This window comes from Sminthopsis crassicaudata, chromosome 4 (assembly GCF_048593235.1).
Source record: "Sminthopsis crassicaudata isolate SCR6 chromosome 4, ASM4859323v1, whole genome shotgun sequence".
Classification (NCBI taxonomy): domain Eukaryota; kingdom Metazoa; phylum Chordata; class Mammalia; order Dasyuromorphia; family Dasyuridae; genus Sminthopsis; species Sminthopsis crassicaudata.
The window spans coordinates 384,446,222-384,590,400 of NC_133620.1; the positions used below are offsets into that span (position 1 = coordinate 384,446,222).

General features: G+C 34.5%; 1 protein-coding gene across 1 annotated transcript; it reads left to right on the forward strand.

The window, feature by feature from the left end:
- The first annotated feature begins 21,596 nt into the window (after positions 1-21,596).
- KCNK1 (potassium two pore domain channel subfamily K member 1) lies at positions 21,597-90,860 on the forward strand. Its single transcript, XM_074262420.1, has 3 exons — positions 21,597-22,592; positions 78,577-78,972; positions 85,033-90,860. Exons 1-3 carry the CDS (start codon positions 22,238-22,240, stop codon positions 85,290-85,292), a joined length of 1,011 nt encoding a protein of 336 aa, XP_074118521.1. The 5' UTR covers positions 21,597-22,237; the 3' UTR covers positions 85,293-90,860.
- The last annotated feature ends 53,319 nt before the right edge of the window (positions 90,861-144,179 follow it).

A 144,179-nucleotide genomic window follows, 5' to 3' on the forward strand; every position in this document is an offset into this window, starting at 1 on the left:
AAAGCCAAAAAAGCAGGGGTATCTATCCTTATTTCAGATCAAGCAAAAGCAGAAGTTCATCTAATTAAAAGAGATAAGGAAGGAAACTATATCCTGCTGAAAGGTAGCACAAATAATGAAGCCATATCAATACTAAACATATATACACCAAGTGGTATAGCATCTAACTTTCTAAAAGAAAAGTTAAGAGAATTGCAAGAAGAAATAGACAGTAAAACTATAAGAGTATGAGAGCTCAACCTTGCACTCTCAGATTTAGACAAATCAAACCACAAAACAAATAAGAAAGAAAATAAAAAAGTAAATAGAACATTAGAAAAACTAGGTATGATAGACCTTTGGAGAAAACTGAATGGCAATAGAAAGGAATATACTTTCTTCTCAGCAGTTCATGGATCCTATACAAAAATAGACCATATATTAGGCCATAAAGATCTCAAAATTAAATGTAGGAAGGCAGAAATAATAAATGCCTTCTTCTCAGATCACAAAGCAATAAAAGCTACATTCAGTAAGAAGTTAGGGGTAAATAGACCAAAAAGTAATTGGAAACTAAATAATCTCATCTTAAAGAATGACTGGGTGAAAGAGCAAATTAGAGAAACAATTAATAATTTCACCCAAGATAATGACAATGATGAGACATCATACCAAAATCTGTTGGATGCAGCTAAAGCAGTAATAAGGGGAAATTTTATATCTTTAGAGGCTTATTTGAAGAAAATAGAGAAAGAGAAGATTAACGAATTGGGCTTACAACTTAAAAAGCTATAAAAAGACCAAATTAAAAACCCCCAACCAAAAATCAAACTTGAAATACAAAAATTAAAAGGAGAAATCAATAATATTGAAAGTAAAAAAAAACAAAAAACTATTGAATTAATAAAGAAAACCAAGAATTGGTTTTATGAAAAAGCCAATAAAATAGATAAACCTTTGGTAAATCTGATCAGAAAAAGGAAAGAGGAAAACCAAATTGTTAGTCTTACAATGAAAAGGGGGATCTTTCCACCAATGAAGAAGAAATTAGAGAAATAATGAGTTACTTTGCCCAACTTTATGCCAATAAATTTGATAACTTAAATGAAATGGATGACTTTCTCCAAAAATATAGGCTTCCTAGATTAATAGAGGAGGAGATAAATTGCTTAAATAGTCCCATTTCAGAAAAAGAAATGGAACAAGCTATTAATCAACTCCCCAAGAAAAAATCCCCAGGACCAGATGGATTTATATGTGAATTCTACCAAACATTTAAAGAACAATTAGCCCCAATGTTATATAAACTATTTGAAAAAATAGGGGATGAAGGAGTCCTACCAAACTCCTTTTATGACACAGACATGGTACTGATACCTAAACCAGGTCGATCGAAAACTGAGCAAGAAAATTATAGACCAATTTCCTTAATGAATATTGATGCTAAAATCTTAAATAAGATATTAGCAAAAATACTTCAGAAAATCATCTCCAGGATAATACACTATGACCAAGTGGGATTTATACCAGGAATGCAGGGCTGGTTTAATATTAGGAAAACTATTAGTATAATTGACCATATTAATAATCAAATTAATAAAAACCATATGATCATCTCAATAGATGCAGAAAAAGCATTTGACAAAATCCAACATCCATTCCTACTAAAAACGGTTGAGAGTATAAGAATAAATGGACTATTCCTTAGAATAATCCGGAGCATATATTTAAGACTGTCAGTAAGCATAATATGTAATAGAAATAAACTGCAACCTTTCCCAGTAAGATCAGGAGTGAAACACGGTTGCCCACTATCACCATTACTATTCAATATAGTTACTAGAAGCGCTAGCCTCGGCAATAAGAGCCGAGAAAAAGATTCAAGTAATCAGAGTAGGAAATGAGGAAATCAAACTATCACTCTTTGCAGATGACATGATGGTATACTTAGAGAACCCCAAAGACTCTGCTAAAAAGCTACTAGAAATAATTCTGAATTTTAGCAAAGTGGCAGGATACAAAATAAATCCACATAAATCCTCAGCATTTTTATATATCACCAACAAAATGCAACAGCAAGAGATACAAAGAGAAATTCCATTCCAAAAAAATGTTGAGAGTATAAAGTATTTGGGAATCCATCTACTAAAGAATAGTCAGGAATTATATGAGCAAAATTACGAAACACTTGCCACAAAAATAAAGTCAGATTTAAATAATTGGAAAGACATTCAGTGCTCTTGGATAGGCCAGAGCGAATATAATAAAGATGACAATACTCCCCAAACTAATCTATTTATTTAGTGCTATACCAATCAGACTCCCAAGAAACTATTTCAATGACCTAGAAAAAATAACAACAAAATTCATATGGAAGAATAAAAGGTCGAGAATTGCAAGGGAACTAATAAAAAAAAAAGGCAGAGGAAGATGGTCTAAGTGTACCTGATCTAAAGCTATATTATATAGCAGCAGTCACCAAAACCATCTGGTATTGGCTAAGAAATAGACCGGTAGATCAGTGGAACAGATTAGATACAAAGGACAAAAAAGGGTACATCTATAGCAATCTAGTCTTTGACAAACTCAAAGATACCAACATTAGGGATAAAAATTCTTTATTTGGAAAAAACTGTTGGGAAAACTGGACATTAGTATGGTAGAAATTAGATATGGATCCACACTTAACACCATATACCAAGATAAGATCAAAATGGGTCCATGACTTAGGCATAAAGAATGAGATAATAAATAGATTAGAGAAACAGAGAATAGTCTACCTCTCAGACCTGTGGAGGAAGAAGGAATTTATGACCAGAGGAGAACTAGAGATCATTATTGATCACAAAATAGAAGATTTTGATTACATCAAACTAAAAAGTTTCTGTACACACAATACTAATGCAAACAAGATTAGAAGGGAAGTAACAAATTGAGAAAATATTTTTAAAGTTAAAGGTTCTGATAAAGTTCTCATTTCCAAAATATATAGAGAACTGACCCTAATTTATAAGAAACTGAACCATTCTCCAATTGATAAATGGTCAAAGGATATGAACAGACAATTCTCAGATGATGAAATTGAAATTATATCCACTCATATGAGTGTTCCAAATCACTGCTCATCAGAGAAATGCAAATTAAGTCAACTCTGAGATACCACTACACACCTCTCAGATTGGCTAAGATGACAGGAACAAATAATGATGAATGTTGGAGGGGATGTGGGAAAACTGGGACACTAATACATTGTTGGTGGAGTTGTGAAAGAATCCAGCCAATCTGGAGAGCAATTTGGAACTATGCCCAAAAAGTTATCAAACTGTGCATACCCTTTGACCCAGCATTGCTGCTATTGGGCTTATATCCCAAAGAAATACGAAAGAGGGGAAAGGGACCTGTATGTGCCAAAATGTTTGTGGTAGCTCTTTTTGTAGTAGCTAGAAACTGGAAGATGAATGGATGTCCATCAATTGAAGAATGGTTGGGTAAATTATGGTATATGAAGGTTATGAAATATTATTCCTCTGTAAGAAATGACCAGCAGGAGGAATACAGAGAGGCTTGGAGAGACTTACATCAACTGATGCTGAGTGAAATGAATAGAACCAGAAGATCACTGTACATTTCAATGCTGTATGAAGATGTATTCTGATGGAAGTGAATATCTTCAACATAAAGAAGATCCAACTCACTTCCAGTTGATCAATGATGGACAGAAATAACTACACCCAGAGAAGGAACACTCTAGGAAGTGAATGTAAATTGTTAGCATTACTGAATATCTACCCAGGTTACTTATACCTTCGGAATCTAATACTTAATGTGCAACAAGAAAATGGTATTTACACACATATATTGTATCTAGGTTATATTGTAACATATGTAAAATGTATGGGATTGCCTGTCATCAAGGGGAGGGAATAGTAGAGGGGGATAATTTGGAAAAATGAATACAAGGGATAATATTATAAAAAAAATTACTCATGCATATATACTGTGAAAAAAAATTATAAAAAAAAGAAAACAAAAAAAAAAGAATACCTTAGAAACAACTCTTCCCTTTAACCCTTTGTCAAATGCAAACATTGCAGATACTGGTTAAACATGAATAATATCTATACCTGTAGAGGCAGAAAAGGGAAAATTAGGGACTAGTCATATAGCAATAGCATATCATAACCAATGGATAGTCTCCCTCTGCCTTAGTTTCCTAATTTGTAAAATGAATAGGTCAGAATAGATGAATTGTAAGGTTACCTGAAAATAGAAGAATGGTGAGGTTATGTAAAAAATAAAATTATCAATATGATTTACTTATTAATAATAGAATTCAGTGAAATATTTAATCACACTGTAATGGAGAACTCAGAGGAACCAGATGAAATTTTTGTAGCCAGTTTGACTACATTCCAGATTCATTTAATTGCTCTTCAGCTCAAGCTTTTAGTAAATAGCAGTTATTGCCATCTCTTTTAAAATTTGAAACTAATTTTAACACCAAATAAATGTAAACACCAGGCAAAATGAGAGTTTTATATACAAAAGAACAAAAAAAAACTCATACATGAAATTATGAATCTATTACATATAATTTGATTCTCTTTTTAAGCATATAAGAAATCCAATGTAACTTTTAAAGCTTTCCTATTTATCAGTGTTTCTTTATTGGCCCTCTTTCTGTTGTCTTTTGTGGTATGTCAATGATTTAGCACAGTGAATAGAATGCAAGCTCTGGAGTCAGGAAGGTACAAGCTTAAATCTGGTCTTGGACATTTAACTATTTAGTTTCTTTGCCTCAGGACTTCTTAGTTATAAAAATAATAACAATAGTACCTATCTTACAGGGTTATTGTGAAGATAAAAATGAGATCATATTTGTTTATTTGCCTCACACATAGTAGGCATTTAATATGTATTCCTTTCTTTAAAAAAATGGTTTTCGTAACTTTAGCTAACTTTTTTTCTAGTTGAAGCAATATAGAAACAGAACTATAAATAACCAAAAATAATTCATTTCTAAACCTGAAACATAAACAATAGGTTTTAGACTTAGACTATTGAAAATCCTCTTTCCCCATATATTTTTAAAAGCCATTAAAGCATTTTATTTTTATATTTAAGCTTTTTTCAAAAATGAGTTCCAAATTTTCTTCCTCCATTCTTAATTGGCCCAATTCTTAATTTGAAGGAATTATTTTCTTCAGGGAGCTTTTGTAGTTCTTTTTCTATTTGATCAATTCTGCTTTGTAAGATGTTCTTTTCTAAGTGAATTTTTTTGCTTCTTTTTACTATTAGGACAATTCATCTTTTTAAGGTTTTATTTCCATCGGTATTTTTGCATGTGGCTCTTTTACCTAGTTATTATTTCTCTTTTTCTAATTTTTTTGCATCTCTGACATTTCTTTCCTCATTTTCCCTTATCACTCATCTTTCTTAAAAACACACACACACACATCCACAAACACACACACACACACACACACACACACACACACACACACACACACACAACAAACAAAACAACAAACAAACAAAAACAAAAACAAAACAAACAGTAACAAAAACTTCTTCCAGGAATTCTTGGTGGGCTTATGTCCGATTAACATTTTCTTTGTGGCTTTACTTTTAGATGTTTTTGCATTGTCATCTTCTGTGTTTGTGTCTTGGTCTTCTCTGCCTCCATATTAGTTTTTGTATGATAAAGTTCCTTTGTTGTTGTTATTGCTTGCTCATTATTTCAATCCTGTTTGATGACTTCAAGCTTTTATCTTAAAGTTGGGCTCTTTTCACCTAGGCAGGAAAACACTATCCCAAATTTCAGGATTTTTTTCCCCTGCTGTTTTTTTCAAAGCTAGTTCTGGGGGTCCACAAGTTTTTGATGATTTCAATGTGGTGTGATCAAAGAGAAGTGTGGTCACTGTTCAAAAGAACTCTGCTTCTCTGCAACCACAGACTCTAATGTTTCTCTAAGCCTGTGACCACAAGCACTAGTGTTCTCTCTGTCCTGGCTTGCAACCAAGGGCACTGCATCCTTCTGACCAATTACAAGTTTTCTTCTCTGCTCAGAAACTACATACTGCTATGTATAATTGTAACTTCTCCTTTCACAAAAAAGAGCCAGCTTCAGGTATTCTGTGATCTGTGATCTGAAAGCCATTAGGAATCTCTGGTGCTATCACTGAAATCTTCAGGATTGAACCTTGCCCCTTCTGTCCTCAGTCAATGTTAGGTTCTTACTAAGTGCTAATGAGATGATGAGATATTAGGTTTTTACTAAGTGCTAAGTCGGTACTTAACAATTCTCTAGTTCCAAACTTTACTGGGAGTTTTACATCTGTGAACTGCTGGGGAGGAGCTTGCATGCTTAGGAGGGGCAAGTTCATTGGTTGAAGTAATTTTTCCCAGAAGCCCTTGCATTATCCCATGCCCATTCTCTGGGAGGATAAAAGAGGGCAGCTCTGGAGGAAAAGGGAGTCTCTGCTCCAGACCATACTTGAGGCAGCTCTCTGAAGGAAGGGAAATCACTTCTCTGGACCAGAGTTAACGGCAACTGTCTGGAGACAATGGCTCTCTACAGGAAGAAGAATCTGTCCGAGAGATTTGAGTTGACACAGCAGATCTCCTCCTAGAAAGCGATCGGCAGCTTCTGGAGACAACAGCACGTTACAAGTCAACACATGATTCTGAGGAGAATATAACTTAAACTACATACTTCAAAGAGTTTTCATGAAAGAAATTATTTATAGACTATGATATATCTCCAAAATCATAATACTTTCTCATTCTCATGCAATTGCCCAAGTCATAACTCATTCCTGAAATATTTTATCTCTGCCTCATATTTGAAAACTCAGTTCTTATATCATCTTCTCCATTGATTCTTCTTTGTTATACTCAATTGATAATGCTCTTTCCATTCTAAAATTATTTGTATTTACTTATTTTTGTATATGTTCTTTGTCCTAACAGGAGAAAATTTAGGGATAGAAAAAGTTTCATTTTTCTCTAACAAAGTCTTATACATTTTTGTTATTGGTCAGTAGTGTCTGTTCATGACATCATTTGGGGTTTTCTTCTCAAAGTTATTGGGAGTAGTTTGCCATTTTCTTCTCCAATTCATTTTACAGATGAGGAAACTGAGGCAAACAGGATTAAATGACTTGCTTAGGGTCACACAGATAGAAAATATCTGAGGTTATATTTGAACTCAGGAAAATGAGTTCTGATTTCAAGCCTAGTGCTCTATCCACTGTAGCACTTAGCTGCCCCTTAAAAATACTATTTTGCCATTTCTTTCTCTAACTCATTTTACAGATAAGGAAGTTAAGGCAAACAGAAGTTGTGACTTACCCAGAGACACACAGTTAGTTAGGGTTTGAGTCTGGATTAAACTCAGATCTATCTGACTCCAGGCTGGTACTCTAGCCACCATACCACCTAGTTGCCCTGTTTAAGTTGCCCTTGTAACCTAATTGAAAGACAAGTCTTATACATGACAAAGTGTAATTGTTTGGTTGTTTTTAGATGTGTCTGACTCTTTGTGACCCCATTTGTGGTTTTCTTGGCAAAGATATTGGAGTGGTTTGCCATTTCTTTCTGTAACTCATTTTATAAATAACAAAATTCAGGCACACAGAGTTAAGTAATTTCCCCAGGATAACACAGCTGAGTGTATGAGACCAGCTTTGAACTCAGGTAGACTGACCCCAGATTTGACACTTTATCCTCTGATCTATCTATCTCCCTCTTCCTGCACATAGCAGATTTTGAATAAATATTATGAACTGAATAAACTGGAAAAGTTATATAAACATTATTACTAGAAAAAAAGACGTGACCTACTGATGGTGACCAATTAATAGTTTAGTTTCCTTAAATTAAAGTTAACATTTTCACTAATTTTTTCACTTCCTGTGGGGAAATAAATATGATTGCTATTGCTTTTTTAAATTAATGAATAAAAGTGGTGAGATCTCAAACCAGGTTTGAAATGAAACTCTAATCATCTTAGTAAAGTTCTGCTCATCACTTGACCTTTATACTCATGATTATTATCTTGTAAATACAGCAATTCAAATAATAATAGAAAAATCTACTTCAGTATAAATTCACTTAAAAAAAAACCCAAACCAAAATTGGCTTTAGTGAGACTAAATAAAAAAGCTAAAATTTCAAGCCAAATCTTTTACTATAAAGCCATGTCATTCCCTACTTTTGTGTACTTCCAAAATCAAATAAAAACTTATGTGTTTGACATTTGATGCTCTTTATAAAGCTGTCCTTCCTTTTACATTTCCTCTGGGATTTGAAGCTATATTTACTTGAACTGAATTATTGATAAAGGCTCTAAGTAATGGACTTGAAACTTTAAAACACTATTAAGGCAGCCTAGCAAGAGCCATTCAGAAAACATTCTCCTGTGTTATAACTCTATATAGATCCTTGTATTCCACAATTCAGTGGTACTGGACCTACTCAAACTTCTGATATAACAATCCCTCTTTAATCTCTGTGCCTTTCCACCCCCCCTAAAATCCTCTGCTCCCTCATTTTTTATTTTTCCTTGACTTTTTCCAAGTTTCAGCTCAAATTCCACCATCTACAGAAGAATTTTTTCAGCTGCTAATGCCACATTCTTTGAGATTACCTCCAATCTACTTCATATAGAGCTTGCATGTATCTACTTATTTGAATGTTTCTTCCATATTAGAATGTAAGCTCCCTGAAAGATTTGTATTTGTTTTTCTTTGTATCTTCAGTATTTGGCAGAGCTTAACAAATACTCGTTGACTGACTACTGTACAAACAATTATATACAAAAAACAAACAAACAAAAAACTGAACAAAATAAGCAGCCTGAAATAATGGTTGGAAAATTGACATTAAACCCTGGAAGGCATGCGTTTAATTCCTGTCTCTAACATATATTGGTTCTGTGACTTCAAGCAAGTATTATTAATAGAAATTTATCAATAGTTGTAGTTTTCCTCATATAGGAGTTCCCTATAATAAAGATATCAGAAGTCTAGTCCCTATTCCCTGTAATGTTAATATAGCAATAGAAATTTTAAAAGCTATAACACATGAAATATCTTAAAATAATATTTTATTTTCCTCCTAATTTTTAACATTCACTGGGTTTTTTCCATAAGTTTTGAATTTCAAATTCTATCCCTTCTTCTTTACCTTCTCTCTATCCTGAAATGGTAAGCAATTTTATATGTTTATGTATGTGAAATTGAATAAAACATTTCTATATTAGTCATTTTTGTGCAAGAATACACAGAAAGAAAGGAAGAAAGGAAAGAATGAATGAAGGAATGAAGGAAGGAAGAGACAAATAGTATCTTTTTCTGGAGGTGGATAGCATTTTTCATCATGAATCTTTTAGAATTATCTTAGGTCATTATATTACTGAGAATAGTCAAGTTACTGATATTCTACATCAAAAAATATTGTTACTGTGTATAATGTTCTGTCTGCTCACTTTGTGTTAGTTTTATATAAGTCTTTCCAGGTTTTCCAAAATAATCCTTCCAGTCATTTCTCATGGCACAAAAAATATTCCATTATAATCATAATCATATAATCATAAATTGTTTAGCCATTGATAGGCTTCCCCTCAGTTTCCAATTGGATTCGAAACAAGGTTTCTAAGTCAGTGGAATTGAGGAGACAGTGGTTAAATCTAGCTTAGCATTGATTTAATCCTATAACAAATAATAGATTCCTAGTGATGTAATGATTGGTGTATACTCAGTAGTGTAGAACATATAAGGAGGAGGTCTCAGGGCCAGAAAAGACAAGCGCACTAGAATCTCTGTGATGCTGAGACAGATTCATTCTATCTTCCATCTTTGTTGTAGCTGGAGGTTCAAGCACAAACCCTTGGAAGTCAGGGAGATTCAGAAGCCAGAGAAGAGGCAGTCTAGGAGAACTAGGGAAGACCAGAGAAATGGTGGCAGTCCTCCTGCTTCCAGAAGCCCCCTAAGAAACCTGCTCCCAGAGAGGATTACATTTTAGAGAAGAATATTACAGTCACTGGTAAAAAGACTCTCCAAAATATTCTCCTTTTCTCTTTTTTCCAGATGAAATATTTACTTACTGAAGCAATCTGGACTTCAGTTTTCCTATTTATAAAATGAAGACTTTAGACTAAAATGGTCTCTTCTATGATGGAAGCATTTCTAGAAGTATAACTTAAGTGTATTTACCTGGAATTAGTATATGATTTTGAAATTCCTCGACAATGCAATATGTTATTTTTTACTTAATAAGTTTAAGTGTGCCTATATATGTGTGTATGCATACACACACACACACACACACACACACACACACACACACACATATATATATATATATATAACATTTTTGGGTGTGTATCCTTTCTGATAAATTGTGCATTTCTTCATTTAACTTTAATCTATTCTTACTGTTCATGAATTATCACAGTCATACACCAGAAATGTTCAACAGTGAGAGAAAAGATAAGCTAACTAGGGAAATAGCAAGGATATGTTAAAATGGGATAGGTTGCCCACAAGTACTCTAAGCTTGTTTATCTCACTCTTCCCCTCTTGTCAGAGCTTGTCAAACACAAGAGATAGGAAACCAAATTCAAACAGGTTTTGTTTGATTTGTTAATAACCCAATCAATAAGCAACGAGCAAAAACCAACTGGTAATCAAAACACCTGTCCCAGGAAATCCTTATTTGGCTTTTGTGAATCAGAGATTTTAATTTATTTTTATTAATTTTTAAAATGTAAACTTGATATTAAGTTCACATTTTAGTGATTAATGTTATAAGGCAAAGCACAGTAAGGTTCTCAGGTTTGAAACTTAAGGGATCTAAATAAAATTTAAGCTTATAATATATAAAATAAGCAATAAAATCACATATCTTAAGTTTCTATCAAAAAATGTCAAGTTTCTACACACATCCACACAAATGCCAAACATTAATTAGGAGGTGATATCCAAAGTCTTTAGTGGGAAGAAAAAATTAGAGGTGTCTAACTTTTATTTTATTTAGTTTCTTTTTGTTTATTTGTTTTGTTTTGTTTTGCTGAAGCAAAGTCAGAAGTTAAATCCAAAATTAGACTCTGACTAGCTGTTTCACCTTAGGAAAAAAAAAAAGTACTAAAACTTTTCAAGCATCAGTTTCCTTATATATGGCACAACTAGATGATATCATGCATAGCATTGACTCTGGAGTCAGGAAGACCTGAGTTCAAATCTGGCCTCAGATACTTTGGATAATCAATTAACTTCAATTTCCTCATCTGTAAAATGGAGATAATAATAACATCTACCTCTCAGAATTGTTGTGAGAAAGCACTTAGCGTAGTGTCTGATATATAGTAAGTACTATATAAATGTTATTATAAAAGTAAATGATAAATTTGCTTTGATTTGTAAAGGATTTGGGGTTTTATAAATATGGGCAATTATTATATTTTCGCCTATGGCATTTTGTCCATGTTTTCTTTTAAATTCTTTTTTTCCCCAATTAAGAAATGTTATCATCTGAAAAATATATGTTCAAATGAATAAATTAAAACAAAAAAGATAAACTTCAAAAAATGATTATAAATGATTACATGCAGGGCTTTTTAAAGTGTATTCAGTTTTTTACTAAGATTGCAATCAAATTGCCTTGTTTGAGTCAAAGGATTAGCAAGATCATGGATTAGAATGTTTTCAACATAATTCTTCAGGCTAAAATATTAAGGAAGAAACAATACAAAAAGAAAGTAAATATCATATGAAATAACATCACAAAACTCAAATACTTGAAGTTCCCATTCATCTTCTTCACCCTCATTTCCTCCCCATGCTCTGCCAAATATGGTCAAGACCAACATTCTCACTGGATTGTGTGTTCATGATTTAATTTTAATGGCTCCTGTCCCAACTAACAGAGCAGTGACTCACTTCATCACAGCTGCCTCCCCCTCCAATCACACAGCACAAGAGACATGAAAGAAGGGGATGAAAGTGGAGTGGAGAGTCCTGAAAAAGGTAATCAAAGAATCATTGCATTAACCAGATAAGTTTTTTACATGATTTCAAAAACCTAGCTGTAATTCATCATTTTCTCTATGAAATTTACTCTTGGACAGGATTCAGTTGGGGATCCCATTCTTTCCAACATAAGGAAGCTAAATTGGCATAGCATCAATGGTCTATGCAGGAGATAGGTTTTATATCACAACATAGAAAAGTGGAATAGTGAAGGGAAAAGTCAGAGATATGCTACTGGGCATTAAAAAAAAAAAAAGAGTAAGAAACTAAAAAAAAAATCCAAGAAAGAAAGCTTATATGTATGCCTGACTCTCAAACAGATAATCTTACTCTAATCTTTTTTTTATTTAATTTTTATTTTATTTTATAATTATAACTTTTTTTTTGACAGTACATATGCATGGGTAATTTTTTACAACATTATCTCTTGCACTTACTTCTGTTCAGATTTTTTCCCTCCTCCCCCAACCCCCTCCCCCAGTTGGCAGGCAGTCTTATACATGTTAAATATATTACAATATATTCTAGATACAATAGATGTGTGTAGTACCGAATTTCTTGTTGCACAGGAAGAATTGGATTCAGAAGGTAAAAATAACAGTTTACATTCATTTCCCAGTGTTCCTTTTCTGGATGTAGCTGATTCTGTCCATCATTGATCAATTGGAATTGGATTAGCTCTTCTCTGTGTTGAAGATATCCACTTCCATCAGAATACATCCTCGTACAGTGTCATTGTTGAAGTGTATAATGATCTCCTGGTTCTGTTCATTTCACTCAGCATCAGTTGATGTAAGTCTCTCCAAGCCTCTCTGTATTTCTCCTGTTGGTCATTTCTTATAGAACAATAATATTCCATGACATTCATATACCATAATTTACCCAACCATTCTCCAATTGATGGACATCCATTCATCTTCCAGCTTCTAGCCATTATGAAAAGATCGTACCCCTCCCCCTCTGGTCTGAGCTGTGTGAGCTGCCTGTCTCGATCTGGCTTGCCTGCCCTCAATCTGCGCCCAGTCTGATTGACCCTCCCCCGAGCAAACACAGACCTTTTCTGGCAACTTTCAAGGATGTCTTCTCTTGGTGATTATTTGTGGATTTCTTTCTGGGTCAAGCCTTAAGTCTGAGGCTTGTCATGAAGTAAGTCCTGAGAGAAAGCGTGGAGCTCAAGCAGCTGTCTGCCTCCACGCCACCATCTTGGCCGGAAGTATCTTACTCTAATCTTGAAAAAAAAAATAACTTCCAACTTAAAAACATCTTCTTAGTGCCTAGAAGTGTTACCTTTTCTAAGAGGACAATCATACTGGATTCTTCTAGTTTAGGAGATCTTCATTTTATTTTGAATCTTAACAGACCACTTTAGCAGTAAAGTAAAACTCTGGACCCTCCTCTTTAAAATTATATATATTTTTAACAACAAAGTACATATGGAAAAACAAAAGAGTCAAGAATTTCAAAGGCCTAGCTGTACCAGATCTAAAATTATATTATAAAGCAGCAGTTACCAAAACCATTTGGTATTGGCTAAGAAATAGACTAGTTGATCAGTGGAATAGGTTAGGTTCAAAGGACAAAATAGTCAATAACTTTAATAATCTAATGTTTGATATATCTAAAGACCCCAACTTTTGGGATAAGAACTCACTGTTTGACAAAAATTGCTGGGAAAATTGGAAATTAGTATGGCAGAAACTACATTTAACACTATGCACCCAAGATAAAGTCAAAATGGGTTCATGACCTAGGCATAAAAAATGAGATCATAAATAAATTAGAAGAACATAGGATAGTTTACCTCTCAGACCTGTGGAAGAGGAAGGAAATTATGACCAAAGAAGAACTAGCAATCATTGATCACAAAATAGAAAATTTTGATTATATCAAATTGAAAAGTTTTTGTACAAACAAAACTAATGCAGACAAGATCAGAAGGGAAGCAATAAATTTGGAAAATATTTTTAGAATCAAAAGTTCTGATAAAGGCCTCATTTCCAAAATATAGAAAGAATTGACTCTACTTTATGAGAAATCAAGCCATTCTCCAATTGATAAATGGTCAAAGGATATGAACAGACAATTCTCAGGTGAAGAAATCGAAACTATTTCTAGCCATATGAAAAGATGCTCCAAGTCATTATTAATCAGAGAAATGCAAATTAAGACAACTCTGAGATACCATTACACACCTGTCAGATTGGCTAGAAGTACAGGAAAAGATAATGCACAATGTTGGAGGAAGGGGATGTGGGAAAACTGGAAGACTGATAAATTGTTGGTGGAATTGTGAATATATCCAGTCATTCTAGAGAATGATTTGGAACTATGCTCAAAAAGTTATCAAACTGTGCATACCCTTTGATCCAGCAGTGTTACTACTAGGCTTATATCCCAAAGAGATCTTAAAGAAGGGAAAGGGACCTGTATGTGCAAGAATGTTTGTGGCAGCTTTCTTTGTGGTGGCCAGAAACTGGAAATGAGTGGATCCCATCAAATGGAGAATGGTTGAATTATGGTATATGAATATTATGGAATATTATTGTTCTGTAAGAAATGACCAGCAGGATGATTTCAGAAAGGCCTGGAGTGACTTACATGAATTGATGCTGAGTGAAATGAACAGGACCAGGAGATCATTATATACTTCAACAACAATACTATATGATGATCAATTCTGATGAACATGGCTTTCTTCAACAATGAGATGAACCAAATCAGTTACAATAGAGCAGTAATAAATTGAACCAGCTACACCCAGTGAAAAAAACTCTGGGAGATGCCTATGAACCACTACGTAGAATTCCCAATGCCTCTATTTTTGTCCGCCTTCATTTTTGATTTCCTTCACAGGCTAATTGTATGCTATTTCAAAGTCCAATTCTTTTTGTACAGCAAAATAACTGTATGGATATATATATACATATATTGTATTTAATTTATACTTTAACATATGTAACATGTATTGGTCAATCTGGTATTGCCATCTGGGGGAGAGGGTGGGAGGAAGGAGGGAAAAAGTTGGAACAAAAGGTTTTGCAACTGTCAATCCTGAAAATTTACCCATGCATATATCTTGTAAATAAAAGGCTATAATTAAAATAAATAAAGAAAAAAAGAAAAAATTATATATTTTTAAATGCATAAAAGAAAATAAGTAGTACTTTATAAGTATACACAAAGGAAATCAACTATATTGACATATAGATATAATTTTTTTTTAAATGATCATAGATTTGAGGTTAAATACTCTGGTTTAGTTAATATTAATTTGCTCCAACCTTCCATTCCTTTTCAAAAATAATTTAACTTTTAAATAATTAAATTATTTAAATTCTGAAATTTTTTGTGTATATATCTTATATATCAATACAAACCTGTCCTATCATACACATTTACATATATAGGGAAAACAAGTGACTGTGAACTCCAAAGAATGATTTGTTTCCATCCTTTTTTTAAAAGATAATCCTGTGAGAAGTTATAGTAACAGAAAAAAATAAACAGAAATATAATTTATTCTGAACTATGCTCCATGAAGTTACTATTTCTGAATTTTACACCTTTCAGTCCACCATTTTTAATGACTATTACAATTATCATGCTACACTCCTTAATCCATCCTTTCAGTTACCACAAAAGACAATTCACTGTGCAGTCACTGAAGAAACATCAGACCTTACTTTCCTAAGCAGTTTCTTTAAGGACCAAGAAGAATGCAGGTCAGTCAAGGAAAATTAGTTCCACTAATTCCCATCTCCCACAGCCAAATGATTCACAACATTTCTGCTGTGTTTTGTGTCAATACTTCCAAATGAAAGAACATACTGCTTCTCTGTTTTAGTAACTCCACATGCCCCAGAGATAAGGAGATTGCATGCAGGGCTGATGAAGCCCAATGTTATGCAATTCAATCCTGACTCATGACCATAGAAGAGGAATTCCTCATCTTGGGGCATAGTACTGGAGAGATAAAATTCGGTACAGAAAGAAGAATTCTGAGTATAGGACTCAAAATAAGTGCTGATAAGGAATGGATAAGAATAGTCTCCATTATTGTTTATTAAGGATCTGTGAAAGCAAAACTGAATTAAGTGAACTATCTCAAGGAGCTGGCTTTTCAGATGGATAAAACTTTCAGGAAATGCAGGAGGTTCAAACCTATCCAGTCTTCTGATCATGTTTACTCTTTATGGTAATTATCGTAGTATTAGCACGGATTTATTTTTCTGAGTTCTCACAGATTCTGAAGAAGTAGAATTAGTATGACATGAAACTTAAAGTATCAGTGTCAATACTTATATTAAATTTTAAATTTTCTCTTTTTTATTTAGGTGAAAATAAATATTAAGAGAAGTAATCTCTACCTTCTCCATGTATTGTCTTATATTCTCTCTGGACCAGAGGTATCAAATACACAGTCAATGGGCTACAAGAGATACTCAATACTCCCAAATGTAATCTAAACTTGATTGAAACATATTTTTAAAATAAAAATACAATAAAACAAAAATGCTTTTCTAAATTAATATGGGGCCCACAAGAATTCTTATGTACATTTTAATGACCTCCATTCAATTTGATTTCGATATCCTTGCTCTAGAAAATTTGTTCATTAGCCTTCTTTCTGGAGTAATACTGATACAAATACAAGAGTCAAATTGAGTCTGAAGTAAACTGAAACAAAAATGAAATGATGAATCCATTTTAAAGTGCTTTACAGAAAAAAAAAAAAAAAAGTAGGCTTTGAAAACTTTACCTTTCTTGGTCAGAGTTCATCTAACCATTTAAAAAACTAGAAATCACTACCCTTGGAAAATTAATCAGATTTCCTGTGGGGCAAAAGCATTGTCTTCTGCTTAGAGCAGGAATTGTAGTCCCATATGAATTCAGTTTGCTGTGGCAAAGATCATGAGCAAAACACTGCATCCTTTTTTGTCTTTTCTGCTGCTGTGTATAACATACATATCCTGTAGTTTATTAAATATTCTGATTTGTAAACAAATAGCCTATCACTAAAAGGATGGTTTTCTATATGGATGGGTAAAACTGAGAAAGTCAATGCCTGAGTGCCTCTAAGGCCTGTCTGCCCTTTCCCCAGATTTGAAAGGGCAGGGTTGATATAGCTCAAATCAGTGACCTCTACTATTTTTTTCTATTTTCTCACCCTTTTCACCTATTGAATTCCTACTCCTTCTTTATATCTATCTCAAGCACAATGTCTTCCCCAAATCTTCCTTCATTTTCCAAGTCATTATTGATCTTCCCCTTCAGATGGTATATTGGTATATAATTGGTATATAATATGGTATATTGTTTTGCTCTTCTTTAATTCATCTAAAATACATCATTATATATTATAGTTAATTATATTTCTTTCATAAACCTCTCCTCAATTTCTTTCCCTCCTCACCCCCATCACATCCTCACTTGGTCAATAAGCATTTAAGCATTTATTAAATGTCCAATATGTATCAGGCACTGTCCTAATTGCTGGGGATATTTTTTTAAAATCCAAAAAAATACCCCTTCTTTCAAGATGCTCACAATCTAATGATTCTGTATAATATAGGAAAGCATCTCTTACCTAGTAGTGCTCTGTATACATTAGACATTTGTTATAGGTCTGGCCTTAACCAGGTTTGATTTGACAGTTCAGTTTTGAAATTAGAATGAAATGATACACTCGTGGACTACTTAGAAAAAGTTTGGTTAACTATAACTTGGAAAGGAGGACACAACTAGAATACAGCACTGATTGTGGTAGACCTAGCCCTCTTTATCTTCTCCATATAGAAAAAAGTCTGGTCAGTAAGAGTTAGTGTTTCACAAAATAGTGAAACCAAGTCTTGAGAGGCTCATAGTGGGTTGGTCTCTTTTTAACCTTAGATCACTCGGAAGCTGTCTCAATAGCTTTATGCCCTTTAATCAATCAAGTATCAAGGATTGCACATTTGTCTTTTAGGGGGAAAAAAGAAAAACAAAAAAATCTAGTATAATCTGAATGGCAAGAATCCTGGTAGATATTATTTCTACTTTGTCATTTAATAAATGTTTGTTGAATTGAATTAAATGAATCATTTGACATCATAGTAATCATCCTGGCTTTTTTCCTGGAATTACCAGCAATTCTTTCCAAGCCATTAATGTGAACAATCTGATATTCAAAAGGAATAAGAAGCAACAGAAGCAAAGATGAGCCCCAGCTAATCAGTTCCTTCTGTTTCAATTTCTTATCACAATTCAAGTTACCCAGAAGTTTATGTGTCTAAAGTAGAAATACAAAGTGACTTTTGGGAATCCAAAAATGAGAGAGAATAACATGTTTTGGTTTTTTAAAATTAATAATCTTTGAAGAAGTGGACACACAATCAGAAATCTACCTCCATTCTCCTTCTGTATAGTAATAGAAAAGTTAAGGGATAAGAGAGGGGGACTTACGGAGCTTAACTCCTTTCCCTGATGAAGGGAGATGGTTCTTAACATTCTTCTTTTCCTTTTCCTAATAAGCTTTCTGTTTGGAAGCTGTCCAACTTATCTTTTCAATGCTTTTGTTGTTGTTTTGAAATAATGAAGTGACTTGACTTTAGCAAGAGAAAGTACAACTCTTCAGGCAGACTATACTATACATATATATATATATATATGTCTATACTTCAAGGAATAAACATGTCAGCTGAAAGTCTACTTGAGTGGTGGGAAGTGGGGTGTAATAATGGAAAGAATGCTTGCCTGGAATGGTGGAAAAACTCTGACAATTGTGAACAAGACCATTAACATCTCTGATTCAGTTTCTTTATCACATTATCTCTTTAGCTCATCTCCATCTAAGTGCTCTGGGAATAACTAGTTTAAACCTTATGTTTTGGCTCATATCTAGGTTGTTTCTTGAAATGGATAGTAAAAAGGTACTCAGTGAATCAGGTAAGGGACAGATATTTATTTCCTCCATGTATAAAAAGAATTCTAAATGCAAAAATGCTTTTAAGTCCATAATTAAGAGAAAGAATTAAAACAGGATTCAATAAGTTAACTTGTAGTTATTATTATACTTTTCTGAGGAGGTCAATACTTAAAATCTCATTAGTACATAAAGTTCATTGTGGGTCACTTCAATTTGGTACTGTCTTCAGGGCCAGTGGCTCTAGGGATTGCTTCCTCATACACCAAAATCATAAGCCAAATGCCTTTCAGCATTGAGTCACCAGCCAGATGAAGCTAAAGAATTTATCATTCCCAAAGTGCTTAGCACTGAGCAAGCATATGCACACACTCAGACAGAATCAAAGCTCTATTCAATTCCCAATTATATTAGTGTAAAGGATAAGTTGGATTATTAGACTAATTATTTTCTCATCTTACATAGGTAAGGGGTCAATTCATAAATATTTTTTTTCTCTAAAGCTTTTAATGTGTGTCTTCTCTAACCTAGTTACCTTTCCCTTCTTCTCCTATGTACCTTACCTACTCTTCTCTAAACATTCCTGTTTTTTTCTTCCTCTTTTTATTAGTGCTATGGAATTGATAGAGCTGAGGGATGAGGAGAATCAGTTCCAGGTTTGCCACAGGCTATATCACCCTTTATATTAATTAGTATAAGTCTTGGAGGGTCAGGACTTGGTAAGATATTGGAGCAAAATAGAAAACCGAGATGGAGTACAGGTTTCATTTCAGGAATAAAAACTACAATTTTTTCTGATTCCCAAATCCTGAAGTTAGGTGAACCTTTGGAGCACTGTCAAGGTTAAGAGGAGTAGAGACAACTTGACTTTAGTCTATTGGTTCAGGTAAAATCTGGGAGCCAGTGGTATACGTGGAAATTCTGGGCCTTTGTTAAGAAGTGTTACAAAGACCCATTTATTCTTTGACAATTGGGAAATAGGTGGACCTAGCTTCATGAATTATATTTATATCTGTACAGAAAACCATCACTGAAAACATTCCCAGCTGGCTTCCGTCTCTGTATGGAAGATTGCAAAGAAAGGCAACATTGCACAGAAATGCATTCTACTCTAGATTTTAAATACATAGTTACAGCTTTAGTAATAAAAAGGATTACAGTGTGGCAAGTGTTTGTACAAGTAGACAAACTGGCTTCTCTACTAATGAAAGTTGCAGAACTTCCTCTTGCCTCATGCATATGACATATGCTTCAGAACAATATGGATATTGTTAATTTTCTAGGTGCTGAGAAGAACAAAGCTTTGATCTCTTTCACAAAAATAATTACTTAAGTTAGAAGACAAAATACAACAAAGGGAAATGATAGAGAATTTAATCTGGGTAAAGATATAACAATAATTACTGTGAAATTTCAATGCAGTTTGGATCTTTCAGTTTTTTTTCCCCTCATGTTTGTTGAGTCTTTAAAAAACAAAACAAAAAAAAAAAAAACTCCTATAAAGACATTCTTGTGCCTAACAGCTGCCAATTGCCAAAATCTTGTCAGAATGAGATGACAAATAATTGAAAACTACATTGTGCCCTTTCACAAGAGGACTCAGTATAAGCAGAAAAAAAAAAATACCATAACTTCCATGTCAGCAAGGTCTGCATATCTTCCCTGAAGTGCCAAAAAATTATTATTTTCTAACTTGTGGAGTTAAATGGTTACTCTTTGCCTTCAAATTTAAAACATAAATCCTTTTTAAACATTGTGATTTTTGTTCAATGTAAATTGCTGTGTTTTTTCTTGTCAGTCATTCAGTGGACAATCGCTAATTTTTAAAATACGTGATTGATGTCTTTTATTTTAATATGGTCCCCCTTCCTCATCCCAAGAGTCATCACATATAACAAATATATTTTAAAAGAAAAAGAGGAAGAAAAGGAGCAAATCAACGTAGTTAATTAAAAAAAAATTGAAAAACAATCTGAAAAAAATCTACTGTTTCACAACCATCTCCCATCTCTGCAAAAGAGTTAGGGGAGATATCTTCTCATATCTCTTCTTTCAGACCAGGCTTTCAATACATATCTAAGCACTGCTGATGAGTACTGAAATGCCAGAAAGAAAGGGTAAAAAAAGTCCCTGCTCCCAAGGAGCTTATATTATAATTTAATGTAAAAAGTTTTTAAAGGGTGAGAAATCAGAAAGGTGAACTTGAAAAAACTATCCTTTTTATACGGAATTTCTTTACCTGTAAAAAGATTTGTAACAGATGATCTCTAGTTCTAGTCTCAGTCCAGTTCTAATGTACTAGGTTGAAATGTCACAGATCTCTCTCCACCCCAGGCAGCAGAAACAGAATTTCTGTGTATAAATCAATTCATATTTTAGAGAAAATTAATTTAGAAATGAGTAAGTTACAGACAACAGGGTGATGAAGTTATAGAAGTTATATTTCCCCCAACTTTTATAAACTCACTCTGTACTTTGGTGCAAAGCCCCGTTCTCGCCTATTGTTTAATCAAATACAGTTTCATTTAATTTTCTCACAAGCGGGGTAGAGAACCCGAAAAAGGTAGGTTAGCATTATACACCTTTAAGGCAGGGATGTGGGGTATGTTTATCTTACAGGGTGGAGGGAAGGCGGATTGTCAGAGCTTGTCTCTTTCCCTTTCCAGTACATAGCTACAGCTTTGGCGAAGTTCAATTCCAGACCTACAGACTCATTGGACTTGCTGGTTACCTGAGCCGGGGAACCACGTCAGCGCCACATCATCTGGGGCTTTTTATACTGAAAGGAAACAGGAAAAGGAGAGCGAACGAGCAAGCGAGTGAGAGGGAGAAAAAAAAAAAAAAAGAAAAAGAAATACGAGCCAGCCAATCACAAGGAGAACCCAAGTGCACAAAGGAGCCGGAGCCTTGAGTGGAAGGGGGAGGGCGAAGAAAGCGGGGCGAGGAGAGAGGGAACCTTTATCTAAGCCTCTCAAACTTTGGGCGCAGCCTTGGCAAACGGGCGGCGGGGGCAAGGAGAGGCGGGCTGTGTGGGTGGTAGTTGGAGAGAGGCCGCTTGAGGGGGGACCACAAGCGTCCGGGGTGAGCTCCAGGACTACCCCGGAGTTCATTGAGGGATCCACTGCCTCTCACTGCAGATCCTCTGGGCTCTCGTGCGTGAATGTCTGTGGTTGGGCACGCGTGAGGGAGTGTGTGTGTGTGTGTGTGTGTGTGTGTGTGTGTGTGTGTGTGTATTTGGGCTGGTGCTCTGGGCTCCCGGCCGTCAAGCTCGCGCTCTCTTGGGGTCTGCCGCGGCAGCGGCGGCGGCGGCGGCGCGCTGGGGAAGATGCTGCAGTCCCTGGCCGGCAGCTCCTGCGTGCGGCTGGTAGAGAGACACCGCTCCGCCTGGTGCTTCGCCTTCTTGGTGCTGGGCTACCTGCTCTACCTGGTCTTCGGCGCAGTGGTCTTCTCCTCCGTGGAGTTGCCCTACGAGGACCTGCTGCGCCAGGAGCTGCGCAAGCTGAAGCAGCGCTTCCTGGAGGAACACAAGTGTCTGTCGGAACAGCAGCTGGAGCAGTTCCTGGTGCGGGTGCTGGAGGCCAGCAATTACGGCGTTTCGGTGCTCAGCAACGCCTCGGGAAATTGGAACTGGGACTTCACCTCCGCTCTCTTCTTCGCCAGCACCGTGCTCTCCACCACAGGTAGGAAGGCCTGGGCCACTTACCGCCTTCCCAGCGGGTGAGCCTCAAGTACTGGTCCCTCTGCCAAGAGGCCCTGGGGCCTCTTCACACACACACACACACACACACACACACACACACACACACACACACACACACTTTCATCCATTCCCCCATCTTTTCTGGTTGTCTCCCACTTTGTGAGCATCCTACCTCCTCTCTCCCTTCCTCCTCCTGGCCCTAGCCCTCTACTCTTTCCCGCATCCTCCTTTCTCCACCTCCTGCTCGTGGCAGGACACAGATCTCACTCAGCTTTGATGAATTCTGGGTATCAGAGTGGGGCTGAGAAAGACCATAGGAAAGCTTTGTATGTGTGGGCTCTGTCCAAGAGTCTTATTACCAGGAGTTTGTGTGACTCGCCTCACTACTATGGAGAAAACTGTAGACAAATGTTTTGGCTGGATGCTTGCTGGGGCTTCTTCCTGCTGCATTCTTTTAGGGTTGCATACGCCAGACGGTTGAGTGAAAAAAAAAAAAAAAAAAAAAAAAAACTCTCCAGCTTCCTGAACCCAGGAAGGGCAGAGAAGCAGAATCATAGACTCATTGATTTTAGAAGTGGGAGTGATCTCACCATCTTTTCTATCCCAATCTAGAAATCAAAAGGCCTACCTATAACGAAGTGCAATATTTAGTGATCCTTGATGATTCTATTAAAAAAAAAAAAAAAAGGGTTTTGATTTTGCATAAAGGCTAGAGTTTTTTCAGTAGTGGGTTACACAGCATTCTTGGCTGACAGAGGTTTTTCTCCGGGAGAGTGCCTTTAGAGTTGACCTCTGAGAGAACTGGAAAGATTTTTTTTTCAAAGTTAGAGACAGGGGAGGGAGCATCTAGTTGCTCCTGATCTCTCAAAATGAGGACATATAACTGATTCAGCAGTTTTTAGTATTGGATATTCTGGGTTTTCCTTAAACTCTGAACCATCCCCTGCACTGCACAACTAGGCCAGTGGCTCATAACTGGAGATACTTCCTTGGGTTAAAAATGTGGACCAGCCATGACTCTTAGAGCTGTTGTTGAATGAATGAAAAAATGCTGCATTTTCAAAGGGACAGAGTTTACTAAGGAAATAACATTAGTGTTCTATGCAAGTATAGAATGAGAATGCCAGAGTTGCTAAGGCTTTTAGAGGGCATCTCTCCTAATCTTTTCCCTTTGCAGATGAGGTAACTGAAAGACTGTGACATGGCCAAGGTCAGGAAGGTACTTAATGACTAGCTTCAGAACTTGGGTCTACTGAATCCCAGCAGAGTGTTGAATCACTAAGTCCCGTACTTGATAACTTAATTAATATTGATTTCTCCCTTAACACTCATTTCCTCCTGATCCAAATCTCTGTCCTCAGAAGCTTTGAACTTAAAAGAGAATTGAAATTGCAGGGTTAGAAGAGGTGTCAGAGGTCACCTAGTCCAACTCAAATCAGGACATTTGAGGAATACATATCTTGGATTTTTTATATGTATTAATGAATAACTTTTAAAATATAAGTTGAAAAAAATAATACAAGAGCACCAGAATGACTTACCAGACTAGTAGATAGTGTTATCACCAAGCAAGTAGACAGAATTTTTTCTCAGATGATAATCTTTAAAAATAAACAAACAAATCTAATCCAAAGCAAGATAGATTTGTTATCTAAGAAAATTATTACTTCATTTTCCCTACATCACTTTCTCTCCTCAGCACCCTTTGATTCAGATAACTTGATGATGTTATTAACCTTATCTGACCCTATTCTGTTGTCCCCTTGAGAAATATCATCCTTTTTCATTTGGATGTATTCATTCTGAGTTATCAATGAAAGCTTCCCTGCGTAAAACATTTGTTTTGGTGGCTTTTATGGAGCCTTACAAATGAATCAGAATGTTTTAGTAAAGCTAGTTTATAAAGAAACAATGCTGGCAATTATTATTTCCAGCACTTTCATAGTATCATTGCATTTCAAGTGTGGCTAATTTAAAAAAAAAAAAAAAGATTTTCAGTTTACAATACTTGAAATGTCTTTCTTCTTGCCTTAGTTTAGAAGCTGCTTTTGTCAGTTTGCAAACAGGTTCACTTCACAAACATGGGATTTTATATGACTGGTATACTACTTCTGTGTATTTTTTCTACACTTCTCTATATTTGGTTAGATACCCAAAAAGTTACATTCTGAAGATTAATAGAGTGATATTTTCCAGAATTTGGAGGTACTTTTCCTAAACTTGGAAATATTGAATAAAAATTGCCAATTTTGTCTCTAATTCTCTTTTTTAAAAAAAGAAATTCCCTTTTGTAAGAGTTCAGATTGTATTAAGTATGTTTTCCAGTACAAAAAAAAAATCATTGCTGAAATAGTTATAGGGAGCACTTAAGGATAAGTTAACTTAGAAGAACAGTTTCTTGGCTTGTAACATCACCAATGCAGGATTGAACTGAGGAACAAACTTCTTTTAAAAACTTGTTACACAGTCATTTAGTTAGGACTTTTTTAATGTCAAATTGAAACTGCACAATTTATAAAAATAAAAAAAGAACTATCCTCCATACATAGTTAATTCTGATATCTTTTGATTACTGGAAGGACATTGCTTAAAAGTGAAAAAAACTTTCTAGTGAAAAGAAAGGAGGAAAGGTCATAGAGACTAGCTCAGGGAATCAAGCTGGCAGAAATTTCTTGAGTAATGAAAAGGATTGCATGATTAAATAATGTTGACTCCCTCCTAGCCAGAAGAGACAATAAACTGTAACAAGAATTCTTAATCTTTGTATATGTGTATATCATGGACTGCTTTGGCAATCTGGTAAAGACTATAGAACCTTTTCAAAATAAGGTTTAAATACATAAAATAAATAAAGCACATAGAATTACAAAAAAAATCAATTATTTTGAACATTATATGTAATATATGTTTATGTGTGTATATCTAAATACATAAGTATACATGTGTATTTAAAGTTATGGATCACAGATTAAGAACCTCAGTTGAGAGCATCCTTTTATCCAAAGCCAAATAGATAGAGTCAAGGTATATTATGAATAATGGAATTTTGAAGTATATCTAAGAGGTACAGATCACTATCTCTCTCCTAAAATTGCATCTTATTTAAATGACCTTCTTTTGCAATTAAAGTCAGCCATTCTGCTCTTGAAATTGTCCTTAGATTTTAATTTGGGGAAACATTTTTCATAGAATTCCAAGAATGATTTTGGTAAATTAATATGGATAGATCAATAATATGATTAAAAGGGACTTAGGGATAGTTGGGCTAAATCCTTAACTTCCTGTACTAACAACACAGAGGGTAACTCCCATGTTTTGATCACAATGCTCCCATAAAATCACTACTGGGCCCAGAATAGTGCACCAGAGCCTTTCCTACTATAGAAATCCTAATGTTCTGAAGTTTTCAATCTAGGAAAAAAGGTCACTTTGATTATTATTAAATTACTGAGAGTAATAATTCCCTGTGGATTAGAGATTTCTTTTGTCTTTTGTTCCCCTAGATTTTAGGAGTCAGAATAGCTAATATTAATTGCAATATAAAACTTTGTCTAAGGCAGGGCTTCTTAAACTTTTTCCACTCGCAGCCTCTTTTTGCCTGAGAAATTTTTATGCTACTCCAGCTATATAGGTATAAAAATGGATATGTAAATCAAACATTTACTGATAACAAATCATAATTTGGCAACTTCCACATTCAATTCCAATTCAACTTCCACATCATATGGATGGCAACCCACAATTTAAGAAGCTGGAGTCTAATGGAACATTTCTAGATGGCTCATAATAATCTAAGTACTATGTAATTCTTAGCCACACTTTTACTTTGTGCTTCATTAAAAAGGAAACTTTATTATTGAAATTTTTGTTATTGTTTATTTGTAGTTTTTAAGATTAGAGTTTTCAGCTTCTTTCCTCTTCCGTCTCCTCCTTCTCCTATTTTTCCTTCTTCTTGTCTGGTGAAGCCTGTGAATCTCTTTTTCAAAATAATGTCTCAGAACAAATTTCCCATCCAGAGTTAACCCCCTCCTCCCATCTCCAAATTGATCCATGGAATCTTGTGGGGAGAGTATACATGTACCCAAAGTTAAGAATATCTGCTTTAGATAGTGAGTGTAACTTTTGTAAAAGTTTAAATTTAACATTGCCCTCACCATTATAATAATACTTTATTTCCACCACGACTTTGGCCAATTAACTCTTCTTCTATGAATATAACTACTATAGAATCATAAAATATTTATCAATAGAAAAGACTTTAAGGGATCCAATTAATCAAACATTGTTAAATACCAGCTGGGAGCAGAATACTCTGTTAGGTGCTGGAGTGGAGCTGGGAAGAGTTTCTGTTCTTTATACAATTTACTTATGGTTTAAGCAGAGGGACCTAAACATGCACATACACACACATACATACACACACTCTCACTGTCTTTTTGTCTGTCTGTCTCACACACATACAAATACACACACACACTTTCTATCCTAAAGCTATATGTGCTGTCCCCTCTTCAGAAGTGAGCTTCTTTAAATGAGATACTATCTTATTTTGTTTTTTAAATTATATTTCTATTTCTATTCTGAGCTCTAACAAATACCTTTTCATTCATATATACAGAAATAATTGTAGTAACAAATAACAAAACAAATAACAAATAACAAAGTAATACAATATGAATGAGTTAGAGTGTTTTTTATGTAAAAATGAAATATGGAATTGAGAGAAAATGTTAACAATGGAAAATTAGAGAAGCCTTCATGGAAAATTAAACATTTGACTAGGTATAGATACAAATACTGAAGATGGGTTTAAATGAAAATACTGAGTTTAGATAAAATGCTGGAGATTAAATTAATACATAGCTACTGAATGAGAGTTCAAAAGTATGGTAGTCTCCATAATCCTAATCCAATTCACTTTATCTTATACCATGGTACCTACAAGAATACTATATTCTATTTTTATTATACTAATATCATTTAATACTTGATACTCTTTCTAAGCAAGAATTTTGGGACAAAGAAATCAGTTCTTTCTTAGAGGAAATGCTGTATAGGCTGATATTACATTCCTGAAGAACATAAGCAAAAAATCCAAAAGAGTTTTGGAATATTGGTTTAGAATTCTCTTTCTGGGTGATATAAAATATTTCAGACTGACTTCCATTCCCCTTTCCTAAGAAGGTTCAACTCTTAAGATTTTCAGCATTTATCCTGGATGATTTAGATAGACTCATTGTTAGTTGCTGGGTCATATCAAATATCAACTATATAGTAATTAAAAATAATATTGTTGGCATTTATCATTTTCAAGACCAACACCTAAACCCATTTGTCATAAAGTGTTTCTACCTTTAAAAGAACAAGGTTGGTTTTCAGGAAGGAACTTGAAAGATCATGTGGTTTACTTGGAATAAACTTTTCATTGAAAGGTCAGGGATGTAATTCTAGTTATTAAATGAAGCTGTTCTAAAGGAAAAGAACCATGGATTTGTAATCAGAAGAGTTGGAATAACATTTGGCCTCCCAACTAAGGAACTATGTGAAGGAGAAGAGGGTAAAATTACTTGGCACACTTGAAAGAGATGCTGTAAATGAAGTTTTCCAAATATATTTTATATAGTGGTTTCTCAAAAATTAAGAAAATCATGCTGAGGTAATATATGAGGAGATTACTGTACTCTCTCTCTCCAATTTATACTTTTAATTTCATTGTAAATCTTTAAACAGTATGTTTCTTTCTTAGGTATAAATAGAAACTGAAATAATTTTATAGTAGATTTGATGTTGTCATCCAAAGCAGAGCCAACTTTCTGGGAATGAATGAATCATTACAATTAAATATGTATCTAAAATCCAAATACAAGCAATCCCTCTTGTTCCATTCATTTCCTACTGCACAGTTATGTGGCTTAGTGGAAAGAACACTCCAATATAGGGTGAGAGGAACTGGATTCAATTCCTGTCTCTTATTACTTAATGGGTATGACCAGGATTAGCTATTTCAGAGTATCTTTTCGTCTTTAAAATAAAATCTCTAAAATCCTCTACAATGCTTTCAGCTCTAAATCTAAAGGCTACTCAATTCAATTTAATTCAATCAACATTAATTACTTAGTAGACAATTCATTATAATACCTTCATTTTAATTTCTTTAATCATTCTTGTTTCCCACCAGAAGGCAGTAGTACTTGTTATCAAAATACTATTAATACTTGTCTTAGCAATTCTGGGTTATTCTAAATTCCAAATTAATGGATTGCTATTTTTTTTTTGCCTTTCTAGTGAAAGATATTGATCACTGTCAAGAAAACATTAAGTAAAATAACTCAACACCACTAGTTTCTGGATAGTCTTTATTTAGCCTGATATTTAGATCATTTTAAATTAGTCACCAACAATTATTTATTAAGTACTTACTAGATGCCATTAATGCTGTATAACATGAATACATAAAAAGGAGAAAAGCCAAATGATTTCTGTCTTCAAGGAGTTTGCCTTCTATTTGGGGAGATTATATACAAATAATTATATATGGAAAATAATTTTACAGTAAAATTAAGGTCATATCAAAGTGGGAGTGGTTTTGTATGATTACTTTCAAGGCTGGATTTTTTTGTAATATCATGCTTATATGGTTATTACACATATGCCATAAAAATATAAATATGATATTTACATAAATAATAAAGAAAAAAAATCCTCCATACAGCCACAAAGATCTTTTACCCACAATAGAGTCTACAGATTCTCATTTATATTCTAAGTACTTTTATGTAATATAATTATAACAAGCCTAGTTATTTGGTTTCCTAGTTGATCATTTTTAAAAATAGAAAATAACTTTAATGAGGAAGAAGTGGGATTGCCACAACTGGGCAAGTTATCTTTATAATCTTGAACAAGTCACTTTTCTAAGCTTCAGTTCTTTTATTTGAAGAATAAAGGACTAGATGATCCCTAATGGTACTTCTATTACTAGTCTGTGATCCTATGAATTTTTGTAAGTTACCAAGCTCTGAAGGCAGCATAGTATTAGTATATAGTTTATTAACTGATTTCGTAATAATGGCCATGAATATTTAGGATATTCAGTTTAAGAATTCAAGAAAAGCTGCAATACATTGTAGAAAAGGCATTGCATGTTTTCAATTATTTAAGTATTTTTAAAATGTTGCTAAAAGTTTTGGAAAGTAACTGCTAACCAAAAAATCTTATCCTCAAAAGGTCTCAGATAGTAATAATTTTACTAAACATTTAAACTTACTTTACAGAACTGGGTGTATACTTTTACTGTTTAAAATTTTAAGTACTTATAATTGTTTTTTCCTCACTTTTGTACTTTAATAATAATTATCATTTAGATAATAGTTTGATATTTGCAAAACATTTTGCAAGTATCTTATTCTTTCATAGCAACATTGAAAAATTGTTTTATACATGAATAAACTGAAGTAAAAAGAAGTTAAGTGACTTGTTCAAGATCACACAGTAATTAGTTGTCTGAGATCATATTGGGACTGAGTTCTTCCACTGCCCAATAAATGAAGCCATAGGAGCTGATCAGTTCATCTCAATTCAGAAACACACACCACCAAACTGGCAGCAAAATGATGATTTTTTTTTTCCTGAGGCATTTGGGGTTAAGTGACTTGCCCAGGGTCACACAGCTAGGAAGTATTGTTAAGTGTCTGACATGAGGTTTGAACTCAGGTCCTCCTAACTTCTGGACTGGTGCTCTATCCACTGCACCACCTAGCTGCCCCTGAATAATGAATTTTTAACACCATGTAAGTTATAGAGGAATTATTACCATCTGCATAGGTGAGAGGAAAATCCACATTAATGAAGTTATGAATGTTTGAAATATTTATGTGTTGGTTTTAGTGTTTTTAAAATCTGTATTTTGGGGACATTCATCTATGTGTGTATGTGTGTGTGTGTGTGTGTGTGTGTGTGTGTGTGTGTGTGTATGAGAAAGAGAGAGAGAGAGAGAGCGCATAGAAAGAAAAGAAAATCCTCAAAGACAAAACCCTGTAATTCATCTAGTTTATGAAGTTATCATGAATGCAAACCCTAAAGTGATATTGATCTTATGAGAAAATGCAATCTACCTTATAGTCTGAAATAGTTTGCAATAATGCAGTAAAAATATAGTAGAAAATGATGTAAGACATTTCAGATAATATGAATAGTAATCACATTATATGGTTTCCTTATTTTTTACTGAGAAATATTGCATCATGTATTCAGGAAGCAAAGTTTAACTCAAAAAGTCATTGATTCTCTGGCACTTTATCAGACAAAGGTTTTTCCATTATTCTTTCTCCTTATTTTGCTCATTGCAAAATCATTATAGAATCAACTCTTTTTCATACATCTTGAAAATTACTTTCACGAGGTGTTGTGTCTACCTATTAAAAACTTAATAGATCCTTTGTGGGGCTGCATGAGACATAGGGTTATTACCCAATCAAAAGTTGAGAGTAGTATTTTAGGTATTCTTTCTCTGATTTCCTAATACCTCCCTCTTTCATTAGTGTCCCCAAGTTACCCAGATTTTGTCTTTCCTTGTTCTTGCTCAGTAACATTATGTCATATGCTCAGGATTCTTAATTTTTTTTTTAAATATAATGGACCTCATTGGCATTCTGGGGAAGTTCACAGACACTTTTGCAGATTAAATGCATCAAATAAAATATATAAGATTACAGAGGAAAAAAAAACAGCATTGGAATTAAAATTTTTTAAAAGTTCATGTACCCTCTTCAAAAGCCCTTGTCATGGGATCTTACATATAGAGATGGATGGGGCTTCACAGAGGTTCCAGTTTAATTCCTTTATTTTACAAGCAAGTTGGGGTCCTGAAGGATTAAATAACAAGGTCATACAGGTATTAAGAATAGAGATACAATTTCAACTCACATCCTCTCACTTTGAAGTCAATTTTTTTTCTACTGTAAATATGTTCTTGATCCTCAGAGCTATTAGTTCTTCTTATTTGATGTAAGCCCATTACTTGTAGTGACTATGTCACTGTAATTAAAGACATTTATTAATCACCTTACTTTGTGCTAGGACAACTAGATGGCAGAGTGGATAAAATGCCAGGCCCTAGGGGGACTCATTTTCTTGAACTCAAAACTAACCTCACATACTTATTAGTTGTGTGATCCTGAGCAAGTTATTTAACATGTTTGCCTCAGTTTCTTCATCTCTACTTTGAGTTGCAGAAGGACATGGCAAATTGTTCCAGTGTTGTTGCCAAGAAAGCTCCAAATGGAGTCATAAAGAGTTGGCCATGACTGAAACAGTTGAAAAACAAAACCATTACTCTATGTCTCAACAGGACCCTTTTTTCTTTGATTATCCCCCATCCTTGGAATACTTTCCCATTTCATTTCTGCTTACTAACTTCCCTGACTTCCTTCAAATTCCAGCTAAAATCTCATTTTATATCATAGTGATATCATACTTAAATAGAAACACTAAAACTGTTAATAAGAATGCAGGCAGGCCACACCATTGACATTTTTAAAATATAATCTTATTTATGTTTTATTGTACTTTTATTTATTTTGTTATTTTTTCCCAATTTCATTTTAATCTGGTTCAGGTATGCATTTGACACTTTCGTATACAGGAATTTTTTCTTTATTCTTTTAATTCAAATAAGGCAGCTACTGTGGCTCAATGTTTAGAACACTACACCTTCTGTCAGGAAGATCTGAGTTAAAATCCAGCCTCAGAACCTACTAGTTGTTTGACCTTGGGGAAATCACTTAAACCTGTTTGCCTCTGTTTCTTGAAATGCAAAGTGGGGATAACTATTACCTCCCAAGATTATTTTGAAGATCTAAAGATTCAATATTTGTAAAGTACTCAGCATAGTATATGGTACATGAAAAGTATGAAAATGCTAGCCATTTTTATCATTTTATTTTTCTGTTGATTATTTCCAATTCATGCTGTACATAATTTTGTGTATATTTGCTTCTTTAATATCTTCTCAATTAGAACATCTCCTTGATTACATTTTTTTTACCTCTTTTTGTATCCCCACCACTTAACATAATTCTGGTACATAGTAGCTATGTAATAAATATTTATTGACTGACTGACGTGTTTATACTTACTGTTGAACTGAATTTTTGAATGTGGCATCCTGCTGTTGGAAGACAAGGTACTAACTGCTCAGATGAAAAGAAAGTGGAGGAGCAGGAAAGACAGAGAGAACAGACATAAAGGAATTAACAACGGTTCTCCTTTCCTGAGTTAATGGATGGAGGAATGAATGAATGAATTTATGAAAAAAAAAGCATCATGTTAAGCACTTCAGCATGAAACACTGTGCTATATTTCTGAATGGATAACTGATCCATCAGTGTCTGATGTTTTCTATTATCTATGTTAATCCTTTCCTTCCTAATTTGTTAGAAAGTGAGTTGATTGTATAATGAACAAATTAATTAAGATTATTGTTAGACTTAGACTTTATTTTCCAATTCACAAATATCTGCTTGATCACAAAATATGTTCTAATTCTAGTTTCTGCTAACTACTCACTCTGACTTATATTGACTTCTTCGAAGAAAGTAAGAATTTCAGTTTAATAAGAAGCACATTTTCTATTATAGAGGAAATACTTTTGTATCCTTCAACTTCTTTTTCATTTGCTTAAGATCATTTTATAAAGAAGTGATTTAGAAGGGACAATATTTTCCTTTTCTCCAATTTTCTTATGTGTAGTTTCTTCCTTCCTCAAAAAACTAGTTCCAAACTAAAGCTAGGAATAACTTGCTTCAATTGGTGAGTTTCAGCCTATAAAAGGAAAAACAAAACAAAACAAAACAAAAACAAAAACATGAGTTATGCATAAAATAGGGATGAGGCAATTTGTAATCATCCACCTTTGGGATGTTTTGTCAAAGGGACAAAACTCATTAGCTGAAAACCACTGTGGAAATATTAAACCCCTTTAAAAGGTTTCAATGTCATTTATCCAGTTGTTAGTGATTTGGGTGACAAACGTCTCATTTATCAGTCAAGGGAATAATCTTTGCCTTTGTAGATTGTACAAGTTGAAGTGTTTTTTATCAATTGAAACTTTTATGGCAAAAGAAGAAGATCAAGGTGATGCAGAATAATATGATCATTTTGGGGGCGAGGTGGAGAGAAGAAAAGCAATACAAATCATAAAGAATATAAGCAATAAAATTTGCTTAAGTTCAAAAGAACTTGGAATACTGGTCCAGATCTAATCCATGGAGGTAAAGTAACTAAGTCCAAAAGAAGTCAAGCAACTTGTCTAAAGTCTAACAAGAAAAAACAAGTGACAAATTTGAGATTTGAAGTCACATTTTCTTCTTCCTAATGCAGGAATCTTTTCACTGATTTATTGTATTGTTGAAAAAAGCCTCCTATACCAACAGTACCATGGTAGTATGGTGGAGAGTGATTTGTGCACCAAATCTACACAATACTCCTTCAACAATATTTATGAGGAAATGAAATTATTGATACTTTACCCTTGTCAGCATGGAGAGGCTACTGTAACAATTTCCTGGTATCACATAGCTTTTGGATCTGGGATATTTGTGCAGATATCTCCAAATATGTAGGCATACTACCGAAACCACTATGTAATCTATAGTGTATAGAGTGACTAGGGGACACAACAGCCAATAAGCATATATTAAGTGCCTACTGTGTACTAGGCACTGTGCTAAGTGAAGAAGATGTAAAGAAAGGGAAAAAATAATTCAAACTCTACAATTACAGTCCAGGGCACCACCATTCTGCCAAATGGATTTATAATTTAAATTTCATCTATGACTTCTTATTCTCTCATTCTATACCTATATAATTAATATGTCCTCCTCTCTTCTCTGTCACTACCTTCTACTTTTCTGCATCTCATCATCTCAAACCTGTAATATTATAAAAAGATTATTAGTTGGTCTCTTTGCCTCAAGTCTTTCTCCACTGTAGTCTGCCCTTTACTCAGCTGTCAAATTTATTTTCTGAAATTTAGGTCTGATTTTTATCACCTCCCTTCCCATTCCAGTAGTTCCCCATTACCTTCAGTATCAAATATAAAATCTTATTTTGCTTTCAAAGTCCCTCATAATCTAACCACCATAAACTATTTAAATCATTTTATAGTTTGCTTTCCTCCTTGCTGTTCCTTGAAAGGGACAGTTCTTCTCCCATCTCTGAGCACTTTCACTGGCTGTCAGCCATGTCTTGGAATACTCTCCTTCCGCATCTCAGTCTCCTGGCTCCCTTGGCTCCCTTAAAGTTTCAGCTAAAGTCCCATGTTCTGCAGGAAGCCTTTCTCAGTCTTCCTTCATCTTAATGTGTCCCTGTGAGATCACTTCCAATTTATCCTGGGTGTATTTTGTTTGTACATAATTATTTACATGTTTTCTCCCTATTAGATTTTGAATTCCCAGAGAGTAGGAACTATTTTTGTTTTTTATGGTCTATCTGTTTATTTTTGCCTTTCTTTATATGGCCAGCTTTGCATAATACCTAGTACACAGTAGGTACATGCCTACATAAAAGGCATTTAATAAATAATAGTTGACTAATAACTTCTATTAATAAGCTGTTCTGAGAATCTCCATTTTAGGGAAGGCCCCAGATCAACATCCTTCATTTTTAAGACTTGTCTACATTTTACCCCCTCCCCTTTAAAATATAAGATACTTGAGGTCATGGACTGTTTTTCTTTTTTGCTAACATTTGTATCTCCACTGTTCAGCTGCACTCTACTTGGCATATAGTCAGAGATTACTAAGTACATCCTGAGGACTTCAATGTAATGTGACTATTATCAAATAAAATCTATTTGGATAAAAAGATCAACTGAAATTTTTAAAATTAAAAATGGCAATACCTAAAAATATGCTAAAGATGGTATCATAATACTGAATGTTTTCCAGTTACAAAGGAATAGATATAGATTTCCATATTTAGAGAGCAAAGTAAGACTGACACAGATTTTCTGCCCTGGAGGCCTGAACATTTGAGCAGTATGCTGAGTTTCCTTAAAATTTAAAACATTGGTGTGACTTTCAGAAGGGGAAAAAAGTAATTTGAGTTTTTCCAAGTTTGCTAACCTACTGATTACTAAATATATATATATATATATATATATATATATATATATATATATATATATGCATAGATTGCTAACGGTTTTTGAAATAGATTTCCTCTGATGTTGTTAAATTCTATCAAGGCCTAATATAATAATGGCAGTGGCTGTAAAGGAAGAAAGAATGGAAGGTCAAACATTTATTAAGTCTCAATTTATCTTCATAAGAATCCTGGGAGGCAGATAAGTGCTTAATATCCTCATTTTACAGATGAGGAAATTAAGACAAACAACTTAATTGAGTGGCCCTGGTTTACCAGGTTACTAAATTGAGTATTGGATTTGAACTCAAATTTTCCTGATTCCAGGATCACAGACCCAATATATTTATCTATTGAGCCACTCCATAATTTCAGGTAGACCATCACTTTCTCATTTTACCTCCTGAATAGTGATCGGAGTTTAATTTTTCTCTAGCTTCCCTTCAAATTTTCATGGTTCCTCTTCACCACCTCACCCCCACCCTCAAGATCTTTGCCTCATTTAAAAAAAATAATTGAGACCATTGGCCATTAACTTTCTTCTTCCCTCTTCTTCACCTCTTATCACTCAGGTTTCTTCTGCAACTTTTTCTTCCGTCACTCATTACCTCCTTACCAAGGTTAGCCCCTCTACTTATTTAAATTATCCCATTCCATTCTGTCTCCTCCAATAGATTGTCCCCTCTGTTATTCCCTTTTTCAATCTTTTTATTTTTACTGACATTTTCTACTGCCCACAAACATGCTCATGTCTTCTCTATCTTTTAAAAAGTTATCTCTTCATCCTTCTATCCTAATTATAATCCTATATCTCTTCTACTCTTTGTAGCTAAATTCCTTGAAAAGATTTTCCACAATAGGTGCCACTACTTTCTCTCCCCACTTTCTTCTTAATCCCTTGTTTACAGTCTCACTTCTTACTTTATCCTTCTACCAAAACTGGTCCGTCCAAAGTTATTCATGATCGCTTAGCTGCCAAAATCAAAGGCCTTTTCTCAAACTTCATTCTCCTAGATCTCTCTGCATTCTTTCATACTGTTGATCATTCCTGGATCATCTCTTCTCTCATGATTTCATCTTTCCATACAACCATTAAAGTGATTTTCCCAAAGGAATATCAGGTCTGATGTTATCAGTTGCCTACTCAATAAACTTCAGTGTTTTGTTATTACTTCTAGGATGAAATACAAAATGCTGATTGGCATTCAAAAATTATAACCCCTCCTCCCTTTCAAGTTTCACACCATACTCCCTAACATATACTCTTTGAGCCAATGACAAGAGTTTCCTGACTTTTTTACTAACAAAACACATTCATTGTCAGTGAGCAAGTGTTAGATGAAGGAGTGGGTTGGAAGAAAAAAGAAAAATGTGATCTAAAAGTGTTTAGGGATGAAGATGAGAGAGGTCAAGAAAGATGAGGTTTGTGAAAACACCATTAGATTTGGGGATTAAAAGATCACTGGTGATTTTGAAGAGAGAAGTTAAGGTTGATTGGTGAAATTAAATGACAAGTCATTGAAATAAACCTCTTATGGATAAACTTCATTTTACAGATGAGGAAACTGAGACCATTTAAGTGACTTGCCCAACATTGCACAGATAGTAAGAAATGTGATTTGATATGGTTATCCCTGATTGGATCTGTTTGTTTTTTTTTTTTCCCTCCACTCAACCTATATTTATACTTTCAGATGAAAATGATAAAGGTTAAAACATTTTAACAACAGAATTTTTCCTGTTTAGTTGCCAAGGCACTCAATTATTTAAGAATCATGTTTAAGTGGATTAAGTTAATTAAAGAACTTTGAGAGACTGTTCTACAGCTGCCTACATTTCAAACTGAGTCACTTTCATCTGGCGAAGATGATAACATTTCCACTGTTTTGTTAAAATGTTAGGCAAGAAAAAGAAGCCCACTTCCCCACCCACCACCCTATGTTCTGACAGTAGCCACTTCAAAAAAATAGCAACTCACTCACAGATAAAATTAAACAGATGCAGCTCTCACTTCATGGAAAGATACTACTTGTATTACTTTCTCCCTATTCTTTCAGTGTTGAAATTGTTGTATGCTGCGGTGATCATGCATTGCTATTCCTTTGTCCATCACACCTGGTGTTTAAAAACAAAACAGGACCCAACAGATAAAAACAGTAACCAAAGAACTGTTGGAGCCTCTTAAGAGGATAGTCTCTGCAGAGACATTATTGGACATTATTCTTAAGTTCTGTTACTTTTGTCCTTTTTTTTTTTTTCCCCTTATAAGAAGGCCCATTGCTTTGCTCAAAATCTGTTCTCCTTCCCTCTAGTTTTTAATTTCTTTGTCACTGAGGCAACCCAGTTATACTTTGTTTTGGTTTTACTTCACTTCCCACCCTTCTTGAGTCTCCTCAACCCCCTCTTCATTTCAACATGAAGTAATGCCATAAGCATCTCACTTTTACCTACTCTTCCTACACAACTATCCAAACAGAACTATCTTTCCTGACAATAATAATCATCTTAACATTCCTTAATAATCATTTTCCAAACCTTCATGTATCTCAGCTTCTTCATTATAACATGACCTCTTTGACCTCGAAGGTCCTTTCTAAATCAAAACCAAGGACCCCAAAACAACTACAAAAAGGTGAAGGAGGAAGTATGATGGGATGAAAACTAAATTTGGTATCAGGGACATGGTTCAAATCCTGGCTCTGTCACTTAGTATCTGTATGGTTTTGGATGAGCCATTTGACCTCTCTGGGGTCTCAGTTTCCATATCTATAAAATGAAAGGAAATATAATGGATGATTTCTCAAATCCCTTCTCTATTTTTCCTTCTCTGTCTATTTCTATCTCCTGTCTCAATAAACACCAATTAAGAAGCATTTAAGCACTTACTATGTTGCAGGCATTGTGTTGAGTGCTGGGAATACAGATAAAGAAAAGCAGATTCTTCCCACAAGGGGCTGACATTCTAGTAGGGGAAGATAATACATAAATAAGAACTGAAAAGGGGAAGTAGGTAGCCCCCATAGTGGAGAGAGGAATGTAAGGGGGACTTAATAGAGAAAGTCCTGTGAAGGTGAGTAAATACTAAGGATAGGAGAAGAATGAAGTCATCTTTGCCCTGGGCTCTTCCTTAAATTAGGGGCTTTTGGAATTAACAGCTAATCAGATGAAGTCTCAAAGGGGGAGGGTCCTTCCGATTTGAGTAGTCCAATGGTAGAAGGAGCTTCCAAGGTAGGAAGATTCTGAGTCATTGTAGAGAAAGTCCTGTGGAGGAATCACTTATGCAACTTGGAGGTGAGGCACCCAAGGGTGAGGTAAGTGGATTAGAATACAGTATGTTTGTTTGCATCTTAAATGAGCCATTCTATAAACAACTGCAGCAAGAAAGCCCTATCTTTCCTTTATCTTCATGGTGTGTGTGTGTGTGTGTGTGTGTGTGTGTGTGTGTGTGTGTGTGTGTGTGTGTATGTGAGAGAGAGAGAGAGAGAGAGAGAGAGAGAGAGAGAGAAAGAGAGAGAGAGAGAAAGAGAGAGAGAAAGAGAGAGAGAGAGAGAGAGAGAGAGAGAGAGAGAGAGAGAAGAGAGAGAGAGAGAGAGAGAGAGAGAGAGAGAGAGAGAGAGAGAGAGAATGAGAGAGAATGAGAGAAAGACACAACACACACACACACATACACAGATTCTTGTCCATTACATGGGGGTCTATCTAACATGTGCCCTTATCACATCCCCTTTTCCCCATCCCCTTTTTTTTAGCTCTCTTGACATTACACTAGAAAACACAAATTGTTATCTTTTACTTTCTATACATAATATACCCACCTCCTTTTCTGGTTGGTTGTCATCTTTTATGAAGCATCTCCCAGATGATTTTCCATTGATAATTTGTTGCACTTTATTTGTTCCCACTATGTATTTCTATTCTCTTTTCGATTATTTACAGCTTTAATTCGTTATTGACTATAGTATTCCATGAATCAGCCATTTAGTATATGTATATTGACAAGATTGTAATGTGAAGTATATAGCCCATTGCTTTAGTCAACATATTTATCTTTTTCTAGTATCCAACTTTTCTAATTAAAAAAATCCTGCTATTCTCTGTCTCTACCTCCATTGAGAATAGAAGAAAACCCCTTTCACTAAAATGTAGAGTTAAGCAAATTAAATTTATGCATTGACCATGTATGAAAGGGGGAAAAAAGTATGTGTATATGTACATGTACACACACACATACACACACATATATATATGTCTATATATCCAAATGTATATATGTAGATTTAATTTCAATAATCTGCCCTTCAATTCTCTATCAATAGATGGATAACATGCTTCCTCAGTTCTTAGTTGTCATTTTATAAACTGTTCCCCATTTTATAAACTGTTCCCCTAGTTCTGTTAACTTTATTCTGTACCAGTTCACATACATTTTCCCAAGTTTCTTTGACACTGTCCCTTTTGTTATTTCTTACATCACAATAATGTTCCATCACATTTATATACCATAACTTGTTTAGTCTCCCCATTTGATGCTCCCCCACCTCAGATTCCCGTCTTTGTTACCTCAGAGAGTTATAAATATTTTTGTGCATCATTAGTTTGTTTTGTTTAGAACTTCTCTCTCCCTTAATCTACCTCTTCTTCTAATTTTTTCTTCTTCCATCTCTCCTTTCTCATTTCCCTGTTGAGTGAAATGTATTTCTGTACTCAAAAATTCTGTGCTCCTCTTCCTTCTCTTCTCCCTCTTTCTCCTCTCCTTTGCCCTTTTCCCTTTCTTGGGAATCTGATTGGCATAGCACTAAATAGATTAGTTTAGGGAGTATTGTCATCTTTATTATATTCACTTGGCCTATCCAAGAGCACTTAATATTTTTCCAATTATTTAAATCTGTCTTTATTTATGTGGAAAGTGTTTTGTAGTTTTGCTCATATAATTCCTGACTTTCCTTTGGTAGACAGATTCCCAAATATTTTGTGTTATAGACAGTTATTTTAATGAAATTTCTCTTTGTATCTCTTGCTGTTGGATTTTGTTGGTGGTGTATAAAAATGCTGAGGATTTATGTGGATTTATTTTGTATCCTGCAACTTTGCTAAAGTTGTGAATTATTTTTAATACCTCTTTAGTACAATCTCTGGGATTCTCGAAGTATAGAACTATACTATATCATCTGCAAAGTGATAATTTAGTTTCCTCATTACTTTAATTCCTTTAATCTCTTTCTTAACTCTTATTGCTGAGACTAACATTTCTAATACAATATTGAATAATAATGGTGATAGTGGAGAAACTTGTTTCACTCCTGATCTTACTGGGAATGGTTCCAGTTTATCCCCATTATATATGATGCTCCTGACTATTTTAAGGAAAAGTCCATTTATTTGTAGGAAACATTTTTGATAAATGTGTTTATACTTAGCTAAGAATTTTCTCTTGATTGTCTATATGGCTTCCCTCTTCCTTAACAGAAAGTGTATGTTCATTTGGTGAGGTTCAGCTCACCATACAATTTGCATATGAAATCCCAAGGGTACTGGCCCTTAGCATTTTAGAGGAATAACAGGTTATGTAGTAGGATGTTCCCAGAACTGTCCCTCTCAAGTTCTAGTGCTTTGCATAATGTTGTCGCCATAAATCCCCAAAGTTGTGAATAGGCATGTTTTTTCTAGCTTTTTCTCCTGACCTCCTACCAAAGGAAAACATAATTTAAAAACCCTTATTCTGAAGTCTGGCTGATGTGGAGCATTTTGGCTTTGCATTTTACTGTTGAATAAAAACTGTTTACTCAACTATGTGGCAGAAAAATTTTACTTTCCTGAACATGCTGCCTAATATAATGGCTTCGTCATAATATATTTACAGTATTTTCTCACATTGTTGCCCTGTTTTCTTCTCTTGGTTTTTGAAAACCATTTGTAATTCAAAAATAAACCTGAAGGCAAAAGAAAAACCTGAATACTAGAGTCTACCCAAGTGGAGACTTCTGAACAGATTATATTCCTATCAATTCCTCAATTCCTATCTAAGATATATAACTAGCTGTGTTTTACTCTGAACAAGTCACTTAATCTGTCTCCTCAGTTTCTTCATCTGTAATATGGTGGTAATAATAACACCTATGTCCCAGGATTATTATGAAGAACAATTGAAGAACAAAGTTTTTATTAAGGCCTTGATTCCTATGGGGTAGACTCTGTGCTAAACACAAAGAACTCACAATCTAATGATGGAAACATCATCAAATCAGCTCTGTACAAACAAGATTGGAGATGTTATATAGTATAGTTTAAGAGGAATTCCAAATACATTTAGACTGCAGATCAGATTGCAGAGTTGAGTGAAAGGAAACAATGTGAGAGAAAAAAAAAATAAAATGGGGGGAGCCAGATTAAAGAAGGGTTAAATTGTGGAACATAGTAATTTTCATTTGTTTCACAAATAATAAGGAGCTTTGTGGTTTTCTGAACAGGAGAATGACCTCATCAAATTTGTGTATTCATTGTGTTTTCTGGTAGAATTTTGCCTATGTTTTCTTGTACTCTGCCTTTACGTTCTCTCAGCCAAGTAGGCAGGCCATTATGAGATGACTTTATAAATTATGTTAAATAACAGACATCTAAGGCAAAACTCAGGCTATGATTTTTCCATCTTGTGCTAAAGATATTCTTATCACCTTTTTATAGAGCAGGCAACTTGGGAACAATGAAGCTGAAGGCCTTGCATAGTATAAAGTAGGGACTCTGTCAAGTTCACATTTCTCTTGGAGAGGTAGTGTGAATTAATGGACTGGAAACCTGGCAAATGTGGTTTTGCATTACCGTTTCAACCACAAATTATTTAAGCTTAACTTATTAAGAGTTCAGGTTTTTCTTTTGGAAAGAAAATTGGGTTATGAGAAAACCTTGAATACCTGGTCACTTTTAATAGAGATGACCTCAGCTGAATATCTGATATTGATAGCTGGGAATTCCTAGTCTTTGAATTCCCTTAAATGAATTAACAGTGGAAAGCTGAAGGTTGAGTTCAGGGGAACTCCTAGAAATTAGGTCTGATCATGCTTTTTAGTATGTCAGAATATCTGGCCTACACTATTGAAGCATATTTATAAATAGGTAGGACTGGGAAAAGGTTGTCATTTTGTCCAAATGAATCAGTTCATCAAAGAAGTGACTGAATTCTTTAAAGTTAAAATGATCTATTGCAACACTGACTGTGCTCCAGGCTTCTGCCATCTGGCCCAGTTTCACAAAGAAGGAGAAGTTGGTAAATGAATACATGTAAAGCATTAAAACTCTGGCAGACAGTTTCTTTAGAGTATAGCTTCTTCATCTGGAGATCTGTAAATTTATATTTGTATATATTTGTGTGATTGTGTATGTATCTATGTGTATGTATGTGTATAGTGTCATAATAATTATTGTAAGTATATTTATGATATATTCCAATACATATTCTACACATATACACATATAATTGCATTTTGATGTAACTTTTTCTTTGTAATCCTATATATTTTATTGTATTCATTTAAAAACATTATTTAGAGATGAGGTTTATGGATTGATTTTGGAATAGCCAGTGGACTAATTAAACTGACAAAAGGAGGTCCATCTCACTCAAAAAAAATAATTCCTGTTGTAGAAGGAGTGACTGGAGGCAGGTACTGTATGCACCAGGCATAGAGTCAGGAAGACCTGAGTACTAATTTGTCCTCAGATACTTAACTAGATCACTATCTCTGTGATCCTGGGCAAGTTACTTAACCTTGTTTGCCTCAGTTTTCTCATCTGTAAAATGACCTGGGAAGAAAATGGCAAAACATACCAATATTTTTGCCAAGAAAACTCCAAATAGAGTTACCAAGAGACCAACATGACTGAAAAAATGACTGAATAGAAGTTGTGTAATCACAATTATTTTGTTGTTATAATCATTTTGCTTTTTCAACAAGTACTCATTTTTCATTGACTACATTCTGTCAATAGGAATTTATAGTCTGTGGGAGTAAGTCTTATCATTCTTAAGTGTTATTTTTGTTTATAACAACAAGAAAAGTAGGTATTAACAGATCACTTGATTAACTTTGTCAAACAGGTTTGTGGGTAGACAGAGTTCTTGAATCAAGCTGATATAAGATGTGAATAATAAGAATAGTTCAGACTATTGGTTTGATGTTAAGAAAGGGTAGGAAGAAAGAATCCTTTTAAAATATTCTTCTTGCAAATTATCTTCTTTACTTATGGGTCTGCACAATTTTTTTTCTCCTCTATCAATTTCTTCTTCATTTACTTTTTCAAGCCAGGTTTTCTGGTTTCTTCAGATCTAGAGCCAGGAAAAATCTGAGTAGTTCACTTTTTCTTGAAGAAAGAATTATTTGCTTCTTTGAAGAGCACTTTCTCTTGGGCTGCTTTATAATTTAAGATCAGTGACTAATGTCTAGCACATAGTAGGCTTTTGATGATTTAAATTTAAATGACTGATTAAGCAGTGATCAGATGTTCTGAAATATACAATTAGAATCAGGGTTCAAAAAGGGAGGAAATCATAGAGTTGAGTCATACTGAGATTTAGAAGACAGGGCCTCAAGGATAGTCTCTCTCATTTTACAGGTAAAATAACTTGACCAAGGTCACGTAGGTAATAAGTGACAACTTTGATTCTCTTCCTACAAAGCCAAGGCACTTGTACCATGGCGTTCCTATAGAAGCTACACCAGGAATCCCATTTATTTAATTTGAATGGATTGTGCCACTATAGTAGAGCAAGGGACATCATAGCAAAAGGGCATTTTACATAGGCAGACTGCCTGAGATTACTATGATTCACATTAGAAATGAAAGTCTTAACTTCTTCTTTTCCCCCAAACTGTTTTATAGGAAAGGCATAGGATTTTGGGACCACAGAAAGCAGTTTTCAAAAGCTTTTAGGCATCCAGTTTTTCTTTTAAAAGGCCTTCAGTGGTAAACAAAACCAGTAATGGAAAGACTACTGAGTTGTTTTCCTGGAGACTTCGGTTTTGGTCCCAGCTATTGCTATACTATGGGACCTTGTACAAGTTAAGAAAAAAGTGTGGAATATAATGGAAAGAGCTGTGAATTTAGGAGCAAAGTACCTGGTTCTGTGTCTTGACTCAGGCTCTTGCCACCTATGGCTTTGGGCAAATCATTTGACATTTCTCTGCTTCATTTTCTTCATGTGTAAATTGAATGTAAAGAGTATGCTGCTTAAAAATCACCTCTCCCTAACATTGTTATGTCTTAATTGTAATCCAAACAATCAACAAAACAACAAATTAAGTCTAGATTTTTAATATTTTGTCAGTTTACTGAAAATTTAGCAATCATATCAGGTCCAAGCTGATTTCAACATGACCCTGTTTAAGGGTCTCTGATCATATTCAATTTAAATCTCTGATCATATTCAATCTCTCTGAACTTCCATTTTTTTTATCTGAAATATGAGAGAGTTAGACTATATGACTTGTAAGATATCTCATGGCTCTGATGTGCTATGATTTGTGAGTCTGTGTAGAAACTGAGATGGCAAAAGAAAGTTCCCTGTCACCTCTCTTCCTGATACTCATACAGGAGGCCTCATCCTGTGAACTCACTTATACGTTTATGTGGTATCACATTGAATTGTTTTTGAGGTTTTTAGAGCAAGAAAGATGCCATGACTATTTTCATCTTCCTTGCAGCTTGATAAGTTCTCTGGTTGCTTAGAAGAATAACAAAATAAAACAAACCAACAAATAAAAAGAGAAGTTCTTAGAAAAATGGAGGAAACATCCCTTTCTGAAGCTGGAGTGGGATGAAACACTGCAGTGAATTCTGCCTCAGGCTCCTGCATTGCAGCTGCTTGGAAAGGGTGAACACATTGAGTTACAAACAGTATGGCTGTAGACCTTCAGCTCCCTTTTGCTGGCTGCTTGCTCTTGAGGAAGAGCACCTGACCTGCTCCTTTTCAGGCTGAGTTGCCATATTGCACAGGTGCTGGGCTTGGGGGTGCCAGCTGGTGACTTCAGTAGGGGAGGAGAAATGTACGATAGTTCTTCCATGAGAGTAAATGACTAAATTGAGATTCACTCTGGAAAGTGTTCCAAGCCAGAAAATATTTTTAGAAAGGGAAGGATTCACATGATCCAGCTAAACAGCTTGCTCTCTCTACAACTTTTGGCTCCCCAGAATGGATAAATGTAGGCACCTGGGTAATGATACCAGGAGTAAATTAATGATACTCAAGATCTGAAGAAACAGAATCAAGCTTATAACCTTGAATTTCTCCCAGAATCAATGGAAAGATTATTTTTAAAACAATAATTCATTATGAAGTGCTTTTTTTGGCCTTTTCAATTAAAGAGTAATAAGGTACTAATTATAAGATTGGTCCTTTTCAAATATTTTTTATGAAAGTATGACAATTTGTTGTATTTTGTCTTTAAGAGGAATATGGCATAATAGAGTGGTGGACAAGAAATAAGGAAGATATAGACTTAAAATCTTCCTCTTAAGCTTATAATCTATATGTTATGATACCTATAGTAGCATCTAAGGGTTTGTATGTATATATATATATATTATATGTATATACATATAGTATACATATATGTGTGTGTAAATATTTACACATACTATATAAATCTCCACACTATATAGATACTACTATCTGTGTGTGTATATATATATTCATATATATGAGAAAGAGCTATAAATTCACTATATAAAGATATATATGTATATAAATGTATATATATATATGCACACACCTTGTATATTATATGTGTGTATATATGTATGTATATATGTATATGTATACACATACATACAATATAGATATATACACTATGCACATACACATATTTATGATAAAGTCACCTAATTTCTAACTCTGTTTCTTCATTAGTAAACTCTTATGGTATCTACCTCACTGGGTTATTATGAGACTTAAATGAGAAAATATATGTAAAGTGCTTCATAAACTTTGAAGTTCTATAAAATATTATTATTTTCTGATATGTCAGAAGATAAATAGAATTAGATGGAAAAGTTTTTCCTCTTTTCTATTCCTCCTACTGCCATATTTCAGGCCTTATTATCTCTCACCTGGGCTACTGTAGAGAACTCTCAGGAATCTAAAAACTTCAGTAACTGGAATGTTCCTCTCCTCCTAAGATTAATCAAGAGTGCATTTAAGTTTAAAATCATGAGAAAACATAAAGTCCTGGCACAATTACTGGGGCATTGTGAACTTTAATTAAGATTGAGTCCCTAGAAACTAACAACATGCTTCAGAGAGTAAGATCACAGAAAACAAAAACCAGGGTTGGTTACAGAACAGTGTTTTTCATAGTAACATATTGTTTTAAGACATATAAACAACATGATTTCTCTCAATAAATATCTCTGTTGAATTATTAGCAACCTTATCTCCTTATTTTTAACTGCCATTAGCCCATTTGTTGTGCTGGCTGCAACAGGCTTCTGCCATAGTGTCATTGCAAGTTTCCTTTCTTTTTGTCATCTCTTTCCTCTACAATCCATCCTTTGCTTTGATATTTGAGAATTCTTCCTGGTCTATTCTGATCACTCCCCTGATGAAAAACAACAAAAAGAAAATGCTCCAAACAACAAATCACTTAGACATTTTTCTATTACTTACTGGCTAAAACATCTTATTTTTTGGCTTGCCATTCAAAATTCTTCAAAGTCTGGCACCAATCTACTTCAGCCTTTGCATATATATATACACCCTTTATACACTCTCTATTCCACACTGCTTGCTATTCATTGCCAGTTTTATCTTTCCCTTCCATCTTTTCCGTGTCTTGATATTCCCTCTCCCTGTAACTATTCAATGCCCTCTGAGTTCATTCTGCTTTTTCTTACCTCTGACTTTTTGCACAGTTGACTCTAGTTGAAATGGTTGCTACTTCCATTTCTGTCTTTTGAAGTCCTTTCCTTTCTCTTAGGTTCAATTTAGATGTTAGCCTCCTTTATGAAGCTTTTCCCTCTGGTTATCTTTCATAAGTTCTTAAATTGGAGTACAAGAACTAGGTTTCCAAAAATATTCTGTTTCTTACCATTTTAGGGAGGAGAGTGGTAAGGGAGAAAATTTGGAACTCAAAATTTTTTTCAAGTGGATGTTAAAAATTGTTTTCACATGTAATTGAGAAAAATAAGATACTACTACAAAACGAAAGCATTTTAGCAACTGTATTTTAATAAATTTGGTTTCATTTTGGGAGCATAGACCCCCTGGATTGCCAAAGGTGTCTGCAATTAAAAAAAAAAGGTTAATATATAGGTCTCCTATTGTAAGTGATCTATTCCTTCTTGAAACTAAGATTACTTTGAACATCTTTGTGCACTTAAAGAAACAGAATTCCTGTTATATTGTGTTTATTGCAATTTCTTAAGTACTCCTAGTACTGCTTCCATTGGTGCAGGGTGGCAGCTTCCATGCAATTTTTTTATCTTAGTGAGTTGCCTTGTGGTGGGGAGTGGGCATAGCTAGGACACAGCATTTAAAGAATTCTTTTCTTGCCCCTGAGGAAACTAACCTAATATAAAAGGATTTAAACTTAGAACTTTTTCCAAATTGTTATTTCTGACTCCCTGAAGCCATGACAAGTTTTCTCTGTTACAGAGAGATTCTGATTTTAGAGATGTGGGAGAATTTTTTCTGAATTCAATAGTATTTTATTTTTCCAATTACATGTAAAGATAGTTTTCAATGCTACATTTTTGTACGATTTTGAGTTCCAATTTTTTTTCCTTCTTTCCCTTACTGCCTCACACCCCAAGAGAGCAAGCAATATAATAAAGGTTATACATGTGGTATGAGGGAATTTAAACCCAGGCCAAGAAAAGGAGAAAAATAGTGATTAATGTGAAGAAAAGCAGATGCTATAATGCAGGAAGGAAAATATTTTTCAGTGATGTTTAGGTCAAATAGAAATGATGATCCACTGATAAAACTTACTGCTATTTCCCCCTTCCCCTGCCCTCTATTTTGCCCCATTTGTAATTCTTATAGCACTTTTGGGAAATAGAAGCAAGGATATGTTGCATAGAAAAGGTTTCACTTCAATGAAGATTGATTTCATTTATTGCCTAGCAGGCAGGTAAAGAAAGGAACATTTGAAATTCTTGTTGGATTTTCCAAGCAACTCTTAGGAACTTTGACCTTGCCTTACACCTGGTGCTTAGCTTGAATTCAGCTGACTCATTCTGGATCTTGATTTTCTTTGAAAGATGAAGCTGATGATAGAAGAAAATAACTTCAGAAAAATGTAGGAGGTTTCAGAAAGTGACATATTTTTGTCCTGGGAAAAAATGACAGATATTCTCCTAGTGAAAGAAATATGGCACAGGTATTTTATACATTTCTCTTTGAAGCTTTTATCTGAATTGTGAGAAAATGTTGGAGTTAAAAAACCAAAAAAACAAAAATAACCCTTTAAGAATCAGAGAAATGCTATTTACCTATTAATTGGTAATCTAACAACTAATTTGATAGATAGTGATTCTTCTTTCAATCCAGTAGTCATTAGTTTGGCCAATTGTCTGGATTACAGCTGGGCACCAGAAAGAAATCAGAAATTAGACCAGTTTTCATAGTCAACTGTTGGAGAGTTGAGATGAAAAGTTCCTCAAACCTACTTTATAATAGTTCTATATAGAGCAAGCATTTTGTTCTAATCACATTCATAGATGTGAGGAGTGTGGGTCAAGTACGACTATGAAGCTGACCCATTCTCTATATGAAGCAATGGGGTTCTTTAGATCTTTGATTTGACTGAGTCAATCAAAATTCCAAAGCTGAGTGGTTATATTTTGGGTCACCTACTCATCCATTTTAGAGTGAAGGGAACTAAGAAACTAGATTCTTATGAGTTACTCTTCCTTTACATGTTCATAATTTATGGATATGAAATGATTACTAATTAATGATATTTGAAATTAGATTTTAGAAAATATATAGATATTTATAATGGAAAATCTCCTAATCAATTGTAACCTGTCAACTTATATCCCAGAGATAAGAGCACTTATTATTTTTTTAATTTCTTAAATTGCTGTCTTTTCCCAGCAACTTTTCCTGCCAGCATCTTAAAAAACCTTTTTTTTTTTTTTTTTTTTTTTTTTTTTTGGCAACAGAGACGTGCACTTAAGCCAAGCAAATCAACAGACTGACCATATTTTATACTATAAACTCCTTATATAAATCCTGCCATATTATACATATTCTATAATCTCATGATTGGCACTTTCTAATTTAATTTATCCTTTTCAGGTCTTTGCTTGAACAATGTCTTAATCTTAGCCTTGAATCATTGACTAGAGTTATAAACATAATTTTAGAAATTATTTCCCTCCTAAAACACAGTTTTCCCCATTGAATTATGGCTTTTATAGCCACATCTTAAAAAGCCTTCTTTATATAGTATCCTTTCTTTAGCGAGCACTTAATAAATAAACACTTATTAAATGAAGGACTGCAAGGATTGTGTTTCAAAGTATTTTATTTTAAGTTTCTCTTTAATGCAAAAGAGATCAATTGATTTGCCAAATTTGAGGAAGGATTTGAATCTAGGTCTTCCTGTTTTCAAATCTAATATTCTATCAACTACTTTATTCTTCTGTAGAAAGAGTACTGGACTTAGAGCCAGAAAACTTTAGTTCAAATTCTGGCTCTAACACTTACTAGCTTTATAATCATGAAATGCTATGTAACTGTGAATTATTAAGTATTTGGTTATTCCTCTTAAAATTCAATGATTCTATAGATATTTAGGTTGTTGGGAGGGAAAATGACATGATTAAACAAACAAAAATCATACACATTCATTATGGAAGTCCACTTATTAACAGGTCAGTTTTATAAATAGCATATTATCTGCTGCTTTCAATTAAAACAGGCTATTCACATCTTTCTGCTGCTGCATGCTGTAAAATCCCCCAGGGTAAATTTCATTCTGATTATATACAATCAATTTGGTTTATGTTGGTCCTTTCTACTAAGATAGCTTGTGATTTCATGAAGAGTAATTTCATGTGTTTTCCTTTGTTTTCTGCTACCTACTATGACCAACCTTTTGCCTCTAGAACAAGAATTATTGACCATTTTTGTGCCATAGACACCTTTGGAAGTCTGGTGAAGCCTGGGAGTCCCCTTCTTAGATTAATGGGTTTAAAAGGTGTGGAAAATAAATAGAATTAAAGTACAAGGGAAACTAACTATATAGACATAAAATTGTTTTTTTTTTTTAAATCCATTAAAGACCTCATATTAAGAACCCCTGTTCTAGAGACTTAGAAAAGACTCTCACTTAGAGAGATTTTCTACCCTAAATCAATCAGGGTAGTTTCTGAAGGATAACATAGAATAGTGGGTAGAGTGCAAACTCCAGAAAGACAGTTTCAAGTCTGCCTTTGATACATATTGGAAGCATAATTTTTTTTTTTTTTTTCCTGAGGCTGGGGTTAAGTGACTTGCCCAGGGTCACATAGGTAGGAAGTGTTGTGACTGAGACCAGATTTGAACTCAGGTCCTCCTGAATTCAGGGCTGGTGCTCTATCCACTGTGCCACCTAGCTGCCCCTGGAAGCATAATTCTTAATAAGTCATTTATTTCCTTCAGGGGACACCCTAAATTCCACAGCTGGCATAAGTTTGCATTGAGTAAAATGATTGTCTTTCTTATTAGTTCTAAATATTAACAAGATCACAAGTCCAAACCTCCCCCCTGTTATAAAAATTTGTAATACATATAATACCAAAGAATAAGTGTAAAGTTCTTATGGCCTTCAATAAATTAATTTGGACTAATATTTATTAAGCACCTACTGTGTACAAATTTTTTTGTTGGCTTGTATATATGCATGCATGTATCCAAACTAAAAAGTGGTTACTGAGGGATATCTTTGGATATATAACTATTTCTGTAATTTCATCATCCCTTCACTTAAGTGCTTATTTTATTGAGTTATTATTTTGGCTACATAATTTCCCCACTTCCAAAAGAAGGTAATAAAATATATATTGACTCTAGCAATATTATCATCAGTACTTAAGCAAACAGTATGTAAACACTTGGACCCAAATTATGCTAACCCCAGAACATTTAGATTGACCATAAAGACAATTAAATTCTTCTGGAATAAAAGTGATTTTTCTTTAAATTGTATATCATTTTTTTTAACTTATTAGAGGTTGCTTCTTTGTTACCTTGGTTTTAGGACTGCAACATAAAGGAAAAAAATTATTCACAATGAAGAAGCATCAAGTATCAGAAAGATTTTTTCCAATTCTCAGTCTCTATCCCCCCCTCACAAAAAGACAAAACAGGAAAGAAGATTTTATGATTTCTTGAGTTAGCCAATTCTACAAATGTTAAAACAATACTAAGGGATAAAATGTAGTAGGCTCTGGTTGACAAAGGGAAATAAATGACTATTTGAGTCTTTTCTAGGTCTAAGAATACAGTTTTATCATTTTTTACATAATTTAGTTAATTATTCTTTTCACATGTATGTACAAGTATGGATAAGTATTACATATTTCTTTCTTGTGAGTAATAAAATAGTTCAATGTCAATGTAGCAAGAGTCATGGAAAGACATTCAGGGATCTGTTGTTTGAGTGCAATTTAACATTTTTATCAATGACTTGGATAAATATATAGATGTATATTCATCAGATCGGTCAAAGATGTAAAGCTGGAAGGGATAGCTAACATACTAAAGGACAAAATCTGGATCCAAATAGATTAACAAGTGAGAGCACTGGGCTGACATTGATGAGGTAAAATTCAATACAGATATACAGATAAATGTAAAAAGTATTTCCTGATTAGGGAAGACTAGCAGTTACTCTTTTTGGTATGAATTTCCATCCTGTAGTTCAGTCTACTTCTTGCTAAGTATAGAATTATAACACTGGACTTACTGAGGCTTAGCAGTCCTAGAATTAATATAATGCACTGGAGATTCTGATTTTAATTTGAATACCAAAGAAATCAACCTCAAGTAAAAAAGTTAAGAAGGTATGATTAAGCAATATTGTTTTAGAGAAAAATTGGGGGATTTTAGAGAACTTTAAGATCAAAATGAGTCAGCAATATGAGGTGGCAGCCAAACAAAAAACAAAATCAACCAAAAAACCCCCAAAACTAATGAGATCTTAGAAGGCATTTTGAGAGGCTTCTAGGAATAGGGAGGTGACTATTCCATTGTACTCTACCCAAATGAGACTACATCTTAAGTATTGTGTTTAGTTCTGAGTACCACAGTTTAAGGACACTGATAAATTGTAAAAAGATCCAGAGAAGAGGAACCTATAATAGTGGAAGTCATCTAATTTTTAATCTTGAGTCCATTATAAGAGAATATTGTTATTCAGTAACTTTAGTCATGTTTGGCTCTTTATGGCCCTATTTGGAGTTTTCTTGGCAAAGATAATGGAGCAGTTTGCCATTTCCTTTTCCAGATCACATTAGAGATGAAGAAACTGAAACAAAGAGGGTTAACTTATCTATGCAGAGTCACACAGATAGTAAGAATTTGGGGACAGATTTGAACACATAAAGAGGAATCTTTTTGATTCCAGATTCCAATTGTACTATTTAGATGTCTATGATATGAGAATTTGTTGTCCAATTATATCCAACTCTAAAGGGTTCAATAGATCGTAGGATGTCAGGCCCTTCTATCTTCTATTACCTCTCTATCATGGGAACAATGCATATGAACTTGGACAGGGTTTGAGAAATAATGATACTTTTTATTGCTCTTTATAACATTAGCCTTTCCTTTTGACACCAGATACATCTGCACCTGAGCTTTCTTTCACCTTTGGCCCAGGCACTTCATTAATACTGGAACAACTTATGGTGTAATGCAGGAGAAACTGAGGCAAGACAGAGATTAGAGGGTTTTTAAATATTTTAATAATGGAGAGTTTGGACTGGTGGCCATAATAGCCATAGCCATAGCCAGCCACCAGGATGGGACTCAAAGCATCCAATAATAAGCAAGGGATTCCAGAGGCTCTTATAGAGCTCTAGCTATTAGGGAAACAAAGCCGGGATGGGGTGGGGTGGTGGAGAGCAGAGCACTGGTTGAGTGATAATTCCAGGAAGGACCATAACTTTTTAATTATGACAGGTTTAAGGTAAAGAAGGAAGGACCATACATTTTGATAAGTTGGGAATGAAGAAGCTAGGAGACAGGAAGTCTGAGCCCAGGAAGATAACCAATTATTGGAGATAAGCCATCTGGAGTTTTGTGAATCTTTGGAATGCCAGAGTGGCCAGACCTCCACAGCCCTAATTATCTCAGTCCTAATGGCCAGAAGGGGGGAAGGGGTTGCCACCAGGGAAACTGAGGCAGAACAATTCAGGGAAACTGAGACATAACAATAGTTGCCCTCTGCTTTTCCCCAATAATGTATTGGACCTCTTCCAAACTGAGGGGTTCATCTTCTGATGTCATATTTTTTATCATTTTGTTATAGTCTATAGGATTTTCTTGGCAAAGCTAACTGAAGTGGTTAGCCATTTCCTTCTCCTGGATCACCTGGTGTCAGAACATTCCATCAGAACATTCCAACATGATCTGTCCATCTTGGTTAACCCTGTATGCCATAATTTGTAGTTTCACTGAGTTATGTAACTCTCTCTGCCAGAGTTCCCATATGGAGATGTGAGAATAGATTGAAGGAAATGAAGATGTTAATCCAAAAGAGAAATGATTCAAGGGAAACTTTGTAACTGTCTTCAGATACTTGAAGGATTGTAATGTGCAACAGAGATAACTTGTTCTGTTTGATTCCAGGATGTGGTGGAATTGGGAGATGAGGCAAGAGTAGTGGTTGGGAATGACAAAGAAAGAGTCCAAATTAAGATTTGCTGTCAGGAAAAACTTATTAACAATTAGAACTGTGCAACAATGGCATGGGCTGCCTCTAAAGGTGATAAGGGCCTTTTTATATTTGTTTGTTTTTATTTATGTTTTTGTTTTGGAAGTCCTTCAGTAGAGGCTGTTATGTCCTGATGAGGATTCCATTTAGGTATGGTTTAGACTATGGGGGTCTTTTCCAGGTCTCAGATCCTTTGAGGCTGTGACTTATCTCATGTTTCTTCCTTAAACTCTTGATCAAACAGATGAATCAATTTTGCTTTACTATATCTCTTCTTAGTTCTCCTATCCACAAAGTAAGCTAACAACAACAGCAGCCTCTGGGACACCAATATGATTTAACATTATTGATTTAAGATGTACTTGAATGATGAGTTTAAATTAGAATCTTCAGACCTCCTTACCTGGGGGTTCTACAACTGGTCTATTCCCATTTGCCCAGGATGAGGGGGAATTGTATTCACCTTTAGGAGGAAGATTTCTTGCAAAGAGAGTAACTGCTGCTTGTCATCATCCTTGCACACTAAAGCAGTCTTTTCCACTGGGCACTGTTCCAGGTTATCCCTGGGGAATGACAATTTAAGTACTCTGTTGTCTGCACAGCATTGAAGCCTGGGGTAAAATGCCGACAGCATGAATTTAAACCCTGTTTTAAAAGGACATTATTAGGAAGCCTTTAAAATATAACAACTTTAAACCCTCTGTGACAATGTCTGCCAGATGATGATGTCAAACCTAAAGTGGTCCCTCAGGGAAGTCAAAGGTAGAGGTAGTGCCATGTAGTCATTGCAACTTGAAGGCAGGATCTGCTGTTCTACTTGGGTGGTGCTTCCTTGACATTCAGACCTTACTTCCTTCAGTACATTGAACATTGAAATGTGTAAGACATGGATTGGCATTAACAACTAGAAATCCAATGCATAATTCAGCTTCAGATAGTGGCTACTTCTTTAAGATGCTGTAGGCTTGTTGGGTACTGCCAGGGAAAACCTTTTTTTTTTAGGTCAGCAGTTTTTTTGAAAAGTAGGAAGCTTTTTCCTTCTGCTATGCTAGGAGTTAGAAATGTGAACAGGAAACTAGCTTTATTAAAAAAAGAAATAGTAAGCAATGTGCCTGTTGATGATTCTTTCCCTGCAGACAGATAGTATCCTCCATCATTAGTCCTTTGGGATTAAGTATTACTTTTGTGCCAAGTACCATGCTAAGCCCTGGGATAGAAAGTCAAAATGTAGTGCTGGAGAAACTGAAGCAAGATAGAGATAGAAGAGGGTTTTTAATATTTTATTAGTGGAGAGGCTAGACTGGCGATACATATCAGCCAATCTGCTGGATAGGACTCATGTCTCAGAGCATCCAACAATGAGCGAGGGATTCCAGAGACTCTTATAGAGCTCCAGTGATCAGGGAAACAAAAGCAAGGGTGGATGTTAGAGCACTGGTTGAATTGAAGTTCTAGGAAAGGACCATAAATTCAGTTCTAATAGGTTGAGGGTATAGAGGGAAGGATCACACATAAGTCCAATACACTATCTCCTGCACTACTCAGTTGCTTCTATTGGATGGCTTCATTAAAATGAAATTTAAAAATATCACTCCTGTATATGTCAGCCACAAGTAATCAAAATATTAAGGAAGGAGGAACTTTCAATACCTTTTTCAGTTTAATATCAGATTTAAAATAGGATGTGGAATAGCGTGGAAGGAAAGATAATGGTTTAGATATAGGTCCACAACCATTCAGGTGAATGGGGGGCTAGAACCATGGAAGAAATGAAGACAAGAAATAGTACAACAGCGCATCAAAAGCCAGGTGGGCAAGCCGATGTCAAAGCACAAGCAGGTGGTAGTGAAATAACTACTTCAATGAAGAAGTTTAAAAATCATCCTTTTTAGCTGGATAATCAACAAACACTTAGAAATACCTATTTTGTTGGCACATGTCCAACATATGTTAGACAGATAGTAGAGTAGAAAAACATTAAACTTTAAGTCAAAAAGATAATGGTTCCAACTGCTGACTCTGACACTACTGATATGACCATGGGCAAATTGCTTCATCTCTTGAAGCCTCAGGCTCCTCACCTTTAAAATAGGGCTAAGTATACTATGCTCAAACTGTTATCATGAGGAAAATACTTATAAACCTAAAATGGCATTATAAATATAGCATTATTGTTTATATTATATTAATAATGATAGTAATATGGTGATAAAAATTAATATTATAATAATGTATTATAACATATTAATATAATAATATAACATACTATAGTAGTATAATTTTAAAAATAGCCAAGAGAACATAAATATCGGAAATATTTCTGGCTAGAGTGTGAAGTGAGAGTAGCTAAGAAAATATTCTGTTCTCTTGGTTTTTTATCTTAATTTTTTAAGATACCAGCATGTCAAATGAACATTATTTTCTCCAACCCCAAACTTTTGACTTTATGAAGATTTTCAAGTTGTGTTTTTGAGAATACTGTTAAAAAATCATCATTTTGATTTCTGTGAAGTTATTAGATTCTGTTAGTTCTTTTTGCTTCCTAAGATAGAACTTAATCTATTTCCTGCATTCATTGTTAGAGAGTTATTAATACAGACATCCCTTCCTTTTTTCTTTTAAAAATTTCATTTAATATTTAATTGCATATAAAACAATTTTAACATTAATTAAAATAAAAAAAACATTGAGTTCCAAATTCTCTTTTTCTCCCTCCTCATTCCCCACTCACTGAGAAGGCAAGCAATCTGATATAGATTATACATAATAAAATCATGCACAACATCCTTCTATATTGATTATGTTTTGAAAAAAAAATCATAGAGCAAAAAATAAAAAAGGAAAAAAGAAAAATCTGCAAGAAAAATAAAGTTAAAAACAGTATGTTTCCAATATGATCAGTCCTTTGGGGACTGATAACATTTTTCATCACAAGTTCTTCAGAGTGTCTTGGATTAGTTTATTGATGAGAATAGCTGTCATTCACAGTTGCTCATCTTTCAATGTTGCTGTTATTTTGTACATAGCACATTTAACTCTGATAGCATCTTCCTTATCATTGCTTATAGCACAATAGTATTCCATCAAAGTCACTTAGCATAATTTGTTCAGCCATCCCCAATTGATGGGCATCCTTCCAATTTCCAATTTTGTGCCACCAGAAAAAAGCTGCTATAAGTATTTCAGAACACATAGGTAGGTCCTTTTTATATTCTAATCTCTTTTAGGATATAGAACTAGTAGTGGTATTGCTAGGGAAAAGGGTATGAATGGTTTTATAGCTCTTTGAGCATAGTTCCAAATGGACTACAGAGTGTTTGTATTAGTTCACAACTCCACCAAAAGTACATTAATGTTTCATTTTTTCCCCCACATTACTTCCAATATTTGTCTATTTTTTCTGCCCTATTAGCCAAATAGGACAGACTTCATACTAAGTATGAGGTAGTACCTCAGAATTTCCATTTGTTTTCCTCCAATAAGTAGCACTTTAAAGCACTTTCTTATATGGATAGAGACAGTTCTAATTACTTCATCTGAAGACTTTTCATATCTCTTGATCCTTTATCCATTGGCGAATGGCCCTTATTTTTGTAAATTTGACTCAGCTCTCTATGTATTTGAGAAATGAGGTCTTTATTAGTGAAACTTGTTTCAAAGTTTTCTCTCCCCCTCTCCCAGTTATGATTGCTAAATGTATTTATTTCAAAATGTTTTGCCTCTGACTACCACTTAATCCAAACTTCTCTCCCTATCATGTTTTCCTTTTCTTATCCCCTTCCCCTCCTACTTTTCTGTGGGGTAAGATAGATTTCTGTACCAAACTGATCGTGTATATTTTCTCTCTGAGCCAAATTTGATAAAAGTGAAATTCACTCACTCCCCCTACCTTTCCCATCTTCCTCTCTGCTATAAAAACTTTTTTCTTACTTTTTTATTTGAAATAATTGACCCATCCTACCCTTCCCTTTATTCTAGTAATTCCCTTTTTTTTCATCCTTTAATTTTTTTTTACATACCATCCTGTCATATTGAACTTGCACCTATGCCCCCTATCTATCTATCTATCTATCTATCTATCTATATACTACTAACTGTCCTAATATTGAAAAAGTTCTTATGAATTAGAAGTATCATCTTCCCATGTAGAAATATAAACAATTTAATCTTATTAAGTATTTTATTATTTTTTCTTGTTTATCTTTTTATGCTTCTTTAGAATCTTGTATTTGAAAGTCAAAATTTCTATTCAGTTCTAGTCTTTCTATTCTTGAAAATTCTCTATTTTATGTCATTTTTCCCTCTGAAGGATTTACTCAGTTTTGCTTGATAAATGATTCTTGGTTGTAATCCTAACTCTGCCCTCTAGAATGTTATATTCCAAACCCTTTGGTTTTTTTAATATTGAAGCTCCTAAATCTTGTATTATCTTGAATGTGGCTCCACAAAACTTGAATTGCTTCTTTCTGATTGCTACAATATTCTCTCCTTTGCCTGGGAGCTCTGGAATTTAGCTATAATATTCCTGGGAGTTTTATTTGGGGAATCCTTTCAGAAGGAGATTGGTGGATACTTTCAATATCTATTTTAATCTCTGATCCTAGAATATCAGGGAAATTTTTTTTTATAATTTCTTGAAAGATGGTACTGAGGCTCTTTTTTGATCATGGATTTCAGTTAGTCTAATAATTGTTAAATCTCTTCTGGATCTATTTTCTAGGTCAGTTGTTTTCCAATGAGATATTTCAAATAGTCTTCTATTTTTATTTTTGTTTTGTTTCATTGTTTCTTGATTTCTCCATAAAATCATTAGCTTCTATTAGCTCAAATCTAATGTTTAAGGAATTATTTTCTTAAGTAATCTTTTGTATTTCCTTTTTCAGTTACCCCATTTTATTTTTAAAGAGTTTCTCCCCCCCTTTGGTGAATTTTTGTCTCTTTTCTATTTCCAATTCTGTTTTAAAGGCATCCTTCTCTTTATTGGCTTTTTATACTTCTTTTGACCAGTTGGCCTAGTCTTTTTTTAAAGGTATTGTCTTCGTGTGTGTGTGTGTGTGTGTGTGTGTGTGTTCTTTACCTGAGAGCTATTGTTTTTCCTGATTTCCTTGCAGCACTCATTTTTCTTTCCAATTTTTCTTTTCCGCCTCTCTTATTTGATTTTCAAAATACCTTTTTGAGCTTTTTCATGACTTGAGATCAATTCATATTTTTTCTTGGAGCCTTTGGGTGTTGGAGCTTTGGCTATGTTATATTCCTCTGAGTGTCCCTTGTCCCCATAGCAACTTGTATGGTCAGATTATTTTTCTTTTGTTTCCTCATTTGTCCATTCTTTTTCTTGATACCTGATATAGTCTCTGGTCAGTTGTTTAATTCCCTTACATTCTGTGTGCTGAGAGCTCTGGAAGTAATTGCTTTCATTGTTGATTCAGTGGCTCCCAAGACCTGGTCCTGGTTAGCTGGGGCCAGAGCCGCACTGATATGACCTGTGCTGGACACACTTCTGTGTGATAATCCTTTCCTGATGATCTTTTCAGGTATCTTTGTTTAGAAAATTATTTCACCCCATCTTTTTGTGGGCCCTGCTGTTCCCAAAACTGTTTTAGGGCATTATTTAAAGATGTTTGGAGCAGTTTGTGGGAGAGCTCATGTAAATCATTGCTTTTTCTCTACCATCTCGGCTCTTGTCTCCTTTTTCTCATTTTCCAGTCCTCAAAAACAAAATAAAACAAAATACCTGAACTTTTAAAGTAGATTCTTTTTTGCAACTTATGTTGTTGTGTTTGTTACATATAATAATCCATTTTATCCTGCTACCAAAAAAAGGGAGACAATTGTTTTTTCAAAACTTTAAGGTAGTTTAATTTGTAAATATAATGAATTTCTAGCTTGTTATATTTCTTTTTCTAAAGTGGGACTATTTAAATAATTTATTTCCTCTTCTGTTAACCTGGGCAATTTATATTTTTGTAGATATTCCTCCATTTCACTTAGATTATCAAATTTATTGACATATAATTGGGCAAAATAATTCCTAATTATCGCTCTAATGTTCTCTTAATTGGTGGAAAGTTCTCCCTTTTTCATTTTTGAGACTAACGATTTGATTTTCTTCTTTCCTTTTTCTAATTAAATTAACTAAAGGTTTATCTATTTTGTTTTTTTTTTTCCATAAACCCAATTCTTAATTTTATTTATTAATTCAATAGTTTATTTCACTTCTCCCTTTTTTTTTCAGAATTTCAAATTTTGTATTTAATTGAGAGTTTTTAATTTGTTCTTTTTCTAGTTTTTTTAGTTGTAAGCCCAATTCATTGATCATCTGTTTCTCTATTTTATGCAAGTAAGCATCTAGAGATATAAAATTTCCCCTTATAACCACTTTGGCTACATCCCAAAAATTCTGGTATATTGTCTCCTTATTGTCATTCTCTTGGTTGAAGTTATTAATCTTCTTATCGTCATTCTCTTGGATGAAGTTATTGATTATGTCTGTGATTTGTGGTTTCATCCATTCATTCTTTAAGATTAGAATATTTAGTTTCCAACTAATTTATGGTCTTTTTTCCCCTGGCCTTTTATTACATGTGATTTTTATTGCATCATGATCTGGAAAAAAATGAATTTACTATTTTTGCCTTTCTTCATTTGAATGAGGTTTTTAATGTCCTAATATATAGTCAGTTTTTACATAGGTTTCATGAACTGCTGAGACAAAAAGTGTACTCCTTTTAGTATCCATTTAATTTTCTCCAAAGATCTATCATACTAACTTTCCCCTTTATTTTACTTCCTTTTTTCCCTCTTTTTCCAGTATGATTCCCTTTCTACCTCTAGTGTCTTTTTCATGTAATCATAATAATATCAAATTATACTTGCACTCTCTAAGAATACCCATAATGGAAATATAGTTCTCAAGAGTTCTTTCTTTTTTTATCTTTTTATACGTCTCTTGAATTCTGTATTTGGAGATCAGATTTTTTGTTTCAGCTCAGGTCTTTTCATCATAAATAGATGAAATTCACTTGTATCATTGAATGCCCATATTCTTCCCTGAAAGATAATGCTTATTTTTCTGGATAGCTTATTCTTGGCTATGATCCAAGTTCCTTTGCCTTTTGGGAGATCAGATTCCAGGCCCTTCGATCCTTTAAAGTGGAAGCTACAGGTTCCTGAGTAATTTTAATAGTGATTCCTCAATATTTGAATAGTTTCTTTTTGGATGCTTGCAATATTTTTTCCTTGGTCCAATAGTTCTGAAATTTAGTCATGATATTCCATGGGGTTTTTAATTTGGGGTCTCTCTCAGGAGATGTTAAAATAATTCTTTCTATGGCTATTCTACCTTTTGATTTTAGGATGTCAGAGCAGTTTTCTTTTATGATTTCCTGAAGGATAATATCTCGGCTCTTTTTTTCATCATGGCTTTCAGGAAGTCCAGTATCCTTAGATTGTCTCTCCTAGATCCATTTTCCAGATCAGTTGTTTTTCCTAGGAAGTATTTCATATTTTTGTCTATTTTTTTCATTTTTTGATTCTATTTGACTGATTCTTTAAGTCTTATTGAGTCATTAACTTCCATTTATTCAATTCTAATTTTTAATGTATTATTTTCTTCAGTTACCTTTTTTAGCTCCTTTTGCATTTGGCCAATTGAGTTGTTTTGTTCATTGCATTTTTTTTCCATTTCACAAATTCTGTTTTTCAGTGAGTTACTATCTTTTTTCATCTCTATTTTGTAAGCAGGTATATGCTTTTCCCATTTCATCAACTCTATTTTTAAGGAATTTTCTTCAGATAATTTTTGTTTTTCCTTCTCTGTGCCCTTTTGCAAATATCTTATTTCCTTTCTCCATTTTTCTTCTAAATCTTTTTAAGATCCTTTTTGAGATCTTCCAAGAAGGCCTTGTGAACTGTAGACCAGCTTATATCTCTCTTTGGGGTTTCATCTGGAGTTGATTTGCCTTTGGGAACCTCAGGGTTTGAGGTCTGTTCTCTCTTTCTTCATAAAAGTTGTCTATGTCCAGAGTTCTTTTTACTTTCTTGATCATTTTTTAAGGATTGATATCTGCTCTTAAGGCAAAGGAACCACAGCTACTTTACTTTGTCCTGGGCCAGTGTTTCTGACTGACTTCCAGTGCTAGGTAATGGAGGTCAGGTGGTGAGTTCTTCCCAGTCTCAGGAGCTTTAAATTTGTGTTTTTTATTGGCTTTTCGGTGTCTTGCAACAAATCTAATAAGCCACCTGCAACCAAGGCAGAGTAGTCAAAGGAGACTCATAGAAGGTTCTCTGGCTCCGCAGCCATGGTCTAGTTCCCCACGCAGCTCCTTGCCCCAGCTCTCTGTGCTGTGGTCTAGGCTTGACAGACTGTCCCACTGCCCAATTGATACAGACCTCTTCTGAAGTTCTTTCAAGGTATCTTCTTCTAGAGTTGTATTGCACTCCAAATATTTGTGGGTTCTGTTGCTTAAAAACCAATTTAGAGACTTAATCTTCTGTTAGTTTGAGATAAAGGTCAAAGGAGGTCACAGTAAGTCTTGTCTGTTCCCCATTCTCTGGATTTCTATTAATATTGAAAAAGCAAATTTTAACAGTGTCTTTTTACTCTGTTTATGCACCAAGCACTATAGATCAAGCATTTTTCTAGTTTATTAGAAGAAAATTGATTCCTTTGGTTTTGGCTTTGTACAGAAATGCACTTTTTTTTTTTTTAACATGGTAGAACTATTGCCCAAAAATTAAGAGTTCATTTTAACTTACCCTAAATGAAAATACTATTTAAATAATTTTTTGTAAGTTCAATTGTAATATGAATATTTATTACTCCAATATTATGTTTTTACACTGAATTTTTATCATTTTTAGGAGAGAAATGTCAAATGTTTATCTGTCAGAGTTGATATTTATGCATGTTGACATGTTTTGGGTTAATGCTAATCTTTGACATTGCTATTACACCTCTTTCCCCTCTTCTGATAATATCTGGTTAATTTCTGCTTCTCTTATTTCCCAGTAAACATTTATATTATCTGTCAGCTCTAATAAGTTTTTAATTCATAGCATTCCACTGAGCTAAACTCCTTAGGAAGCTTTCAAAATATAAACAACAACAACAACAAATGAAGTTTCAGATGACTGATTCATAGCATTGTCTCAAGAGTTCCCAGATTAATAAGAAAGCAAGACAAGTAGCATTGGAAAATGTAACTTTTTAGGCCTCTTATTTACTTCCTTTTCCTGTAATTTTTTTCTTAGCTTAAAAAAAAAAATCAAACAATTTATTGTCTTTTTCTTCCCTTAAATAATATGGCACAGATCTCAAGCAAAATTTAAAATTGAATCTCTAGCTGAGAATGTTATTGGCTGTAAGAGGCACCCATCTGTGTGCATTTAGATTGATGAGGCTGAAGAGGATGAAGGTTTTGCAACTAGCGAGTTTAAGTTTCTAGTAAAAAATAAAGCGACATTTCTAGGGTGAACTGTTTATGAATGTTTCTCTTTTTACTCTGTCTCTGGCAATAATGATATTTATGTGAATTGTGACGTAATTACCAGATTTCAAGAGGAAGTATTAGTATTTTTACAATTATATGAGTACTTAGAATTGAAAAATAATAAAATGTTTAGCTTTTGTCATTTTATGTTGACCAAGGGTGTTTGTGAAGGGCTACAACTGAGCAGATGCAAGATAACCTAGCACTTGATAGCTAATTACCAATTGGACAATTCTCTATTAACATGTTTGGAGGATGACCCTACTTAACTATTATATGCTGGCTGGATCGGTGGGTGTGGACAAAGAAGGGGAAGTGAGATCAGTGGGTAGAGTAGGAGGAGGAGATTCATTCTTTTGGCGGTGGAGAGAGAGGAAGGAGGTGTGGAGATTGCTAGATTTAATCCCCTGACGGAGACCCCAAAAGACCAAGAATAAAGATTTTTGCTTATCCTAAATCTGGCTGATTCTAAGATATCCAGGGTCACAACATTTGGCGCACAATGTGGGGCTGGGGCTGAGGATGGGGGAGAATCTTTTCCTAACAGGTGTTGCCTTTTTTCTGGACATTTGAGCCCTTTTAATAGCTTTCAGGAATAAAAGGGGATATCTTCAGTGGATTTCATATCTGGACAAAGCCATTTTTTTGTCCAGTTTAAAAGTCCTATGAACCTTATTCTTTTAGAGAATAGATGGAAAATTTAACTTTGGAAAAGATGCCCATCACAAGCTGCCTCATGCCGTATTCAGATTTAATTAAGTTGTAGTCTAATGTTGTTTTCCTATAAATCGTCCCTTTATTTTTTGGTGGCCTAGGGCACTTGGCATCAGTATTTCTTGCTGGCATGGCAGGTTGGCCTTCATTGGTCTGGGAAGAAGAGAGAAAATGAAAGAAGCAGGTAGCATCTGTCTGTTGTGTGCCCCTAGGGCAGGCGGGCACCAGAAGGTAAAGTACTTGGGAAATTAAATGTCATACTATCTTATGATATAGTGTGTTTAGGAAATGTGAATGTAGGAACCCTTGATAAATGTGAAATATAGTGGAGTGGAGAGTGTAAGAACTTTACTGACTTTTAGGAGTTTAGGAATTTAGGTTCTAATTCCAATTCTGTTACTACCTGTATAACTGGGCAAGTCAATAAAACTCTAATTGGTCTATTTTCTCATCTGTGGAATGAAGAAGTTGCAGCAGGTTTTCTGTATGGTCTCTTGCAGAGCCAATTTTTATTATCCTATGAAAACTTTATTCATAACCTATGTCAGCCAAGATACTAAATTAGATTTCATTTTAATAAACATGTAAACTTATACTTGTGTACATACACATGTATTATGTACATTTGTGAACTATACACATTGGTACACAGGTTTATATATTAGACAGCCACATGTATGTATGTATGTATGTAGACAATTGAGTAGTATATTGCATGTATGGGTAGCATGTTTGCACATGTATGTATATACATGTGTAGGTATACACATTGACCATATTCATGCAAATACATAAATCTGTACATATATCTACACATATGTATGTATGTGCACATATTGCATGAGAAAGAGAAGAAAGAGAAGAGAAGGAAAGAGAAGGGAAGGGAAGCAGAGTGGTAAGCAAGCAGTGAAATTTCAGAACAGCTGACTCTACATTTGTAGAAGGAATTCCTTACTAGGATCTCACTACACTGAGGAAATCATGTCTGGTCAAAAAACAAACAAACAAACAAAAAAAAAACTTATATGAATAGTAAAGAAAGTGGTAGGAAAATAACATGGCTCAGTGGAATTTTTTGTTTTCTTTCTTTTCTTCCTTTCTTTTCTCTTCCTTCCTTCCTTCCTTCTCTCCCTCCTTTTCTCCCTTCTTTCCTCCTTCCTTTCCTAGATAATCTGGATTCTAGTCCTGACTTTTCAGATTATTCTAAATATTGTCTTTGGCAAATCACTTCACTTTGGGATTGTAATGTTTCAGTTGGGAGTTGTGAAAAGTAGACTAGATAATATTATCCTATCTTTCTCATTATTTTGATATGTGATCCCAATTTTACAGATATGCCCTTCAATGGGAGATGTATCCATGTCCATGTTCTGAATTAAATCTTTCATAGGAAACCAACCAAATGCTAGGTTCAAGGTTATTTATTATCATTTTCTTTTTAAGGTGTGTCTAGTGATAGACTAGCAGTAGGGGCTTTCTTTCCAATCATACATCACATTGTAGGATCATTAAATAATTAATATTCTTCCTTCACTTGCTTTCTCTCATTTGCATAGTTAGGCCAAATTATTGAGTGACTACAAAGCTCAATCTAGGACTTAAAGTTTTCAGGTTGAATTGTTGTCAGCAGATAGGAGAATCTGGATTATTTTACCATCTGTTAGGAAATCTTTTTTTTTTTTTTTTTTTTTTTTTTTTTCAGTTCACTTCCTCCCTGGATATCTTTGGCAGTAGCAAATACCTTTTGAAGATATCCAACAGATTATAAGACAAGAAGTCATATCAGTAGAGACATCATTAGGTATCTATTTTTAAATGTTGAAAGGAATCCTGAATCATATATATATCTATATATTTACATACACACATATATATATATATTTATACACACATGATATATATATTTATACACACACATGATATATATATATATTTATACACACACATGATACACACACACACACACACACACACACATATATATATATATATATATATATATATATATATATATATATATAACATAGGAAGTTGCTTCTTCAAGGGGTGCTATTAAGGTGGTGTTTTGCTGTACTGAATCAAGTTATTTATAATGAAATGAACAGTAAGCATGGTAGAATCCTGTATTTCCAGTATCTTTTGGCCAATTTTATGAGTGTTAAAGTATTATAGTTGTGTAAAGCCTGTATATTCCTTTCTCATGCACTGAACACTAATATCCTCAACATATGTATATCTTTATTCTTATATTTTAGTGAGATAAAGGCTATAGTTTTAGTTTCAACTTTAGAGAATTACAACTAAGTAAATTCCTTCTAACAATGCAAACCAATTACTTCCTTGCAATGTGTCAGCTTCATATGTTATCTAGAGCATTGAAGACTGAAATTACTTGCTTAGGGCCACATAGTGTATTTCAGAGGGAAGACCTGAACCGAGCTCTTCCTGGCTTCTTTTGTCCTTTAGATCATGCTGCTTCTCAGATTATTCAGATTAGATTAGAAAGCAAGCGTATAAGTGAGTAGTTATCTAATATTATCCTGTTCACCTTTTTAAGTAGTGGTCATACTATACTTACCATTTATATAGCATTTCACATGTCTATTCTCATTTTATCTTCACAAAAACCCTATAAGACAAGTATTGTTAATATCCCCAATTTGTAGATGAGAAAACTGAAAGTTAAAGAAGCTAAGTAACTAGTCTAGGTCACATAGCTAGTCAGTTAATAAGAATTTGAAACAGAATTCAAACTCAAGGCTTCCTGCCCCCAAGTTCAATAATATATCCACTGTACTGTTATCCAGAGCATTTACATGTTTGTTTGTTGTTTTTAAAATTCATTCTACTATGCTTCTTCCTTAATCAGATCTACAGGAAAGAAGATTTTGCTTTGGTCCTTAATAAACCAAACAGAGGAAATTATAAAACTTAATCTTTTAATAAAACAACAAAAGGTGATACAAATTTTATAATATTGTATAAAACAGGGAAAGCTGTGTATTAGGGGGGAAAGGGCAGGAAACATGGTGAAATGGTAGTGATTAAGTAAAAATAAAAGCCAATTAAAAAGTTTAATATCAATTATCAGTAAAATTCAGAACCTACTGGATAGGTACTGTATGAATTAAGTCTTAGGGAGAGCCCTTGCTGACCAATCAAATTGATGATTACAACATTTATAGAAGCTGTTGTGTGGTTTTATAGTTTCTATAATAAGCACTATTTTTATTCTCTACAGTCCCTTGATGTCTCATCGTGACTGTGGAGGTGACCCTGGATTCTTGATGGTGATGCCATCATTATATTAGCTTCCAGCCTAGGGATATGTTAAGGTTTCTAGTTGGGCCTGATGACAAATGGTCTATTACTGAGACTCATTACCAACTCATTACCAGATTAGCTTTAGGGATTTTAGGTTTGTTTGTTTGCTTTGACCCCAATTCTCAAAGGCCACCTTCTAGGGGTTACTGAATGAAGTCATGGGGACTGGAATAGTAAAAAACAAACAAACAAACAAACAAACAAACAAACAACAACAACAACAACAAAAAACCCAGCAACCTGGATTTGAGGGAAGTACTGGCTCATTCAGATTTGTACCAAATACTAACCTCCTCATAACTATCAGCAGCTGCAGGAAGAACTAATATAGTTTTCAAAGACTGTGGGTATTCATTTTCAGTTTTTAGATGATTGTGAAATTATTAATCTCATTACATGTCTTAGCTACTTGTGCTACTGAACTGAAATTTTCATCTTTTCATCATCTTGGGAATGAAAGGTATGTTTATTGTACATCTATTTCATTTCTCTTTGATTCAATGGATAGAACATTGGATTTAGAATAAGGATGACATCTTTAAGAGGTCAAATTCAGTCTCAGACACTTACAAGCTGTGTGACCCTCTGCAAGACTCTTCACCTTGTTTGCCTCAGTCTTCCTCTATGAAATGAGCTGAAAAAGAAAATGGCAGATCACTTCAGTACTCCTGCCAAGAAAACCCCAAATAAAGTCACAAAGAGTCAGATATAACTGAAAAAGGATTAAACAATAAAATATTTTGACTACCCTTCATTATCAGGGACTTAGAGAAATATAGAATCAGTATTAATCATTTTTTTTACTTAAACTCTTATTTGATGACTTTGAAAACCTGGATCATGTTAATGTCAAAGTAGAACATTAAAATAAAACTTTATTGAAGGTCCCCAATATGTATATGTGGAAGGGGATAAGGAAAGAGTCTGCCAACATGATTAATATTCTAGTATTCCAGCAAATAACACTTAGATGTTCTACAAAGTCCTATTCCTCCCTGAGCTCTAAAATGCAACATTTTATTCATACCAGTGATTGCCCTAGAAACCTCACTTCCCACAGTTATTTTTATCCTATTTACATTTTCTATTGAGATGGTGCCTTGCCACTAGTAATTTTTCAACACCTCTATTCTTGTTTTATTAACCATCACCTGATCTTTGTACAATCCCCTCACTGATGCAATAGTTTCTTTACAAATCCCATATGAAACAATTACTTGTTGGGCCTTGGTCCTAGTTTCTTTCTTAGGCTTTGATAACATTTTTGTTCAGATGACTCATATCTTTCTTGCCCATCCTGGGGACACGTTCATTCTCATTCATTTCAGTCCTCTACTATCTCAAATGGAGATCTTAGTGTAGTCCAAATATGGCAAAGAGATCGATCATTTTCTCAGTGTCCTTCTTCTGCTTTGTTTTCCCATCAAAATGAGCAGTACCAATGTAGTCACCAGGATTTCCCCTGAAAAACATCAGGGACCTGAGACTCATTTTAATTCATATCATTGCCTTTGTATAGGTATTCAGAGAGAACTATTACCTCTGGATGTGAGGCCTTTTTAGGACACTTTTGCTGTCCACTTCTCACCCAACTCTCACCACACAAGAAGCTATAGCATACACAGTGGTTGTACCCCAGTAAAACCTTTTTAGCAGATGGGAAAAAACAGTTTGAGACTAATTAACAGGCCTTAAACTCATCAATGAGTTAGAGGGATGTGTAACCCAAGCATGTGAAGACTTCTGTTATTGGAATTAATGGATATGAACAGTTTGTTCTAATGGCCATGAAGACTGCTGAAGCAAGTGCTGTGGAACATTTAGGGACTGGTCATGTATTGAAGACACCATCATACACTGCATCCTGGACCATCACCAGTTGTCTTGACTTTTGTCTTGCTACTGGATTTTGATGCCTCAAGAAGAAAAAATGAGTTCATGACTTGGAGCAATTCTACCTCACTTAATCCAATTCATTTGAGAATCAAGATATCAACCATGCTGTCACTGGTCTTTGTAGAAAAGAAAGGATGAGCAATAATATCCTTCCATTTTTTTTTATTGTTACATCTTCAGAAGACATTCCTTAATCTTAACCCAATATACCAGTTTTTTTTTTTAGCTCAAGTCCCCAGGGTTCTATTTTTTTGCATGTTGTAAGTTTTTTCTCCTCAGATGTCCTTCAGTATCATCCCCCTCTACAATTAAGTCTCAGTGGCACTTATATTCATCTGTCTGAAATTACCTGCCCATAAATTGGGGTTAATAATTTTACCATGTTGAAGGTGGCTTAATAGATCAAAATGTAAGTTTTTTTTTCCCTATTTTAAGAAGCAGAATTCTTGGAGATTGTTTCATTGTGAATCAGTCTAAGATAAAATCCTGTCTATCTTCTGGACATCAACAAAAACCAGAAAAGAAATTTTACTCATTAGAGGGGGTAGAAATGGATCTGAGATATCATTAAATGAATAGAACAGTGAAATGCAAAGGGAAAAGCCTTCTTTAAAATCATATTTTCTCCTTAGGAGTAAACTTGCTCAATCCTGTTCTCCTCAAATCATTCTTAGATTTTAAACCTTCTCCCAGGCATAAACATGTCTCCTTTGACAAAAGTTGCCAAAAATACTTTCTCAGTGAGACAGGAATGTCAGGAGTGATAAATTGAATTTAATGTATAGATCTCGGAATTTATACACTAAAATAAACCTGAAGATTGTGGAGCCCCATTATATCAGATAGAAAGTATGTATTAATTGGCAGTTTGTGTTTAAAATGGTGTCATTACTAGAAAGGATTCCATTTTTTTCCTTAAGACAAAGTGATCTCAAATATGAGGTCTGTGCCATTCTCATACAGACTCTTGCCTGGTTCTTAGCTAATCATTGGGGTAAATGATTTTGAGGTAAAGAAGTGGATTAGGACATTTTAATTAAACTTTGGATTATAATTTTCCAGTGTGGTTTACAGATAAGGAAACTAAGAGAACAGTCTTTTTTTTTCAGGTTAGTAAAACTATGGTGAAATTCTATGTTTAATATAGAACAACAACAAAGAAAGAAAGGAAAAGAAAGAAAAAAGAGAAACCTTGTGTTGTACTGTATATAACGAAAAATCATATAGGAAAGTAGGGAACTCTAATGATGTGAGAACTACTTACACTCTAGTCTCTCTGACCCTTATACAGAATTAGCATAAAATTTAACAATCAGATGGCACTCTGACAAGAAAACACCAATGGGGTCTCTGAAATATCATGACTGAATAGACTGAACAACAAAAGCACCTGCTACTTATAAGTCACTGTAGTAGATATTAGAGATAGAAAGGCAAAAATAAAATAAATTCAACCACCAAGGAACTTACATTCTAATATGATAATATAACTTGTACTTGCATACTTAAATATGAGATAATGTGAGGAAAAAGAGAACATTAATAGCTGGGAAAAGCACTAAACCTCTGAGCCTAGTTCACACCTCTAACTGTCCAGGGTACTTTGTTGTTTTTATTATGTATAATTCTGATATGATCCAAATGGGGAAAATTTAATTTTAGTCTATATATGAGGTTCCTGTTGCCCAGTTCCTAAACTGCTTAGCTACTTCATAAGAGGTAAAGCCCATATAACTCTTATCTGTCTACTCAGAACTTCTTAAATCCTCCAAGCTAAACCTGGCTCAATATAAAGAAATTCTGCTTTCTCCTACCTAGTATTTGTTATAGTATATGTCTTGTACTGTGTCCAAAATAGATTAATTATCAGAAATACTGGAAGAACAGCGTTTTCATATGGTCTCACTGATTATATAGACCTATGATGTTGACCCCAAGGGTAATTTAGGAAGGTTCTAAAGTAGTTTTGATTAGTTTAGTATAATAGGAAGCCATATAGTCATTTCTACATCCTGACTTTCACTTCTTAATTCTGGTTAAATGAAGTTTTATTGAATGAGATGAGTCTCCTCACATCCGTCCAAAGATCTCCTACTGCTAGTGTGCTGTCTCCCTGGAATTACCTACCATTTATGTCATCTGTATTTTATGAATGCCTAATTGTTTATGGTCTCCCCCATTAGAATAAGAGGGCTTCTTGATGGGCAGGACCTTTCTCTTTTATCCTCAGAACTTAGTATAGCCACTGGCACTAAGAAAGTACTTAATATATGTATGTTAATTGATTCAGCAATGATCAACTGACTTTTTAGATGAACTCTATTGCAGAACTTATTTGACAGTGAAAAGAAGTCATTTTATGGAATTTCTTGTGTGCCTTTATGCTTCTCTATATCTTAAATATAGAAAATTAGGACAAGTTAGTTCTTGTCTAGAGTGTTGTTTTCTGTTTGTCCTTCCCACATTTTAGAAGGGAAGCTGAAAAATTAGAGGGATTGAGTGTCCCTTGGATGGTAGAAGAATTGATGTACATGCTGCATGAGGAATAATTGAAGGATGTTTAGACGAGAGAAAAGCAGTGGGGTTTTGTTTTGTTTTGTTTTTTTTGTTTTTGTTTCTTAGGAATTAATATGGGAAGGGGAAAGGGAAGAACTTAGAAGATATTTGTCTTCAGAATAACAGAATTTGAGACTTACAATAGACTTCAATGGCAGCCTAGATCTGACAGAAGTTCTTCCTATCTCATATTCAGAAAATTATCTGGCTTCTTTTGGAAAGCCTTCAATAAGGAGGAATCTACTACCTCTTAGGGCAAACATTCTTGAACAGTTCTAATTATTAGGACATTGTTTCTGAGATCAAGCCTAAATTTGCTTTGTAGAAATTCCTATTATGGGCCAGCTACATGCTCAGTAGATAGAGCACTGGCCCTGATGTCATGAGGACCGGAGTTCAAATTTGCTCTCAGACAAATACTTTCTAGCTATGTGAACCTGGACAAGTCACCTAATCCCAATTACCTTGCCAAAAAAAAAAGAAAAAGAAAAAGAAAGACATTTCTATCTATTCTGCCTGATTCTGACCTCTGGGCACAAGTAGAAGTCTCACCCCTTCCCAGGTTATAGGACTCTAAATACTTGATGACTGCTCTCAACTTCCACACACCCCTATTCAGCCACTCTCCTAGGAGTCTTTTCTTCCCTAGGCTAAGATCCCTAGATGGAAGAAGATTACATTTGTTTTGCTTGGGCCTACATGGCAGAATTAGGATCCAGTTGTTCAATGAGTGCCAGCAAATGCTGAGGGATACTAAGAAGGGCAAAAATATGATCCCCATTCTTAAAGAATTTACATTCTAATGTAGGAGTCATGAAAATAACCAAGAACATAACAAATTTTATAAAGGATAAATGCAAGATAATCTTAAAGGGAAGATAGAGAGTAGAGGAAGGTAAGGGAATTCCTACCAGAAAAAGAAATGGCTCAAGTTTTATAGAGAAAGATTATAAAGATAAACTGAATATGAAGAGAAATACCCTAATCCTTAGAACTGTCCAAAATCAGTATGTCAAAAGTAGTTATGTACCTCATCACTAAAGGTTTGCCTACAAAGGCTAAATGAGTATTTTTTCAGAATGTTTCAAAGGGGATGAATTTTTGTTCATATATGAGTTAGATTACATCAGGAATTCTTAACTTGGTATCCATGGATTTCAGGAAGTTCAGAGGGACAGGTGAAATTAAATGAAATAAAAAATGCATCTTTGTTTTCCCTAATCTTTAAAATTTTAGCATTTCCATCAATTATGGATGTCATAAACAAAACATTATTCTGAGAATGATACATAGATTTTATTAGACTACAAAAAAGGGGTTTGTGCAAAAAAAAATTTAAGAATGCCTATATAAGATGATCTTTGAGATCCTTTTCAGCTGAGGACCTAGTGTAGTCATGTAATGGGTTAAATGGATATATTTTTAATCATTTTTCAGAGGATTTTTTTTAAATAGCCAACTTGTTAAACCAAAAATTATATGAACATTGTGATCAAAAGATAAAGGTCACCAATAACATTTTATTGTGTTATTTAAATGTCTTCATGCTTGGTAATCATTTTCAACAGGATTATAAATTTTAAAAAAGAAAGAAAAGAACTCTGCAGCATGATTTATCAAGGGGTTCAATTGATTGAACTTGGATAAATTATTCATTACTTCATTAAAATTCAAGCAAGCCTGAAGGTTTCCATCTGATGGCATTAAGTTGTCTACTATGGAGAAATTGCTGTAGATTCATTGCATAGGATGATTCTTCCAATATGCTCTACTTTAAATTTGCAGCAAATTCAAATGAGATGTAAATTTTGCATTTTGTTTTTCATTAACTAAAATTGTTTATATAGATCTCAGGAGAAGGAAAAGGCTCTCACTAAGGTTTGCAGACTTGTTTTTTTTTTTTTTTAAACTGTTGATGGAAAACACTGTTAGTATACATGATGAAGGTACATTTTTGTTGTTGCTCAGTTATTTTTCACTCCTGTCTGACTTCTAGGGTTTTCTTGCCAGAGATACTGGAGTAGTTTGCCATTTCCTTTTCTAGCTTATTTTATAGATGAGGAAATTGAGGCAAACAGTTAAGTGCCTTCCCAGAGTCACACTAGTGAATGCCTGAGGCCAGATTTGAACTCAGGAAGATCTAATAACCAGACCAATATTCTTTCCACTCACTGATAAACCTTTCCATTTTTAGTGAAATTGGTTCCTGGACTTTATTAAGTCTGTCTGGTCACACTAAGCTTGTTAACCTTGATTCCAGGTCTTCCTGACTCCAGGTCCACATAAAACTGCCCTAGGTGATAGCACATAGTAAAAACTTAGTGCTTTCATCTATCCATTCATTTTAAAACTTTAACTAAATGCATTATTGCTAAGGAAAAAGCTATAGTTGTATAGTCTTGTAAGAAATAGAAATATGTACTATACATTGATTGTTTATTGAAATTTGATTTTTAAACTTATTTTAATATTAAGAAATGTTAATGTAATAACTTTTGGTTAAAATAATCTTACTTTGTGATTTGAGATAACAAAATAAACCCAAAGAATGGAGGCACATGGAATTGTGGAAAGTGCATTGGAGTAGGAATTAAAAGGTCCAGATTCAAATTCCAGAACAACCACTTAATAGTTTTGTCATTTCTTTTAATTCTCCTGATCCTCAGTTTCCTTCAGTGCAAATTGAGGAAGAATTATATTTGTACTATTTACCATAGAAGACAAGAAAATAAATGGTTTGGATCAGTTAACCAATAAGCATTTATTAAATAATTATTATGTAGTAGGCAATATACTAAGTGCCAGGAATATTAAAAAAAAAAAAAAAAAAGGCAAAAACAGTCCTTGACCTTAAACAGCTTGCATTCTTTTGAAGAGATAATATGCAAATACAATGTATATAAATTAGGTGGTAGGTAATGTGAAAGGGATGAAGTAAGAAAACTGGGCTAGATAGGGGCTGGCTAGATAGAGTGAGCTATCAGAGATCTTTTTCTATTAGATTGGCACAGTCTCCAGGATTGGAATTCTGGAACTGAGAGGATTAAATGTCCCAGGAGAGTACAGTGATAAGAGTGTATGTATAGTGTTTCATTTTAGACTCACAATCCTAGGAGGTAGGTGTTATTAATTATCTCTTTTTTCAGTGGAAGAAACTGAGGCAGACAGAGGTTGAGGGCTTTATTCAATGTTACATGTTTATTATCTAATATAGGATTTGAACTCAAGATGAAGATACTTACAGTTCTCCATTAGAGTCCTTTTCTTATGTCTCCTAATGGTGTAAATGTGACTCCAAATTCTTAAAAAAAAAAAAAAAAAAAAAAAAAAAAAGTTTTTTTCAGAGTAATATTATCCTAGTCAGGGCTAAAAAAGCTTGGTGTGACAGGTTGGACTATATTATCCAGGAACCAACTTCACTAAGTTTGGAAGGACTTATCAGTAGAAAGAATGTTGGTCTAGTTATTAGGTATATTTTGGGGGGTAATAATAGCTTTTTCTCCAAAAAATACACGCAAAGATAGTTTTCAACATTTACTCTTGCAAAAGCCTTGTGTTCTAAATTTTTCACCTTGTCACTTCACCTCTTCCCTCTCCGTAAATAGCAAGTAATCCAATCCAGGCTAAACATGTGCAGTTCTTCTAAACATATTTCTATATTCATTATTTTGCACAAGGAAAATTGAATCAAAAGGGAAAAAATACCCAAAAAATCCCCCAAGCAAGCAAACAACAAAAAAGGTCAATATACTATTTGTGAAACTCATTCAGCTCTTATAGACTTGTCTCTAGATGCAGATGGCTTTGTCCATCACAAGTTTATTGGAATTTCCCTGAATCTCCTTGTTGAAAAGAGCCAAGTCTTTCTCAGCTGATCATCACATAATCTTCTTGTTGCTGTGTACAATATTCTCTTGATTCTACTCACTTCACTTAACATTAGTTCAGGTCTCTCCACGTCTTTCTGAAATCATCCTACTGATCATATTTTACAGAACAATAATATTCCATTACATTCATATGCCATAACTTATTTAGCCATTCCCAACTGATGGGCATCTACTCAGTTTCCAGTTCCTTGCTATTACAAAAAGTACTGGTACAAACATATTTGCACATGTGGATTCTTTCTCATTTTTAATGATCTCTTTGGGATATAGACCCAGTAGAGACACTGCTGGATCAAAGGGTATGCAGAGTTTGATAGCCCTTTGGGATTAGTTCTAAATTGTTCTCCAAAATAGTTGGATCAATTCACAACTCCACCAACAATGTATCAGTGGCCTGGTTTTCCCACATCCCCTTTAACATCATTATCTTTTCTTGTCATCTTAGCCAATCTGAGAGGTGTGAAGTAATACTTCAGAGTTTTTGTAATTTGCATTTTTCTACTCAAAAGTGATTTAACAGCATTTTTCATATGATTAGAAATGGCTTTAATTTCTTCATCTGAAAATTGTCTATTCATATCCTTTGACTATTTATCAACTGAGGAATAACTTGTATTCTTATCGAGTCAATTCTCTACATATTTTAGAAATGAGTCCTTTATCAGAAAACGTGGATGCATTGTTTGTTTTGTACAAAATCTTTTAAATTTAATATAATCAAAATTATCCATTTTGCATTTTGTAATATTCTCTAGTTCTTCTTTGGCCATAAATTCCTTCCTTCTCCATAGATCTGAAAGGTAGACTATCCCTTGTTCTTCTTTTTGACCTTATCTTGTTTTAGGGTGTTAGATGTTAGTCAATGACTAGTTTCTGCTATTCTATTTTCCAATTTTCACAGCAATTTTTGTCAAATAATGAGTTCTTATCTCAGAAGCTGGAGTCTTTGGGTTTAATCAAATGTTAGGAATACTATAGTCATTGTCTGTTATGTCTTGTGAACCTAATCTATTCCTTTGATCCACTACTCTTTTTATTAGGTAATTTGTTTTGGAGGGAGTGGTAAGGTAGAGAAGGAAAAACATGGTCATCTGAAATAGTGGAGGAAATAGTTCTCAAAGAAATGAAGTCATCTATCAATTGAAGTGTGAAGGTTGTTCTTAAACTAACTCAAAGTGTTACTTATATATAAAGTAATTTGTGTCTTTGGAACTGTATGTCAATGACTTGCTAAGTATTGTCTACTTTCATTTACTATATAATTCAGTTGGAAGAGTGAATAAATGGTTTGACTTTGGGGAACTATGGATATCACTTGGAATTAGGCAACATAATCCAGTGGCAAACAATTATTGGCCTTGATAATAGGAGAGAACCAGATTGGACTTTTGCTTCTACCATTTACTAGCTCTCTAACTTTTGAAGAATCATTTAATCATTTTATGCCTTAGTATACCTTTACTGGTATACAAAATGATAATAATATTTTTATACAATTCATAGGATTTTATAAGGTTTAGATGAGATAATGAATACAAAGTACCTAAGGCATTATATAAAAGCTATTTTAGGAGTGAAGTGGATATAAAGGTCAATCCTAGTAGAGGAAATCTGTGCTGGTTTTCCAGATTGCTATGATCTTTCCTTTTGGTAGCAATTCTCTCTATCAGCACATACAGCCCAGATAGTCTCTCCTAGGGTGTATTTTATTGACCTATCAGGAAAGCTGTTAGAGCATTGGATAGTAATAAATGAGCATATTTGTTGGAACAAATAGAACCTTCATCTCAAATTGCCTTTGATTTCAAAACCAAATAATATCTAAAGAAATGGAAGTGTTTTGTAGTCTACATAGAAAGCAAGGAACTTTATAAGAGCCTAGGAAACTTTTCCTAAATTTTATCTTTGCAGGTTCAGGTCCTCAGTACCAGGATGTTTTCTCCCTATAGTATGATCATATCTATGTCCTCAATATGTCTTATTTTCTTTCTTGTTCTTATCTTCTTATCTTAGTTTCATTTTTATTCACCCAGGTTATGGACACACGGTACCTTTATCAGATGGAGGTAAGGCCTTCTGCATCATCTATTCAGTCATTGGCATCCCCTTCACTCTCCTGTTCCTGACAGCAGTGGTCCAGCGCATCACCGTCCATGTTACCCGGAGGCCTGTGCTTTATTTCCACATTCGTTGGGGATTCTCTAAGCAGGTGGTTGCCATAATTCATGCCGTCCTGCTTGGGTTTGTGACTGTATCCTGCTTCTTCTTCATCCCAGCAGCAGTGTTTTCCATCTTGGAAGATGATTGGAACTTTTTGGAATCCTTTTATTTTTGCTTCATTTCCTTGAGCACCATTGGCCTGGGAGATTATGTTCCTGGAGAAGGCTATAATCAGAAATTCAGGGAGCTGTACAAGATAGGCATCACATGTAAGTATCTTGAACATTTATAAAAGCCTTCAGAGGCTTTCAAATTTTTCTTGACTCCTGACTTAACCTCATTTCTTTTCCTCTTCTTTCCCTGTACCCCAAGCTCTAGTCCATCAATTGATGGTTTACTACATTTCAAAGGTTCAATCATTTTCAGAGTTGACCAGTTCTTTATTTTCTATTCCTTTCCACTATTATTCTACTTTTCCACCATCTCTGACAAATTTATTAAGCCAAAATATATTGTCATCCTTACTGAAATCTAAGGCTCCCTTTACAATTCTAACAATCCTGACAATATTTATATTTTGTACTAGTTATTCATTAATGGAGCACTGAGAGGTGAATAAGTGCAGAGTCAATATGTGTTAGAGGCAAGATTATAGATCTGAACTCGGAAAGAAATGATCTAGTCCAGATGGGAAACTGAGTTATAGAAAAAGCAGGTAACTTGCCCAAAGTCACATGAGCAATAAGTAACAGAATCAGGATTTGAATTCAAATTTTCCTGACATCAGAGTCTGTCTTCTGTCCCACCTGATATACCCATATTGTTGCAAAAGAATTCTAGACATTAAGAATAAATTCACAGTTATACCATTACCAAATATGATATCCTTCCATTATATCTAAAGATTAGAACAAAAGCTGAACAACTCATTGAAGTGTCATGGTTTTGCCAAGTAATCTCAAATTCATAAAACTTGAACTGGACTCTATCTATGCTGATAATGTACTTCAATATATTCAGGATACCTTCACCCACAAGTATATCTGATTTATCCAGAGAATAGCTCTTTCTGAACAAGACAAAAGGTAAGTATCATTCTGCTTGCTTTGCTGATATTGAAACTCCTAAAGACTAAAAAGCTATATTGAAAGTCCCCAGCAAAGTATTGCCTCTAGGGAAATGAAATTTCAAAGACCAGAAATTTATAATTTAAAACAGTTTCACTCAGAGTCATGAGTGTCTCTTCTCTCTCTCTCTCTCTCTCTCTCTCTCTCTCTCTCTCTCTCTCTCTCTCTCGCTCTCGCTCGCTCTGTGTGTGTGTGTGTATGTGTGTCTGTCTATCTCATTCTTTGTCTGCCTGTCTCTTTAAGTTGGGAGGTTTTTCTCTTTTAAGTTACATAAGTTAAATTCCATCCAGATTTCCTCATGTATCTATTAAATGCTGGAATGGAAAATGAAGCAGCTAAGGGACAATGGATAGATCTCCAGGGCTGGAATCAGGAAAACTCATTCTGAATTCAAAGGTGGCCTCAGATGCTTATTAGTTGTGTGACCCTGAGCAAGACCCTTAATTGTACCATTGGAATAATAATAGCACTTACCTTGCAAAGTTGTTGAGAAGATTTAGATAAGATATTTGTAAAGTGCATGGTGTTTGACACATAGTAAATGCTCTATAATTGTTAGCTAGATATTATTATTGTGTTTAAATCTGGGGTTACATTTTAACACTCAATAGAAGTATTGTGCTTTAAAATCATTCCCATGAAATAAGAGTGTGTTGGATTGTTTGAGTAGAAGTTAGAGACAGGAGCATATTTTTGTTGTCTTTGGAGTAAGAGTTTATTTGCATACGAAGGGTAAAGAAAAAAATGAAAAAAATAAAGGGGAGAGAGACACTTGTTGGCATTCAACTGTACAGTAGCTGGGTGTAGATGTGTCTTCATTAGGACTTGCCATAGATACATTCTAGCTACTTGCTCTGTGATTGTATGTGCACATCACTTGTTTTGGAGAGGAGTCCTTACATAGCTCCTGAGTTTGTGAACAAAATTTAGAATTAAGATTTTGGTTGAGACAGCCAAACTATGTTACCAGAAGAGCAAGTTATGAAATTATTTGTTAAAATCTTTAATGAAATAATTAATGAAAAATAAAGGCAAATGTAACATTCCTGTTTTCATAGTGTACTTATCTTTGTTATAAAGGTATCACAAAGACTAGCTCACCTATCTCAGATCCTGTCTGAAAATAATTTTCAAGTCTTAGAATTTTAGAAAGCATTTCATTTAGTTGTCCTTCATTCTCAAAGAAGACCAAAATACCATCATTCACAAGGTGATCAGAAAAGTGATACAATGACACTCTCAAGGTCTCTCTTAAGAACTTTAGAACTGATCGTATGACATGGGAGACATTGGCACACTACCACTCATCAGAGAAGGTACTGTGTTCTATGAACAAAACAAAATTGAATTAGCTCAGAAGAAATGCAAGATGCTCAAAATTGGAGAATCCATCCCAAATGTTCAAAAAGGAAGTAGTCATAGGGGAAGGAGAGTGAGTGGGATTTTTATTTCCTTCTGATTCTCCTAATTTACATAATGATTTTGCCTTTATTAAAAATGAATTTTTATTTTAACTTTTGAAGATTATGTTCTTCCCTTACCTCTCCAGCCCCCTTCCTTTTTTGGAACATTCCTGTGCTCATTTAGAGCTTTTCTTTGCCCTGTAGTTTAAGTATAATGAGCAGGGTTAATTGTTCTATTGCCAAATTGAACAGTGATGTGCCAAAAGTATTACCATGAAATCATGAAAAAAATTAAGCCTGCTGGTAGATTATGAAGAAATATAAATAGCTACAGAAAGACCTACTTTGTTTCTAGAATAACTCTTGTAGAAATTTTCCATTGACTTAAACTATAATTTTTATTATGAACCCTCTGTCCATAGGGAAAATATGGATCAAGGATTCAGTACTCTATAAGAACATTGTCTTAGAATAACTACATGAAGGATTAAGAGCTTCAATGTACTTTTTCAAAAAGTTTTTGAAATGTTTCTCTTTGTAAGTCAGAAATGAAGAACCTCATCGTCTTATATGAATAATTCTTATATCAACAATATCACATATTTATTAAGTAGTTATCTATATATGCTATATACAGACACACATTTTATTATAAATATAGATAGATAAATGTATGTATTTCTTTTTTTTTTTTATTTTTTTTTATTATATATATATATATATTTTATAATATTATCCCTTGTATTCATTTTTCCAAATTACCCCCCCTCCCTTATTCCCTCCCCCCGACGACAGGCAATACCATACATTTTACATGTGTTACAATATAGTCTAAGTACAATACATGTGTGTGAATATCATTTTCTTGTTGCACAATAAACATTAGAATCCGAAGGTACATGCAACCTGGGCAGACAGATATTAGTGCTAACAATTTACATTCCCCTCCCAGTGTTTCTTCTCTGGGTGTAGCTACCTCTGTCCATCATTGATCAACTGGAAGTGAGTTGGATCTTCTTTATGTTGAAGATTTCCACTTCCATCAGAATACATCCTCATACAGTATCGTTGTTGAAGTATACAGTGATCTTCTGGTTCTGCTCATTTCACTCAGCATCAGTTGATTTAAGTCTCTCCAACCCTCTCTGTATTCCTCCTGCTGGTCATTTCTTACTGAGCAATAATATTCCATAACTTTCATATACCACAATTTACCCAACCATTCTCCAACTGATGGACATCCATTCATCTTCCAGTTTCTAGCTACAACAAAAAGAGCTGCCACAAACATTTTGGCACATATATGTCTCTTTCCGCTCTTTAGTATTTCTTTGGGATATAATCCCAGTAGTAGCGCTGCTGGGTCAAAGGGTATGCACAGTTTGATAACTTTTTGGGCATAATTCCAGATTGCTCTCCAGAATGGCTGGATTCTTTCACAACTCCACCAGCAATGTATTAGTGTCCCAATTTCCCCACATCCCCTCCAACATTTGTCATTATTTGTTCCTGTCATCTTAGCCAATCTGACAGGTGTGTAGTGGTATCTCAGAGTGGTCTTAATTTGCATTTCTCTGATCAGTAGTGATTTGGAACACTCTTTCATGTGAGTGGATATAGTTTCAATTTCTTCCTCTGAGAATTGTCTGTTCATATCCTTTGACCATTTATCAATTGGAGAATGGTTCGGTTTCTTATAAATTAGGGTCAGTTCTCTATATATTTTGGAAATGAGACCTTTGTCAGAACCTTTGTTTTTAAAAATATTTTCCCAATTTGTTACTTCCCTTCTAATCTTGTTTGCATTAGTATTATTTGTACAGAAACTTTTTAGTTTGATGTAATCAAAATCTTCTATTTTGTGATCAATAATGATCTCTAGTTCTCCTCTGGTCATAAATTCCTTCCTCCTCCACAAGTCTGAGAGGTAGATTATCCTCTCTTCCTCTAATCTATTTATTATCTCCCTCTTTATGCCTAAATCATGGACCCATTTTGATCTTATCTTGGTATATGGTGTTAAGTGTGGATCCATATCTAATTTCTGCCATACTAATTTCCAGTTTTCCCAACAGTTTTTTCCGAATAATGAATTTTTATCCCTAATGTTGGAATCTTTGGGTTTGTCAAAGATTAGATTGCTATAGATGTACCCTTTTTTGTCCTTTGTATCTAATCTGTTCCACTGATCTACCGGTCTATTTCTTAGCCAATACCAAATGGTTTTGGTGACTGCTGCTATATAATATAGCTTTAGATCAGGTACACTTAGACCACCTTCCTCTGAGTTTTTTTTCATTAGTTCCCTTGCAATTCTTGACCTTTTATTCTTCCATATGAATTTTGTTGTTATTTTTTCTAGGTCATTAAAATAGTTTCTTGGGAGTCTGATTGGTATAGCACTAAATAAATAGATTAGTTTGGGGAGTATTGTCATCTTTATTATATTCGCTCGGCCTATCCAAGAGCACTGAATGTCTTTCCAATTATTTAAATCTGATTTTATTTTTGTGGCAAGTGTTTTGTAATTTTTCTCATATAATTCCTGACTTTTCTTTGGTAGATGGATTCCCAAATATTTTATACTCTCAACATTTGTTTGGAATGGAATTTCTCTTTGTATCTCTTGCTGTTGCATTTTGTTAGTGATATATAAAAATGCCGAGGATTTATGTGGATTTATTTTGTATCCTGCCACTTTGCTGAAATTTTGAATTATTTCTAGTAGCTTTTTAGCAGAGTCTTTGGGGTTCTCTAAGTATACCATCATGTCATCTGCAAAAAGTGATAGTTTAATTTCCTCATTTCCTACTCTAATTCCTTGAATCTCTTTCTCGGCTCTTATTGCCGAGGCTAGTGTTTCTAGTACTATATTGAATAGTAATGGTGATAGTGGGCAACCTTGTTTCACTCCTGATCTTACTGGGAAAGGTTGCAGTTTATTTCTATTGCATATTATGCTTACTGACGGTCTTAAATATATACTCCTGATTATTCTAAGGAATAATCCATTTATTCCTATACTCTCAAGAGTTTTTAGTAGGAATGGATGTTGGATTTTGTCAAATGCTTTTTCTGCATCTATTGAGATGATCATATGGTTCTTATTAATTTTATAATGTATGTATTTCTAATTATAGATACATTTTGCTAAGTCTTGGAAGTCCAAAGGAAAAGGAAAAGTAGAGTAGCCCCTCCTCTCAGTGTTTACATTCTATTAGATACCATATAAAATCCTATAAGTATTGATATGATATACTTCTTTGGAAATAGCAATCAGATAAGCTGGTATTAATCAAAATCAAAAGTTGTGACTTAGCACACAATTTTTATCTTTTCAAAATAGTATTTCTTTGAACTTTGGATCTTGAAATTTTAAAGAAAATTTTAATTTTTATTGATATCTTTTATTATTCTATTCATTTCTGAAAATCTCTCTCTCCCATATCCCTACCCAGAGAATTATCCCTGTAACAGAAAATAATAGTAAAAAAAAATCTCAGCAAAACTAACCCATCAACTGGTCCTCACCATGTAGTGTTACACACACCAAGTACCCCACCTCAGCAAAAAGAAATATTAAGCATGTTTTCTCCTCTCCCAAGCCTAGTCATTAAGATTTCACAGCATTCAGTTTTGTTAAAATTTTGTAATGAAACTTATTTTATAATAATGAAAATAATGTTCATCTGTTTACCTTTTCAAGCCTTCAATTGACTTGGGTATTTTGAGGAATAAGGTAGGGGTATGATTTAAAACCACAACAGATAGCCTTAAAGATGCTCTCTTTCTCTTCTAGGTTACCTATTATTGGGGCTCATTGCCATGCTGGTAGTTCTGGAAACCTTCTGTGAACTCCACGAGCTCAAAAAGTTTAGAAAAATGTTCTATGTGAAGAAGGATAAGGACGAAGATCAGGTCCACATCATGGAACACGACCAGCTCTCCTTCTCTTCCATCACAGATCAAGCTGCAGGCCTGAAAGAAGATCAGAAACAGAACGAGCCTTTTGTGACAGCTCAGGCATCCACTTACACTGATGGCTCAGCAAACAATTAAAAATAGGGTCCCTTCCTCCCATCATCTTAGCACACTAATGTTCCTACAATCAGAAATAGAAAAAAAGCCTTTCATTTTTATGGAAATGTAAAAGCCAAGATGATGATGCCATTTAAGCAGATATCCATTATTCCAGGTATTAAAAACAAACAAAAAACTAAGCTTGGGTTCAGTTGGGAAATGTAGTAACTGAAGAGAGGGAATCTCCACTGGTAATACGTTTTGTGACAAATAAGACTGGGCTTTATATATAGGTGAAAAAGACCCAAAACAATGACACTGTGGAGAGGTTGATAATACTTATCAAGAAGCAGGTTTTGTACTATTAATTGAGAAATTTTGGGTTTGTCTTTGAATCACTTAGTAGCTTCATAGCAAAACTTTATATTTAAGAGAGAGGCTTAGATTGCTAATGTGTTTTATAATTACATTCCTGTGTACTGTTTGCATGAGCCCATTCAAAGTGATTATTTTTGTAGAACCTAAGTTAAGACCTACTATTTATAATGAATGTTTGACTAAAACGTGTACATAGAAAGTATAAATATGTTTATATCCTGTGTATATATAAGTATATATGTGTGTGTATATATGGTAGGTCCCTAAATTCAGTGAACTTCCTACCCCTGAATTGTAGATAGATTTTGACTTCTTCCTTTATATAAGAAATAACTCAGAATTGCTACATTTGATAAGTGAGTGAAATAGAATTATGTTTAGGACTGACTAGGGAGAGTATTGGGCTGCAAGAAATAATTTTGTCTTGCAGTGGTATTTTATGAAATGTCTGAATCATTTGTAAAAGTTTCTTTATTTGTGACCAAGGAATGAAGAGTGTCATTTGTATAGAAGTTGACTGCTAAAGATAGTTTTGTAAGGCTTTTTGTGATTTGTAATCATTTAATTTTTTAAAAGCACAGAACTTTCAACCAAAAAAAATATAAAACAAAGGTTTAGTTAAACCAATTCAGTTAATTGTCTAAAATTCATAAGATGGGAAAAAAACAGAAGTGTATGGCTGATGGCTACGCTTAGTATCTTTTATGTCAGGGAAAACTTAACAGAATCTCTATGGGCTCTCTTCACTCCTGTGTAGAAACTATAAAATTAGCAAATTATGCCCTAAGAGGAAAAAATATAAAAATTTCAAGTAGGAAAAATAAACAGTATCATGTGTGCTAAATAATATTCAGTGACAGGGTAAGCAATTCTAATCTTTTTTGTATGTTATGCCATTTAGGGATGTTGATATTAGAATGATTGTGGACTTGACTGTTAGGAAAAAAAAAGAGCACTTTTAGGTGACTCATTTCAAGCCAATTTGTTACAATTTGGCCTCTTTATGAAAGGGCTAACCTATATTTAAAACACATATACACACATAATTGCATTATGTGCCACAACAAGCTAACCTACTTCTCATCTAATCACTTTCAAGAAAGTCTCTGAAAATGGGGTCTTCTAGTTCCCATTATACTTTTATTTTATAGAAAATCAAGTTTTTTATCAAATAGAAATAGAATCCATTCCAAGGTGTTCTGTTGAGTCTGTGGTAGAATTGCAGTGGCCAATTTCTACCCTGGTGAAATAGTTTTATCAGCAGAATTTTTTGTTCAAGGCTTAAATCCAAAGACTTTTGTCAGATTTCCTTGAAACTGAATCCCATTACCCCCACAGACTTATTATATTTCTTGGTGTTCCATTACATATTCACCTTGCCGTTGTAGAGGAGAAACGACCCCATGCAAGGGAAATTATTGGCTAAGTGACAAATTGAGAGAGTGGAGAAACATATTTTGGATATAAAAGTGATGAAATAGTTGACAGTCCATCGTTGATTGGCACAAAATGAAGGCAAGTGCTGATGGAGAATATAAATCAAAGTAATGATAAGTGACACTTGGGTGGTGTGCTGACATTTTATTAGATGCAGTAAATGGCTTTTGTTAGCCACAGCTGTCTAGCTTTAGTAAGAGAAAGGAGTTTATAAATATGATGAAAGAGGAGGAGGAGTAGGAGGAGAAGAGCTTGCAAAGGTTACTATGTATCAGAATGGCATTAATAAAGTACTTCATGTTCCATATATTTTTGACACATTCATTAATTCTTTCAAAATTATGGTGTGATTTCTTTCTTTACATGTATGGAAAGTGAGGGGAAAAGGAAGAAAGTTACTACTTTTTTCAAATGGAATTTAAGGGAAGAATTTTTTTTTTGCAATCATTCACTGCATCTGGCATCAATAGCATTCTTATTGCCTTTATATAAGTGGAGGAATGAGGTGGGATGCTAGAAAAAATGTAGCCAGGAATGGAACTGTGTGATAGGCTTTGATAGAATCCTGAGGGATGAAACCTTGGAACTGTTCCCATTGACTGACATTTGATGCCTTCTTATAAGGGAAACAAAAGTAAAATAAAAATGTTTCAAAGTCTGTGGGATAGTGTAGATTCTGAAAAAGGGCATTCTAGAGAGTATGCTCAGAATAAAAAAAGATGGCTGTTTTGTTGCAAGACATTTTTTTTGAATTGGGGCATTTCCATTAAAACAAAATAGCAGAGATTGCTGTCCATAGGAAAAGAAAGAAGAATTATGAAAAAAAATGGTTTGGGGAGTTGACTAGTATGGTATAACTGATGTCCTCTGACGAGGAGAAAGGACAAAGTCTTATAGGAAATATTCTGGGAATGAAAGAAAATGTCCTTTTGAATGTAGATGTGGAGATTTCTGAATAAGGAGTATGTCCTAGAATGTTTTAAGCCAAATTCTCTGAGGAGAGAGTAGTCAGAAGAAGGATCAAATAGTTATACTGAGGATAATATGACTCAGTGGAAGGTTGTATTCTTTATTATAAAATAGACATGGTCATCTTTCCACATGCCACCCTCATGTGCCTTTATGAAAATGAATAAAATCACACCAAGTATATTTTGGACCTTCAGATGCAGAGGTGAAGGGAAAACCAGCAAATGTAAATTACCAATTTTTTTTTACCCCTTTTGGTCATCCAGATTACCCAAAACACTTATATAAATAGAAATTAACATTAAAGAGCCAGCAGTAGTTTATTGTTTATAATTCAGAATTCTGTGAACATTATTTCCTGCTTGTGTGGTATGTTCATTTGGTGTTGTGATCCACTCTTTTCTGTAGAGCATCCAGGCTAAGAAAATATTTGGTCAATGTTGATATCAACTTTAGGTAAAATATGTGAAATAATCACTTTGAACATCACATCAGGAACTGGATCTGTTCAACCTATCATCCCTCTGTGAATTTAGTAAAAAATAATTTTTGATTCCATTTTAAAAACTGAGATAATAAAAGCATTGCCATTGACCTTAGAGGTCTACTGTATCATGATTGAATCTAAACTACTATGTAATATGTTTTTATTTTTTCTTGCAGAGATTTGTTCATTTTTCCCCAAGGATTTTTATTTTATTAAAATTGGACATACATACATATGCTTCTGTCATTTGAAGAGGAAAGCATGAAATTTGTATGCTTGAAAGCAAAAACAATGTTATTTTGGTATTCTTTACTTATCAATGACTTGTATCATGATATTTTTCTTTTAATCTGGCAACCTCAGCTTTCAGAAACTCGGCCAGGAACCCTGAAGGAAGCAAATAAACCAAAACTCTGAACAATCAAAATAAATACTGCAAAGCCCATGAGTGAACTTTTATGTTCTTTAGTCATGCGAAGGTCCCTTGGTCACTCAATTAATGCCTATTTGCTGTTATCCTAAGCAAGCCTCTAATGAATTTGGTTACCTGATTCACGTAATGAAGCAGATTAGAAGAAAGGAGTACAAGAAACAAGAAGTGACTAGGGAGAACAAGAAAAGATACGATACAGAAAAATAATTTTTTAAAATAACAAACACAAAAACATAGAAATCCACCGTATAAGTAAGTCTAGAGTCATAAAGTGTGTAGCTAAACAGCTCTCCATTTTCCAACTGTTAAAGTCATCCATTACTAATTTAGAGTAAAATACAGTATTAATGTTCATAGTGATGATCCTTACTCATTAAGGAAGGAAATATGTATTACATTTTAAAGAATGGTTTAATGCAAAATTCTTAAAATTGAGAGGGATTTTGGCTATAAAAGGGACAAATTATCTGGCAAATCCAATTATATGGAAGTTAGTTCCCAAGTGATACCAGTTCAGTTGTTTCATTCTTAACATGCTGTCCTTTGTCTTTAAAAATGATGCTATACTTCATAACTTTTTAATAAGTAAACTGGAATGAATTACATGTAATTGAATGTATTAGATGATCTCTTGAGGTCACTTCTATCTCAGTGATTCTATAAAACATACATGACATGGGTAATGTTTTCTCACAGTATCAATGTAAATCTTAAAATTTATTGTATATTAAAAACATAGCAAACCCCTCAGGCACCAGACATTTTGACCTTAACCATAATGTTTTCGTTGTCCAAGACATCAGCATATTTTGCCCAGAATTTTTATATCGTTTCATTATTCACCTTTTCTTAAATAGATGATGTCAAAACATGTTTGGCTTAGACTTATATATGCTTGGGATACCCTTCATTGATGTGCCTACCTACATTATAAAATCTGACATCTATCCCTTTTTGCTATTGTGTTTAACCAGGTACATTATGTGATGCATTATAATTTAGAACAGGTACATTGTGTGATGCATCACAATTTAGAACACTGTGACCTTAAAACTGGAACCATGCCTATTATTATTATTACAAATTCAGCAGTGACCATGGTCGACTTTAAAGGTCACTGCAGTTGCCTTTGAGTGCATTGCATAAATCCTTCTTGGTCCTTCTAAACCAGGATAAACCCTATTTGTAAGGAAAATAACAGCCCATAGTGGGCTTTTAGAATGGTATGCTTAAATTAATTCTGCCATGCAATAGATTTATGCATCTCTTCCCTCAAGAATTTGGGAAGCTGAGAAAATTACTCAGGCTGTTTAAAATATCCTTTACCACATTTCTATGACTAAACAAAAACAAACAAAAAAAAATACTGAGGGAATTGCCAAGACATCAGGACAAAAAAGGACTTTACTGTTGGTTTCCCCTTCAGGATGATATTGGAACAAGTAAAAGAGCAACATCTAATTAATTTTGCTTTATTGATACATACAGAATACGAACCAAGGTCATAACCCTCATGAGGCCATGAAACATATATACATACATTCATTTATATAGCTATACACACATATATATGTATACATATGTATATGTATATATATAAATATAAAATGGATTATTGGAGAATGACTCCCTCACTCCAAGAAAAATCAAATGACCCAGGGCAATAAATATCAAATAAAGGAGAATCGGGGAACTCTTACTTTGCATCTCTGCTCTACCAATTTATCATCTGTGGAACTTATGCCAAGACTCCAAATCTCTCAATCTCCCCACCTGCATCCAAGGAAGGCAATAAGTGTGAGACTACTTTATAAAGACAATGTGTGGAATAATTGTTGAACTGATTGTAAAGTACTTTATTATATAAGGTGCAATATAATAAAAATTATTCTTATATCCCTCATATTTGCCTCTGTGCTTGAGCGTCACATTGTAGAGGTTTGTGTCTAAAATCTCAATGACAGCAAGCTAATTATATTGATAAAAGTAAATTCTGAAAATTGCATTTGTGGAAATGATGCCCTATGGTACTGGAGTTGGGAGACACAAAAGAAGGAGTTAGGAGGTAGTGATCAGGAAGCTGGCTGGGTAAGTTACACAGCTAATATATTTTTATAGAATATGTTTAAAAAATCCAATTTAAGCTATCCCACTTACCTGAAACCTTGAGCTTGCTTGGAAACAGAAATTTTAAGGAGTTTATAAGAAGCAATAACTCAAAATAAGTGTTCTGACATGACTATAAATAAATATAACTGTGAATCATTACCTTTCTAGTAAATAGATGACATTGCTGGGTGTGTAAAATCAGTTATCCATGGCAAAGATACTTCTGCTTAAAGTAACTGTAACACTTTCCTTCTTATTATACACATGAATCTGTATCCTTCCCAGATGATTCTATAATGCTCCAAATATAAAAAGTTCTCTTAAATGTTAATTTGCAATGTTAAAATGTTATAGGCAGATTCCACTCAAACTTCAATTCCTGCAATATAAAGCACTTTCCTTACACCAATCTTATCTTGGCCCATTTTACCAAGCTGATTGAAGTGGGAAGAATTCTTTTGTTCTCTCTAACTCTTACTTCATAGGGTACTTCCCTGGTCATAGCAACCCAACACATAAGTTTCTCAGGCAAAATGAAACTATGTCTCTAGCATTCTCTTATTTTTTAATGCCAACTCCCCTATGCAAACTGAAGGTAAAAACTTCCATTGTTATCTCCTCCTTTGCCAACCTCCCCTTCTCTTCACCTCTGTTTTTTCTTCTTTAGTCTGTTAGCAGTCCCATCTAATAACATATATTCCTTTAGAAAGGAACATTTTTCTTTCCCTGAAAGTCATACCAGCCCACCCAGAAGTGGGAAAAGAGAAGAAAAAACCATTAAAAAAACCTTATAGATGGTAAATATAATTATTGGCGTGCATTCTCAAGATACAGATATACATGCAAGCATACTAAAGAATTTTATTCTCACTAAAATCCCAATTCTAGATTTCAGGTCTAGAAATTCTGAATTATAAGAGTATCAGAGGGAGAAGGGAAGAGGGGAAAAGGGTGTTACTGAACCCAGTCCCCATGAGGATCATAGACCTGACTAAAACCACTGGAAAATAGCTGCATTTTTAACATCCCCAATTAAAATAAAAAATAGCCAGGTACCAGGAGAAAGAGGAAGTGGCTGCCTGCGGTTGCCCTATATTCTTCTCACTCTGTCTAACCTAATCATGTTTTATATAAAAGAAAACAACAAATAGCCTAAATGGTTATTCTGTAGCCTTTTGGCTATTCCACTCAGTTGTCTCTGGATGAGAAAGAAACAGAGTTGGACTGCTAAATGTTTAACAATTGATTCTCTAGAGGGAAAAAAAATTAACCCATGACATATTTTGAAGTTTAACATGTATAGTTAATATTTTCTCTATCAATTTATGAAATCTAGACAGTTAATAAAACATTTTGGCGCCCAATGTGGGGCAAGAACTTTTGCTTAGCCTGGCAAGGACTTATTCTGAGCCCTTCGGAGGAGCTAGCTTGTATGTAAAGTTCTTGTCGTCTCTCAATTGGAATCCTTTGGAAGGAGATCTCTTTTCTGTATAATCTTTTCTCTGTGAGCAGGTTTCTTGGGCGCTCCGAATCTCCTCCAGCTCTTGTCTTTTCACAATCCAGACTGACTTCTCCAGGCCCAATGTTGTCTTCTTTTATCCTCCCATGGGCATGTGAGAACTCAGGGGCTTGTGGGAACTCCTTCAACCAATGAACTTGCTCCTTTTAAAGGTTGTGTATACTCCTTTTCAGAACTCCTTTTAAAGGTGTAAGCCCCTTTAAATATGTAAACTCCTCCTCAGAAGTTCAAAGGTGTAAACTCCCCCTAAAGGATGGAACTAAAGGTGTGAATTCTGAGCTAGAGAATTGTTTAGACAACCTGACTTCTCACCTTGTAATCCTAACAAATGAAGATCATTCTAGTTATAAATTTCTCCCCTCACAGATCTCTATAGCTCTAGGAAGGGACTATGATGACTTTACCATAAATTACATCAAAGTATTCAGTAATCACCTCCACAGAAAAATCCGAGAGTGATAGAAGACTTCATATTTCTCCTAAAGAATCAGAAAGCTTCTAACTTCAATGAGTAGTTGCTTTCTCTCTTGGACATTTAATAGCATTTGGTATCCATCTATATATTGAAAGGTAAGTGACATCAACAGTGATTGTAATCAGTAGATGAGTTTAAATCTAGCCTCAGACATTTCCTATTTGGGTGGACTTTAGCAAGTTGCTTAAATTCTGTCTCAGTTTCCTCAACTGTAAAATGGGGAACTCAATAGCATCTTCATGCCAAAGTTGAAAGGATTTCAAATGGTATAATATTTGGAAAGTTCTTAGCCCAGTGCTTGATACATAGTAGGCCAATGTAATCAATGCTTATTTCTTTCCTTCCTATTATTAAGTATTAATTTGCATTATAGCTATTCATATATGTCTCATAGAATCAGTTATGAGACACTTTAGAGGCTATTTATTTCAACTACAAGTCTCCCACTAGATTATAAATTCTCTGAGGACAGAAAAGGTCTTCAGAAAAGTTTTCTTTATTTTGTATTAAGAACTCCTATTTTATTTTTTTAAATTTTTTTTTAATTTTTATTTTATTTTATAATTAGAACATTTTTGACAGTACATATGCATGGGTAATTTTTTACAACATTATCCCTTGCACTTACTTCTATTCAGATTTTTTCCCTTCCTCCCCCAACCCCCTCCCCCAGATGGCAAGCAGTCTTATATATGTTAAATATATTACAGTATATTCTAGATACAATATATGTGTGTAGAACCGATTTTTTTGTTGCACAGGAAGAATTGGATTCAGAAGGTAAAAATAACAGTTTACATTCATTTCCCAGTGTTCCTTTTCTGGATGTAGCTGGTTCTGTCCATCATTAATCAATTGGAATTGGATTAGCTCTTCTCTATGTTGAAGAAATCCACTTCCATCAGCATACATCCTCGTACAGTATCATTGTTGAAGTGTATAATGATCTTCTAGTTCTGCTCGTTTCACTCAGCATCAGTTGATGTAAGTCTCTCCAAGCCTCTCTGTATTTCTCCTGTTGGTCATTTCTTACAGAACAATAATATTCCATAACATTCATATACCATAGTTTACCCAACCATTCTCCAATTGATGGACATCCATTCATCTTCCAGCTTCTAGCCACTATGAAAAGGGCTGCCACAAACATTTTGGCACATACAGGACCCTTTCCCTTCTCTAGTAGTTCCTTGGGGTATAAGCCCAGTAGTAGTATGGCTGGGTCAAAGGGTATGCACATTTTGATAACTTTTTGGGCATAATTCCAGATTGCTCTCCAGAATGGTTGGATTCTTTCACATCTCCACCAACAATGCATCAGTGTCCCAGTTTTCCCACAGCCCCTCCAACATTCATCGTTATTTGTTCCTGTCATCTTAGCCAATCTGACAGGTGTGTAATGATACCTCAGAGTTGTCTTAATTTGCATTTCTCTGATCAATAGTGATTTCATATGAGTAGAAATAGTTTTAATTTCATCATCTGAAAATTGTCTGTTCATATCCTTTGACCATTTATCAATTGGAGAATGGCTTGATTTCTTATAAATTAAAGTCAATTCTCTGTATATTTTGGAGATGAGGCCTTTATCAGAACCTTTAACTGTAAAAATTTTTTCCCAATTTGTTACTTCCCTTCTAATCTTGTTTGCATTAGTTTTGTTTGTGCAGAAACTTTTTATTTGGTGTAATCAAAATGTTCTATTTTGTGATCAATAATGGTCTCTAGAAGAACTCCTATTTTATGGTACTTTAAAATTCACAAAGTTCATTCTTTGAAACAACTCAGTGGGAATAATAATGGCAACCTTATGTTCCCTACTTAATAGATAGGGAAACTGAGACTTAGGTTAAATGATTTTCGTAAGACTACATAATATTGGAGCCAGAAATCAAAACCATATCTATCCATATCTTACTTTCTTTCCATTATATCTTTTGTGCCTCTTTGTAGCTCCCCATAGCTCAATTTGCTGTGCAAGCAAAAGGAAGATGGTAAAGATATAAAGCCTGATGTTTCATGGCAGGGAATTGTCAGTGTAGAAATTTCATCCTCAGGTCAGGTCTCTAACTTGTCTGCAATTTATAACCTGAGAGATAACCTTGGGCATTGAGAGAAAAAGAAATTTGATAATAGTTGCTAAACTGAACTTATGACTTGAACCCAGCTCTTCTTGACTTCCAGTCAAGCAGTCTATCCACTGCCTCTTGTTGCCTCTCTTCTCTACAGAGTAGTTATTTCCTGGATGTTTTTCGAATAAGTGAATGAATGAATATGTAGATCATATCAAATCAAACATATTTATTCAGTTCTAAGTGGTCAGTTGAAGTTTAGGATAAAGAACATACAATAGGAAATTAGGAGCTCTGGATTTTAATCCTGACATCCTACTAGCTAGCTTTGGGAACAAGGCCAAGTTACTTAACTTTCCTTGGATTCCATTTTCTAGATGATAAAAAGCAAGGGGCTGGACTAAATCATCTCTGACATCTCTTTCGGATTTACAATTCAGTGATTCTCTGAAAGTATATGTGCAAATCAAGCAGTGTGCTAGGCTCTGGAGGAAACATCAGAAAGATAAATAAAGCACAATTCTTCTTAAGGAGCTTATGTTCTAAAAGGGGATAAGACTAGAGGACAAATGACTAAAGTATGTAAAAAAAAAACCCTTGTGTCATGAAGAAGGTATAAACTAAATGCTAAGCATGAATTTCAGGAAATACAGAAATTGAAGGATTAAGTGCAGAGCAGAAAGTAAAAAGATATTTTTGTAAGTTTTCTAGCTTCTGAAAATTTCATTCTGTATCTCCAATATCATTTGCTACTGATTACATATTATTTTTCTGGGAATTCATTTTTTTACAAGTGAGTGGATCCTGTTTAATATCTCCCTTCTCTAAAGTCTCTTCATGTGACTTCTTTCTTTCTTGGGTTTAGAATTGAGAAAAATTAATTTTAATGGTACCTCATTTGATTATTAATATTGATTTGTAATATTATCTTCTTTGTCAAAAAACACTTCTTATACCAACTTAAAGGTATCCCCTCTCCCAGACAATTCTAGCTAAGGAATATCATTGCATTAAGAAGTGTCTTCAGATATCTGCTTTTAAACTAGATTGGACTGAGCCCCATCCAACTGGGAACCAGAGTTCTGCTTATTTTATAAACAAGATCCAGCTTGAGTTAGATTCCTTCTCAGGGGAGTTGAACTTATGTCCTTGCTCCCTTCATTAGATTGTGAGGCAACCTGGTCATAAAGGAGAAATAAAACCAGAAAGAATCTAATTGCGGTGCCCAGAATACTAGAGGAGGCTCAAAACTCTTGACTCAGCCTCATTCCTCAGCTGATTTACCCCCACATTGATGAAGTAATAGGCAGGGGTCAATTGCTTCTTATATCTCTCCTTATTAAATATCCATTAATCTGAGGTTGTTTTTTTCCTTGTCAGGGGAGTTCCCAGATATTTGTTGTCTGAAAGACAATTCTGGATTTATATTCTGTTCTCTCCCATAGCATTTTTAGTTATCAAAAGAAGCTAATGACCATCAATTTATTGATTATTGTCTTGCCTTGTTAAAAAATAAATTGATAACTGGAACTTCAGCTCTTGGAGTTTTATTTATGACAATGACTTTTATCACATATTGAAAAGGCACAGTAACAATAATACCTTAATTTAGAATGGGAAATGAAACACACAGGTAGTCTCTTCTAGGGATTAGAATCCCATGAGAACCTTAATGCTCTTCAAGTCTTGATGATGTTGCACTTGGATATTATTGTGAGCTTCAGTTTTCTCATTTATAAAAAGACTTGATTGAACTAGATGACTGCTAAGATTACTTGCAGCTATAACAACATATGGTTCTTTGACAATATTCTGAGTTTCATTCTCTCCAATGTTAAAGTGCCTGCAGCCTGTCATTTACTGATTTCAAAGGTGCATTTAGGATCACAGAATCTTAGAATTCTAAAATTGAATGGGACCTAAGAGACCATCTTATCACACCCCCTACTTCGAAGCAAGAAGCTTTGTCTATAATATTCTTAATGAATACGCATCCAACTTCTCCTTGAAGACCAGTATAAAGAAGAAACCCAATCAACTTTTCAAAAACTCTGTAACTGGAAGGTTTTTCCTTAAAATTGTGCTCTAATTTCCTTCCATGTAAGTTTCACCGATTCCTTGGAATTCTGCCTTCTGGAACCAAGAAGGGCAAGTTTAACACTTTTTCCAATCAACTAAATTTCCACCCAACAATGCTTGAAATTTACTCCTTCATTTTCCTAATATCACTTGCCTGCTTCCTGGAAATCTAGTCAGTTATTTGCCCTACTTATATTCAAATAGGTACTTTGGATAACATTAGGCCATCAACAGCTTGGTTCCATTTATTCTTTTCCTCTATTCCTATCCCACTCACCACACACAACTAGACTGGTCTCCCCATTTCAGACTACAATTTTAGATTCACTCCTACTGTGTACCCCTCTTTTGAATAACCATTCCCTGACTGTTGTCATATTCCCTGAAGTTTGACTTAGCTTATAGATGTATCTGAACTTATTATACACATCCTGATTTTCTCTATTTTAATCGACCTTAGTCCTTTCAGAAATCCATTCACCTCATCTTCCTTGCCTACTTTCAAAATATCATATCATCATCATTGCATAATAGTAGCAATATAGGAGGAAATAGGAGAACAGCCATGTGTAATCTTAAAAGCCTTTATTATACCTACTCACATAATGCCCTGACTGATGCCCTGACTTGTTGGTTCCCGAGTGAACACCTGGTCAGAAGACCCACGTGTTCACTACCAAAATCCTTACCTCTTTTGGCTACCCATCTTGGCTTGGCCACCCAGGCCAGAAGGAGGGAGAAGGTGGAAAGAGAAAGAGAAAGTGGAGGAAGGAAAAGAGTAGGAAGAAGAGAAGTGGAGAAGAAGAGAAAATTTAGGCTCAGAGAGGTCAAAATACTTCCCTAAGGTCATTTAGGCATCAAGTGTCATAGTTAGAATTCACACCAGGTTCTCTGACTCAAAATCCAGAACTCCTTCCACTATAGAGACCATATCCAATTCAGCCAATAATAGAAAAAGAATGGACTCTCAAATGCAAATAAACAATGCAATTAATTTTTTGGTCTGACACAGATGGTTGCCCTGATGTCTTTGGGGGCTATTATTGTATTTCTGTGAGGAGGTTGAAATTGGCTCACTTACTTCAAATCATCCACTGGGCCAGCTTTGAGTTTGGAAAGCAAATGAGCCTGTTCTATTTAGGTTAGATTAGTTGATAATGTGAGGGTTTTTTTTAAAGACTAGCTGGGGAGAATAGCAGGTTAGCTAAAAAAAAAAATCGAAGAAATGGCTTTATTTTTGAATTGTTCCAATTGTTTAAAAATCCCAGGCCTCCAGGTATAATGACACAGACTGTGATGAAAATTTATGAAAAATCCTAATAAAATGGCCACTGTTTTGTTTACAAGACCTGGTGATCTGAGAACTCAGATTCCTAGTAAGTAGCAGATGAAACAGAAATCTCCTTGTTTGAACTTTCCTATGAAGCAGAAAAGATCCCTCAATTAAAGTCTGTAAAGCATTCCAGAGTTCCCTTTTTTGGAATCCTAAAATAATTTTGACTTTCTTCTCTGTCAAATGATGACACATGATCATATGATATACAATACTTGTAAAGTGCTTAGCACAGTACTTGGCACAAAGCAGATTCTCACCCCCTACCCCTCTTTCCTTCTCCAGTCAGAAGTAAACTGAGAAGCCGCAAGATTCTTCATGATTTTTCTCCTTACTTCCTTGGACTTATCTTCTCCTGAACTACTTTCAGAAGATCTGAAATTGAACATCCTCCTAGGGAGGAAACTTAGCTACCTTCCCCTTCATACAACTCTGGCATTCATCTTTTTAACCAATTCTGCTTAAGAGTCATTTCCTTTATAAAGTGTTTATGATCTTTACTTCGCTATCCAATTTGATTCAATAAATATGTTTCCCATTATATACTAAAAAATCTCTCTTTCTATATAGAATATAAGTTCCTTGAAGACAGGGTCTGTTTCCTTTCAATTTTTCTTTTTCTAGTATTCAGCATAGTGATTGGTAAACAGGAAATGTTTATTATTGATTATATAGACACTTTGTTTCTTGCCATTTCTGATGCATACATGCATTTCCTATTTTGCTCAGTTTCTTTCTGTTTGTCCCAAATTCCTTGAGAGCTGTGGATAGTTAATTCATCTATTTTATAAATGTACCCATAGACTCTTCATACAGTGGAGGTGCAATAAGTGCTGGTTTCCTGACTTCTAGAGAAAGTTACATTAACAGAAAATAAAATTATTTTGTGTAGAAGGAAATAGCAATGTACATATTACATATTCTTCATCTTGAAATTGAGCCAGAATGGTGACATCAATGCTTCTAATTCTTCTTGAGGGGAGAATTTGCATTAAAGTTAATGCCATTTTTGAGATGCCTATAAATTTTAAGATTCTGATTTTCTATAATTGCATAAACTTATTGATCATGAAGGCAGGGGAGTAGTATAGACAGAATCCTGGGCTTCTATATCAGGATAACTTATTAGATGTGTAACTTTGAGGAAATCCATAAAACCTCTTTAGACCTTTACAATTTAAACATTATACCAGATGATCTCAGATTTCCTATAACTTTAACTTTTCATAAATTTATACATATTAGGACCTAAAAAGTGTGTAATTTCTGAAAAATGAAGTTTCTTATCTAAAGCACTGACTAAAATAGTGCCTGGCCTATAGTATGAGCTTGAGCACTGCTTATTAACTAATTGGTTCATACTGTTACTAGCAGAGATATTATCCCAGGATCACAAACCAACGACCTGGAACTGGAAGAAACCTGAGAGAACATTCAATCCAAACCCTTTATTTTGCAAACAAGGATACAAATAATGTGATTTTCTCAAAGTCACATAGACAGTGAGTAGTAGAATTGAGATCTGAACCAGACAAATTGTTTTTCCCCCCAATCTATGTTGCTTTTATTCTGAAGTATTATAGCCATAGAGTACTCTGATGGAGGGTTTGGGGTCACTTTAGATGTATGTCAGTCATTAGGCTTTCCAGATAGAGAGCAATTCATCATTTCCACCCCTCATTGAAAGACAGCTGCCTGATTACTACAGAAAGACATATATATTTTAATTAATTTTATAATTGTAACATTTTTTACAAGATTATCCCTTGTACTCCCTTCTGTTCCGAATTTTCCCCTACTTCCTTCCACCCCCTCCCCTAGATGGCAGACATTCCCATACATATTAAATATGTTATAGTATATCCTAGGTACAATATATATGTGCAGAACCTAATTTTGTTGTTGTTGTTGTTGTTGTTGTTGTTGTTGTTGTTGTTGTTGCAAAGGAAGAATTGGATTCAGAAGGTAAAAAATAACCTGGGGAGAAAAAAAAATGCTAACAGTTTAAACTCATTTCCCAATGTTCCTTTTCTGGGTGTAGCTGATTCTGTCCATCATTGATCAATTGGAATTGGATTAGCTCTTCTCTATGTTGAAGATATCCAATTCCATCAGAATACATCCTCATACAGTATCATTGTTAAAGTGTATAATGATGCCCTATGTCTGCTTGTTTCATTCAGCATCAGTTGATGTAAGTCTCTCCAAGCCTCTCTGTATTCATCCTGTTGGTCATTTCTTACAGGACAATAATATTCCATAACATTCATATACCATAATTTATCCACCATTCTCCAATTGATGGGCATCCGTTCATTTTCCAATTTCTAGCCACTACAAAAAAGGCTGCCACAAACATGTTGGTACGTATAGGTCCCTTTCCCTTCTTTAGTATTTCCTTGGGATATAAGCCCAGTAGTAGCACTGCTGGATGAAAGGGTATGCACAGTTTGATAACTTTTGGGGCATAATTCCAGATTGCTCTCCAGAAGGGTTGGATTCTTTCATAACTCCACCAACAATGCATCAGTGTACCAATTTTTCCACAGCCCCTCCAACATTCATCGTTATTAGTTCCTGTCATCTTAGCCAATCTGACAGGTGTGTAATGATACCTCAGAGTTGTCTTAATTTGCATTTCTCTGATCAATAGTGATTTGGAACACTCTTTCATATGAGTGGAAATAGTTTTAATTTCATCATCTGAAAATTGTCTGTTCATATCCTTTGACCATTTATCAATTGCAGAATGGCTCGATTTCTTATAAACTAAAGTCAATTCTCTGTATATTTTGGAGAAGAGGCCTTTATCAGAACCTTTAACTATAAAAATGTTTTCCCAATTTGCTACTTCCCTTCTAATCTTGTTTGCATTAGTTTTGGTTGTGCAAAAACTTTTTAATTTGATGTAATCAAAATTTTCTATTTTGTGATCAATAATGATCTCTAGTTCTCCTTTGGACACAAATGTCTTCCTCCTCCACAAGTCTGAGAGGTAAACTATCCTATGTTCCCCTAATTTATTTATGATCTCATTCTTTATGCCTAAATCTTGGACCCATTTTGATCTTATCTTAGTATGTGGTGATAAATGTGGGTCCATACCTAGTTTCTGCCATACTAATTTCCAGTTTTCCCAGCAGTTTTTGTCAAATAATGAATTCTTATCCCAAAATTTGGGATCTTTGGGTTTGTCAAACACTAGATTGCTATTTTTATTCACTATCTTGCCCTGTGAACCTAACATATTCCACTGATCAACTAGTCTATTTCTTAACCAATACCAGATGGTTTTGGTGACTGCTGCTTTATAATATAGTTCTAGATCAGGTACAGCTAGACCACCTTCATTTGATTTTTTTTTCATTACTTCCCTTGAAATTCTCGACATTTTGTTGTTCCATATGAATTTTGTTGTTATTTCTTCTAGGTCATGAAAATAGTTTCTTGGGAGTCTGACTGGTATAGCACTAAATAAATAGGTTATTTTAGGGAGTATTGTCATCTTAATTCTATTCACTCGGCCTATCCAAGAGCACCCAATGTCTTTCCAATTATTTAAATCAGACTTTATTTTTGTGGCAAGTGTTTTGTAATTTTGCTCATATAATTCCTGACTCTCCTTTGGTAGACATATTCCCAAATATTTTATACTATCAACCGTTATTTTGAATGGAATTTCTCTTTGTATCTCTTGCTGTTGGATTGTGTTGATAATGTATACAAATGCTGAGGATTTATGTAGATTTATTTTGTATCCTGCAACTTTGCTAAAGTTTTGAATTATTTCTAATAGCTTTTTAGTAGAGTCTTTGGGGTTCTCTAAGTATACCATCATGTCATCTGCAAAGAGTGATAATTTGATTTCCTCATTACATACTCTAATTCCTTGAATCTCTTTCCCAGCTCTTATTGCCGAGGCTAGCATTTCTAGTACAATGTTGAATAGTAATGGTGATAGTGCGCAACCTTGATTCACACCTGATCTTACTAGGAAAGGTCCCAGTTTATTGCCATTACATATGATGTTTACTGATGGTTTTAAATATATGCTCCTTATTATTTTAAGGAATAGTACATTTATTCCTATACTTTCAAGTGTTTTTAGCAGCATTTGCTTTTTCTGCATCTATTGAGATGATCATATGTTTTTTGTTAATTTGGTTATTGATACAGTCAATTATTCTAATAGTTTTCCTAATATTGAACCAGCTCTGCATTCCTGGTATAAATCCCACTTGGTTATAGTGTATTATCCTGGGGATAATTTTCTGTAGTCTTTTTGCTAATATTTTATTTAAGATTTTAGCCTCAATATTCATTAGGGAGATTGGTCCATAATTTTCTTTCTCTGTTTTCAGCCTACTTTGTTTAGGTATCAAGTACCATGTCTGTGTCATAAAAGGAATTTGGTAGGACTCTTTCAATCCCTATTTTTTCAAATAGTTTATATATCATTGGAGTTCGTTGTTCTTTAAATGTTTGGTAGAATTCCCAGGTAAAGCTATCTGGTCCTGGGGATTTTTTCTTAGGGAGTTGGTTAATAGCTTGTTCTATTTCTTTTTCTGAAATGGGACTATTTAGACTATTTCTTCCTCTGTTAATCTGGGCAAGCTACATTTTTGAAGGTATTCTTCCATTTCATTTAAGTTATCGAATTTATTGGCATAAAGTTGAGCAAAGTAGCTCCTAACTATTGTTCTAATTTCCTCTTCATTAGTGGTGAGTTCTCCCTTTTCATTTTTAAGACTAACAGTTTGCTTTTTCTCTTCCCTTTTTAAAATCAGATTTACCAAAGGTTTGTCTATTTTGTTGGTTTTTTCATAGAACCAACTCTTAGTTTTATTAATTAATTCAATAGTTTTTTTACTTTTAATTTTATTAATTTCACCTTTTGTTTTTAGAATCTCAAGTTTTGTGTTTGTCTGGGGGGTTTTAATTTGTTGCTTTTCTAGCAATTTTACTTGTAAACCCAATTTGTTGACCCTCTCTTTCTCTATTTTATGCAAGTAGGCCTGTAGAGATATAAAACTTCCCCTTATTACTGCTTTGGCTGTATCCCATACATTTTGGTCATTTTTGTCATTTTCTTGGGTGAACTTATTAATTATGTATATGATTTGCTGTTTTACACAATCATTATTTAGTATAAGATTATTTAGTTTCGAATTATTTTTTGGTCTATTTTCCCCTGGCATTTTATTAAATGTAATTTTCATTGCATTGTGGTCTGAAAAGGATGCATTTACTATTTCTGCCTTACTGCATTTGATTTTGAGGTTTTTATGTCCTAGTATATGATCAATTTTTGTATAGGTTTCATGAACTGCTGACAAGAAAGTGTATTCCTTTCTGTCTCCATTTAGCTTTCGCCAAAGATCTATCATATCAAACTTTTCTAGTATTCTATTTACCTCTTTGACTTCTTTTTTATTTATTTTGTGGTTTGATTTATCTAATTCTCAGAGTGCAAGGTTGAGATCTCCCACTATTATAATTTTGCTGTCTATTTCTTTTTGCAGCTCCCTTAATTTCTCTTTTAAGAATTTAGATGCTGCACCACTTGGTGTGTATATGTTTAATATTGATATTGCTTCATTATCTATGCTACTCTTTAGCAGGATATAATGCCCTTCCTTATCTCTTTTAATTAGATCAATTTTTGTTTTTGCTTGATCTGAGATGAGGATGGCTACCCCTGCTTTTTTGGCTTCACCTGAAGCATAGTAGATTCTGCTCCATCCTTTTACTTTTATTTTGAATGTATCACCCTGTTTTGTGTGTATTTCCTGTAAACAACATATAGTAGGATTCTGGCTTTTAATCCAGTCTTCTAACTGCTTCCTCTTTATGAGGGAGTTTACCCCATTCACATTTATGGTTACAATGACTAATTCTATATTGCTTGCCATCCTGTTAACCTTTGCTTATACTTTCCTCCTTTCCTTCCCTCTTACCCCCCTACCCAGTATTAAACTTGTGAACACCACTTATTTTTCACAGCCCTCCTTTTTTAGTATCCTTCCCCCACCTTAAAGTTCCTCTTCCTATTTTACCCCTTTTTCTCACAATTTCTGTATTGCCTTCCCCTTACCTTACTCCTTCCCTCTTACTCTTCAATGAAGTGGAAGAAGTTTCACCATAAATCAAATATGTCTATTGATACACACTATATTCATTCCTCTCCTTTCTATCTCTCAGATTTAATAGGTTACCTTTGCCTCTTCATGAGATGTAGTACCACCACTTTACCCTTTTTTATGATACCATTTCCTTTTCACCTCTAGTTTCTAGGACAAATTATACATGTGTTTTTTATATATCTTTATGGCAGAAATATAGTTCTCAAGATTTCTTTTTACCTTTTTAGAAATATGTTGAGTTCTATATTTCAAGATCAAACATTTTGTGTAGATCTGGTTTTTCTTCAAGAATAGATGGAATTTATTTATTTTGTTATTTTGTTAAATGCCCATCTTCTTCCCTGGAAAACGATGCTCATGTTTGCTGGGTAAGTTATTCTTGGCTGCATATAAGCTCCTTAGTCTTTTCGAATATCATGTTCCAGGCCCTTCGTTCTTTTAATGTGGACACTGCTAGATCCTGGGTTATCCTTATTGTGGCTCCTCCATATCTGAATTGCTTTTTTCTAGCAGCTTCCAGTATTTTTTCTTTCATCTGATGGCTCTTGAACTTGGCCAGCCTATTTCTTGGTGTTTTGATTTTAGGGTCCCTTTCAGTAGGTGATTGATGAATTTTTTCAATGTCTATTTTACCCTCTGTATCCAAAACGTCTGGGCAGTTCTCTTTGATAATTTCCTGGAAAATAGTGTCCAGGCTCTTTTTTTTCCTCACATTTTTCAGGGAGTCCGATTATTCTCAAGTTGTCTCTCCTGGATCTGTTTTCCAGGTCTGTTGTCTTTCTAATAAGGTACTTGACATTCTTTTCAATTGTTTCATTTTTCTGGTTTTGCTTGACTACTTCTTGGTTTCTCCTTGAGTCATTCATTTCTACTTGTTCCATTCTAATTTTCAATGGATGTATTTTCTTCACTGACTTTCTTTTATGTCTTTTTGAAATTGTCCAATTGAGTTTTTATCTTCTATGGAATTTTTTCCATTTCATCCATTTTATTTTTTAGAGAGATGTTTTCTTTTTCCAGCTCACTAATACTGTTTTCCTTGGAGTTGTTTACTTTTTCTGATTCACTAATTTTATTTCTCTATGATTTGATCTCTTTATCCACTCCAGATAACTTCTCCAGGCTCTCTTGCCAAGCTTCCTTTTCCTTTTCCCATTTCTCTTCCAGCTCTCTTGTTAGAGCCTTTTTGATTTCCTCTATGAGATTCTTTTTTATTGAGGAGCAGCTCATATTCCCCTTAGGGGATTCCTCTGGAGACAATCTGCTTTTGGTCTCCTCAGTATTTGAAGTCTGCTCTCTCTCCATACAGATGCTGTCAATGGTAAGAACCCTTTTAAATTTATTGTTCATTTTGTCAGAGCAGGAGTCGAAGAAAACAAATTGACAAGAGAAACAATTGGTCTGGGGTTTTTTGGGGGGAGATTGGGGCTGGACGGTGTTACTGGGCTTCCTCTACAGACTGGGGGAGAGAGCAGCGAGGCACTTATAGGACAGCAATGGCTGCACTGCATCTGTGCTCTGAGACTCTAAGAAGGGGCTGAGTCACTCTGGGTGGGTGTGGGGGTGCCAGGTCCCAAGAGATGCTAGCTTTCCAGGGTTTTATTCTTCACCTCCGGTAATTACACCTTCTCTGCTGCTCCTGGTTTGCTGCCAAGATGGAACATCCACACTGGGGTAAAAGTCTTTTTGCAGAAATGAAAGAGATCCCACCCCTCCCCCCTCTGGTCCCGGCTGTGTGAGCTGCCTGTCTCACTCTCGCTGCCTGCCCTCAGTCTGTGCCCAGTCTGTTTGACCCTCCCCTGAGCAAACACAGACCTTCTCTGGCGAATTTCAAGGATGTCTTCTGTTGGTGATTATTTGTGGGTTTCTTTTCTGGTCAAGCATTAGCTCCGAGGCTTGTCATGAAGTAAGTCCTGAGAGAAAATGTGGAGCTCAAGCAGCTGTCTGCCTCTACACTGCCATCTTGGCCGGAAGTCTAGAAAGACTTATATTAATAGAAAAGAATTACTTTGTGCAAAAAGAAACCCAAAATCTCAACAATAAAGACTGATAGAAAAACAGGTCCCCATATTTTGTGTCCAATAAAATGTGAACTTCTTGTAGGAAGAAGCTATTTCACTTTTGTCTTCAGGTTCCCAATAGCTAATTCATTGTCTTTTTCACATAATAGTTATTTAATAAAATGTTCATTGAGTTAAATTTTCCCTACAGAATGGTCCAAAAGCCTTATGCTCCATGATCCTTTTGCCTTTTTCTCTTGTATAGCTTGGCTGAATGTTGGGTTATTTATTTCCCCATTATAAGTCTAGCTCTGGACTGCATTTTCACCTATCAGATATAAATTCCTTCTACCATTGAAAGTGCCAAGGTGATGTTAGTTGCTTCCTGTTTTGTTTCTCAGATTTTCTGCCTACATTGGCACTCAAGTCAGTGTTTTTTTGGCCTGTCTATGATCAACTGGCATTATAATAGCCTGATCCTATTTCAGTGCCAGTTTTAATTTTGGTGTCTGCTTGAGTGCCAGTGAAAGCTGTCCCCACTGTTTCTAATTTTCTTTCTCTCCTTTCTACCCACCTCCCTGCCATCTGCTATGTACTAGCATAGTACTCATTTATAGACATTTCTCCCTTTATCCACTGCTGCTCCCTTGATGAATTCTTTTCAATCCAAATATATTTTTGTACTCTTTTCCCCTACAGAATTTTTGCTACATCACATACTATATCTTTTGACCCTGAATTTATTTTTCTGCTTTTGTATGCAAACTGATATTTTCAGTTCATTGAATAGGAGGCTCCTCTAGTAATTCACTTGAAAAATGCTACTAAGTTTACTATGTACCAAGTAGTATTGTAAACACTAGGGACATAATGAAAGGTAAAAGGAACAAGAAAGTCCCTGTTGCCAAGGAAAATGTTTTTTAATGGGAGGAGGAAAGAAATGAACATCTAACTACCTACAAGAGATATACAGAACATATAATGGTAATCTGACAGGGAAACTGCAGTTTCTTCTAGACTAGGGTTTACAGTTGAAGCTGGAATTTCAATTAATTGTTGAATGAACCCAGTGAACCTAAGAGACAGAAGTTGAGGACAAAAGCATTCCAGGCATGGGAGATAGCCAATTTAAAGGTCTAGAGAGATCAGAGATAGAGTGCCATGATCCAGGGCCTGCAAATAGCTGGACTATAGAGTGCTTGGAAGAAATTAAAGTATAAGAGATCTATCTTTGTTCTCAAATGTAGCAGAGATGCAGAAAATTTTAGAATTAAAAGAGACCCTAATGCCTATTTGGTCTATCTCAATCTTTTAAAATTGAAATCTCAATACAAATTTATACCCTAAAATAAATCCAGCCTTTCTGTAAGGAATATATAAAAAGTTCTATTATTGTTCAAGCATTTCAGTTGTGAATGATCCCCATTTGGGATTTTCTTGGCAAAGATACTGGAGTGATTTGCCCTTTCCTTCTCCAGCTCATTTTACAGATGAAGAAATTGAGTCAAACTATGTTTAGTGACTTGCCCAGAGTCATATAACTAGGAAGTGTCTGAGGCTATAATGAAACTCAGGTTCTCTTGACTCCAGGACTGCTGCTCCAACCACTGTTCCACCAAGCTGCCCGTTTCTGAAAAATGAGTTTTCCTGGGACAATGTGGAAAAGTTCCAACAAGTAGTTGAAAAATTGGTCATTTTTAATTTTCACTAGTTCGTTATCTTTTCTGGTTCTATCTTAGGTTTTCTTCTTTCTCTTAGAAGGTGCTAGATGGCACAGTTGATAACAGCACAGTTTTTGGCACCAATGTTATTGTACAATCATGTCTAATTCTTCATAGTCCTATTTGGGATTTTTTGGCAAATATATTGGAATGATTTGCCATTTCCTTTTTGAGATCATTTTACAATAAGAAAATTGAGACAAACAGGATTAATTGACTTGCCCAGAGTCATACACTAATAAGTTATCTGAGGCTGGATTTTTTTTTTAATTTTAATTTTATTTTATAATTATAACATTTTTTGACAGTACATATGCATGGGTAATTTTTTACAACATTATCCCTTGCACTTACTTCTATTCAGATTTTTTTCCCTTCCTCCCCCAACCCCCTCCCCCAGATGGCAAGCAGTCTTATATATGTTAAATATATTACAGTATATTCTAGATACAATTTATGTGTGTAGAACCGAATTTTTTGTTGCACAGGAAGAATTGGATTCAGAAGGTAAAAATAACAGTTTATATTCATTTCCCAGTGTTCCTTTTCTGGATGTAGCTGGTTCTGTCCATCATTAATCAATTGGAATTGGATTAGCTCTTCTCTATGTTGAAGAAATCCACTTCCATCAGCATACATCCTCGTACAGTATCATTGTTGAAGTGTATAATGATCTTCTGGTTCTGCTCGTTTCACTCAGCATCAGTTGATGTAAGTCTCTCCAAGCCTCTCTGTATTTCTCCTGTTGGTCATTTCTTATAGAACAATAATATTCCATAACATTCATATACCATAGTTTACCCAACCATTCTCCAATTGATGGACATCCATTCATCTTCCACCTTCTAGCCACTATGAAAAGGGCTGCCACAAACATTTTGGCACATACAGGTCCCTTTCCCTTCTTTAGTAGTTCCTTGGGGTATAAGCCCAGTAGTAGTATGGCTAGATCAAAGGGTATGCACATTTTGATAACTTTTGGGGCATAATTACATATTGCTCTCCAGAATGGTTGGATTCTTTCACAACTCCACCAACAATCTGAGGCTGGATTTGAACTCAGGAAAATAAGACTTCCTGATTACAAACCCAATGTTCTAACCACTGTGCTATCAAGCGGTATTACTTAGCACATAGTAGGTTCTTAATAAATGCTTATTGATAGACTCATTGATTAGATAGAGCTAGAGTTCTATATGTTGTTTACAAGAAACATATTTGAAGCAGAGTGATACATGTAGAATAAAAATAAAAAGCTAGAGCAGAATATATTATGCTTCAGCTGAAGTAAAAAAAAAAAAAAAACAGGTAACAATTCTGATCTCAGACAAAGCAAAAGCAAAAATAGAACAAATTAAAAAAGATAAGGGAGCTACATCCAGCTAAAAGATACCATGGGCAATGAAGTAATATCAATAGTATCAATTTTATAATTATAACATTTTTTTGACAGTACATATGCATAGGTAATTTTTTTTTTACAACATTATCCCTTGTACTCCCTTCTGTTCCAAATTTTTCTTCTCCTTCCCCCCTCACTAGATGGCAGACATTCCCATACATATTAAATATCTTAGAGTATATCCTACATAAAATATATATGTGCAGAACCGAATTTTGTTGTTGTTGTTGCAAAGGAAGAATTGTATTCGGTAGGTAAAAATAATCTGGGAAGAAAAACAAACAAAAAAATGCTCACAGTTTACACACATTTCCCACTGTTCCTTTTCTGGGTGTAGCTGATTCTGTCCATCACTGATCAATTGGAATTGGATTAGTTCTTCTCTATGTTGAAGAGTTCCACTTCCATCAGAATACATCCTCATACAGTATCATTGTTGAAGTGTAGAGTGATCTCCTAGTTCTGCTAGTTTCACTCAGCATCAGTTGATGTAAGTCTCTCCAAGCCTCTCTGTATTCATCCTGTTGGTCATTTCTTACAGAACAATAATATTCCATAATATTCATATACCATAATTTACCTAACCATTCTCCAATTGATGGACATCCATTCATTTTCCAGTTTCTAGCCTCTATGAAAAGGGCTGCCACATTTTGGCACATACAGGTCCCTTTCCCTTCTTTAGTATTTCCTTGGGATATAAGCCCAGGAGTAGCACTGCTGGGTCAAAGGGTATGCACATTTTGATAACTTTTTGGCCATAATTCCAGATTGCTCTCCAGAATGGTTGGATTCTTTCACAACTCCACCAACAATGCATCAGTGTCCCAGTTTTCCCACAGCCCCTCCAACATTCATTATTTGTTCCTGTCATCTTAGCCAATCTGACAGGTGTGTAATGATATCTCAGAGTTGTCTTAATTTGCATTTCTCTGATCAATAGTGATTTGGAACACTTTCATATGAGTGGAAATAGTTTTAATTTCATCATCTGAAAATTGTCTGTTCATATCCTTTGACCATTTATCAATTGCAGAATGGCTCGATTTCTTATAAACTAAAGTCAATTCTCTGTATATTTTGGAGAAGAGGCCTTTATCAGAACCTTTAACTGTAAAAATGTTTTCCCAATTTGCTACTTCCCTTCTAATCTTGTTTGCATTAGTTTTGTTTGTGCAAAAACCTTTTAGTTTGATGTAATCAAAATTTTCTATTTTGTGATCAATAATGGTCTCTAGTTCTCCCTTGGACACAAACTCCTTCCTCCTCCACAAGTCTGAGAGGTAAACCATCCCATGTTCCTCCAATTTATTTATGATTTCGTTCTTTATGCCTAAATCTTGGACCCATTTTGATCTAATCTTAGTATGTGGTGTTAAGTGTGGGTCCATGCCTAGTTTCTGCCATACTAATTTCCAATTTTCCCAGCAGTTTTTGTCAAATAATGAATTCTTATCCCAAAATTTGGGATCTTTGGGTTTGTCAAACACTAGATTGCTATTTTTATTCACTATCTTGCCCTGTGAACCTAACCTATGCCACTGATCAACTAGTCTATTTCTTAGCCAATATCAAATGATTATGGTGACTGTTGCTTTATAATACAGTTCTAGATCAGGTACCGATAGACCACCTTCACTTAATTTTTTTTTTCATTACTTCCCTTGAAATTCTCGACCTTGTGTTGTTCCATATGAATTCTCTTGTTATTTTTTCTAGGTTATTAAAATCGTTTCTTGGAAGTCTGATTGGTATAGCACTAAATAAATAGATTAGTTTAGGGAGTATTGTCATCTTAATTATATTCGCTCGGCCTATCCAAGAGCACTGAATGTCTTTCCAATTATTTAAATCTGACTTTATTTTTGTGGCAAGTGTTTTGTAATTTTGCTCATATAATTCCTGACTCTCCTTTGGTAGATATATTCCCAAATATTTTATACTAGCATTCAAATTCTTAAAGGAGAAGTTAAGTGAGTTACAATAGAGATCATTAAGAGGTGTAAAATAGATAATTTTAATTATATTAAATAAAAAAGTTGTTGTACAAAAAAACAAAATCAATTAAATCAAGATTAGAAGGAAAGCAGAAATCAGAGGTTTTATTTCTCAAATATATAGAGAACTGAATCAAATTTATAAGAATACAATGCATCCCCAAGTGAAAAATGTGCAGAGGATATTAAATGGCAACTTTCAGATGAAATCAAAAGAATCCATAGACATTTGAAGAAGTGCTCTAAATCACTTTTTTATTAGGGAAATCAAATTAAAGCAATTCTGAGATATCACTTCATACCTGTCAAAGTGTGTAACATTAACAAAAAGGAAAAAAGATAAATGTTGGAGAGGATCTGGAGAAATTGGGATACTAATGCATTGCTGATGGAATTGTAGACTGGTTCAACTATTCTGGAGAGTAATTTGGAACTATGCCCAATGGGCAACCAAATCATGCATACCTTTGATTTAGCAGTATCCTCATTAGATCTGTATCCCAAAAATATTAGAAAGGGGAAAAGACCTGTATGTGAAAGAAATGTTTACGTAGGCCTTTTTGTGGTAGTAAAATATTGGAAAATGAGGGCATACCCATCAACTGGGAGACAGCTGAACAAGTTGTGGTATATGAATGTAATGAAATCCTATTGTACAATAAGAAATAATTAATAGGCAGGTTTCAAGAAAACCAGGAAAGACTTGTCAAATGTATTCAAAATGAGATGAGCAGAAACAAGAAAACATTATGTAAGTAACAGCAACATTTTGTAATGACCAACTATGATTGATTCATCTCTTCTCAACACAGAAGACAAGTAAAAAGGACTCATAAAGGAAAATGCTATTTATAACCAGATTAAAAAACTGATATAGTCTGAATGCAGTTCAAAGCATACTTTTTTCACTTGTTTTATTCTTTCTTGAAGCCTTTTTCTTTTTATCTATTTTTTCTTTCACAACTGTAATATTGAATTATGTTTTATTTGATAGCACATGTCTAACCTATATCAAATTGCCTACAATTTTTGAAAGACAGGAGGGAAAGGTTGGAAGGAAGGAGGGATTTTGGAATCAAAATCTTGTAAAAATGTGTAATATTGTATTAATATGTAATTGGGAAAAAATAAAATATTACTAAAATGAAAAGAAGAGGCAAATGAAAAAGTAACATATCAGTGGAATTCTGGAGTGGCAGACTTCTCAAAAGGTCAAGTGAGAGATTTTTTCTCACCAAAACAGTTTAGGAATCCACAAAAAAAGATATGTGACACTGGGATAGAGGCTGACCCATAGTGAATGCTGCAGGAATATCAGCATTGAGGTGGTTGTGACAGTGGCACTACTAAACTAAAAAATGAAATGAGAAGTTGGCTTTATCAAAAAATAAATAAAATGCTGTTTATATTTTTAAAAAGAAAAAAAATTGCCAGTGTCAAAAGTGAAAATAGTGAATTCACCACCAACTATAGGAGTTATTTTGTGAAATTATATGTTAATAAAACTATGGATCTAAGTGATAAATATTTACAAAGATATAAATTGACCATGTTAACAGAAAAGGAAGTAGAATGTTTAAATGATTCTATTTTAGAAAAAGAAATTAACAAGTCATAAATGAGGTGCCTGAAATTAATCCCCAAGACCAGGTGGTTTCACAAGCATATTCTACCAAATATTCAAGGAACAATTAATCTTAATACTACATAAACTATTTGCAAAAATAGGTAAAAGAGTCCTGCCATATTTCTTTTATGATATGAACATGGTTTTGCTTCATAAACAATGGAGGAGAGAAAGAGAGAAATAGAAACTATAGGCCAATTTCCTAATGAGTATTGATACAAAAATTTAAATGGAATATTAGCAAGATTACAAGAAAGATCTATATCTATATCTATATCTATCTATATCCACTATAGATAGATTGATAGATAGATAGATAGATAGATAGATAGATTAGATAGATTACTTTGGGGATATGAAATGTGTAGATTGTATGAGAACTTGTCTTCTAGTTAAAATGCCAATGCCATATACTTCCTATTGCTAAAACATCCACAGGCAGTTCTTCAACTCCCTGAATCTGGCCCCAAGGTATTCAAGGTCATAGCAATATTTTTATAAGTTAGACGTCATTTAGCTACTTTTATCAAATTTCCTTAGCTGTCTTGATTATAATTGCTCTGAGTTTTTCTGCCCAGAGGGGAGTAAAGAATTGTTCAGAAGTTCAAAACCATCCTCCAACATACTTTTTGCTCTGTTTCTTCTAAGTAGATCTTAGATTCATGGATCTTCCAAAATGTTCATTTGTAGATTTCAAAGAGTCTGAAAACTTTGATCCAAGGGAAAAAAAAAAGCCTACTATGTGCCAAGCACTCTGTTAAACACTGGAAATTCAAAAAAAGTCAAGGATAGTCCCTCCTTTCAAGGAGTTCATAATCTAATGGAGCAGACAAAGTGAGAATAACTAGGTGCAAACAAGCCTTATGCAATATAAAATGGAAATAATGAGGAAAGACATTATAATTAAGAGGAATCAGGAAAGACTCTCAGCAGAAGGTGAGGTATTAGCTGGAAACTGAAGGAAGCCAGGAGGCAGAGATCAAAAGGGAGAACATTCTAGGAATGATAGCAGCCAATGAAAATGCCTGGAATCAAGAGTGAAACAGCAAGGATGTTGAGGGATGAGACACCTTAACATGTTTGGGTGTCCCCCAGGTTAGTGTCACAGCTTTAGTGAAAGAATTTGTCCCACTCTCCAAGTTAAATTGACAAAAAAAGGTTTTATTTTGACACTGAGAATTCTCAGTGAACTAAATTGCTGATTGGAAAGTAACAAATGGCTGAAAGACAGAGTTTAATTTTATCTAATCTTCTGTAGTCTGAGGTTAGGAGGAAGTCTCCAGATGAATTTAGGGTGTTGGACTAGGGAGTAATCTCCAAATGAATTAAGGGTAGTGGACTAAGGAGTAATCTCCAGGTGAATTAAAGGTGGTGGTGTTTATCCTAGGAGTTTCCTGAGGCAAAAAGCTAAGGAGTCCTCAGAATTAGGAGAGTTTCCAAAGCCAGAAAATTCAGGGTTTCCTGAAACATCAGGAGACCAGTGTCACTGAAACACAGAATATGTGGTGAGGTGGAAGAGGCTTGAAAAGATAATGGAAGGCAAGTTACAAATGGCTTTGGTTTCTTTTATAATACTAATTTTATCTGATACATTTCAATTATTGTTCTGAGAAGAGTCCATAGGTTTCACTGGATTGTCAAATGGGATCCATCACACAAAAAACTTAAGAATCTCTGAGTCAAGTAGATAAAACATTTATCAAGTGCTTATTATGTGCCAGTCATTATGTCCTGAAAGCAGTAAGGAAATATCTGATAATAGGCCAGGGGAAGCTCTTACTTTGAAATCTATTCCCATTTGTGTAGTATTGAAAAAGTGGTTTCCTCCCCTTTCCCAGCGCTCTGGGAGAAGGCCCTTCTCCTTTTTCTTGTTCTCCTTCTAGGGTTCTGATACAAATGAGAGAGTCCCCATCAACTTCCAAGTAGGAGTTACAGGATTATAATGAATAACATTCATTCTGGAACTCACAATATAGTGAGTTAAATTTCCCTGGGGAGAATGTTACATAACAAATCACATTATTTGGAAAGAGCTTCTCAGTAGCTCTGCTGTGAAGGGGTAGAAGGGTCACAGCTCTGAAGATCTAATTCATTAGATCCACTCTTTGTGACTTTGGTGTGCAGTGATTTACAGGTCCCCAGGATGGCTTTATGTGAAAGAGGAAAGGACAAGTTTTATCCAAGAAATTAGAAGCCTCTACAATAGGAAGTTGGGATTCAGTCTTTAGAGAGAGGCCTTGTGGCACCTCTGGATGAGATCAACAACTGAAAGAATTTTGTGTCTCTTAAAGACTGTTGTAGCAGCTATTTAATGAAAAGCTTCTTCAAGGGAAATAATGAGGTGGGTAGAAGAGAATCTGGATGAATAAGCAAATTCCTTAAGGGAAGATGAGGACTAGATCTGATGGGGGAATTTATATATATATATATATATATATATATATATATATTTTATAATATTATCCCTTGTATTCATTTTTTCAAATTACCCCCCCTCCCTCTATTCCCTCCCCCCGACGACAGGCAATACCATACATTTTACATGTGTTACAATATAGTCTAGGTACAATACATGTGTGTGAATATCATTTTCTTGTTGCACAATAAACATTAGAATCCGAAGGTACATGCAACCTGGGCAGACAGATATTGGTGCTAACAATTTACATTCCCCTCCCAGTGTTTCTTCTCTGGGTGTAGCTACCTCTGTCCATCATTGATCAACTGGAAGTGAGTTGGATCTTCTTTATGTTGAAGATTTCCACTTCCATCAGAATACATCCTCATACAGTATTGTTGTTGAAGTGTACAGTGATCTTCTGGTTCTGCTCATTTCACTCAGCATCAGTTGATTTAAGTCTCTCCAGGCCTCTCTATATTCCTCCTGCTGGTCATTTCTTACCGAGCAATAATATTCCATAACCTTCATATACCACAATTTACCCAACCATTCTCCAACTGATGGACATCCATTCATCTTCCAGTTTCTAGCTACAACAAAAAGAGCTGCCACAAACATTTTGGCACATATATGTCTCTTTCTGCTCTTTAGTATTTCTTTGGGATATAATCCCAGTAGTAGCGCTGCTGGGTCAAAGGGTATGCACAGTTTGATAACTTTTTGGGCATAATTCCAGATTGCTCTCCAGAATGGCTGGATTCTTTCACAACTCCACCAGCAATGTATTAGTGTCCCAATTTCCCCACATCCCCTCCAACATTTGTCATTATTTGTTCCTGTCATCTTTGATGGGGGAATTTTAAAGGAAGGCAATATCAAAAGGAACATGTATGCTCAGATCCAGGTAGAGCAGTTCTCACTAATAAAGATATTTTATTAATTAACCAATATATTTCCTGATGTGGTCTAGGATATGTCACCAAATGATGGTAGACACTAAGAGTTGGGGTTTGGTCATGGGAAGAATTCACAATGACCATTCTCTTTGGCAAAAGATAGATTTATTTCAGAGAATAGGTTACAGACAAAATAAAGGGATACAATAGACAGCAGGAATGGTAAATATGAAATAAAACTGGGAGAGCAAATGAAACACAAATTCCTCAATGAAACTCATAATTGCCCAGTAGAAATGGAGCATCCCACAGGACTGGGGTGTGCCATTAGCTGGCAGGATACATTCTGAAAAGGATTTAGCATCCTAAAAGAGTTATTTTTCTGTAAGGAGAAGAAGTAGGATTGGGAAGCATTGATGACCATTGGTCAATGATGGTTACTTCCCTTTAGTCTATCCAATGAAAAGACTTGGGTCTTTTGCTAGTTAGTCAGCTTTACTACTTCCTACTTGCCAGGCCCAGTATATGTTGGGAGCTAAGATGTCTCCTGGGTGTTCTTGGGCCTCTCTCTGCAGGGACTAAATAAATGCTTTCTCTTTATATCTGAAGATGTCTTTCATTAGTTAATTTGGAGAAGGGAGTCTAGCACCTGTCCCACACAGGGCTGACCCAAAAGAAGATTGTAGGCACGGGATGTCCCATAAGTAGATTTTATAGGGAAAATTTAGCTTCAGGGTCTTGACATGACTTGGATTTCTGATAACTTAGATTAACTTTAGAGGGTGGGACCCAGTAACTAAACTGATCTCCATTAACACTGCCTTCTTCCTGTTTGCCTAAGAGATTAATTTTAATCAATTTCTCTGTTAACCATATTTAATATTAAAACCTCATCATTTCCTATGTGACCAGGTGATCCAGGAATAAGAAGGGGTTGATACCATGGATATTCCTACTATCAAGGATGTATAATCAAGTTTTTCCCGTTCTCCAAAGTAAAATCAATAAGGGCATCTCCTTGAATTTAGGTTTCAATTAGGGCCCAGATTTCCATCTTTCTTTCCTTTATTTCAAACACTATATTTTGCCTTCTACAAAGTATGGAATTTCAGATGCCATTTACTAGATAGTACAGGTGGTGGCACCCCAGCTCTTCAAGAATTGCTCATTTCTTCCAAATTCAGATGCTGAATGCCTTGAGAAGTGGGTGGACTCATGTATTTCTTTCTCCCTAGAAATCTATTTCCCTCTGATTCAACCTTGGCTTCTGTGAAATGTGAACACATTGCACGTTTAAAAGAAAAATTCAGTGGGGAAACTTGAATGTGTGAGACAAGTGATCAGCAAATCTGCCCCAGACAGAGCAGTGCCTCAAGGAGAAGCTTTCACGTCCTCTGCTCAGGATTCTCTTAATGAGCTGGGTTGGCACTGAGAGTTTTGACCATTCTCTAGAATCAATGGCTTTAGGAAGTCTCTGCTTTAAGAAATTTTCCTAATAAAACTACAAGCCAAAAAAGAATGTCAATATTGTTCTGTCTAGGTGGAAGAGACAATGTATTCAAGCCTGTGGACTCTAAGAAAAAGGTGGGAATGATTTTTAGTAGGTGAGATAATTATTTCCAACCTAAAAATTCTGAATCACACTTCCACTGTGTCTGTTCTTTGACATTTAGACATCCTGTCCAGCAAAAATTAGACTCAGAGTAGAAATCTAGTGACCATTCTGTCTAAAAGATTTCAACATGGATTGAGTTGTAGTCTCTGGGAATGGCATTTCTTGAAGTATCTTATCTTAGTCTTGCTTTTTTAGGAAGGTAATACAAGCAATATTAGAATATTATTCTTGGAGTCAGGAAGAATCCAAGGGTTCAAATCCTAACTTAAACACTTAGCATTTGTGGAATCATATGCAATCAAACAACAAACATTTACTGAATACATACTATTCATTAGGAGACACCTAAGTAGTTTGGTGGGTAGAGTACTAGCACCAAAGTCAGAAAGACCTGAATTCAAATCCAGTGTCAGACATTTACTAGCTATGTGACCCTGAGTAAGTCCTTAATCCTGTTTGCTTCAATTTCCTGACTTGTAAAATGAGAGAGAAGAAAATGGCAAGCTATTCCAGTACCTTTATAAATGAATGGGACCAGGTGAAGATTTCTCAAGAAGTCTGATGTGTAGTGAGGCATACCTTAGGCCTAAATTTCAGGAAGTCATGTGATTCCTGTTCTCAGAGGGCTCTAAGGCAGAAAAAGTCAAACCCTAGGTCTAAGCTTCAGGAAGTTATGTGATCCATAGGAAAGTCAGCATTGCTAACCTTTGGTCAATGGTTATTTCCTTTTCAGTCCATCCAATGACTCCCAGTTTCCAGCCTGGGGCCATGCATCATGGTGGGAGATTGGAGCTGAGAGGCTCTGGTTCTGCTCAGCTGGTATGCTTGGACCTCTTCTTGCAAAGACCTAATAAATGCTTCCTGTTTGTATCTGAAGATGCCTCTGAGTAGTCACTTTGGGAAAGGGGTCTAGCACCCCATCCCACACAAAGAAAACCTTACAGACAATATGGTCTATGGAGTCACATGCATTAGACTCCATGTTGATGATACAAATACACAGAATGAAACTATCTACTCTCATAGTATATATTTCATTGAGGCAAACAACATGTACATATGTCACCTGATAAATGCAATGTAAAGTGTGAAGGCACCAGCATTTGGCAAATCAGAAAAGGCTTTAAGTAGAAAGCTGTATTTGAGCTCTGAGCTGAAAATGAAGTACATTTTAGTATGGGGGATAGCCAGAGCAAAAGTACAGAGACAGGAGATGGGATTCTTCATATGAAGAAGAGAGGGCAATTAGCTAGATCACAGTGTGGGAAATCCCATAGGTTGGGATTGAGTCATGAAGAGCTTTAAAAACCAAAAGAGGAATATACATCATATCATGCTAGAGGCAATAATGAGCAAGACGAGCCTATTGAGTGTGACATGGTCAGATGTGCATTTAAAGGAAAATCATTAGAACCACTGGGTAAAGGATTCTTTGGAATAGAAAAAGACTTGAGGCAGTGATACACATGAACTAAGGTGGTGGCTGTGTGAATGTGAGAAGGGGCAGATGTGAGAGCTGTTGAAATGTGAAAATGAAGAAATGCCAAGATTTAGTCACTGAGCAGTTATTTGGGATATCTAGCCTCTTTACTAATATCTACATAATGGGAGATAAAGAGTTAAGTTTGTTGTTAAAGCTATAAATCTGGGAAACTGGAAGAATGATGTTATCTTTGACAAAAATAGAGAAGTTTGGAGAAGGAATAGGTTTAATGGAAAAGATAATTAGTTTTATATGAGATGGGTGAGTTTGAGACACCTACAAAAAATCCAGTTACCTGTTTCCATTGATTAATTTTTCATCCTTGTCAGATTAGTGTAAAATTGGAGCAGCATTCTTTCCCAAAGATTTCTGACTTTGTCTTTGAAATGTGTAATAGGTAGTTAGCAATGAAGAATTGAAGTTACTAGGACTGGATATGCCGGATCTGTAAATCATTTGTGTAGTTATACTTAAACCCTCTGGGTCCTGATGAGTTCAATAAATGAGAAAAAAAGAGGCCTTGAATATGCATTGGGTCATACTATGGATGGCCAAAGGAGACTGAGAAGAAACAGTTACAAGTAGAAAGATAAACATGAGGGATATGACATCAAAATCCATAAAGGAGCCTCTAAGATTCTTCATTTGTAAAATAAGGGACTGAACTTAATGATTTTTAAAGTTCTTAATGATAAAACTGTGAGCATATTAATTTTAAAAAATATCATGGCTAAATGACAAGATTTTTATCAAAACTTCTTTGGATCCCATTTTTTTAAATTTCCTATATGGAAAGATATCAAATCAAGTCTTTAAGAAAGGGCCACTTCCTGTAATCCCATTAAGTCATTCAGAAACTCATATTTCTGTTCTTTAACCAAAGTGTAGTAGTATCTTAGAATTGGCAGAATAGACAACTCAGAGGTTGTCTAATTCAATCCTTACCTGAACCATGAAGTATACTACCTCTACAACATCTCTGTTAACTAGTCTTCCGGTCCCATTTCAAAACTTCCAATGGGAAGGAATGTTCTACCTATCATGGCAACCCAGTCTACTTTGGCTCAATTAATTATTAGAAAGTTCTTCTTTATATTATGGTATAATTTGTCATACTGTAACTTATACTCATTGATTCTAGTTTTTCCCTTTGGAACCAATTAGAATAATCTGAGTTTTATTTTTATACTCATAGAATTTAAATCTGGAAAAGATCTGAGAGATCAGTCTAACCCCATGATTTTATTGTTGAGAAAGCTAAGATTTTCAGTATTAATGCTTCCCTCTTTTAAATTAATATTCTCTTTCTCTCTCCCTCTTTCCCGTGCTTCATATATATCTATATCTATACACACATATACATATGCATATGTATGTGTTTATATATATGTATATATATATACATATAACATATATATGTATGCATGTACTTTTACCTAGATAGCTTTATATTTTCTCTTCCATTGTATTGTATTCTTTTTAAGCATCAGAATTACCTTTTGTCCTTCTTTGTATCCCTAGAGCTCATTTTATATATATATATATATGTTTGAGCATCTACAAGAACTGAAGACTTGGTAGAGGTGAAGTGGAACAGAAATTCTCATCTTCAATGTTCTGAACATTGTCTATCTAGTAACTCTGACCTTGTGGTCAATTAGCAAAACTTTGGGAATTCTCTTTATCTCTCATGCTTTCAATGCTCTCTTTCTTGTGTTCAAATTACTGACGTTCCTGGTGTTCTTTAAGTCCCAACTAAATTCCCATCTTCCCCAGGAAGCCTTTTCTAAACTCTCTAAATTTATGTGCCTTCATTCTCAATGATTTCTTATTTATTCTGTATGTAGCTTGTTTTGCATATATTTGTTTTATGTTATCTACTCCCATTAGACTGTAAGCTCCTTGAGGACAAGGACTATCTTTTGCCTTTGTATCTATCATGTTTAGCACAGTGCCTGATGCATAGTAGGTACTTAATAAAATTTGTTGATTGAGTGAACACCAAAAATGGACAAGGTTTTCATCAGTAGAAATTACATTCAAGAAAAAGCATTACAATTTGCTTTGCCAATGTACTCTAAGGACTTTGGGACCTTTCCATCTGGCTTCCATCTGAAATCTATATACATCAGAAAATGAGTTCTTTGAGAGTTGCAACTGTCTTGTTTTTCTATTTGTAACCTTAATGATTAGCATAGTGCTTTCTTTGCACATAGCAAGTGCTTAATAAGTTCTTTTTTAATATTAAAGCTTTGCTTTAAATATGTAAAAATTTGATTTTGTGTCAAAAATTATTTATCTCAAGGAATCAAAATATGACTGTAAATAGATAAATAGCTAGCTAGTTAAAATATTTATCAAGTGCTTTTTATTATTATATGTATAAAAATACATATTGTATTGTATTTTATAAGCATTGAAGAAACAGATACAAGCAGGCAAGACAATATCTATTTTCAAGGGGCTTCTGTTCATAAAGGAGGATTGAAAGGAGGTAAGAGGAGGGAAGAATGGTGTGCAGTAAAAAAGGAAAAAGTCAGGAGGAAAGATCCCAGGCATGAGTTAGGTGAAACATGGCTAAGATCCTTCTTAAAATGGTGATTTATGAGAAAAGGTTCAAGGAGGGCCACCACAGAGGAGGTCCTGCAAATGTAGTTCACACTTCACTCTCTGCTCATTCTCCAGTCAGCTTTACTTATTCACTCCAACTATCCAAAGGCCCCCTCAAGCACACTTCTTCCCTTTCTCCTCTCTACCTTTCTATAAGAAACATACAATTTCCAGGATTAAAATAACAGATGGCTATGTCACCTTTCCTCAAGATTCTAGAAGTCATCCTCAGAGGATCTCTTAAATACTATCAGCTTAAAGCCCCAATCCAATGCATTCTCTCTAATACCAATTACCAATGATTTCTGCCCTAATGTTATTAGTATTATTTATCATTTACCCAATATCATTGAATCAATTGATAATATCTACTAACTTTTATAAAAAAGATATCTAGTGAAAAGGCATAGCAAGGATCAAAGTATAATCATCTCCTCCTTGAGCAGGATATAATCTCTCCTCAACCACCTCAAATCCTGGGGAAAGTGGGCTCAAAGCAATTGCTGTCTATATCTCCATCACATATTTCACTTCTGCATAGAGCAAGATCAGTAAATGAGTTGCTTCCTTGCTTATAGGGTATTCTGTCTCAGCTGTCTGTTTGCAGTAACAGCAGTTGAGTGAGACCTCTTCCCTTTCTCCCTTCCTAAATCTAGATGAGTTCAGTTGGTCGAGAGTTGGGTTGAATATAGTAGCTATGGGAATTACAGGAGATGATAACATCTGTTACATGATAGGAGTGTTCAATGCACATGGCAGTGGCAACCACAGCCTCCAGTTCCAATAGCTTTATTGCAATCAGAACCTCCCAGAAGCTCTTCTTCCATTTTCAAAGCAAGGAGGAAAATGTTTCGGGACATGTGAAAGTTAATATTAAAAAACAAGCCAAGCTAGCATAGATATTTTTGTGATAAATTTAGAGGAATGTCCTAAATGAGATATTCCCTTGGTAACTCCCTTCCCAAAGAGTTATTAGCAATTTAAGGCTAAATTACTATTGTTTGCAAGATATGACATAGCCTCCATAGTAATTGATGAACAGGGGAATTCTTTTGTGATTTTTTTTCTCATTATCATCTTGGATGGAAAGAATACAATATTTAAAAGATGGTTGAATGAAAAATTGGAGGGCAGACCTATGGGATAGCCCTTTCTAGATAACACTTCTCTACTATTGCATCCTTGCTCATGCTTTCATAATGCAGATTCTATATAAAGGAGTAAGTTTCTCCTGCTTCATTATTACAAACACAAACATGAAGGATACAAGGATGCATAAATGACAATTGTGAGCAGCTGTGTTCCCTAAAGGTCCTGAAAGCATCTGTTTCCCCTTTGCAGGAATTATCCAATACAATGCAGGCACAGTTAGCCCCATAGGGAGAGGCCTCTGATGAATAAATCTATGTTCCCAGACTCAGTGGAAGTTTTGTATCTGATTACTACTTTTTGAGGTCATACCATTTGTTGGATAGATGATAGTCAGGACTTTTACTGTATGCTACAAATGTGATAAGACTAAAACAGAATATTGTGGAACTATAACATCCTTCTTTCTGGATTCCAGTTTTCTATTAATACTGCCTAAGATCATGGGCACATTGTTGGTTACCATAGTACTCTGTGGACTCATTCTGAACTTGTAGTCCTGCAGTTCACTTACAATGTTTCTGTCATCCCCCCTCCCATCCAAATTTAATTTATTTTTCCAATATAAATACAAAACTTAATTATCCACATTACATTTCATCTTCTTAACTCAAGCCTATTTATTATAATTTGTACAGATCTTTTGGGAATCCCATTTCTATCATCTCACAAATTAGCTACTCCTCCCAGTTTTGTGTTATACACAATTTTTTCAAAGCTTGCTGTCAATGTCTTTTTCTGGGTCACTGCTAAAAATATTGAATAGAAGAAGGCCAAGTACAAAACCTAGCAGCATAACAGGTCAACATCTGAAATTCTAGTATGGTCATTCAACCATATTCTTGGCGGAGAGCTGTAATTTTATTTGTTTTTATGTCACTTTTTTTTTTTAAACAAATGTATCCCTCTCTACTCATCAGTGCTAAGGAACTATTCTTTATAGAAAAAAACGAAAAAACAAAAAAACACACATAATAGAATGAGAGGGAGGAAACGTTCAGCACATTAAGCAATGCAAACTGAATCTACCACTATGTGCAATGTTCCACTCTGATGGTCCACTACTTTCACAAAATGGGAAGGAGGTGCATTCTTTCATCTTACTCATTGCTACTATTGGTCATGATAGGATGTTTAGGATTTTTTTTTTCTATTTATATTCCTGGTTCTTATTCCATTCTGCATCATTTCATAGGTCTTTCCATATATTTCAAAGTTCTTTATATTCATTGTTTCTTGTAGAGCAGTAAATTTTCAGTGCAAACATGTGCCACAATTTGCTTAATCATTCCACATTCAGTGGTCACATGCTTTATTTCCAATTCTTTTCATCCTATTCAAAATGTGCAAGTATAAATATTTGGGCAAACATCAAATCAACAAGTATTATTAATTGCCTAAGGGCTAAGTAGGCACTAAGTACGTAATGTGCTGAGCACTAACAACACAAAGAAAGGAAAAAAATCAGTCCTTTAAAAAACAGTATATTTAATTGCCTTGGATTATTTGCCTAACAGCAAGGGGGCCAAAGGTAAGGAATTTTCATCATTTTCTTTGTATAATTCCATTTTGGCTCTCAGAGTGGTTGGAGCAACTCAGAACCTCACCAGCGCGAATTTAGTGGAATTTTTTGAGACTTTTATGGAAGCTGTAGATGACATGGGAAGGCCAATAGACAAAAGAGAAAAAGTTTAGAAACTCAGAAATTCATTATACCTACACATACATACCTATAAATAATTGTATATATTGGTATACATACTAATATATTTTATCTTTTATTACCATAATAAATCAGGATTTTTTGGTGTGAAAAGGTCAAAAATTTATGGAGATTTTACAAAGCCTGGGAAAATTAAATCCCTAATTCCAGTGATATAGAAGAGATAATTGTAGTACCTTTTGTCATCAGTGACAATTTTAGGGATATGAGATCAAATCTCAGGGTTTTTTAAAAAACTGTATTTCCATTTTATTAATTATTGAGGACAAACTTTCATATGGTTATTTATAGACTGACATTTTCTTTTGAGAACTGTTTGTTAATATCCATTGATTACATATTCATTAGAAAATGATTCTTGGTCTTACACATTTTTGTTATATATGTGTGGATTAAGAACCTAGAGTCCATGTTCTACCACTGACTAATAAGATAATCATGTGACTTAACCTATTTAAAACTCAATTTTCTTTATCTATAAAATGGGAATAATAACTGTACTATCTCTCAAGATTGTAAAGATTAACTGAAATAATGAATGTAAAGCAACATAAAAAAATAGGGTTTCCCAAAATTCTAAGTACTGTTTTAAGCTTTGATAGCTTATATGTACATTTATATTTTAACATTATAGCTTTAATTAAATATATATATATATATATATATATATATATATATATATATATATATAGGTGTCTATAAAGCCCTCTACATACACAGTTAAACATACATAAATACAATAATTCATATAATACACTACATAAATATAAGTTTACTATTATTAAAATTAATATGATTGTGCAATGCAATCCTGGATACAGTGAGAGAAATATAGTCTTATATCTAGCCACATATTCTATACTTACATGCTTTTCTTCACATGATTTGTATTCTAGCTATAAAGGCCTATTTATAAATCCACCTAGAATGCATTCCATATTCCCTTCCTCACTATCCTCTCTTAGAATCCCTATTGACTTCAAGACTAAGATCAAGTGTCATATCCTACTTGAGACCTATTCCCAACTTTCTATTTGCAATTTAGCTGGAATTGCAAGACACACCTTTTGAGTACCCCCCCCAGGTCTGTTTTCCTTTCTTCCCTTTTTAATTTCTCCTCCCCCACATTTTTTCAGTTTCCTTTTGTATGGTCTTCTTCCATTAGATTGAAAGCTTCTTGAGGACAGAGATCATCTTCTTGTTTTTTCCTTAGTCCTTAGCACAATGCCTGCTGTATAGGAAGTGCTTTAATAAAATGTATGTTGAATTATATTGAATAATGACTCATTTGGAGATTATTTTATAAGAATTAGAAAATAAGTGGATGCCCATCACTTGGGGAATGGCTGAAAAAATTGTGGTACATAAAAATAATAGAATATTATTGTTCTTTAAAAAAAAAATGGTGAACAAGCTGATTAGAGAAAGTCCTGGAAAGATTTACACAAACTGATACTGAGCAAAACAAGCAGAACTAGGAATATATTGCACACAATGACAGCAAGAATGTGTGATGGTCAACTATGAAAGGCTTTGTTCTTCTAGTGGTTCAGTGACCTAAAGTAATCTCAATAGACTTTGGACAGAAAATGCCATCTGCATCCAGAAAAAGAACTAAGGATACTGAATGTAAATCAACACATGCTATGTTCACTTTTTTTTTTTCCTATTTTTAAATCACTCTTATGGTTTTTCCTTTTTGCTCTTGATTTTTCTTTCCCAACATGATTCATAAAACAATGTGTATTAAAATAACATTAATGCAATTAAAAAAAGAAATTATTTTGTATTTATTTCTCAATGTTTATATTGCTTCCCCGTCCCAATATTTCTAATGTCCCAAAAGAATATAAATGGCTGAAAGTTATAATTGTTTAGTTTTTTCTATTCCTAGAGTGTACCTCAATACTTGACACAAAGAAGGTTCTTAATATTTTTTCCTTGAGTTAATGAGAGAATAAATGAACTACTAAGAAAGGTCTTAGCCATTTTAACATAGCTAGTCAATAGACTGTATGAACTATAAAAATGACTGTTATCTTTTCTTTAAGAAAGCCAAAGAAGAAAAGGAGATGGCAGGAATGATGGGTATTTCCAGGCTGAAATGGGATGCCCTGTCATATGCTCTCAATGAAAAAGGCTTTCTTAATATTTGATAACCTCTCTATCTTAAACAGAGGGGGTTTTGTTTGTTTGTTTGTTTTGATATCTTGTGCCTCTCCCATTTCTTCTTATAAATACTTTCCCTCTTTCTTGAAAAATCTTTGTTTTTTTTTCTTTCCTTCCTCTTTTCTTCCTGTTCCTCTGTCTCTTCTTCCTTCCTTCCTTCCTTCCTTCCTTCCTTCCTTCCTTCCTTCCTTCCTTCCTTCCTTCCTTCCTTCCTTCCTTCCTTCCTTCCTTCCTTCCTTCCTTCTTTTTCTTTCTTTCTTTTCTTTTCTTTCTTTCCTTCCTCCAGAAGGTTTTTACTTTAGATCTATTACTTCATAGGTAGGAGGACATACATAAAGACATACCCATAAGTATACTTACATACGAAGAGACAATAATAAGGCATAGCATATTTAGAGCTGACCTTGGAGTCATAAAGACCTGAATTCAAGTCCCACCTCCTATATACTCTGGTTGTATGATGTTAGGCAGGTCACTTAAGTTATGAGTCCACTTCTACTTTACCTACCTCCCCCTCTCCCAATAAATAATAGCCTCAGTTTACCCAAATAAAGAGTTATGAAAACACAGTCCTATTGAATCAGCATTCAAGGATCAAGACAGATTAATGGAAGATGATGCTACAGGATTGTCTCATATAATAGTCTTCTGAATAGTTCTTCATAGTTACCAGACCTGAAATAATTTATTCGAATTACAAAATGAGCTCTCTTTTGTTTGCATTTACTAATATTAAGAACTTTCTTTGTATTCTTATATGCTTTTATTGCTACCGTGTCATAAAAATAAAAACATCCATTTATCCTCTCAGATGATCAGAACCCTCTAGAAGCTTACAGTCTAAATAAAACTAAATCATTTATTTGAAAGTGTTTATTCAATAAAACATGACTAATTTATGAAAGAGATACTGGCTTTGGTTGATTGGTTTAATTGAAGTGTCTAGTAATTGTTCACTTGGATTTTACACCTTTGATCAATTCAGTTACTCAGAAACATTCTCATCTAATAAAAATATCACTTCAAGGATGGCTTATTAATTAGATTAATTATAGTTGAAAGTGTGGGATACAGTCTTATAGTTACCTTTAATGATCCACAGGATATGTTGCTCCAAACTATATCTCTCCAGAATGATTTCATCTTCCTTCAGAAATTCTATGTTCCAGTTAAAACTGGGCTACAAAATATCCTCCACATTACCATCTCCCTTTTCCAATTATCCTTACAAGTCCACCATTATTCTTTTTTCATTTTTGTCTTTGGAATCTTATATCTGGGTTATCTTACTACTTTTTCTCTACATTTTCACAAATAATTTAACATTGACAATATAGACCTGTGTTTTCTCTGCAAATCATTGTATTTTTTAATATTTCAGCATATAAGAGTTAGTAATATCATGTTATAAATAAAACACTGAATTTGAAATAAAATTTACTGCATTCAATTTCAATCAATCTCTGTGTCCTTGGACAATATAACTCTTCTGATCTTTAGGTTATTCATCTGAAAATCAAGATTAATAACACTTGCACTAAATATTTGACAGGGTTGCAGTTTTTGTTTATTTATTGAGATTCATGGTTTCACAACCAATATTTACTATAAACATCTCTTGATTTTATCTTTCTGACTCCAAGGTTACTTCTCTGTCATACTCTTTCTACCTCTAATTCTAAAATGTTAGGCAGAATTAAGAGTTGGAATGTTAAAGTTCTTCATTACTGTTAAATGTTGTAAAAACATACATTGTTTTCAAAAATATACATTTCACATTTCCACCTGTCATTGACAGAGTGCTCTCATTTTCCTTTCAGAGTATATAGTAGACTTAAGCCTGCCTCATATTGAACCAGATTATTATATTTCACATGCAATTAAACAATATTTATTACTTATCTTCTATATTAAAGGAATTATATTGGATTCTGAAGATATAGTAATAAAAATGATAAAACTCCTGCCCACAAGGAGAATGTAATCTAGAAGTGGCCAATGAGATTCATATCTTAATACCTATATTGGTTAGAAAAATGATATAAGAACAAATAATCAAATAAAGGGGCCTAAATGTGATTATTCTTTTACTTTTTAAAAACAATCTTCTAGTTAAGGCAATGTAGATAGAGATTTCAGGGAAGAAAGGACAAATGAACTTAATATTGAAGAAGGATGGTTAGATTAATAGAAATGGGGAAGAGGGAGAAAATTCCTGATATGAGGGACAATTAATACAAAGATAGGGGAGAGTAGGATTAGATAAGAAAACAGGAAATAGTCCAATTTTTCCTGAAGCTAGGATATAGTAAAGAGAAAAAAGTGAATTAGGGCTGCAAAGGGAAATTGAAATTATAATGAAGAGGACCTCAAAAGGAAAGCCAAAGAGGTTGTAATTTATTTTCAAGGCAATAGAGAGCTACTGAATCTTGGACACATAGATCTATTCTTAAATCTTGAATGGAAGAATTTACTGAGAATCCTATGAGCTGAATGGCAAGTGCTATTATAAAAGTCCCCATTTCTCCATGTTAAAAAAAAAGCAAAAAAAAAAATGTCTCTCTCTCTCTCTCTCTCTCTCTCTCTCTCTCTCTCTCTCTCTCTCTCTCTCTCTATTTATATATATATATATATATATATATATATGTACATATATATATATATATATATATATATGTACATATATATATGTACATATATATATTTCAGTGGAATTTAAGATGGGCAGGTGAATGAAGTGTCATTTCAACCTTATTCTCATCAGAACTGACTCAAAAAAGGAATACACAGTCAATTGAATATAGAAATCTATTATACCCAACAGGGTACTAGGAGAGGAGGAGACTAAGTAAAGATGGAGGGAAAATAGTGACTGACAGAAGGGAGAGCAGATTAAGGGAGGTGATAGGAGTATAAACACTGATGAGAAGGGAAAGGTTGAAAGGAGAGAGAGAGGTCAAACATGAGAAAGAATAGGATTGAGGAAATAGATAGTAAACATAACTTTAAATATGAATGGGATGAATAAAAATATAATATTGCAGATTGCAGAGTGGATTGAAAACCAGATTCCTACATTGTTTTTGTTTTTTTGTTTGTTTTTTAAAAGAAGCACACTTGAGGGTAGATTTAAGATAAGTGGTGGAGCAAAAATCTATTATGCTCCAATGAAAGTTTAAAAAAAAAGTTAGCAATTTTGATCTCAAAAGAAAAGCAAAAGTTAGACCTCATTATGAGATAAAGAAATTACATCTTGCTAAAATGTACCATAGACAATGAAGCAAAAATCAATACTAAAACATACATATATATATGTATATATATACATACGCACACACATACACATGTACATACAAATATAAACACATATACACACATACCAAATGATATGGAATCCAATTTTTTAAAATAACTTTTAAAAAATTTATTCCAAAATAGAAAACAAAAACAAAAACAAAAACACTTGAAAATAGTATGCTTCTGTCTGCATTAAAACTCCATAGTTCTTTCTTCAGATGTGGATAATATTTTCCTCTGGAGTCTTTTTGAATTATCTTAGATCATTATATTGCAGAGAAGAGCTAAATTAATCATGGTTGATCACTGTAATGTTGCTATTATTTTGTCCAAAGAAAGGCTCTCATTCTAAGGAAGGTAAAAACATATAAACAACTATGTAAACAAAAAACAAATGTTAAAATATGTAAACAAACTATGTGAGACACATGCAGAGTAGTTGGAAGGTAATCTCAGAGGGAAGGTATTAGCAATTAGGTAAGGAAGGAGGAAGAAACTGTCATGGGGGAGGCTCTTTGGGGGAAAATCTGAATTTGACCTGAGTATTGAAGGAATCAAGCAAAACTAAGCAACAAACCAAATACATCTAGCAATCTATAAAAGATTCTACACCATTTAAAGGGAATAGGACTGCTTCTATAAAGGAAAGGAGATGCCTTCTTTGACACCAGGTGTGCATCATTATAATTTCACAGATTTTGGTTTCAATCGTTTAGGTTTTTATTGTTTTTTCCACTTCTGCTATTGTGGTTATTGTGTATGCTATCTCTGGCAGAAATAATATACTGCTAATTTGACTGTCATTTCTTTCTGTGATGCTCTAATGTTCATTCTCTAAATTCTGATTACATTACTATATTTCAATTTATTGATGTATAACAACTTATTTAGCAATTTGCAATTAATAGACTTCTACTTTGTTTCAAAAACCACTGCTATAAGTATTTTGGTGTATATAGAGTCTTTCTTTTTATCATTGACCTCAAGATATATATCCTTAGCAGTAGGTATATAATGCCTGACATATAATAGATGCTTAGTAAATGCTTGATAATTGGTCATTTTGTCTCTTTTCAATAATTCCAAATTATTTTATATGTGGTTGGAACAGTGTGGATGTTACTTTAATACTCATTTCCTTCAACAAAATCAAAATCTATTATTATTCTCTTGTTTCTGATTGTACTTTGGCACTTACCATGATCATAGAGATGAGCACAATTTATTTCTATGGTGATTAATGACAACAGAATTACAGTGTGCATTGAAATATCCTTCTTGTTACAAAGGAAATCAAAATGTTGTCAGTTATTGGCCCTCAGGAAATTTCAAGAGCAAGCAGTTTGAATAGAACCCCATCAGATCATCAAAAACAAATGTTTAATTTGCATGATATTTTACATTTGATTACTGAAATAACCCACAAATATCACTGTGGAGCCACTATTAATGTTCTTTGCAGAACATGGAAAAAAGGCTATAAAAAGATTACCAAAAAAAAGATAACTATTGGTTTTGTCTTTTAAAAAGAGGAAGAAAGTAGAATCTATGAACTCAGTGCTTTAGTTTGATGCTAGGCATTATATTAAGCACTGAAAACACAAATACAAAGAACTAATATAGGTCTCATGTCTAATCAATGTGTCTTTTAATAGGGGAAGATAATAAAAACAGGGATGGTGGCTAAGAAATGTTATTATGGTTAAGAATGTCAAAAGTATGGTGAGGGGATTCACAGGGCAATTGATTGACATGTATTTTCTACAAATGGCAGTATGGATTAAGGATTCTAAGATATAAATCAGGGCAGAGGAAAAGTTATGTGGGATAACATAGCATGAAACTGGGACAGAATGGCAGCATTGAGGATGTGGGTTGGTCTTCAAATGATGAAATCTCCCCAATCAGAATCCCAGGGCCTCACAAATATAAGTGGCCTAATTTCATTTGTTGAAGATAGAGAGACTTTAATGGACTACAAGCTCAATATAAAGCAAAAGTCTACTATGCTAGACAAACAAATGAATAAAATTTTATGCTTCATTAAGAAATACTGTCCCCTGTTTGAGGGGATATAATAATTCTAATGTACATCATTCTGGTCAGATTATATCTGTAATATTGTTTTTGGTTCTGGATGCCACATTTTATGAGGGAAATTGATATAAGCTCAAAAATGTCATGAAGTCCCTTCAAGTCTTACTATATGAGGATTGGTTTAATAAGATAAAAATATTCACCTGGGGGGGGGGAAGCTTTAGTGGTGAAAGATACCTATCTTCAAGCAGACCTGTCACTATTTAATGTCCAAAGGCTAGAATTAAGAACAATGGAGTCAGTTTTCTACTCAATAAATTCCAAAGACTAAGAATCATAGATAAAATCCTCATTTAGCTTTGGAAGTCTTCATAATCTGGTTTCTATATTCCTAGTCTTATACTTTGCCCCCTTCACATACTCAATGATCCTGCTACAAGGACCTCCTTGGTATTCCTTGAACACAATGCTTTATCTCCTGACTCCATATCTCTTCCGCTGGCTATCCTCTATGCCTGAAGCATTCTGTCTGCCCATCCCTACCTCCTGATTTCCTTCAGGATTCAGTTTAGATAATTTATTTTCTATTAAAAAGTCTCTCCCAGACCTCTATTATACCCTGGTGTTTTCTCTCTAAGATGATTTCCCATTTGTATTATAAATCTCCTGTGTACATAGATGTTTTCATGATATTTCCCTTTGTGAACATGAATTTTTTGAGGTCAGGGATCATGTTGATGAGCATAATTTCTGACACATAGTAAATAGTGAACTCATAGCTGAACTCATATCAAAATAAGCTATTCAAAGGGTAATTTTATTTTTATTTAAGTTCTCAAAATAATCATTAAATGAATACACACATATGTATATGTATGTATATATATATATATATATATATATATATATATATATATATATTACTGAAAACACTTAAGAGATCATCTCAGGTAGTTATCTAGCTGCTTTCCAAAGACTAATTCCCAGCCATTTTCACTCCAGAATACCTGAATCATTTCTAAATTTGGGTGTGCTAGTGCAGTGTAAGACAGTCTTTTCAAAACAACGTGCTTCAACTCTCTCACTTCTTTGCGAAGATTTGGGACTATAAGTGTAGATTAATATATACATTGTCAGACTTGGTGAATATAATATTTTTGTATTGTTCTTGGCAAAAAGAATGATGGGAAGTGTAATATTTCTTAGAGGAAAAGAAAGTACATTGAAAGGGAAATAGTAGTGGACAGGGGGAAGCTTGAGAGGATGGGGCCAGAGCTATAGGAACTCAGACCAAGTTCAATGGCAAGTTGATTTCAAGGAAACAATATGAAACATTTTCTGATTTACTGATCTTTTTGAGAAATAATTTGCCTGAAAAGGTTTAATTGCATAGGATATGCATATACAGGATATGGATTTTTCCTTATTACCTTTCTTCTTCCTCTTCTTTGTCACTGGTCCCTGAAAAAAAAAAAAATGAAATTGCTTACTCTTAAATCTTGCTTATTTACTATCTGTACTTTTATAGTAGAGAAGATTGGTAGCACAATAGTCAGAACACTGGAGTTAAGAAAACCTGAATTCAAATCCAGCTTCAGATATGTACTATGTTACCTTAGGAAAGTCACTTAACCTATTTACCTCAATTTCTTTAATTTTAAAATAGGGACAATAATGGCACCTATCTCATAGGGTATGTTGTAAAGATAGTATGAGATATTTGTAAAAAAGTGCTTCACATAGTGCCTGGGACACAGTGCTATATAAATATTTATTCCCTTTCTTTCCTTCCCTTTCTTTAAAATGGATTTAATTGCCAGGCAAAGAATAACTGATTTTTTTCTGTGTTTGCTATGAGTGAGTGGACCCCATTATGCTAGGGAATGACAAAAGAGAATCTCTGGAAAGATAGCCCTAAACAACTTCACACATATTTAATTCAATTCAATAAACATTTATTAAACACAGGTATTGATTTAGTAATAAGTGCTAAGCATATAAATAAGAAAAAAGAAAGACATTTTTTGCCCTCCTGATGAGGGAAGAGAACACACTAAAGGAAGCTAGAAAAGGTGGGAGTAATACTAAGGATGCATGAAGGCATCTTCTTCCATTGAGTTGAAACCAGTAAAAGTAGCAGATGCAAAGTAGAGCTGATTCACTAGTTGATTTTAAAGAATTTTCTTTTGGGGATTTCTAATCATTTTTCTTCTTTTTGGTGGTGATTCTTTTTTCTGTTTTTGAGGGAAATTTGTAGAATGTAGACCATTTTATAATCTAACTCCACTAATTCTTGAAGATTTCCCAATATAATTTATTAAATAAATATTGTTTTGTAGCAACACCAAACTTTAGAAGTTTCACAATTTTGCTTACATCTTTCCCTGTTCTAGGTATAATCTTATAAAAGGCATTCACATTTCTTGATTCAGCTCTTTTCTGCTGCAAGTTTTTTAAAAGTATAAGCCTTGTGTTCAGAACTCCTGCCTTGACCTCCCAACTGTGTGGTCATGAGGAAACCCCTAACTGAGTAGTATATGGAAAATGAAATTGATCCTTTTGTACAAATATATTTGTATAAATCATATTCTTCATTAGATGGGCTGGGAACACAGCTGTAATTATCTATAGTCAGAGAAACTATTATTTTCTTTTCAGTTAATTTAACTTTAAAGTTTCCATTGTAATGTCTGAAAGTAACTGAAACAGGACCTAATAAGCCAATAAAAGTTATGAAAAGTGCCAGGTTACTTGTCACTTAGTTGATTACTCAGAGGGCCATTTTTTTTTAACAGAGTCACCATGGACCTCAGTCAATTGCAATTAGTTCTTTCTCCACTGAGTTGTACATTTTGCACAGGGGCAAGGGATGAAGGAAAATTGTTACCATAATTCTGAAGCACAATGTTAGTTAATAAGGCACTCTTCAACAGAAGAGGATAGAAACAGAAGGCCCCTATTGACAAACAAAAGTCTGAATTCACAGGGTCTTATTGATCAGGTAGCAAGATTTACAAGCTTATTTGGATTCAGCTTTTTTTGCTTCTTTCTTCCAAGCTCAATACAATTTTACTTTAATTAGACATACTTATAGAACTGAATCCTATCTATCTTGATGGGGGTATTAAACTACCTTATCCCACTGGACATGACACACAAGTCTTGTTAATTTACATAAATCACAATCTGTGCTAGTTAAAAATACATAAAACTACATTGATCAACATCTGTGTATTCTTCAAAATAGTACTATGGTGCAGACTGTCCACTTTTACTGCTGATTTGTAGCTTTTCTGCTTTTTTTTTTTTTTTTTTTTTTACTCTGAAGGAACTCAAGTTTGGATTTAAAATTAGTCAGTTAGTAAGCATTTACAGAGCACTACAGTCCCCCCCCCCCATTCAAATGGTCTTGATTGTTCCTTAAAAGTTAGCTTCTCTGAATATCCCAACATTTAGAGATATTGAGAAGGGATGTGATTCCTGTGCAGAGGAGAAAGAGATGTGGGAAGAGAGACAGACAGACAGACAGAGATAGACAGACAGAGAGATAAGAGACAGAAAGAGATAGGCAGAGACAGAGAGGGACTGAAACAGAGACAGAAGAGAGAAAAAAGGAAAAAGAAGGAAGGGAAGGGAAGGGAATGGAAGGGAAGAGGAAAGGGAAGATTATCTTACTTAAAAACTTAAGGTTAAAAAACAAAACAAAACAAAGCAAACAAACAAAAACTTAAGGTTAGAGAGTGAGCTAAAACAGTAAAGATGAAACTACACTACTTGACCCTCCAAGACATGAATAGAACTCATTCTTTCGCCTTCCTAAACTACTGTCACACCCCCATTGCCAGCCCAAATTAACTCCCAATTTCAGAGATTGGAAAGAGAGAAAAATAAGGTAGAGAAAGTTGTAAAGATCCTGTTGTCTCTTCAATTATAATCCTTCTCTGGGAGGAGATCTCTTTTCTGTAAAATCTTTTCCTCTGTGCCGTCTAAACTCAATCCCAGACTAGACTGCTCTCCAGACCCAATGCTGCCCTCTTTTATCCTCGAAGAGATTGTAGTGAGAACTCAACGGGGCTTGTGAGAAACACTTCAACCAATGAACTTGCACCTCAGAATTCCAAAGGTGTAAACTCTCTTTAAAGGTCCGAACCAAAGCTGTGAATTCTGAGCCAGAGAACTGTCCAGACAACCTTGAGTTCTCACCTTGTAATCCTAACAGAAAGTAGTAAAGTTGGTTATTATTCTGAACTCCAAAGGAAAAAAACAATCTTAGATTTCAAATATCTATTTTGTAAATATAAATCTAGCCTAATATTTCTCTCGAAGATAGAAGAGTGAGAGAATGAATACTCAGTCAGTACAATCCTCCTACCTTTTACAAGTGTGAAAATCTAGTCACTTCAGAGACATTTATTCACTCATGAAAATACAGCTTAGTTCAAATTCTCACTACTTCTCTCTGGACTGGTGCAATGGCCTCCTAATTGATTTCTATCAAATCTCTTCTCATTGAATCTAACTTCCACACACCTATCAAAGTGATTTTCCTCAAGTACAGATTTGACTATATCACTCTTGTACTGAATATTTGCAATATTTGCAAAAGCATTCAGCACAGGGCCTGCACATAGTAGATATTCTATAAATTCTTGATACTTATCCTCCTCCCTTTCTCAACAAAATCTAATGGTTTCTTCTCACCTTTAGGATGTTAGATAAACTCTATTTGTCATTTAAAACTTTACAACCTGGCTTTACTTTACTACTTCAGCCTTATTACATATTACCATCCTTCCTGAAGACTGTTGCTCAAATTGACTCCTTTCCTGTTTCACATACTTGATATTTCATGTTTTATCTTTATGCCTTTGCATTGTCTGTCTCATTCTTAGAATACACTTCTTTCTCTTCTAATAAAATCCCTACAATCTTCTACATGAGATTTTTTGGATTCCCCAGGTTCCTACTTAATAAACTGCTTTATGTGTGCCACACATATGAATATATACATACATATGCACCTTTTGAATTCTCCATTAGAATTTAAGCTCCTTGAGAATAAAAGTTGTTTCATTTTTGTCTTCACATACTCAGTACCTAATATCATGTTTGGTACAGAGCAAGTTACCTAATGAAAGCTTGCTTTTGATGGGCTAATTTATCCATATTCCTTCTCAGTGTTTGAGGCTTTTAAATCATTGTCTGACTCTTTTAAATCATGTCTGACTCTTTGTGACCCCCCTTGGGGTTTTCATGGGAAAGATACTGGAGTGGTTTGCCATTGCTTTCTTCAGCTCATTTTACAGATGAGGGAACTGAGGCAAATGGGCTGAAGTGACTTGTTCAGTATCACATAACTTATAAGTGTCTGAGGCCAGATTTGAATTTAGGAAGATGACTCCTGACTCTAGGTGCAAAACTCTATGCAATATGCCATGTAGATACCGCATGCTTAGAAGATCATTTAATGAGTTATTTTCATTTCAAAAAAATAATTTCCCAGAAGGACACCTTCAGATGATTATCCTCTCAAAATTTAGTTAGCTTGTGTTGCAGATAACAAAATACACCCTGAATCTGTATACAAAGGCCCTTTTGAGTTTACTAGAACTTATAGTCCACTGGCACACTCTTAAGGAATCTAGAGTTCTCTTTATGGTTTGATAAACATCAGGAAAGAACACACAGAAAAATAAGTGGGATTGAAATGAAGATCACTAAATGACAAAAAAGGAAGAGATAGCAGAGGCCATCCAGTCCAACCTCTACATCAATAAGAATCTCTTCTGCAATAATTCTGAAAAGTAATTATCTAATCTGTGCTTGAAAATTTCAAGTAACAGTGAACTGAACAATTTTGAGGCAGATTGATTTAATTCAGTTCCAATTGCTAAAATTCACTTACATGTTGCAGAAATCTGCCTCTCTGAAAGTTTTAACCATTGTTCCTATCCTCTGAAGTTAGCAGAACAAAGTTAATTCTTCCACATGTCAACTCTTCAATATTTGAAGTATTATTTTTCCAGGGACATCACCTACCCCTGCCAAGTCTCTGCTTTCAGGGATTTCACAATCTAATAGGGGAAGCAATATACAAACATAATATACAAAGAAGGTAATTATATGGTAACTTGAAAGTAATGTCAGAGGCAAGGCCTTGGCATAAGGAAAGATCAGAAAAGGTTCTTGTAGAAGGTGAGATTTTAACTAAGAAACAATAGAAGCCTGGGTAGCCAGGAGACAGAGATGAGAAGGAAGAGAATTCCAGGAATGTAATCATTAGTGGTAAGATTTGAAACCAAGATCTCTGACTCCAAAGTAAAATTTAACTAAAGCTAAAAAAATCAGCTACACTTGACTTTAATGAATATAAACTTAAAAAATGAGAAAGAAAAGCTTTAGCTGAGCATAGCCCTAGGCAGCTACCAAGCCAGATCTCTATGAACTCTAGTATAGAGCTGGTAAAAATAGAGAAACATCCCACTGATCTTGGTATATACTAGATAGCAGCATCAGAACCCTGACTCAGCACGAGTTAACCTGCCGAACTCCTACAGCCTCAGTAGCACCAACCCCCACATCCTCTTCCACCCCAGCCCAGCACCAGGCATGAGGGTTTCCCTTGGGCCCAAGGGCCCATGCAATGCTGAGATAGGGCCTACAGCTGGCATAAGAAGCTTGAGATAATGACTCTTCCACCCTGGGACCAGAGCTTCAATTCTAAAAGACAGGAAAATGGCCCAAAAAGATAAGTAAAAAACAACAACAAAAAGAATATGAACATAAATCCAAATCATTACTGATCAGAGAAATGTAAATTAAGACAACTTTGAGATATCTCTACACACCTGTCAGATTGGCTAAGATGACAGGAAAAAATAATGATGAATGTTGGAGGGGATGTGGGAAAACTGGGACACTGATGCATTGTTGGTGGAATTGTGAATACATCTAGCCATTCTGGAGAGCAATCTGAAATTATGCCCAAAAAGTTATCAAAATGTCCATACCCTTTGATCCAGCAGTGCTACTATTGGGCTTATATCCCAAGGAAATACTAAAGAAGGGAAAGGGACCAGCATGTGCCAAAATGTTTGTGGCAGCCCTTTTTGTAGTGGCTAGAAACTGGAAAATGAATGGATGCCTGTAACATGCCCTCCTGGCAGTTACAATTACTAGTCTGCCCTAGGCCCAACAGAGTACCTTTGACATGTCAATTCTACCTGGCTCGCCTCCTCTAAGGCCTTCAAAGGTCTCTGGCCACAATTTCTTGAATAGTAGTTTAATAACCGGTAGTGCACTCAAGAACAGCCACATGTAATCTTAAAAGCCTTTGTTATACCTACTCACATAATGCCCTGACTTGTTGGTTCCCTAGTGAACACCTGGTCAGAAGACCCACGTGTTCACTACCAAACTCCTTACCTCTCGGCTATCCATCAGCTTGGCTTGGCTTGGCCACCCCAGGCTAGGGAGCCAGGTTAAAGAGAGCGACTGCTGTCTGCAGTGGGCTTATAAAGGGCCTGTGAGGTCACACACACAGCCAATCAGCAAGAGAGTTGTCACCCATTACGAAGCTATCTCAATATGGGCAGGATCCCACCCACAGGGCAGTCCTATATCCACAGAGAATACTTCTGGGCCTCAATCTCCTGTTACACTGTGGTGCAGCCCATTTAAAGGGCCCTTACAATTCCCTTCTCTTGTTTTGCGGGAACTGCACATCTCATCAAGCTAAACTTTTAGCACCAGCTATAGTTCACTTGATCCATGAGATGATAGAGTGTTATGCCCAAGGAGGTACAAAGCAGCAGATCAGTAAACAGAAGTATGACAATGAGAACTAGGCTCAACAATGGCCCAAGGGTTCAACCCATTCATTAAAGTCATATTCAAGGAAATAATAAGCCAAAGAGGTTGGATGCCAATGAGGTAGGATGTCAACACTGAGATGGGAAGTCAACAAGGTAAAACATCACAATTCTATTTAATAATTAAATATCAGTGAGGTAGGTTGTCACAATTCTAGTTACATTTATCACAACTCTAGACCAATTCTAGCTTATCACAATTCTCTATTGCACTTTTCACAATTCTAGAACAATTCTAGTTTCACAGGTGCACATAAGCAAAATCATGTCCAGAAACATTGTCTCAATAACAATGGAAGGTGGGTATGTAGGTTTTTCACCCATTAATTTAAAAGCATAGTCCTTCAATATAAAGCATAGGGCAAAGCCTCTCCACAGGCCACCATATGGAAAGTAGCCACGGGAGGAGCAAGCAGGCCCATTGTCCATTTACAGTCTTTATATTGCATATCACCCAAAACAGTCCATTTCAGCTGCAACACTGGAACTGTCTGCTGTCTCTGGTGTCACTGTCAGGAGGGACATTGCTGCCATCAGCATCTGGAGGGCTGCTGACATCTGGCTGGTCCCTCTAGATTGTTGTCTGGTCCTTCTCTTGGATCCCCAGGTTACAAATGTCTCTGGTGGGGATGAACTCTGCTGCTGGATCTGCACCTAAGAAAGAATGTACCTGGGGCCCAAGTTGGGCCTTTCTAAATGCCATCCAGGCCTTTCCACATCACAGTGGAAACAAAGTTGTTGTCAAAAAGATTAACAAAAGTCAGACAAAAGTTAGTCAGTCTGTCACTTAGCTGTACTTTCTGTGTATGCCCGAAGTGCATTGCTAAGGTAAAATGCAAAAAATTTAAAAATGTAAAACCAAAATAATTTAAAAGTGTAAAACTGAAATAGATTAAAAATGTAAAACCAAAATAACTTAAAAATATAAAATCAAAAATTTAGTAATGTAAAATCAAAATACTTTAAAGATGTAAAATCAAAAGTGTTTAAAAATGTAAAATCAAAATTTAAAAATTGCAAGCAATTACATATATGTATAGCCACATCTTGTGCATATCCCAAAATTCCCTTCTCTTGTTTAGAAGAGAAGATCGTGGGGATATAGTCTGTGCACTAATGGCTTTACTAGTAGGATTATAAGAAATGCCAATGGAATGGACAAAGTCAAATTCAATGCAAACACCTAAAGGCAAAATATTTGTAAGCCAACACATAAACAGTCTTAAATGCATGTGAAATTTCTACAATGGAAAAATGGTTGATCACATGTCTAGCTGGTTCTTCAGACTGGAATGAAACCATAATGTCCATTGGTCTTAAAACATTAAATTTCAAACCATAAGTGTTTTGTCCTATAGGGAGTATAGGAGAGTGAAAGAAAGATAAGCTATGTAGCTTTTTGCCATGCTCCTAGCTTCTTTAGTTATCACAATTTGCAAATATAAGATTCTAGCAGCCTGATTATAAAAGATATGATTTGAAGGTCCACTCTGAAAATGGACATGTAGTGTATATTTATCTGAGCGCTTTCTCACTTGCTCTTGAAGTTCTTAAAAGAGCTGATACCTTTTCAGTGGCCTGCCACTCATACAGTTAATGAAAAAAGAACACTCGGCTATATCCCTGAATTGTTTTGCCTAAAATCAAAGTTTGAGTTTCTGATACCGAAATGTACTTCAGGAGTGTGAATCAATAAATCTGATATTGCTTTTCCTCCTGGGTCAAAGATCACACACTGTCTATTTATTCTAGTGATTAAAACAGCAATTTTCCAAACCATTCTAAACATAAACACTGTTTTATAAGTACTCATAGGGGGTTGGGAAATCAAACCCACCTGTGGAAGTGAAAAATCCACGAGGTAAGAAAAGAGGAGTTTCAACTCTACAAAGACTATCCTAGCAGTTTTACAAGTATAAAACTCCACTCTCTCTAACTGCAAGATCTTATGCTTGCAAGGTTTCTTAGAAATTAACTGAACTGTATTTTTAAAATTTTTCTGAATATTATAGTCAATACCCCACAATTCCTTTTTGCCTTGGGCCATAAAGCCTACTCCTGTCTTTTGAAATGAAGACACAGTAGTTTTAAATGGATTAATGGGCAGTGCTGATGATATTATCACCCTTCCTTTTCCTCCTCCTCCTTCTCCCTTGGCCCAGGTTATTTTTACCTTCTGAATCCAATTCTTCATTTGCAACAACAACAACAACAACAAAATTCGGTTCTGCACATATATTGTAACTAAGATATACTATAACATATTTAATATGTATGGGAATGCCTGCCATCTAGGGGACGGGGTGGAGGAAGGGAAGGGAAGGGAAAATTCAGAACAGAAGGGAGTACAAGGGATAATGTTGTAAAAAAGTACCTATGCATATATACTGTCAAAAAAATTTATAATTATAATATTAATAAAAAAGGAATATGAACATAAAAAGTTATTAAGGTGACAGAGAAGATCAAGACATAAACTCAAAAGAAGACAATTTCAAAAATGCCTATGAGTAACATTTAAAAATAAAATAATAAGTGGTCTCAAGGCCTGAAAGAACTCATGGAAGAGTTAAAAAAATGAGCTTATTAAAAATCATATGAGAGAGAAAAGTGGGGAATGAAATGAAAGTGATGTAAGAGAATTATGAAAAAAGAGTCAACAGCTTGGGAAAAAAGCAATTACTTAAAAAGTAGAAGTGGTCAAATGGAAAAGGGAATATGAAAGCTAACTGCAGAAAATAACTCCTTAAAAGTTAGAATTGATCAGGTGGAAGCTAAAGACTCTTTGAGACATCAAGAATAAATCACACAAATTCAAAAGAATGAAAAAAAAAAGAAAGAAAGTGTAAAATACTACTTTGGAAAAACAACAGAATGGGGAAATAGTTTGAGTAAGGACATTATCCAAAGGAGGACCTGGACATCATTTTTTCAAGAAATTATGAAGGAAAACAGTCTTGATATCCTTGAAATAGAAAGCAAAATAAGCATTGAGAGAACCATTAAGCAGCTTAGGAAAGTGATCCCAAAAAGTGATCCTTAAAATTTTTAAGGAATATTATATTAAAAAATACTACAAGCATACAGAAAGAAATCATTCAAATATCAGGGACTTTGCAGCAACAACAACAAAAAATCAGAGATCATGGAATATGATATTCTGGAAGCAAAAAAACATGGATTACAACCAAGAATCACTTACTCAGAAGAATTAAGCATAATATTCAAGGGGAAAAACTGGTCATTTAATGAAATAGAGGGATTTCAAGTTTTAATTAGGAAAAAGATCAGAATAGAACAAAAAAATTCCAACATCAAAATCCAACAGAAGCCTAAGAGAGAAGAGGAACAAAGAACATATATGGGATTCAATGGGGCTGAACTATTTACAAGTCTAGATAAGAAGATGATATTTGTAATTCTTTAAAAATTGTACCATTAATAGTACAGCTAGAATGAATATACATAAAGGATATAGTAAAAAGTTGAATTGG

Excerpts from the sequence above, each read along its gene's own strand:
- KCNK1 (XM_074262420.1), top strand. The coding sequence starts at position 22,238 with ATGCTGCAGTCCCTGGCCGGCAGCTCCTGCGTGCGGCTGGTAGAGAGA. Across the intron at positions 22,593-78,576 it reads CACCGTGCTCTCCACCACAG|GTTATGGACACACGGTACCT; the intron begins GTAGGAAGGCCT and ends TTATTCACCCAG. Across the intron at positions 78,973-85,032 it reads GTACAAGATAGGCATCACAT|GTTACCTATTATTGGGGCTC; the intron begins GTAAGTATCTTG and ends TTTCTCTTCTAG.